At 37.4% G+C, this 133,953-nt stretch overlaps 1 protein-coding gene across 1 annotated transcript; it reads left to right on the top strand.

Annotated features, from left to right (window-relative positions):
* The first annotated feature begins 12,480 nt into the window (after positions 1 to 12,480).
* Positions 12,481 to 113,281, top strand: LOC310733811 (fibrinogen C domain-containing protein 1-A-like). Its single transcript, XM_083555240.1, has 7 exons — positions 12,481 to 13,150; positions 43,417 to 43,896; positions 57,561 to 57,729; positions 57,842 to 57,975; positions 76,020 to 76,116; positions 101,989 to 102,168; positions 112,136 to 113,281. The coding sequence occupies exons 1-7, from the start codon at positions 13,103 to 13,105 to the stop codon at positions 112,396 to 112,398; spliced, it is 1,371 nt and encodes a 456-aa protein (XP_083411366.1). The 5' UTR covers positions 12,481 to 13,102; the 3' UTR covers positions 112,399 to 113,281.
* Positions 113,282 to 133,953: the final 20,672 nt, after the last annotated feature.

Here is a 133,953-nt window from a genome sequence, read left to right as displayed (position 1 = left end):
CTCTGTAATCAGGTAAAAACTTGTAGTTGAGAAGATGACTCCAGGTTAAGGAGTTGAAATGTCCTATTCACAGGTGTTTTTAGTGTTTTTTAACTGTTGTATGTTTGAAAAGACAAGCGACACTTTTACCCTGATTGTATTGGTGTAAAAGAGGCAGATGTAGAGGACAGGGTGGTATGGAGACAGATGATCCGCTGTGGCGACCCCTAATGGGAGCAGCCGAAAGAAGAAGAAGAAGTGTGGTATTAATCTCCCCAAGCCTTGTGTTTCTATAATCTAAAATGACTGTGAGAGTGTGTGCAGTTGTGTTTGTGTGTTTTAGTCCAGTCCATGGATATTAAGGAGTCTGATGGCTTAAGGGAGAATCTGCAATGTGTGTGGCCATATTGATTTGATGTCACTCCATAATCGGGCAAGAAACTCGTAGTTAAAAAGACTACTCTTCTTAATGAGTTGAAATGTTCAATTCAGGGGCTTTTTTGTGCTTTTTAACTGTTTAACTGTATATTGAAAATTACAGGTTGCATCTTCACCCTGATTGTGTGGTATTAATCTCTCCAAGCCTTGAGTTTCTAAAATCACTCTCTTCTGCAGTAATGAGTGCTGCAAGGATTTTGAGATAGCCCTGCTGATAGTGAAATAATGAATACATGGCTTAAACCCCTTATTTAAACCATTTAAAACCCTGAAATAAACCCACATTTTTCATCTCACTAAATGCACTGCAATAAGATAATCAGAATATTGGGCTCATTCTCACACTGCTAACATTCTCCTGAACCTGTGCTACAGGTGAGGCCCTTGTGAACCACCGATTATTACCATGTAGAAAAACACACAAGGCTCAGAACGGCATGATACATACATTTATTACTGCAGTCCAACACAAAAAAAAGTCAATGCAGCTGTCGGTGCAGAAATTCCTGGCACTATCTGCTTTCGGAAATAATTGCCTATTTACAAAACCACTGAAGTGTTTCAGCACAAATAGAGTATAAAATGCGAGTCTGATGAGGCCGTGTCAGCCCTGTCAATGCTGCACAGAACCTCTCAACTCCCACTGCTCGCCTCCTGACCTCCTTTACACCTCCCTCTCGTCTCTCGTTATGAGATTTCCATCATTCCACAAAAAAAAACACACAAAAAAAAAAGCAACCCTAATAGGCTCCACACATTGCGCTTTAGCTACCTATACTTTTAAAGGAGGCCTCCTGAGAGAACTGGAGAGTCGGATTACTGTGTGACAATATTAGATCGAAGGTTGAGGTTTTAGTCATCCTTGACTGTTCGATTGAATTGGATCTTAGTGAAGTGAATCAAAATTCACTTATGGCAGTACCTGCAAAAAATAAACAGTACATTGTAGTGTGTAGTATGACTCTAGTTTTAGATGTGAAGACTAGTAAAAAAGTAAGACTAATCTAAATACTTCTGAACTACCTCTGGACATTGGATTAGAGCACTGACATAACCAGTAGCCAATTTCACGGGATGGTCCAAAATCAAACCAACACAACACTTTGTATAAATGAATTGATAAGTGTGATGTGTTCATGCATTTTGTGTGGATATCAGACAGCAATAGGTAGTGGTAGTTTTCAGATACATAATTGTGACCCATAAACTTGTACGTATTGATGCACCTGACTTTTTCACCTATTTGTGTTTTTTTCCCAGAATTTAACCACAAAATTGGAGGCACACGAGTATATAGGATGTCTTTATAGGTTGAACTTACTTGGAGACCCAAATCTGTTTCAGCATGACAATGCCCATGTGCAAAAGTGAGCTCCATGAATATATGGTTTACATGGGTTAGAGTAAAAGATCTTGGGTGTCCCCCAGTCTACATCAGTACCTGACTTTACTGAAACCCTTGTGGCTGAATGAGCACAAATCTTTACAAACAAATCCAGTGGAACATCTTCCCAGAAAAGTGGAGGTTATTATAACAGCAAAAGGGCACTAAATGTGGAATGGGATGTTAAAAAATGTGTCTATGGATATTTTCTTTATGTATTTCCATTTAAAGCATTTAGCAGACAACAAGATTTACAGAAGGGCTTTAAAAGTTTCAATAAATGTGTCCTAATTCTTAATATAAATTCACCCGATAAAATAGTAAGAGTATCAACAGTATAAAAAAATATGTTTGAGAAGTAACATTGTGTTAAAATGCAATTAAAGATGCACGGTAATTCAGATTAAAAATTCAAGATTTTATTTGTCACATAGTTATATAAATATAAAAAAAGAGATAATCTGAAGATATATGATAAAATAAGAGAAAATTTTGTAATGAGGTATGACAAAAACAAAACCAAAAACAGTAAGTGCTGTGTGCAAACGCAGAATGATGTGTATGATTGGAAAAGAAAACTGAGCATAAGAGACTTATGGGATAAGTGAGATGGGCATGCTCGTGCAAGTCTGATAACTTGTGGGAAGAAGTTCTTTTAAAGCCTCTCAGATTTGGCTAATAATAAACATTGATAATAAACACTGAAAGGAAATACGCCTGTGTGACAATCCTGTTTATTAAATAAGCAAAAATCCCTCAGCTCAGGGCTGGCTAACAGCGCACAAACAGAAATGGGAAAAATGCCTGATCCTAAATGGGTTAATTGTATCGGCTAAATTAAACCTGATTAAACAAACTAAGTGAGATTTGACATCTGGGGTCTGTTAAATATTGAGAAATCATCATGACCTTGTAATAATATCATTATACTACAATCACAGCAATTTATGGTGGAAATTTGGAAACGTGTCAAATCCAAAATTAGAAAATTTAGTGCTGGAAATATGGAGCTCTTTATATATTGTGGAATGTTTTTGCAGCTTCCTACATTGGAAAAATCCACTACATAACCCTGAAGACTCAGAATGAGAGAAAGAGAAAAAGAGAGAGAGATGGAGTAGGAAAGAGAGAAGGAGAAGGAAGGAGATAAAGAGAATTGGAATCCATGTTGTGTGCGGTTTACAGAAAAGATAATCCAAGGACTCGACGATACGGACAGGCAAAGGCTGATACACAGCAGGCATGTTATGCTGGGTTCATCAGCTTATAGTTTGTGTCAAGACGGTGGAAGACTTTCAGGTGTATTTTGTATTTAGCTTGTGTTGTTTACCTGAAATGGCATCATCAATAATGACTAACAGCCTCATTTAGTAATTGATTCAAGAATGGATTTAGTTTGGTTTTTAGAATTCTACACCCAGGCCATGTACATGCATACAGTATTCAATTTCAAAACCTTGTTTAGCTACAACCTAGAATGAGTTTATTAGAGGGACAGAGCATGTAAGATGTTTTGGTGAAAAGGTGAGGGAGGCGAGGTTGAGATGGTTTGGACACGTGCAGAGGAGGGACATGGGGTATATCGGTAGGAGAATGCTGAGAATGGAGCCTCCAGGAAGGAGGAAAAGAGGAAGGCCAAGGAGGAGGTTCATGGATGTGGTGAAGTAAAACATGCAGGTGGTTGGGGTGAAAGAGGCAGATGTTAGGAACAGGGTGGTATGGAGACGGATAATCCGCTGTGGCGACCTCTAATGGGAGAAGCCGAAATGAAGAAGTTTAGCTACAACCTAGAAACAGGTTGTACTCAAAGTTGTAGATAAATGTATTGTAATTTTAATATAATATAACGATAGAATTAAGCTAGCATTTACAGAGTTAAGAGAAAACTCCTTGAGACAGCTTGAGGGAGAAAAACTGAGTGGAACCAGACTCAGAATTGACTCTTCTGGCTGCCACTGGAAAGTGGGATTATGAAGCATTACAGTATACCGGTGAAGAAGAGTGATGTTATACAGACCTAAGTGTACACTGAAACAATGTTAAGGATGAGGCTATTGCGAATTACTGTCATGAGATAAGGGAAGGACAGTCTGATTGATTTAGAGATTTCTTGGTAACAATGGATGGCTTACGTCAGATGCCTGTTTCTTTCGGGCCTTTGTAGTGGTTTCGGCAAAAACAGTTATCCATGGTACACAGGTCGTTATTTTTGGCCACTTAAAGCCTCTGGAGTGCACAGGAAGTCTCAAGAAACAAAACATTTTTCTACCCAGCTGGCTGAATACATTATTGAACAGATTGAATGGATAACGTGTTCTAAATAGATACAATTACAGCTTTGAATAGGAGACTTATTATTCATTGCAAGAAAGGTTTACAGAATATGTGGTTCAGACAAAAGATGTGGAACAAGACATGTTGTGACGTGAGTGGGAGATATTTTTCTGCAGTATGTCAGACACAATTGTGTAGCACTGCACAATTTGTTTATTAGTAACAGCTTGGTTTAATTAAATCACAAAATCAAAAAAAAGGACATGTTTACATTGGGCGCAAGTCCAAACTCTAGGTACACTACATTTCCAAAAGTATTGGGTCATCTAACCTTTCCTGTTATATGTGGTTCTTTTCCAAACTGTTACGACAAAGCTGGAGGCACTCAATTGTACAGGACGTCTTTGGATACGCTTTGATAAAATTTAGCATTTTGCAGTTTCACATGAACTTGGAAACCCAAACCGGTTCCAGCATGGCGATGCCCCTGTGCACAAAGTGAGCTCCTTGAAGATCTGCTTTACATGCTTTGGAGAGGAAGATCTTGAATGGTCTGCTATAAAGATCTCATGATCTCCTGTGGGATGATTTGGAACTGCACCCCAGGCCTTCTCACCTACATCAGTACCTGCCTTTCATAATACCCTTGTGGCTGATGAACACATATGCATAAGCACACTAAAAAATCTAGTGGAACATCTTCCCAGAAGAGTGGATGGAATTATAAGAGCAAATTTGGCAAACAGATACAGATCCATTTAAGATAATGACATTAATGTAAACCATTGTGCACAGGAAGTCATAGGCAAACACAGGTAAAAAGAAAACCCAGATGGAATCCAGAATGGCAAAGAAGTAATGGGATTGAAAAACAATACAGGAGGATTGGCAAGACATCGCAACACCGAATAGAAAAGCGTATAAACCGGGGAACACACCAAAAATTGAAGGAGAAAAGAAGAATTAGATCAGGAGATTGCGAGTAAGGAGTAAGGTTTTGAGTTGTAGTGATGCGCCACAAATATTGAATACAAAAATATATAAAGAAATTTTAAAAAATCTGAACAAAACTCTGGTTCTAAATATAGATCAGTATAAATGACTAGCAACAGATTAAACTCATTTTTAAAACTCCTTTATTCACTACAAAGTCTTATAAGACATTTGATTATGTTTAATTATGTTTAACTGTCAAACCTCTGCCGTGATTTCTTACCGATCACATTTCTCTGACTTTAATTTTCGAATCTTCTTTTATCTGGTGTCACGAAAGATCTGAAATGGTAATTGGCTTTTAGGAAATGGTTTAATTCTAGAGGCGTTTTACCAACATGTCAGTGTCTCTCATATAGTTTCTTATGGCCTGATAATTATCAGCTCCTTCTTTGAGAATGACTTTTCCAGAATGTGTGAGAAGTCAGTTATAAGTACTGCTGCTGTAATCATAAAGATTGTCTATAACTCACACTGAAGATTCTTTCAGCAAGCCAACTTAATACTGTTTAAATGTACATTATACGAATGCAGAAATGTAATGATTTATAAGCTCATTATTCAGCGCCACCCAGAAATGGATAGAAGTCTGGTTCCTCTTGAAGTTACTTCCTCATGTCATCTCAGGGATTTTTTTTCTTCATGCTGTCAATTGTAGTTGCTAATTAGGAATCAAAATCTACATCAGGATTCCTGAAAAGTTGCTGTATCTGTTTCTAACAATTTATAACTTCTATGTATGTGTGATGTACTGTATTTCTCTTTTTCCATCTCTCTCTCTCTCTCTCTCTCTCTCTCTCTCTCTCTCTCTCTCTCTCTCTCTCTCTCTCTCTCTCTCTCTCTCTCTCTCTCTCTCTCTCTCTCTGTACCTGCCCGAATCTTTTCTTGTATGCACAAGAAGTGACAATAGCCACAGTTAGAGCAGGTGTGTGTTTCACAGGTTTGCAGGCACACTTGCCTCTCTTTGTGACGTTCTCAAAGCCAACAGGCTGTAAATTCTGCCATCGCGCTCTTCACTCCGGATCAGGGAAATATTTCCCTCTGGATAGTTCTAGACAATGCAGGAAAAAATTAATAAGAGGCCCAAACCAACATTTTGACTTCCTGCAACAGCATGCAATACATCATACTTTATCTGTTTTTTTTCCCTCTTTTATCTAACAGGAAACAATTCCAACAAACATTTCCCAAGATACATTACAGTTTACTGCATTCATGCATTTTCATGCTGTCGCTGCTTGTACAATGTGGTTAATCATGTTTATGCCCTGACAAATGCTGTATATTAATGTAAAGTATGTATATACATACATATATATTGGCCTTGCAGACCTGCATTAGTCTTATTCTGTTGGTTTTTGACAGTAGCATAACAAATTATGTTACACTCAATCCAACAAAATATCATGCAATAATGTTACTTACTCAGTGATAACTCATTAGTAGGAAAATGCACATTTTTATAGGCTGTTGAGAAAAAAAAAAAACCCTGAGATGGTAGTTCAGTAGACTACTGATCCGAAGGTTGTAAGTTTAAATCCCAGCACCACAACACTGCCACTGCTGTGCCCTTTGGCAAAACAATGAATTTTTTTTTTAATATATATATATATATATAAAACACATCTATTAATAAACCAGAATAATAGTGACCCTTATTCAACAGTGTTGCATGGAGGTCAAGGTTAAGATTTCAGAATAATATTATATTATTATATTATAACTATATTATTTTTGGGGTTTTTTTGTATTAATTTTAAAACCCAATAAAAAAAAAAAATAGGTTAAAGTAAAATTTATTCGAAACTTTGTAAACACACATACACACGAAATCCACGTGTACACCTACACAATTATGCGAGAGTTCAATCAGCAGCATGTGGCAGCAGTTGAAAGTGTAAAATCCTGCAGGTACAGGTCAGGAGCTTCAGTTAAATATTTTACATTGAACATCAGAATTGGGATTTTTTGAATCCCACTGTCTTTGACTGACATTGGCATAGACGATGGTACCAAAACATCCAGAGAGCAGCAGTTGTACTGTGAGAGGTTATGATGTCATATAATCAATATACTATATATATCGATTATATATTTCAGACTCGTTTTGTAACATGCCAACAGATGGCAGCACGAGGATGCATTCACAGTCACAGGGAGCACCAACCTTTATAAGTCAGTGTTCCAAAATATATTATACTGTGTACATCGAGAGCTGTGCAACCAATGCTACCATGACCATATGCATTACCACATCTGCTCTTCTGACCACGTGTGCACTTTATCACCAGATTCGGCTCCTGCGGACTTTGCCCTCTTCCCGAAAATGTAGTTCCAGCTTCAAGGTGGCTGTTTTGACACTATTGCGGAGAACAAATCGCAGAAGGTGCTTTACACGCTTAGAAAAGAAGACTTCCAGGACACATTCTAGAAGTGTCAGGAACGCTGGGAGCAATGTATTGCTGTGCAAGGGAACTATTTTGAAGGTGATGGTATATAAACGTAGATAAATCAAATATTTTCTTGTGAACAGAGCTAGTCTTAGAACCTTTTGATACAAACTCATAATAAAGCATGTGGTTCACCGAGCATTTTAACTAAAAAAGTACCATTGTTCTTAGGAACCATAGTGCACTACAAATTCACAATATAATGTGGTTTTCTTTGCTCCTGGGTCTTAATTCTTTATCATGTTTAACAAAAATATAATTTAAAATGATTTTCTTTCACCATGACCTGTCTGAGCCGTCTAATTCAATATAAAGAATTCTCACCAGATATAAACTTACTGCAGATTCCATGTGTGTGTGTATGTGTGTGTGTGTGTGTGTTGGGGTGGTGGTGGGGGTTACATGGAGGATACTGCTCTGGGGGAAGATGGTGGGTAATTGGCAATCAAAATGTCTGGATGAAAGAAGCTGCAATATGAAAGAATGTAGAACATCGGCATGATTTAAATCTCTGACATGTCAATCTAAATAATGAGAGAAGCAGGAATATTGTGTTTGCGTATGCATGTGCGAGAGGGAAGACTGCAAGGTGTAACACATGTCCGACAAACAGCTCACTGATCGACTGCTCTATTTGTTGTCAGCTTGATCAATTATTTTTGTATCTTTAATAACGCTGACGCTTCACCACTGAAAGCAGCTGCTTTATTTCTAGCACATTGCAAATAAAGATGCTGGTATTTTTACACTGGTGAGGACAAAGTGTCTCGCACTGTGAATGGTAATTTTGGCTCAGCTGTCTCACAGTGTGTGAAACTTCATAAATGAATGAAAGTGAATGCCTTCACTTTGCTCAAGCAGCACTAAATTACAACCAATCACTGATGTGTAAAATGCAAATTGGTCAGGGATAAAAAAAAAATCTTTTTTTTTTTTTTTAATTGGAGGCTTGGTAGTGATATTTTTACCTTTTTCTTTACATTATTTCCAAATCACACACACACACACACACACACACACACACACACACACACACACACACACACACACACACACACACACACTCAACTCATACACAACTAGGGACATTTTCACAAAGACAGTCCAACTACTAGCATGGAAGGAAACGAAAACACAGAGGAAATGCACACAAAAACAGAAAACAATGCGATAAACTTCTACAAATTTAAACAAAAATTTGCTTCCTAATCCTCCCTTTGTGAATATAAAACTTGATAAAAATCTTCGTTCATACTTACCACATGTACTGTTTAATTTTAGCTCTTTATTTAGCATTTTATGAATATCTCATCGTTTCCTCTTTCATATAGGCATTTGAAAGCATGCATACTAATCATTTATCTACCTGCATTTTTCATGTCATTTTATGCCACATATTTAAATATGGAAAACACACATACAGTCTAAGATATGAATAATTTTAGTTTAAGTCTAGGCAAAGGACTGATTTCAGTAGGCTGCTAAACCTCAAAAATAAAATGGATTTTACGCTAGTTAGACGCTAGAGGTTACACATAATACCATACATAAACCGTTCATAATCTGTGGTTTATTCAGATTATTAATGCCATTCACAAACAAACAAACCAACCAAATGCTTTTTGTGCTGCTCTCCAGCCAAATCAAAATGACCAGAATCAGAATGGCTAAATTACCAATCGATTTTTTTATTTTTTGCATTCTTGTTGTTGAAGGAATCATTAAACCCAATCCAAGATAATGCAAAAACGAGCGAACATATATATTGACCCTACCAATAATGCAAAATCGACTTAAATAAACGTTTTAGTAAACAAGTTTTAGTCCACCTCTCAAAATATAAGCTGTATTTTATTTTATATGGTTTGCTTTATTACGCAGTTTGTTGATACAAAGACCTAAGAATGATTGAAAGTATCGAATGATATGATATATGGTACGCGTATCTAAATACCTCTAGTTTGCTGTGTGTTCAGCTACACAGATAAACACTATAAAAACAAAGACTGACATTAAAGAACATAGTTAATATGATTTTAACATTATAACAGTAAAATAATGTCCAACACTGTAAGTTAAATCAAATAGCAACCTAATTTAGTTGGGACGGTAATCAATCTGCACCTGAAACACTCATTAGAGTTATGTATTAGTGCTGTCTGGTGCTACAGCTGCTTTGCTGGGAAATTCATCGGGTTGCCAGATTGGCAAGGATCTTTGAACTTGGCTGCTATTCACAATTCACCGATTAGAATTTGTTTAAATGAATTGAACAGTTTTTATTTGTTTCACTCACCACCTAGTGAGACACACATTCACATATAAGCCTCAAATCAAACTGCTGCTGTGAAGTTCGATAAGTGCTTTATCCTGATAATAGTCACAGTGTTTCCAAACCTTATGCCAGGAACACTAGACATGAGGTTGATTTACAGCAGTCCATCACACAGCACAAGGCACACATTCAATCACACCTAGGAAGCGTTTAAACATTTAGATGCTTTTGAACAGAGGACAAAACCAGAGAACCTCGAGGAGAAGACATATGAGAAGAAACTCAGTCCCTGGAGTAGAGATGCAGTAACTACACCATCTATCTATCTATCTATCTATCTATCTATCTATCTATCTATCTATCTATCTATCTATCTATCTATCTATCTATCTATCTATCTATCTATCTATCTATCTATCTATCTATCTATCTATCTATCTATCTATCTATCTATCTATCTATCCATCCATCCATCCATCCATCCATCCATCCATCCATCCATCCATCCATCCATCCATCCATCCATCCATCCTTCTATCTATCTATCTATCTATCTATCTATCTATCTATCTATCTATCTATCTATCTATCTATCTATCTATCTATCTATCCAGTAATATAAATAGTTTTTATTAATAAAGAACAAAACATGATAAGAATATAAGATGAGATGGTGTAATAGGGAAGATAATCATCTAGTTGTCTAGTTCCATAACATGACAAGAATGATGCGGTGCTAGCATGAAAATTAAAGCTGATCTGTTTACTCCGAGTGTACAGATGAGGACATGTATTTTTAGCCTTTACTGTTTTTTTTTCCAACTGTCTTCATGGGTAATGCAGAAAAGTCCTGTCAGGAAGATGTTCAAGGTGACTGGCATTTGAACGAATTTACAAATTGTTTCGCATTAGTCTAAGGGCCAAATTTGCATGATAATATAACTCTTTGAGCATAGAACAGATATAAATGAAACCAAAAGAGTTTTTTTTTTTTAATGGATCCAGTTTTTCTCCTTCTACATCCATTCCAATATGTAGTCATTGCATAGTATGGGTAAACAGCAATGACATGCAGTTTAGCATCTAAAGGAAGTGCAAATAGTAGCATTGTGCAAACTGACAAGTGCAGATAAATATGCAAATATATGTACAGCAAGTAGATATAAAGGCGCTGAGCACTGAAAATGTAGATTACGCACACACACACACACACACACACACACACACACACACACACACACACACACACACACATATATATATATATATATATATATATATATATATATATATATATATATATATATATATATATATGATCTATAGATGAAAAAATAACATTTAGTGGAAAACACAGATGATGTGTCTAAGCCACATTCCTCCAGTCCAACTCATCCCAAATCATCTTGACTGAATTCCGATCAGGTGATTGTGGAGGCCAGATCATCTGATGCAGCACTACATTAATCACCTTCTTCAAGAAAACAACTCTTACATAACCTAGAGGTGTGTTTGGTATATATTGTCCTGTTTGAAAACAAATATTGGTCCCCACACACAATCACACCACCTCCTCCATGCTTCACAGTGGGAGCCACACATTCAAAAATCCCCAAACTATTCACCCTCAACAAAAACCTGTTTTTCACTAATATAATGTCAATTCCTTGTGTTTCTTGTCCAAAGAATATTGCTTGTCTGCCACAATATGTCTGCCACTTGAACTCCAAAAAGAATTTATGTAACTTTGCATTTATGTAAATTTCTGAAGTTGGTAAATATAAATGAACACAATAATAATACACGTATCCTCTGCAGCAGAGGTAGCTCAGATTAGCTCTGTGCTCACCCTTTTCTCTGACCAAGACAGCTGATGGTCTAAAGCACATTAAGAAATCAAGAAACGTCACAAATTCACTCTTAACAAGGGACTCCTGTGGACTAAAAACCACTGATGAGTGAATCTGATGAGAGAATGCCATGATTTGCTGAGCTGGATTAAAGCAGAATGTAGTTACTTTGGACATTCGAAAATATAAAACATATTCTGGGGTGCTTAAGACTTTTTTGTTTACTGCACAATCTGTACATGTCCTTTCATGGTTCGCATCTTCAGTATTAAAATACAATGTTGAAAATAATAATAATAAAAAACATAAAAAATAAAATAAAAACAGTCTATGTGTCCAGTCAAACTAAACAGATGGGGGAGTGGTAGCTCAGTGTTTAAGGTGCTGGGTTAATGATTGGAAGGTACGAGGTTCAAGCCCCGGTATTTCCAAGCTGCCACTCTTTGGGCCCTTGAGCAAGGCCCTTAACCCTTTGTGCTCCAGGGGTGCATATCATGGCTGACCCCAGTTTCCGAGCAAGCTGGTATATGAGAAGAACAAATCTCACTGTGCTCTAATGTATATATGATAAATAAAGGCTATTCTTTTAGATATAAAATTTGCTTCTCGTTTGTTCCCTGAGTCATTCATTCAGAAATGAATTCTAATTAAAAATGTAGATTTATACCTTATGAAGTTGGTTTTAACAAACACATTTTGTGAAGGTGTCCCATAAATAGGAACGAGAAGTGAAAATAGGAGTTTGGGGGCTTTTGCTTGGAGTCTGGTTTCACATTTTTGTTTACCGGCACACCTGGCAACCTTGATTCTAAATCTGGCAACCCTGCGTTGCTTCTCGTTTGTAAAGCGGCGCTTCATCTCAGCAGAGCCGCACTACAGAGAGTGAGGATGTGAGTCCGACACGTTTCTAAAGACTCCACATCTCCTCTCATGGACGCTACAGGATTAACCCGACCTGCAGCACTTCTCTGGATACATCTTTCGCCCTAAAATACCGACATTTTTCTCTTTGTTTATTCAACCTGTTTGTTCTTCTTGTCACGTTGAAGGACGGAGGAAGTTTCCCATCAGGAGCTCCGTGTTTGGAAGCGAGAAGCAGCTTCAGCATCATCCGCCGCAAACTGTTTTTTTATCTCTCTTTCTCTTTCAAAAACATTTTCCTGGTCAAAAGATCACATTTCGTATTTTATTTCGAAATAAGTGTGTGTTGTTTTTTTTTCTTTTGTCTGATGAGTGTATCAGGTCTGCAGCAGGTCCTGAATCTCAGTGCTGAAGGTGTGCATGTGCTGCTCAAGTAGTTCATTCATGGAGGAATTAGACGGATTTCTTTACAGTCCATGAGGACAAAAATCTCGGATTTTTTCCCCCCGCAAGTTGTTTTTGCTTGTTTGTTTGTTTGTTTGTTTGTTTGTTTGTTTGCCCCCTCGGAAATTATCATTGAAGCAGCTCGGGGAAAATCATGAACAGCGTCACGGAGCTTGAAGACGGACCGCAGCACAAGGCTCAGGTAGACATTCTGTCTCATCATTTCTTTAACATTTCTATCAAATAAGCATTAAAAAAAAATATATATATTCTTTTTTTTTATTGTTTGGCATGCATAATTACTATACATGTCTGTTCTATCAGGAACGTCCCAAACTTCCAGCATTACCCTGAGCATCTTCTCCATCCTCCATCCATTAATGATCATCTCCATCCATTTTTCATCATAAATATTAATATGAAAAAAGTAGAAAAAATCCTAAAAAAAAAAAAAAAAAAAAAAAATTGAAGGCTTTATCCAGGTGAGGTGTTGCACATGAGCGTCCCGGATGCCGTTCTTTCTGCTTTCACAGCACATCATCAAATTCAGTGTCCTCTACAGTGATCCTACACGGTCCCTTTGCTTGTCATATCATTTGTACCTTTAATGCAAAACTCATACCTTGTGGTTTGGAACCATAATTGGTCATTGGTTTCACAGCAGGAGAGTCCAACATATGACCCAGCCCATAAGTTTGAACCGGACTGACCAAGGTCCTGATCCGGTCCGGCGAAAGGACTTTAAATTCAGAATGAAAAACTTAATAATAATAATAATAATAATAATAATAATAATAATAATAATAATAATAAAGAACTAGTGACTCTTTTTGAAGTTCTTTTTTGTCTCGATTTATAGCAAACAAACTCACTGAAGGCAAACAAACTGTACATTGAAAAATAAATAGATTTGGCACATGTACTGTTCCTAATGGCCGGAGTGGGACCATGATGAAAACGTGTTTTTGTACCGTTAGCAGGTATTTATTACCTGGAAAGCTGCATATGTATGTATGTACCCCTAAGGAAAAAAGGTCTGTACTTTGGTGGTCTGTAAGGTCCAATTAGTACACTATATTCATGCTTCCAGGGAAAGATAGATATTATAGATACAAAAAATGCTCCCATGATGGTATCACCATAGCGACAAGGAAAAGTATAGCCTGGGATTTTTAGAGTGGAGTGGAGTGGAAAATGTGTAAAAGTTCAAGGGGGTGAATAATTATGGAAGTCACCGTATGATTATCTATCTATCTATCTATCTATCTATCTATCTATCTATCTATCTATCTATCTATCTGTCTGTCTGTCTGTCTGTCTGTCTGTCTGTCTGTCTGTCTGTCTGTCTGTCTGTCTGTCTGTCTGTCTGTCTGTTTTCTAGGATGAGTGTTTACTTGATGTAGGCTGTTTGCTTAAAGATTCCTTCCTTCCTTCCTTCCTTCCTTCCTTCCTTCCTTCCTTCCTTCCTTCCTTCCTTCCTTCCTTCCTTCCTTCCTTCCTTCCTTCCTTCCTTCCTTCCTTCCTTCCTTCCTGTCTATATTCTGTTATGTGGCTTATCAGCTAAATCAAGTTTGAATATACCTAAATGAGAATTACCCCAGTGACAAGGAATGATCTTTTTTCCCCCTGACACAACCATGACAAACATGAAGAAAGTGAGGAATAATATTTCACTACCATATCTAAAAGCAGTCCAGTTAGATCATTCAGAAATGATGGACCTTTAAACTGATTACAAGATAACATCTTCCAGTGCTGATGCAACCCCCACAGAGCCTGTATCCGACTGTTTATAAATGTAAATAGTGAGAGATCTTTCGCCACTGTTGGTGTTAAGTTGTCTGCGAATACAGTATGTAGCAGTTAATTGGGCACAAAATCTCAAAACTGCACAAAATCAAATAAATATACACACATTTACAACCATGCATTAACTTACATTTGAGCTACTGGTGCAAGCAAATAAAAAAATGTTTCTATTGAAAAACACAGACACACACACACACACACACACACACACACACACACACACACACACACACACACACACATATACATATATATATATATATATATATATATATATATATATATATATATATATATATATATATATATATATACATACTTACTTGTAAGCTATATTATATTATTATAATATACTGTAACATATGTACTGTACAAAAATCTGTGCAGTATGGATGGGTAATGAACAAATAATTAGATATTAACAATGAGTCATGTGTTACCTCAGGGGTTACACTTGTGACAGTTTGCACATATAAATGAAGCAGAGAAGCTTTAAAAAAAACCTCAGTAAAATTAGATTGTTTCTCCCATTCTTCTGTCTGTACCCCTGTATGTTTGTTCTCAGATGCTTGAAGTACATGTATCAGGTCATGTGACCATCATGAATGACTGTAAAGCAAAAGAGGCCGCTGAGAAAGGTGCAATAACATGTATGATAACAGAAATGTCAGAAAGATATTCAACAGTTTAACATTATGAAGTATGATGTATGATTTTTCATCTCACCCTATCGGTGCAACTGCACATTTGCTAAGGGGGATGCAAGATCATTCCTGGCATTCCCCTCCCCTCCTCCCAAAAGAGGGGTAAATACAATAATAAATACACTACATGCAATGGCATCCCCCCAATTTGGGTGCATATACTGCCTCCCCAATTTTTGCGCCGCTGGCAACCTGCCTATTATTTCTTATATTTTACCAAATTATAGGGGTTTATTTGAAATAATGGATGTTTATTGGGGATTGCACACATACACACAAGCACACACACTCAGATCTAAAGGCTGTTTGCAGATAATAATGATGCAGCAGAGTTTTTTCTAAAGCGTTCCTGTTTCTGCATAAACGCTCGTTTCTCTGTTGATGGCAGCCTAATTAAAAATCATTCTACTATTCTGTACAGTTTCACGCACACACACACACACACACACACACACACAGACACAGACACAGACACACACACACACACACACACACAAAATTATGTGTCCAATATTTCATATGTAGATTGATTTCTTCTCACTATACCGTTTCTTGAGCGCATTCTCTCAACACCACTGCTGCTACGTGAATACGACGTATCACAACACTACAGAGGCCGAGGCGTGTCCTGAGAGTCACATAGAATACAGATTAACATAACAGAGGTAGAGCTGCATTTATGTGTTTGTGTGTGTGTGTGTATATATATATATATATATATATATATATATATACATATACATACAGTCATGGCCAAAAATATCGGCACCCTTGCAATTCTGTCAGAAAATGCAACCCTTCTTTCAGAAAATTGTTGCAGTTGTAAATGTTTTGGTATTCACGTGTTTATTTTATTTGTTTGCTCTGGAACAACACAAAAAAAACTGAGAAGAAAAGTAAAATCTGATACAATTCCACACAAAACCCCATAAATGCACTGGACAAAATTTTTGGCACCCATAACCTAATAATTTGGTAAAACCTCCTTTGGAAAAAAAATAACTGAAATCAATCACTTCCTGTAACCATGAATGAGTTTCTTACACCTCTCTACTGGAATTCTGGACCACTGTTCTTTTGCAAACTGCTTAAGGTCATTCAGATTTTAAGGATGCCTTTTCCCAACTGCTGTTTTGAGATCTCTCTACAGGTGTTCTATGGGATTCAGATCTGGACTTTTCAGAACTCTCCAGCACTTTGTTTGTAACCATTACTGAGTGCTTTTTAAAAGGTGTTTTGGGTCATTGTCCTGCTGGAAGACCCATGAGCTCTGGTGGAGATGCGGCTTTCTACATTGTGCCGGAAATAAAATGATTTGGTAATCAACAGATTTCATAATACCATTCACACAGTCAAGGCATCCAGTGCCAGAAGAAGCAAAGCAACCCCAAAACATATTTGAACCTCCACCATGTTTGACTTTAGGGGCTGTGTTCATTTCTTTTTCTGTAAACAGTGCCATGATGTCTTTTAGCAAAAAGCTCTACTTTTGTCTCATCTGTCCACAGTACGTTCTCCCAGAAGGATTGTGATTTTGTCAAATAAGTTTTGGCAAACTTTATTCTTGTTTTTTTATTGCTTTGGGTCAGCAGTGGTGTCCTCCTGGGTCTCCTACCAGAGTGTCCCTCTTCATTCAGATAGCGACGGATAGTACTGTTGTACCACGTGACTGCAGATCAGCTTAAATTTGTTTGAAAGTTATTTGGGGTTCTTACTCCACCACAATCCTTCGTTGTAATTTTGCATAAAACAATTTTTTCTTCTGTCCACATCCAGGGAGGTTCGCTACAGTGCCATGGGCTGTAAACCTCTTAGTGATATTGGGCACATTGGACACAGAAACATTAAGATCTCTGGAGATGGACTTGTTGCCTTGAGATTGTCCATATTTTTCCACAATTTTTTTCTCTCAAATCCACAGACAACTCACACTTCTTTCTTTTCTACATGCACAGTGTGACACACAACACAAAGATTGAGTCAACTTCTCCATTTTAACTAAATTGCCCACACATGTTACTTGCCACAGGTGTGTCTAAATACAAACTACAGGAGCATCACATGCTTGAAAAGCAATTCTTTCCTACAATTTGACAAGGTGCCAATAGTTTTGTCCAGTCCATTTTTGAGTTCTGTGTGAAATCTTATCAAGTTGGCCTATTCTTCTCTGTTTTTTTTTTTTGTTGATGCAGTGCAAACAAAAAACTGTAAGCACGTGAATACCAAAACATTTGCAATTGAAACAATTTTCTAAGAGAAGTGTGGCATTTTCTGACACCATTGCAAGGGTGCCGATATTTATGGCTATGACTGTATATATGTATATGTACAGTATCTCACAAAAGTGAGTACACCCCTCACATTTCTGCAACCATTTTTATTATATGTTCTCAAGGGACAATACTCCAGAAATGAAACAAATCTATTTTAGAGTAGTCAATTTGTATAGCAGTATAGATTTACTCAACATACAGCCATTATTTTCAAAATAACTGGCAACAAAAGTAAGTACACCCTAAGTAAACATGTAAAAACGTGTCCAAAGTATCAAGATTTTTTTTTTTGTGTGAGCACCATTGTTATCCAGCACTGCCTTAATCCTCCTGGGCATGAAATTTACCAAAGCAGCACAGATTGTTGCCAGGATCCTCTTCTACTCCTCCATAATGACAAGCTGAATGATGTTAGACACATGGCGCTTTTCCACCTTGCGCTTGAGGATAAGCAACAAGTGCTCAATAGGGCACTCCATCATCCTTACCTTTACCCTCAGCTTCCTCAGTAAGGCAGTTGGCGGTGTGTCTGAGGTTGTTATCATATTGGAAAACCGTCGTTTGGCCCAGTTTCTGAAGGGACGGCATCATGTTCTGCTTCAGAATTTCACAGTACATGTTAGAATCCATGTTTCCCTCAATGAAACACAGCTCCCCAGTACCAGCAGCACTCATGCAGCCCCAGACCAGGATGCTACCACCACCAAGCACCATGCACCATGCACCACCAGGCGGTGCCACATATGCTGGACCTCATCTAAGCAAACAAGTTTATCTGTTCCATCAGACCACAGGACATGGTTTCAGTAATTCATGTTCTTGGACAGGTTGTCTTCAGCAAACACTGATAAATGGACCGTCCCCTTCTGCAACCTCTAAAGCAATGTTGCAGCACTCATGCATCTGTTTATTGAAGCCAGTTTCTGCACCTGATGCACAGTACCAGGACTTAATTGCTTTGATGGACCCTTGTGAAGCATGTTCCGAGTGGAACCCATCTTGGAAAACCTCTGTATAACTCTGACCACTGTCCTGTAACTCAGTTATAGGATGTTACTGATCTTCTTATAGCTTTGGCCATCTTTGTGGAGAGCAACAATTCTAATTCTCAAATCCTCAGAGAGTCTTTGCCATGAGGTGCCATGTTAAACATCCAGTGGTCAGTATGAGAGAATTGTCCTCAAAGTACAACATTTTAACTGCTTTAATACGAGATACACAAATTTGTATGGTCCTGTCAAGCAGACAAAAACATGAACATGATAAAGAGGACATGTGGCTTTGCACAGATAAACGACGTACAGCTGTTATCACTTAGGGTGTACTAAATTTTGTTGCCAGCTATTTTGACAATAATGTCTGTATGTTAAGTTTTTTTCAGACGACAGTAAATCTGTACTAGTATACAAGCTGCACACTGACTAAAATATATCCAAGTTATATTTTCTATAGTATTGTCCCTTTAGAAGATCTACTAAAATGGTTGCTGAAATGTAAAGGGTGTACTCACTTTTGTGAGATATATATATAAATATATTTCACAGCTGCTCATCTCATATCCTGCTCCAATTTTACACAGCATACGTTATTTCAGGTCTCGCTAATTAATCAGCGAGAATTCCTCTGTTTGCCTGGTGTTTATTAATAAACCAGTGCTCTTCAGGAGAGTTCGGGGCGTTTTTCCAGGACTAACAATCTCAGCTGCTCATACAGGAAAACACCATGACTCACTTTTTGATTGATGCATTCTGTAATCCTGTACAATGTACATACTGTCATGATTTTTCCAAATGCGTGCGATGGGACGGAAACAGTCGGCTCTCCGAGAGCGTGATTTGTACTGTAGCTGTGAAAAAATTACATAAATAAAAAAAAGGTCCTCTGGTCCAGAGAGACATGAACCGGTGTACTTTAACGGAAATCTAGCTTGTTAAATTCAAGGTTAGACCCAAACCCATCTGTGTCATCCACGTGTTTTTTCCATTTCCATTCAGCGCTTACGTTCTCGGTCTGGAGATGTGTCAGCTGATAAACCTGCCACTATCTGCCACAGAATTTAAGCCTGAAAATGAGGAAACACCCTGTTTCCTCCAGAGTGCTAGCATTCTAAACAAAATAAGCTCCTAAAATGTAAGCTAGCATCCTGCTACATTCTGATCTTATAGTTACAATAAATGCATATTGATACTGTATGGATGTGTTGTATGAATGGAATGCCAAAAGAAGATAACATGAATTTCTGTTTTTTAGTTGCACATTTGTTTATTTATTTATTTTTATTCATCCATTATGTAGTAGCTGACTATTTTTAAAGTTTGACCTGGCACTTTTTTACAACTAAAATTTTACTGATTGGCTTGGCACACTAAAATCTGATTGGCTGCCGTCTCGGACAATCAAAGATTTGAACGTTCAGGCATTTTAAATGTTTATTGCTTCAATCAATGCAGTTCAATTCTTAAAAATTCTAATTTACACTACATGGATAAAAGTAGTGGGACTCCTGACTTTTCTAGCCATATGTAGTTCTTTCCCAAACTGTTATTGCAAAAGCTGAATGCACACATTTGCACAGGGTGCCTTTGGATGCAGTAGCATGACGTTTTCCCTTCACTTGAACTAGGAGACCCAAACTTGAGCAAACTTAATGAAGATATGTTTTGTATGGGTGTAGTGGACGATCTCCTGCTATAAAGCTCTGACCTCAACCCTATTGAACACCTTTGGGATTAAGCAGGTTCCTGGTTCATTCTTGTAGTGTTGCAGTGTAAAGATAAAATATCGATAAAAGTTTGTTTCCTCGTTGCATGTAGCTTCATGATATAATTAAGAAAGTGATTGTATTTAATTTTTGGCCCTCAATATTTCTTGCTTATATTTGCAGCTTTAGGCAACTGAGTGAAATTGTGTAAAGAAATGTTCTACTTTATAAAAGAAAAAAAAAAGCTCCGTATTCACAGCTTTGAAAGAAGACATTCGAGACGTCAGAGACAATTGCCATCTGCTTTCTGTACGTCAAACCTCTCTAGTGCAAACAGCATTTTTATTCAGTTTATTCTCCAGATTGGCAGACAAAAGCTTTGCTGAGAGTTTTTTTTTTATTATTTTTTATTATCAAGAACATATTTACTTTAAATTCCCAGCACAAGTGACAGAAAGCACTTTATCTTTATACGCTATATTCAGGCACTCTTCAAAAGAATCGGCAAATCCAATTAAAGACACCATGAGACCCCTGCTGTGCAATAATAAGAAGAAGAATAAATGTGTTTGCATGACTGGTTATTAAAAAACATGGGTGCTGTTTCCTGATATGGTCTGCAAAGTGCTACATGGGCACGGAAACTTTTTATTCACTCTGGCCTAAAAATAAGATTCCAGTATTGATGCGAATGAGTGGTTTGTGACACACCCTGCCTTTTTGTTTCGCTTTTCACAAGCACAATGGATTTGAGAAGTGAAGTGGTGAACAGGTTCATGGAAATTGAGGAGAGAGAATGCTCTCAGACTACTTCTTTTATACAACATTTGTTGTATTGAGCAAGATAAGATGTGACAATGTGTTCCAACCTCTTATTTAAATGTATCAAATCAGTGGCAGGAAGTTTAAGGGTTGCCAAGATGTTTTTTTGGTTTATGTTCTATCAACATCTGCCTTTTATGTGAATTTTGAGTTTGGTTGTGAGAAGGAATTGATGAAAACGGCAGAAAAAAACAAAAAAAACAAAACATAAATGTTTCCTAATTTTGATTTGAGATATATTTTTGTCTTGAATTATACCTGGTGTTGTAAAGCTTAATTAATGAAATGCGACATCCAAAACTCTTACTAGATTGCATGTCAAAAATACAAGTAGTCTCCGATTAAATTTACGATGACAATAGCAATGTGACAAAATTGCAAAAATATTAGAATTTTCGTAAAGTAAGCAAACATAGCAACGTTTATGTGGTATATTGGGATGCTGCCAGGAGGTTCGCATCTCCTGCTTTGTGAGATGCCTCACATGTCCAGCGGTTGACAGAGTTTAGTTGTCTCGGCGTTAGAACGCACATTTCTTTCTGGTTTTATAGTTTCCAAACAAAACATTTTGTTTCTCTCCTTTTAATTGCCATCACCAGGCACTGAAACAGAGCGCACTTATTGGTTCTTGAGCCTGCTGCCACATATGTGGTGTTTTAAGATTAGTTTTGTAACATGCCAACAGATGGCAGCACAAGGCTTTACGCACAGTCACACAGAGCACCGACATTCATAAGTTGGTGTGCCAAATCGTCCTGTGAACAATGAGAGCTATGCAACTGCTGCTATCTTGGCACATAAGTTTCTTGCGGAAACAGTATGATCCCACTTCTGCACCCACCCTACTCACCAGTTTTAGCTCCGGCAGACTTCCTCCTCTTCCCGAAGATGAAGATCCAGCTCCGTTAAAGATTGCCGTTTTTGTTAAATTATGCTAAATTATGTTTTGCTGAATTATTTATTGTAATTTGTTCAATTATTAACAAACTATTCTGATCATTCTTTAGGACCCCTTGGTCTCGATTTACGATATTTTCAGTTTACACTGGGGTTATTAAAACGCATCTCCACTATAAGTACCTGTATACTTTCCCCAAATCGTAGCTTGATTTTGCTAGCATGTGTCGCACTTATTAATGGAATCAGATATTTTTTTGTCAAGTTTTTTCAAAGTAATTAATTGTGAAAAGTTTGCTAGGAAGCTTGTTTAGTGCAGGCTTTGGCTTCAAATAATGTATCTCGGCTCTCAACTGAACCCTAAACAAGTCCTGCGTGTATAATTAAGTCTTATGGTTTTGGTTTTAGCTGACGGACTGTGGACGAGCGTGAAATCTCACAGAGTCTCCAGCTTATCGACGGCTTTCGCTCCACCGTTGCTGCGCATGTTAAATATCCGTTATAGCAGCATAAGCGAATAGAAGATAGAAGAGAGACAAAATCTGACTCATGCTGAAGAAAAACAAGCTTGCAGTTGAATCAGTGCAGGGCATGAGCATCTCTTTTTTTGATGAACGTATGTTGCTGGTCCACCAATTTTTTTCAAAATGGTGTATTGACCATGAAGTTTTACCTGTTCAAAACAAACCATGTACAGTACAGACTTTATTTTTCCTCAATATTCTACAAACAATACACCATAATGTTTTTAAAATTTTGAGTGAAATTATGAATTTAATCCATTTTGGAATAAGGCTGCAACATAACACAATGTGGAAAAATGTGGTGGTTCTTTAAATGGCTATTTGTTCTATCTTCCAATATGTTGATGTCAGAAGTCCATGATATTATTGGTTTGTATTTTTAAACCAGCAGCAATTCAGGTTTCGTTCAGGGAAATCGTTCTCTGGGAAGACTGGGAACAGAAACATATGTTTATTTGTTTAGAGATTAAACGGACCAACAGTAAAAATAATGGTAACATATCTAGGATATGGTTTTAAATCCTACTCATTTTTGGCAAATCTTTTTATATTAAAATGGTGAAAATATGCACCAAAACTATAAGTATTTTAAGAGCTCCATTCTTACTTTATCTTCTTTGGTTCTCCTGACCCCATTGATGGTTAACATAAGGATGGGCTTCTGTCCCGGTCCTAAGGAAAGGCTAAAACCAAAAAGCTGATGCTTTGCCCCCTAGTCTCCAGCTTCCATAGTTAATAGATGACAAGTTCTAATTTTAAGAAGGGATATACAGTGCTGTGGCAACTAATAGCTCAAGATTTTAGTGTAGCCCTGTAAGTTAGCAGAGGTACTGAAGCAAGTCAACATCCTACAGTATTCATTATGTGATTACCATGTTCTAGTGGCAAGTGCTTTGCTTTGCTGGGGAATCTTACACTAGCCTGATTGCAAATTCCATGTAAACATAAACCAGGGCCTGGAGAGATGCACAGTGGCAGCCGAAAGGGCCCATTCACAAGCCCATTGAATGCACATTTGTGTATTTCTGTTAATTTACCTGGTGCCTAATGTACCATCTTATTAAGCATGTCTATTAAAGCAAACAACCCATTTGTTCAATTAGCATTTCGTCCTCTTGTCCACAGCAGTGAGAAGCATTGGCAAGGCTAATAATATCTCAGTCTTTGTTCCTGTAGTTTAGTGACTTTATAAAGTTGATTATTTAATTTTTCTGTATAGATTAAGCCTCGGGGGAACAAAACTAAAAAAAACGGGAGAGGATTACGGGTATACGCCAATTCTAATCTTTCTCTCCCACTAAATCTAGAACTTTCCCCTAGCCATGCCATGCCCTGTCCTCCCAGTTTGGTTTTTGTGACCTTTTCTTCCTCTGTTTGTGTTTTTCTGTTTTATGCAGATGTCATGAAAGGTTCCTGGTGGGCTTTAGAGGCAGAGTAGCATTAGCAGTAGTGCCACAGCAATGGGGGTCACTTCCCTTGTGGCAAATTGTAAAAGAAGTGCTAAAAGGCTAACATTCAAGGGTTTGTAGGCGAATCTCAAAGGAGATGAAAGTGGAGCATAGATTGAGAGCACAGACAAAGCCTGTCTTGTTTTTATTAAAAAAGTATTTTAGAATACTTTTTTGTAATCTGACAGCTGCCATTTGGGACCACAGACCCCATGATGGAAAAGAGAAATGGACAAACCAATTACTGGCTGCATTCTATAGTAATAACAAGTTGCTGTTCTATCAGAGTCACAGTTGAATGATTTTCATGGTAAATTACTTAAAGATTGATCATGACCGCTATCTTGACACTGCAAAGTATTTGTGCTAAAATTCAGTAGTTTAGCAATGACAACATGTTCAGTCTAACCTGGGGGTAAAATTTCATTAATAAGGAAAGGAGATGATTTTGGATCACTGCATTTAACCTGGATTAGTATTTCTATCTGTAAAAATCAATCTGGAGTTCAATGTTTATGAATTTAAGCCGTTATCAAACAGGCAATGGCAAATAGGTTTAAAATACATTATATATGGAATGAAACATGGCAGGGTGCGCGATTATAAAGAAATAATGAACTACACAAAAATAAATTATTAGGTTTTTTTTTTTCTTCCTTCCGGTAATAAAGCAATTAAAAAAAATTTGGAATAGAAAGACATGGCATAATTTGTTTTGTAGATACAGGTGGTCCCCAAATTACAATGGTTCGACTTACGATTGTTCAATCTCAGGATGACGATAGCAATACAAAAAAAGAGAGAAAATTACAAAACAAGTATTTTAAATTTCCGTATAATACATTGGGATGCTGCCACGATGTACGCATCTCCCACCTTATTCTAAGATGCCTTACTTTCTCCAGCGGTCAAGTTCAGTTGTCTCGGTGTTAAATCGCATATTTTTTCTGTGTTTTTGGTGCAATTTTAGCTCTTGTCTCTCTTTTTTTTATCACTGTAGCAGAGCGCGTCCGCCTCCATCTTCCACTCACAAACCGGTGCTTGTGCAAGCGCCCATTTCCACAAACATACAGTATATTCTGTAAAGTTTAAACATTATGGTGGTATAAATTGCTCTGTTTTGCTAAATGAAGTACTGTAATTTGTTAAATTATTCAAAATCACAATTTACAAGCCCATAGTGATCACCATACTTTAAGACTCCTGGGTAGGCAGTCGACTTTCAATTTACTCTGGTGTCATTGTAACGCATCTGCTTTGTACCTCAGTAAATTTCTGTATTTGTAGTACAGTTTACATTACATTTATGGCATTTGGCAGATACTCATATCCAGAACAACTTACAATTATCTCATTTATACAACTGAGCACTTAAACGCCTTGATCAAGGGCCCAGCAGTGGAGGCGTAGTGGTGCTGGGATTTGACCTCTTGACTTTCTAATCAGAAGCCCAACATTTTAACCACAGTGCTACCAGCTACCCCATTAAATATAATTTCTATCTATTTATAGCATATTAGTTCTATCTATGAATATAAACAGATTTTCCTCATACCAGCATTTATAATGTTAATAAGACAAAAAAATACATTTTGAGCCATTATTAAGAAACCACAGGTGTTTTGTTCACAAAGACTTTCCCGTGTTGAAAAGCCTAAAGTTACAGCCTTGCTTCTACATTTACAGCATTTGGCAGATACCCTTATCCAGTGTGAATTACAACTTACTAATTGGAGGTAAGGGGGCCTTGCTCAAGGGCCCAGGAGTGGTGTGGTGGCTTGGTGGTCCTGGGATTTAAACTTCTGACCTTCTGATCCAGAGTCCAGTGGCACTCAACCACTAAGCTACCACTTCTAAATCTTCAAATTGCTGACTGGACTTTAGTAAACAATTGTCTAATCACAGAAAACATTGCCTCAGCAACAAATAGAAATGTTTCCAAAATGTGTCTCGTCCATCATACAAGTCCCTGAATGAGTTTTAGGACAAGCTCATTAATATAATCCTCAGAGCCTAAACTATTATCAGTGCTGCTGTTGTAGAAAACCTATCAACCACATCTAAACGTTCAGAACTTATATCCAGCAAATGCAATTAAACACTCAAATAGAATCAGTGACTTGGTGCTATTTTATTATTAATATTGGGTGAAAAAATAGAAATAGCTCAGAAGGGTGGTGCAGCTCCTTGATAAAGCTCATTAAATAAAGCAGCTACTTACATTCATTTCTGCAGAGAAGTTAAATCATTTTTTTAAATGAATTATTACAATAGTATTTAGTATAATGGATTAGTTTAACAGCAAATTGTATTTCTTTATCTCTCTGTGTGTGAGCGTGTGAATCCTCTTAATGTGGCTCTGGAGAAGAGCAGCGAGTGTGTAAATAAAACGGATAACCCTGATAACTCAACACACTCTGATGTCCTAGATGATAAAATTCTTCCATTTGCTTTTTCCTTTAAACGTCTGTCTGGCTGAGCGCTTATTCTCCAGTCCTTGAACACTTCACCCCGATCTCTTGGTATTGTGCTGTGGAAATTTGCCGGAACACTGAGTGGGTGCTGCTGTGCCATGCGCCTTCTCCGGGACTCGTAAACAAGTTTATGAGGCTTCTTATTTTGGCAGAGCCGCCTTCTTATATCCAAATATTGGAAGCATATCTCGTTTTTATTGTAAAATAAGTCGAGTCTCAGAGGTGGTTGATTGATCTGGGAGTTGGTGTTTGAGCCATTACATTTGGACTTTTTTTCATTTTAAATGGACTTTGAAAGCAGTAGAATGGAACATTTATTAAATGCATTTACAAGGCTATACTGTAGATACACAAGCTAGCATTGGTTCTAGACCATGGGTGCCCAATACGTTAATCTCGGTCAACTGGCAGATTGCAAAGGTATTATAGGTAGATGACGTGCCATTAAAAAAGATTTTTAGATGTTGCTCTATCATTTATCCGCCCTATAGCATTTGCCACTTGATTGCAGGGCAGCCAGTCTGAGTCTCATTTTTTCTACAGGTCATAAGAGTTCATGCAGTTACGCAAGGCGCAACAACATAAATATATATATATATATATATATATATATATATATATATATATATATATATATATATATATATATTACTGTATAGTGGCTGGGGTCATACAGAGGCTTTCCAAGATGGGTTTCACTTGGAACAGGCCTCTCAAGGTTCCATCAAAGTAGCGAGCTCTCGTTCTTGGTGTCAAGTACAGAAGCTGGCTTCAAAAAACAAATGCATGAGTGCTGCCAGCATTGCATTAAAGGCAGTGGTGAAGAGTAACAAATAAATGTAATTCGTTACTGTACGTTAAAAACGTTTTTATTTACCGTTCATTTAAACTGTCATGTCAATTATTATATCGTCACGGTGAAAGAACGTGGTCGGGACTGGGAGTGTGCACCCACCGCCAAAAGAAGTTCCGTCACTTATACACTCAGAAAGGAGAGGCAAGGGTTGGGTGACATCACCTCAGTCTTCAGAGTTTCCAGTGGAAGAACTGACATGACGTCACTCCGGGTCTTGTCAGTAAGTAGAGCTGAATCCAAATGAAAATTATGGATGACAAAAAAAGGTCTTAACCCTCAGGATCCCAATTCAGAAAAAAGTGGAAAGAAGTAGGGGGAAATGTGCAAAAGATAAAGGTGTGTATGCAGTTTTATCACTCATCATGTTATGAGGAGAGTAAAGACAAATACATTTAATGAAATAGGCTAAAACTGTATATGTTGTGTTGCCTGCTATTCTTTTACACATATAGCAACAACATTTATTTTAGTTTGCTTAACATTATAATTTATATTATGCAGTTTATCATAATGTGTGTAGCAACAAAAAAAATGACAGTTTTTATTGTCTAGTTGGATTGAGTTTTTTGTAATTGTACTGAAAAGGTCCTGAGAGTACTGAGAGTTCAGTAAGGGGGAATCTCCAGTGCAGTCAAAAAGGCCCATTTAAAAGACACATTATAAGGATATAAATGCTTTATGTATCTTCTGGTTGCAATTAGCCAAGGAGTTGTATAGTTCTTGGTAACGTGTGTATTTAATTGTGCAATAAACGCATTTAGGGTGATATTTATACATCTCAGAATTGCACCCAGATTTGTGGACTGCTCTGAGAATATGTCTTATTCATCCAGTGACGGTAGCTAAAGCAGAAAGGAGCTTTTCAAAGCTGAAACTAATTAATGGGGGAGATGTTGGGTCGTGACGTGGTTCACCCAGAGCATCATTCAAGCTAGAACCGCCATTGCCGGTTGGTGGCATCTATTTATCACCAACATACAGTTCCGCTTCAGTACAACAGCAAGCAGAACATATTAAGAGGAATAAATGCCCTTGAGTAAGGCCCTTTTAAAGCTTCAGGGGACTTTATCATGTCTTCTGACAACAACATACTAACAACCTGGGATAAGTGATAACATTTCCCTCGTTGGAATAATTCAATATATCTCTCTCTAATACATTGCCACAATCTTCCTACATGATTCTCTCATGCTACACTAGCAATGTACTCATAGCAAAAGGTCAAGCTGCTTGTAGTTAAAGCTTTGACTCCAATGAAAGCTATTGCTTTCTTCTCAGATCAGTGGTGGCTCATGACTGATTTATTTTCTGCCAACGCGTAAGAGTGTTGTGGGTGGATAGCTGTGTAGGGTTCCGCCAACGTACTTGTCCAAGAATCCAAGAATCCAAAAAATGAGAAGTGTGATGGCTTTAATTGGCATATTAGCATTACTGCTGACGTTTTGAATTTACATTTATGGCATTTGGGGGATGCCCTTATACAGAGCTTACTTACATTTATCTCATTCATACAGCTGAGCAGCTATGGAGTAAAGGGCCTTGCTCAGGGGGCCAGGAATAGCAGCTTGGTGTGGCTGGGATGTGACCTTGGGATCCAAAGTCCAATGGTTTACCTACAGAGCTACCGCGTTCAAGCTTTGAAATCCAAACTCTTTAAGCTACAGGAAGTAAAGAAACTGGACTGCACGGACCCCCTTTAGGTAGGAATGGATAAAGGGCACCATTTTCAGCTTGTAGGTGAACGGCACTATGGGTAACGTTGAAGTGAACACGGTGTTGAAAGTTTCAAATAAGTCGACTCAGAGTTTCAATTAATTCTGTGACAACCTTTACAAAGTGATTCAAAGTGCAGATGCGTCATTAAAGGTATTTAGGGGGAAGTAATAGCTTGGGTTACTGGGTTACTGTTTAGAAGTTTGGGGATTCAAGCCCCAGCACTGCCAATGCTGCCACTGTTGCACCTTTGAGTTAGGCCCTTAACCCTCTCTGCTCTCTGTATGATGGCTGATCCAAGCTTCCTAACAAACTAGGCTATATGTAGAATGGCTTTCACTGTGCTGTAGTGTATATGTGGCAAGTAAAAACCTGTTTCCTTTACTTTTCTTAAATCGCCATGGATTTTGGGTTTTTAAATAGAGGACTGTCTGGCCTTGTCCCATAATGCTTCAGTTCTCTGCTTAACAAATCAGCGCTTGCTTGCTGCACTGCACCACAGATGATCCTGCCTTGTTCACCTTGAAACCTTAAGCCACTGTGAGCTCTGCACTTTTCTGTGTCCTAACTGTAATGTATTTTTGTAGACGTATAAATCAGCCTCCGTTGGTTAAAGCTCTATGCTAATGATTAGAAGCTTATGAGGTCAAATCCCAAGATTTCTATAGAACATCAATCTCTCAAGTATTTAGCTCAAACCTCTATTATATCCATTTTGGAATAAACGCAGCTGATGGAATGAATTAATGCGTGTGTTACAGACACAGGTGGATGTTTAGTGAATCTCTTATTTTCCTCAGCCTCTCTTCTGGTGTGTAAGGCGTCGCAGATAAAAAAAAAAATATATATAAATAAAATGGTGCATTGTATGTGTCTGTCTCTGATATGGGTGCAATCGTGTGTGTGCAAGTTAATCTTTTGTCCTCCTATGCTTCTGATCCACTGAGCGAGACAGAGCAGGCTGGGGCTGTGTGCTTTCTACCGGTCCAGTGGGACCACAGAAAGAGAGAAAGGAAAGATGAGAAAAAAAAAAAGAAAAAAAACAAGAGAGAAAGAGAAAGCAATAGGACAGTTATGCACATCCTGCAACGATTTCCACAGCCTAGGTGCCGGCCTGAAAGACAAATCGTTGTCCTTGGATTGCATTGCCGAGGAAACCTGCTGAAAATGGACACTATCCGTGTTGCCTCACATTCACACACACTTACGGAGATACAGACAGAGAGAAATAGAGAGAGAGAGAGAGAGAGAGATAGAGAGAGAGAGAGAGAGATTTTCAGCACTATAATATCTGTTCATTAGCACATTGTAGGAATTCATGCTCTAAGGCATCATGTAACAATAATCTGCTTTATAACATATTATACAGATACTGATACAGAAACTATTGCACAACAAGCTGTCATCATGCTTTACAATTTTAGTGTTTATAATTAATTTACAAACAGATTTCATAAATCAATTCCAACCCTGGCATAATAAATATCATATATTAATACAACAATAACTATGTACTAGTCAGTAATTCATTCTGAGTGCTGGATGCGTACTAAACAAGTATTTTTTTATGCAGTACTGTACTGTATAGGGAATAAAGACAATGCATAAAGGTTTCTCAAAATTGTACTTTTTACTTGGCAAATTGTACAGTGATGTTTTTTGACAGGCATACAAAGAAATCATGTAATCAGATACTGTAGATACTGTACATAGCAGTAATTAGAGTAAATCATCCCGCCCTTATACTTGGTTTATTATATTCTCTATGTTTACTTCCATTGTGGTTCTTTTTAGTTGCCTTTCAGCCTTATTACTATCTTTTTCAGGCTTTCTGTTGGAATTTTTAACCACTTTAGGACCCATGATTTAGGCTTAAAATGCACCGAATGCATAAAAAGAACGCTTTGGAGGGCACTTTATGGCACTGGTCACAAGCTAATATGAGACTCTTCATGCATCTGTTTTACCACAAGACTGAAGCGTTCATGAGTTTCATCACGAGAGTCGAGTTCCAAGTGTGTGACAAGTACCAAAACAGTGGTGGACAGTAACAAAGTAAATGTAATTCATTCCTGTACTAAAGTAGTTTTTTTAGCTATCTGTACTTTACTGAATTATTTACATTTGGGGAAACTTTTACTTTAACTTCACTTCATTTTAAAGTGAAATATCGTACTTTTTACTCAACTACATTTTGCGAAATCAGTCTTTCCTTTTTATGCATGAGGATAAAAACGTAACTGCTCAAACATGCAGCAATTCACCAGTCAGGGTCGAGCGCACGCTCTGTTTTAAACTTGTTTTGATTGTCGCTTGGTGCTTTCTACTTATCACCAACATACAGTTCAGCATCAGTTTAACATCAAGCAGAACATTTTGAGAAGAATAAATGATGGAAGAATCTCCTGACTTGAACTTGCCACAAGTAGTTCAACAGAAGGTTTTATTCTCATGATAATTTTATTAGATATCAATCCGTGTTTGACTCATTAATATCATTCTATTTATAGATTCTTGTGCTTAGAGGAACATTATAGTCTTTTCCCATACATTTGCTGATTATGCAAACGTGTTGGGACAAAAATGATAATAGGAACAATATAGCCATAAAAATTCATAGTACATTTGCAGGAAAAAACTTATACTTTTCTACTTTTACTCAAGTGAAAGTTTAAAGGGGGCACTTTTTCTTTTACTCTAGTAATATTTTAATTAGTGCATCTCCACTTTAACTCAAGTACATGGTTTGTGTAATTTGTTCATCTCTCATATCGTGACAAGTACCTGAATTTCAGTTCTGCAGCCAACGAGTTTCGAGGTACTACTGCATATCAATTTGATAAATATTTACCTTATGAATAGAAATAAAACACTGCAATGAACCGTGACTCAAAAACTCGATCTATTGTTTTCACCTCGAAGCTGATTATTTTCCCATGACAGCAAGTGTTCATACTCAGAAGGAATTCCTACAGAAAAAGTAAAAACTTTTCCTCTGACTGTTATAGCAGTCTGACATGGGAGACTCCTTCTAAAATTCCAAAAAAAGCATCTCCTTACAGAAAGCATTACTATTTAAGGTATGTCAATGAGAACACGTATTAGAAGGAGCACATTAATATATCTGCTTCGGAATTAAAACTTCAGTCAGAGCCTGCTGACCAAACAGTTTCAAGAATTCAGCAGCACTGAGGTATAAACGAAGTTATGCATGTGACTTATGAGCTTATGTCTAGCCTTAATATTAAACAGGGATTACAAAACGTGGTATACACTTTATACCAAATATATACCAATTCAGCATACATGACCTGCTCATATGCGAGAGCAAAGTCCGTAACACACACAGGTGCAAACCCAACATGACCCAAAGCCATACAGAGCTAAAAGAGGTTAGCAGCACTGCTAGGTTTAAAATGTAATGATGAAAACTTTGCAGGTAGACGCCAGCCGTAGATGACTGTTATTTCCAGGACGGTTTTCTTCACTTATTTTCCAACCTTATAGCGAGCGGCCATTTCCGAGATGCCACAAAAGTACTCAGTGTCCTCAAGCCACGTCCCAGTAAATACCGTCACATGTACTTTCCTGCCGGTGCACGCATGAGCAATTCAAGGCTCTCAGTGAGAAAGGTTCCTTATTGACCACTCTGTGAAAGGTGACAAATAGCTGAGATTAAAAGATCTCTGATGGAATGATGAACGTTCAGTTGAATTACTTTTGACAGTGACATAATGGCACCACCCTCGAAGCTACAAAGAGAACGTGCTGCCAGATCTACGCTAATAAGAGCTGCGTTTAGATGATTAATTCTTTGTAATTTTCCTATATCAGATCCACAATTATGAAGCATTACAGTCGAATTAAGATAATTATTGTGAATAAACCACGTTCGATTGTCTAGTATAACCTGAAACATTATCAGAACTCAATTACAATAATAGAATATAAGAATAATAGAATATAACAATAATACGACATAATACACAACCGTGGTGCATACTGTGTGTCATGGGTGTCCAATCTGATCCACAAAGTGCCGCTGTGACAGCAAGTTTCCTTTTCAAGCAAACAGAAGCCACATAATAATCAACTGAAGGTCAAGATGAACTCAAGGAAAACCTTCAGACATGCCGACCTTCTGTGCATTAGATTGGGTTTTTTTTATTAAAACCAACAAAAAACTAAACAATAAAAATATTTGATAATATAAAATTGAAAGAAAATACAGTCTGGTTTATAAATTGCTTGCAGTCCTACAGAAAGTTCTACAAAAAAAATGATAAGCACATAAGCTTTTACCCTTTTAAAACTAATCCAGGCTCTGCATCTTATATCCATAGTGGAATATGATAAGATTTTACATTTTATTATCTAATGGCTGTTTTTACTTATATTTTCCAATTTAGATTTTTTTTATAGGGACTTTTGTAAGCAAAGGCACAGAAATGCTGGCGTTACGATTTTTGTATGTGAGCAAACCATTGGCCTTGAAGCAAAAAGGAGCTTACGATTGAGTAAAGCCCTAATAACAAATCAGTGAAAGTGTAAATCTGTCTATTACTGATGGAAAGATTCAGGTGAATCAGCATAAAAAGTTAACAATGTAATGCATCGATTTAAAAAAGTTTGCATCGGATACAAGTTGCCATTTGTACCGCGAAGGATCGTTTTGAACATATTTGCATCGGTAAAAACAGATTTATTTATATGTGACTATTAGTAAATGCGCTTTTATTTATTAGACAGTAACTAATCATTTGAGACTAATATTTTATATGTAAATCAGGTCCCATGGTGGTCTAGTGGTTAAGATGCGGCGCTCTCACTGCTGTGGCCCGGGTTCGAGCCCCGGTCAGGGAACCAACCCCAGCCAGTCTTAGTGGCGGTCACAAGCCTGGATAAATGGGGAGTGTTGTGTTAGGAAGGGGATCCAGCGTAAAAACGTGCCAAATCAAACATGCGGATGATCCGCTGTGGAGACCCCTACTGGGAGAAGCCGAAAGAAAGTTATTTTATATGCAGATCGATTTCCCCTCACAAAATCTTTCTCGAGCCCGTTCTCTCGGCACCAATGCTGCTCTCCGTCAATATGACGTACTGCAACACTACGAAGACCGAGGCGTGTCCTGACAGTCACATAAGAATACAGATTAACATGGCAGAGGTAGAGCTGCATCTTCCTGGAAACAGAACAGAAAAAGAACATCTGGTTTTATTTAATCTTTCTGCTTTTGACATGTGTGAAAGGGCCATGCGTTAGAAGTCAGAAGGCACTTTGCTGCCTGTCTGAACCAAAGAAATAAAAGCGAACTATCTGTACAATATTGAATTGCATAACATCATGTTTTTTCCATTGCAACACATTGCGTTGAATCACATTGTGTTGAATCATATCTAAATCGGATCACACTGCATCGTAGTAGGAGTGTAGCTGCTTCTTATGTATCTTTAATGTATCGTATCGCTGACTTTGCATCGAGAGGCGAATCGGATCGGCCTCACTTATGGAGATGCACATCCATACTGTCTATGTCAATGCTGTATAGGGCCATGGTGACATTTACATAAGCAAACTTACTACCTGTAGTCGATATATAAATTCTTTACCTTTAGTACATCTATCCTTTACCTTATCAAGAAAATTTTGTTTAATCACAGAATAAATTGAGTAATAAACATTAAGGACCATGATAGTAATTGATTTTGAGGAGACTCTAAAATCACATTTTTTGGTGAATTTGAATGTTACAATCCAAATAACAAGCAAGGGGTACAATTTAGCATTTTGTTTTCAGAGAGTGTGTGTGCTTCAGTTTCAGCAGCTTGTTCCTAATTGTCGTTTGTGCAAATATTGAAAATATTCTTACAAGCAATGGTTCAGAATGTTCACGTATCTGAACTGCTGAACACTCAAGCTTCCGAGAATGAGCGCTCATGAGAATGAGCACTGACCGAACTGTAATATGGGGATATAATCTGCAATCTCAACATGGTTTACATCTGGTTTTGTGGCTAGATTGATTACTTGAATTAGCTAGTGGCTAGTCATATTACTGTCTTACGAGAAACAATGAAAAGATATTTCACCTTACTCAACAAGACTCCAAGGCTTTATAAAGTGAAGATAATCATAAACGATAGCGGATGTTTTTATTGCTTTCTTATGCTATTTTGAAAAGATTATCTTTTTCCACTTATGCATTTGGGTATTGGTGTGGTGTCTGAAAAAGAAGGGAAAGAAAAAAAAAAGTGTGTTAACTGTTCAGGTTAAGGACTCATGGGAGGGGAAAAACTGGAGCAGCTTGTTTTTGACTGCCTGAAGTATGATCGAGTTCTCGGTCCCCCTTTTATTATGCATTTATCATCTCAATCCAGCTAATGAAGCTGTGCTCAACAAGGCAGAGCAAAAAAAAAAGTCTTGATATTTGGAGGGAGTGTATTAGTTTTTGGCTGTTTGCTTTGGTTCTTGCATCTTTCTGGTGCAAGTTAATGTACATACATACTGTATATTACATTAGAGACAAGCTACAGGGGAAATAGGTACAGAAAAATGGGTAATTTAGATTGGATCACGAGAACAAAAATGTATGCTACCGGGCCATTTCAAATTTTACAAGAGTTACATACCACTAATTAAATTTTATTTTACTACACTGAAACCTTTTATCAGCAGTGGTGAAGTACACAAACCATGTACTTGAGTTAAGTAGAGATACACTCTGTAAAATATTACTCCAGTAAAAGTGTCTCTTTAAACTTTGACTTGGATAAAAATACAAAAGTATGATTTATGATGGCTCTAATGTTTCCTATTATCATTTTTATTACAAGACTCTTTGCATAATCAACTCAGTTTATGTAAAAAGACTCTAATGTTACTCTTAGCACACCAATCTAATAATAGAATGATATTAATGAGTCAAACAAAACCTTTTTTTCCAGTTAAGTTTTTATCCACTCATAAATAAAAATGCAACTGATTTTGCTTAATGAAGTTGGGTAAAAAATAGTAAGATATTTGACTTTAAAATGTAGTGAAGTAAAAGTCTCCCTAAATGAAAATACTTTAACTAAGTACAGATACATTAAAAAGCTACCTAAATTACAGTAGCTAATTACATTTACAGTGAGGAAAATAAGTATTTGAACACCCTGCTATTTTGCAAGTTCTCCCACTTAGAAATCATGGAGGGGTCTGAAATTGTCATCGTAGGTGCATGTCCACTGTGAGAGACCTAATCTAAAAAAAAAATTCAGAAATCACAATGTATGATTTTTAAACTATTTATTTGTATGATACAGCTGCAAATAAGTATTTGAACACCTGAGAAAGTCAATGTTAATATTTGGTACAGTAGCCTTTGTTTGCAGTTACAGAGGTCAAACGTTTCCTGTAGATTTTCACCAGGTTTGCACACACTGCAGGAGGGATTTTGGCCCACTCCTCCACACAGATCTTCTCTAGATCAGTCAGGTTTCTGGCCTGTCGCTGAGAAACACGGAGTTTGAGCTCTCTCCAAAGATTCTCTATTGGGTTTAGGTCTGGAGACTGGCTAGGCCATGCCAGAACCTTGATATGCTTCTTACAGAGCCACTCCTTGGTTATCCTGGGTGTGTGCTTCGGGTCATTGTCATGTTGAAAGACCCAACCTTGACCCATCTTCAATGCTCTAACTGAGGGAAGGAGGTTGTTCCCCAAAATTTTGCAATACATGGCCCCAGTCATCCTCTCCTTAATACAGTGCAGTTGCCCTGTCCCATGTGCAGAAAAACACCCCCAAAGCATGATGCTACCACCCCATGCTTCACAGTAGGGATGGTGTTCTTGGGATGGTACTCATCAATCTTCTTCCTCCAAACACGTTTAGTGGAATTATGACCCAAAAGTTCTATTTTGGTCTCATCTGACCACATGACTTTCTTCCATGACTCCTCTGGATCATCCAAATGGTCATTGGCAAACTTAAGACGTGCCTGGACATGTGCTGGTTTAAGCAGGGGAACCTTCCGTGCCATGCATGATTTCAAACCATGACGTCTTAGTGTATTACCAACAGTAACCTTGGAAACGGTGGTCCCAGCTCTTTTCAGGTCATTGACCAGCTCCTCCCGTGTAGTTCTGGGCTGATTTCTCACCTTCCTTAGGATCATTGAGACCCCACGAGGTGAGATCTTGCATGGAGCCCCAGTACGAGGGAGATTGACAGTCATGTTTAGCTTCTTCCATTTTCTAATGATTGCTCCAACAGTGGACCTTTTTTCACCAAGCTGCTTGGCAATTTCCCCCTAGCCCTTTTCAGCCTTGTGGAGGTGTACAATTTTGTCTCTAGTGTCTTTGGACAGCTCTTTGGTCTTGGCCATGTTAGTAGTTGGATTCTTACTGATTGTATGGGGTGGACAGGTGTCTTTATGCAGCTAACGACCTTAAACAGGTGCATCTAATTTAGGATAATAAATGTAGTGGAGGTGGACATTTTAAAGGCAGACTAACAGGTCTTTGAGGGTCAGAATTCTAGCTGATAGACAGGTGTTTAAATACTTATTTGCAGCTGTATCATACAAATAAATTGTTTAAAAATCATATATTGTGATTTCTGGATTTTTTTTTTTAGATTATGTCTCTCACAGTGGACATGCACCTACGATGACAATTTCAAAACCCCCCAATATTTCTAAGTGGGAGATCTTGCAAAATAGCAGGGTGTTCAAATACTTATTTTCCTCACTGTACTTCAGTATTGTACATCTACTCGTTATTAGCTGGGGTTTTTTTATCCACTAGAAATTTGCCTTCTTGTACAGAAAATCTATTTCTAAATGCCCTGCTCTAATAGAGAGTAAATTTGAAACATTTCTAAGCACAGTGCCATTCTGCTTGCCAGCTCCTGTTGGCACTCACTGGTCTCAAATCAGCAAGCAGTACACCATGTGCTCTGAGAGAATAAGAAGCCATACATTTGCAAAGCTATTCCTTTTATTCCTGCACTGATATTTTTAAAACTGTGTAACTATGCACAGCCACACCAGGGATAAGAAAACAGTTGTCACCCATGTGCATCAGTCAGATTTACATGTAGCTGGCATGTTTATCCAAGGCTAATTACAATATTGTAATACAACCTGAGCAGATGACAGATAAGGGTCAAGCTCATGGATCCAACTCTGGAAGCTTGGCAGTGCTGGGATTTGGACTCACGTACTGTACCTTCAGATCAGCAGCCCTAAGCCTTAACCACTACCACTACCATACATGGAATTTATAACTGGATTTGAATGTGGGAAAGATTGTTGCAAAACACTGATCTTGTATTAATTATTATGCATTTTATACAGGTTTTTATCTTGCATAATGTATCTGTGTTCAGGTTTTAGCCTAAAGGCAGGGACAACCAAACTCTAGACCACCAGTCACTGGAGACTCTGATCCAATAAAATAAGGTAGCAAAATAAACTTCTGTCTGTTCGGATTTTACATCAATTCAGCTGTCAATATATTGCCAAAGGTTTGCAGACACCTGGTCATAAGTGTGGTATGTGCTTTTTAAGAAGTGCATTCCACATTTAGTCCCAATTTGCTCTTATAATTTCCTTCACCCTTTTGGGAAGATGTTCCATTAGATTTTGGAATGTGTGGACATTTGTGTTCATCAGCCACGAAGGTGATAGTAAAGTCAGGTACTGATGTAGGTGAGGAGGTCTGGGGTGCAGTCAGTGTTCCAATTCATCCCAAAGGTGTTCAGTAGGGTTGAGGTCATAGCTCAATAGCAGGCCACTCATGATCCTCCTCTCCAAACCATGTAAAGCTATGTAAACAAATGTAAACCATATCTTAATGGAGCTCGCTTTGTGCACAAGGTGGAACATTGCCATGCTGGAACTAGTTTGGGTTTCGAAAACCATTTTATTACACCGCATCTAAAGACGTCCTGTACAATTGTGAGAGAAAGCACATATGGCAGAAAAGGTCTGGTGTCTCAATACTTTTGTCCATATAGTCCAAGATTCAAATCATTATCCAGATTGAAGAACACTTGCACTAGAAGGGCAAAACAATCCAATGATTTGCTTCCTGAGCTAAAATTCTTGGTTATCTAATCCTAAAGGCTATAGCACGTATCCTATTGAACGAGTTGTATGCGAAAGCGAGTTCTCTGTCTGGCCTGTAATATAATGAGGAAGCCACAGCGAGGTCTGTAGCTTGTGTAGTTGGCAGGTGGATCTGTGTTTTGATTTTATTTCTGGCCTCCTCTCGGTTATATGAGAAGCCCGGGGATCCAGCGCAGATCCAGCCATCACACAGATATCAGCTAAAGCCTTTATCTATATAAAAATGAAACATGTTGGACATATTGCAGTGGATTATCTGTTTTTGTCTTTGGAAGACTAAGAGATTGCAATGTGTGAGTGATGCAACATATTGCAACCTATATAGAGATGCAGTTCTAGACATGATGCTCATGAAAGGTCATTTTTAATATCCTGCTACTCATAACAAGTGCATTATTGTCCCTAATGAACCATGGTCCAATTCTAACACTGAGTTTGTTTTCTATACAAGAGAATTATTTTTGTGTGATTTTGTGACACCTTTTCATTCGGTTCGGTCGGTTGCATATTGCGACAGTTTTCACGCACACCAAATTGTTTTTATATGGGGGTGTTGTTTTATCTGTCAGTGACTTTGCTGGCGCTTTTTGGAATGTTTTATTGCTGCGCTTCAGGAAATTTGTATTAGAGGAAATTCAGAATGCTATAGTTGTTGCCACTGTTTATTAGTGCAGAATTATATCTCAGGGATTATGGTCAATAAAACAATATATCTTTCTTACACCTTTCCCGGTGGTTGGTGCTGTGATAGTAGGCGGAAAAGGAAAACCTCACTGGTTTGCTCTTAGACTTAATCTGAGCGCTTTTGGAGTATTTATCACCAAACAAAATAGATTTGAAAGCAGCCTCAGGACCACTAAAAAGACACTCATTCAATGGCCCATAATTGTGTAAGCCACTATTTAGACCACTCACCATTAGACCAATAGCACTGGCTATTCAGGAAGTTGAAAATACAAAACCAATCGATGTGTCTAGGGAAGAGAACCATTGTCAATCAGACCCCACAAAATCCTAGTCTCAGTAATAGACTGCAAACGCCTTGGATTTTCTCAATCTTGATTCAAAAAGCGAGGCTATTTGGAAGGAATATCAGGATTGCACATTTTTAATGACATAATATTGATTTGGACAATTAAAAAAAAACGTCACATGGTGATAAAATTGATCGCTTGAAAGGAAACTGTGCCTCTTTATCTGTCTACCCGTCTCCTCAATAAGGCTTTTCTTTCCAGAGCACCTGCACTTTATTTAAGCTTAAAAGCAAAAAGGAGGCAAGACTGACTGAAGGTGTCTTTGTGTGACTCTTTTGAACCTGGGTAATCATTGAGTGCTCTCCCACTTTGTATATTCTGCTCTGGTTCTGCCCTCAGTGATTTTTTGGTGTCGCACTGCTATTGGAGCAGTGCCACAGAAAGATGAGCTGAACAGTCGAATTCTGCTATGCTTTTAGTTCAGACAACCCTCGCTCTATCCTCATGTGCTTTGCTTTTGCAGTGTTGCTTCACTGATGACAAATAAAAGCTCTTATCAAAATATTGTCCATGCCTGGTTGAGCATGGCCTCATGATCTCGAGCCGATATTGGCCAGAGGAGCAGGTTGCTGCTGGTAGTGTGGGTGTGTTATTTTTGTGGGAATGTCTACAGTTACTGGCTCCCTGATTGGTATCCCGATTGGCATTCGCCAGTAAAATGTTTAAAAGGCTCTTTGCTCTCCCGGTCCCCTAGAGGCGCTCTTTAAAAGGATGCTAAGACACATGCAAAGAAGGGTAGCATAGCATACCATCTGACTAAGTCAGAGTTTGTCTGCGAAAGGCCTCCCACAGTGGACTTCTGGGATCACGTCCTCATCTAGAATCGAATCATATACTAATCAAGTCTTCGTTTTTAAATGCTGCACAAGTGCAAGATACATTACTAATGTAATTATGGTATAGTTTGGGATTTGTTTAACACAGGCCTTTCATTATTAACATTATTATATGCATTATGTGCATCTCAATAACTGAGGCCTCATCATGATGCATAGTCAGCGATATAATACATTAAAGACATTAAAGATACATAAGAAGCAACTACTGATGCAATGCGATACGATTCACCCCCAGTTCTATTCAGTGTGATCCGACTTCGATTTGATTCAACAAAATGCAATTCAATGCAATATGATGCAATGGAAAAAATATGATGCTATGCAATTTAATATATGGTACGAATAGTTAGCTTTTATTTCTTTGGTTTAAACAGACAGGAAATCATAAATGTACTTACAGTAAGTGCCTTCTGACATCTAACTCATGGCCCTTTTACAAACAAGCCTTTGTAGTACAAAAAAAAAGAAAAGAAAAATATTAAATAAAACCAGACGTTTTTTTTCCCTTTCTGTCTCCAGGAAGATGCAGCTCTACACTTAGGACATGCCTTGGTCTCTATAGTGATACGTCATATTCACATAGCAGCAGCGGTGCTGAGAGAACGCATTTGAGAATCAGTAAACAATATTTTGGTCACTTTTTAAATAATAAAAGTGTAGCGCATCTACTAATTTTTTATATAAAAATAAATCGCTTTACCGATGCAGATATGTTAAAAACAATGCATCCTGAGACAAATGACAATTTGTGCATCACTGTGTAACTGATATGTCTGGTTTAGAGACAGTGGCATTGCGAAGCATGTTTTGATCAGGCAGTTTGAAAGAAAATCATGGCATTGTAACACTCATCCTTCTATATTGTTACATTATATCAGCTACTACTTTTTTTTATCTAGGCAACAAAAAAAAAAAAAAAAAACAACCAAAAGACTGGGGCATTCACATAACCTGGTACCTGGTAACAAAGAAGTGGTTGGAGAGCCCAAGAAAATGTGGAAAAAGAAGTATCTTATTTTGAAAAGTTGGAGTTTCTTTTTAAATACTTCTATTGATTTTCTACAACGTTCTGCGTGACCTGTATACTTGTAGGAAGGAGTCGAGGCCATAACTTGCATTAGTCCTCACACCTTTGCGCAAGCCTTTTTTGTTTCCCAGCCAAATGCGATGGTCTCATTAGTAGTGTGAGGACCTGGAGACAAGGTTTCCTAATCCCAGCAGACATCAGATGTTATTGCTTTATTCTGCAGAGACTGCTTTTTACTTCTTCAGCCTAATGATGATTGCCGATCGGCGTCTTCTGTGCATATTTATTATCATTAAAAAAAGAGAGACTGAGGAGACTGAAGAAGATTCGGCGCAGTGGAGTGTGAAGGAAAGGGGGCTGCAGGCTTGTTGTGGTTAGTTTCTCTCCATGGGTGCATTGTAAACAGTCAGCACACAGCAGGGTAATAGGAATTCAGCTCGCGACGCCTAAAGTGTAATGATTTTCACCACAGGGACGGAAGAGAAAATAATTATCATAAATTTTTTCCCAGCATTCGGTTGAGAGTTCTGCACCCGTTTTTTTTTTTTCTTTTCAATTTTGTTTATTTTAGGTAAATACATATAGTGGATATTATAGTATATAGATCTCAGAGAAAAAGCATCCAAATTTTAGCATGCATGTGCATGTGTGTGTTGTCTGTAGTGTTTGTTTATTCAAGAACTCGTAAAAAGATGCAATGGACAAAAACAATCACTTATATTAGAAATTTTTTGGTACAGGGCTTTCGGTTCGGTACACATGTGTAATCATTTTTTTTGTGCGGAAAATAGTAAAATCTGAATTTGCTCAGGAACGTATAAAGTGACGGACCGCAGATTTGTTCAGTCTCCGCTTCACACTTTGAGCATTAAAAAAAATCAAATTTAACTTTAAAACATACACAACAAACAATATAGAGTTAATTTTGGAACTATAGTCAAAGTTCTTGTATGTAGACGTGTTGGAGGATCTGCTTATTGAAAATGTTTACATTTTATTTTATTTCTGATCAAAGGAAATAAAAGATTTGTTCATTTTGATGACCACTACTGGACATGATGTCTTCAAAGCATAAAAACAGATAAACAGGGTCTCTGGATTTGGCAGCTCTGGGCTTCAGATACTTTTAAATGCTGTATCTACATACTTTAAATTTAAATCCTTTTTATTTCTCTAATACCTATTTTGTCCTGTCTCTTTTCCCTCTATCATTTGCATTCCTTTTTTTCTCTCTCAGAGAACGAGCTGTAGCTACCTTTTGTGCACCATCCTCCTCTTTGTTGCCGTGCTACTAGCCGTTACAGTAACAGGCACCATACTCTTAATGAACCACTCCCAGGCAGCCTCAGGCCCTGATGCTCCGCCACTCATCACCACAAATCAAGATGAAGGCAATGCCCTGGTGACTGTAGAGAGAGGCGACGGCTCCCGCATTAATATCTTCATCGACCCCAACTGCCCCGATTTCAACAGCAACTTTCTGCGACTGGAGGGGTTACAGACGTCACTGCTGCACTCGCTCAGCCACCATGACACAGACCTGAAGTCGGTGAAAGGACAGGAGCGCGTTCTGCTCGTCCAGTTGGCTGAAGAAATTGCCAAACTTTCAGCTCATGGCAGCCAGCTGAAGGCAGAGTACAGCGCACTAAGGCAGGGCCAGACCAGCATCAGCCAGGAGATCAGCTTGCTGCAGACTGAGCAGGCCAGGCTTGTCCAGGTGAGTCCCTGATTCTGTTCAACTTGTAGGTTAAAAGTTGATGTCATGGGGGAAATGGACCAGATCCAATGGAGCACAGCTTGAGCTAACATTCTTTTTTTTCCCATACTTATTGGCAACTAAGGTTTCATTCGATTCCAATTACAATTCCGTTGATAATTGAACTCTCTTTGCTACAGTACAAAAAGTTGACTAAAAACTAAGGACCACAGTTTAAACCACAATCTGAAAACACAAGGATCAACATCACAAATTTAAACACCAAATAACACCACAACATTATGCAAAAGCTAACAACAGAAATGACAACAGAAATGTGTTTGGCAGTTGCACTGTACAGTAGAGTAAAAATAGGTACTAAATAGGTTGAAGGGATGCATTTTTCTTTACCTGTTGCATAACTCTGGCTGTAGGGTTGAGAAGGGTCTGAGAGTTTATTACAGTTTATTTCTATGTGTGAGTTTACATTTCACAATTGTGGTACAGGTGATCCCTGAGTTACTGTACGATGGTTAGACTTACGATTGTTCGAACTCACAATGACAATAGCAATATGCGAAATTTTTTTAAAGATATTCATTTTAGTGCAGCAAGACAAACCTAGCATTGTATATGCGTCACGATATGTTGGGACGCTGCCCGGATGTACAGATCTCCAGCCTTGTGAGATGCCTCACTCTTCTAGCTTCATATGGGCTTTTTAAAAATTCAATTTTACATTTAGTCCCTTTTTTATTTTCTAATAACCTCCTCTCTTCTGGGAAGATGTTCTTGTTGTCGTGGGTAAGGTGATGATTTGTAGAAGCATCTGTGTAACCTGCAATGGTGTTAATCGAGAGCTGACCAGCTGACTGAGAGACAGACAGGATCAGCTGCCTCACCACTTGGATCAACATTTTTATAAATTCAGGCGGTGAACTCAACTCAAATTTTCATTCAATTTCCTCAGCCAGGCAATAAACACGAGTCTCTATCAGTGGGGATGAACCATCATATAAATCCCTGTGGTCTGTCTGGATATAATTTGTCATATTCACTTAGGCAAGTTTTGAAATGGGTTTTGAAATCTTCGCTTGAAGGACATCTGAACTGTCAGGTTTTTTTCCCCCTTAAATAGATTGAAGAACACACTAGCACATGCGGATATTTTTAGAATTTGATCCCAATGTTTCCTGTCACCCCCTGAGGAGATTTCAGACATAGTAAATGTACATTTACATTTTTGTGAATTTCTAAAAAGCTTCTCTTTTATGGATAATAGCCAAACCCCCTCTTAATGTCTCTTGGGTAAACGTAATTGAATAGTACAAATAAAATAAGGTGTTGTTGTGGGTAGAAACTTCAACATTAGTGAAAGAAGAGAAAGATTGGAGTTTACCAAAAGAAGATGCAAGTGTTTCAACTCCATTTATTTATTTGAAAGATGTTTTTACCTAAAGTGACTTACAATTGAGCTGATAAACCGACTGTTAAGGGGCTTCCACGGCCTCTAAACTAAAATCAGAGTACTTTCACGGCATTTGGCTTCTCTGCCCTTCCTTCATTATTTGAGAGCTATTCAAAATGAGAGAAATTGCTGATTTTCTGAGTGCATTTGCTATCTATTTGTCTGCAAAGTCAGAAATGAAGGCTTTTTTTAAAAAAACATCTGTATAAAAATATTTTCTACTCAGTGGCCATATTGGCAACACTTCTTTGCAGTTTTTTTTTTTTTTTATATCTCCAGGATTCTACAGTATTTATTTGAATGGGGAAAGACCTAGAAATTGTGTCTAATCAATAAGATGTCAGTGGACATAGATTCTTATCATTGGCTGTCCAATTTTATCCACAGTGTTAAAGTCCAGCTCAGCAGAATCCACACCTAAAGTTCTACTGAACGCTAAGCTCAACTAATCAATCATGTAGAATGATGTATTCTGTGATATACAGACAAGGACTGTTCATGAAATATTAGGAGGGTGTTTAAAAAAATTTAATAAAATCTATGATATATCCTCATTTATATTTCCAGCCGTAGCCAGCTTCAATTTCTATACTGTCTCTGTCTATACAAGTCATCTGACTTAGCACAATCTCTGGTTTATTAAAGATACCTGAAGACTCAGGCCTCATTTAACATTTCTTCTCTCACCCTCTGGAAAAAACTAGCAAAGGAAGTGCAGAAAGCCCCATTACATTCACTAACTTAAATAACACTGCTCCAGTTTCACTATGTGTCATATATGAAACTTTAGAAAGGCTGTGATGTGGAGTTATTAGTGCACTTAGCCTAAACTCTAGTTAGTGGAAAGGTTTCACCTTACCATTAGATGAAAAATACCCTGATGGAGAAATGTTCCATTAAAAATATACGAGTTCATTTTAAGATCGGGACCTTTTTATGATCCCCTACTTGTGAACGTATATTATTATTTTACTACTTTGTTATAACTTGGATTAATTATCACAACTATTATGACTGAAGGGTTTAATTAAAAATTTTACTCTCTCGCTCATGGGATGTTGTTTTTCATAAACCGATATTACACTTTTTCTACTCTGATAATGCATTTTCTAGTCATTGTAATGCAGGTGTTGATGGATGTCATTTACAAACCTGTGTGTATCCAAACAGTATCTTTAATGGAAAATGTGAGCTTGGCCCGTCTGAGCATGTTGAACAGTGTTACCCTGAAGCATACATATTTTGTTAGGAAGCTATCATTGACCTGTAAGCCACCATTTCAAAGTGTACGCCTTTACAATCCCCCCTTTACAATTTACATTTCATTATTTGGGAAATGTAAATGCTGACATCAATCATTTCTTAGCATACATGGGATAAATTATTAAACTAAAGGCTTCTATTAATTCCTTAATAAGAGGAAAATGCACATATATAACAATAGACATTCTTAAACATTTGTGAAAAGTCAAGTCAAGTCAAGTCAAGTTTATTTGTATAGCGCTTTTCACAACAGACATTGTCTCAAAGCAGCTTTACAGAAAACAACAGTGAAGGTGAATGGTGTGCGTTTGTCCCTGATGAGAAAGCCGTGGCGACAGTGGCAAGGAAAAACTCCCTTAGATGATATGAGGAAGAAACCTTGAGAGGAACCAGACTCAAAGGGGAACCCATCCTCATATGGGTGACATCAAGAGTTTGGTCATAAATCTTTCAACAATACAGAACAATTTGTGATCATCATAGATCCAGCATCAGCTTCTCCATGCCAGGGCCTTTAAACACTCGGCATCTTCTTCTCCATGATCATCCATAGGTCCATAATCTTCACGAGGTGGGACGTGACTGGAGCTGGCCAAACCTCAGGATGCCTCGGGATGGGGAGAGAAAGATAAGCAGTGGAGAGGAATTAGCGTAGCTGCTGTTCATGATATTAACAGCACAAGTTGATAATGTGCATGTAATCATATATTCTGGAGCACAAGGTTGTGATGTGATGTATGTGATGTGTGTTATGTGTAGGCTTTGCTAAAAAGATATGTTTTTAATCTACACTTAAACTGGGAGAGTGTATCTGAACCCCGAACACTGTCAGGAAGACTATTCCAGAGTTTAGGAGCTAAATGTGAAAATGCTCTACCGCCTTTAGTGGACTTTGCTATTCTAGGAACTACTAGAAGCCCAGAGTTTTGAGATCTCAGGGAGCGTGACGGATTGTAGCGTGTTAAAAGACTGGATAGATACATGGGAGCCAAACCATTTAGTGCTTTAAAAGTGAGTAGCAGTAGTTTGTAGTCTATTCGAAACTTAATAGGAAGCCAATGTAGGGACGATATGATTGGGGTTATATGATCGTATTTTCTTGACCTAGTAAGAACTCTTGCTGCGGCATTCTGAACTAACTGAAGCTTGTTTATTAATGATGCAGGACATCCACCTAGTAATGCATTACAGTAGTCTATTCTAGAGGTCATAAACGCATGGACGAGCTTCTCTGCATCAGATATAGATAACATTTTTCTTAACTTAGAAATATTTCTAAGGTGAAAGAAGGCTGTTTTTGTAACTTGATTGATGTGATTTTTAAAAGATAAGTTGCTGTCTAAAATAACTCCCAGGTCTTTTACCGTTGAACTAGTAGTTACAGAACATCCGTCTAAATGCAGGCTGAGATGCTGGAGCTTCTGTGTACTATTTTTTGGGCCGATGAGCAAAATCTCCGTTTTATCAGAATTTAATAGCAGAAAGTTATGGGTCATCCAATCTCTTATTTCTTCAACACACTCAGTTATGCGAGCTAATTGAGCTGTATCGCCTGGTTTGGATGAAATATATAGCTGGGTATAATCAGCATAACAATGGAAGCTAATTCCATGCCTTCTAATAATATTTCCTAATGGAAGCATGTATATTGTAAAAAGCAGGGGTCCTAGAACTGACCCTTGTGGCACGCCATAATTTACTAGCATTATCCTGGATAGCTCTCCATTTAAATCTACGAAATGGTAACGATTGGACAGGTAGGATTTAAACCAGCTTAATGCCTGTCCCTGAATACCGATGTAATTCTGTAAGCGATCGAGGAGAAGATCATGATCTATAGTGTCGAACGCAGCACTAAGATCTAGTAAAACTAATAGGGAGATGTAGCCTTGGTCTGAAGCTAAAAACAGGTCATTAGTGATTTTAACTAGAGCAGTTTCTGTGCTATGATGGGGCCTAAAACCTGACTGAAACTCTTCAAAGATATTGTTCTCCTGCAAGTGGTTACATAACTGGGCAGCGACAATCTTTTCTAAAATCTTAGACATAAATGGGAGATTTGAAATTGGTCTGTAATTCGATAGCGTGTTTGGATCCAGATTAGGTTTTTTAATGAGGGGCTTAATAACTGCTAACTTGAGGGATTTAGGGACATGACCTAACGATAGTGAGGAGTTAATAATATTGAGAAGAGGCTCACCAGCTGTATATAACACTTCCTTCAGTAGTTTAGTGGGAATTGGATCTAACTGACATGTTGTTGATTTAGCTTTCATAATATCATCATACAGCTCTTCCTGTCCTATACATGTAAAACAGTGTAGTTGTGGGGTTGTAAGTACGATTGTGTCGGGAGATGCTGTCAGAGGTTGAACTGCCACAATTGTTTTTCTAATGTTATCTATTTTTTACAGTGAAGAAATTCATAAAGTCTTCACTACTAAACTGTGATGGAACACATTTTTCAGATCCCTGATTTGTTGTTAATTTAGCGACTGTACTGAAAAGGAACCTGGGATTGTTTTTGTTATTTTCTATGAGTTTGCTCAGGTGTTTAGCTCTAGCAGCTTTTAGCGCCTGTCTGTAGCTAAGCATACTGTCTTTATACGCAATTCTAAATACCTCCAATTTAGTTTTCCTCCATTTTCTCTCCAGATTACGTGTTGTTCTCTTTAGGGCATGCGTATGACTATTATACCAAGGTGCAGGTGCTTGTTCTCGAACCTTTTTTAACCGGATGGGGGCAACAGTGTCTAAAGTGCTAGTGAGGATAAGGTCTATGTTGTTCGCCATCTCATCAAGATGATCAGCAGTTTTGGGTTTAATGTGAAACTGAGATAAATCAGGCAGGTTATTTATGAATCTGTCCTTAGTGGTTGGAATAATAGTCCTACCAAGTCGATACCGTGGTGAAACACGGTTAATCTGCTCTACCGGTAGTGTGTACAGAACTCAATGGTTTGTGTTGAAGGTATTTGGAATTACCCTCAACACAATTCGACCTTCTTTGTCCACACAAGCTGCTCAGGTGCTTATTCAGTCTTTTGTCATTTCAAGACTGGACCACTGGAATTCTCTGACTGGCAGGTCGACCTCTGAACGCTGTTTGTCCACTGCAAATGATTAAAAATGCAGCTGCGTGACTTGTGTTTAACCTGCCCAAGTTCTCCCACACCACACCACTTCTGCGCTCCCTCCGACTGGCTTCTAGTAGCTGCATGTATCAGATTCAAAACCCTGATGCTTCCCTACAAAGCCAAAAATGGACCAGCACCTTCTTAACTCAGAGACGTCATCTCTCCTCGCACTGCTCAACTGGTACCATCTTCTCTCAGGGTAAGAGGTAAGTATACCTCAAGGCTCTTCTCTGTTCTGGCACCAACGTGGTAGAATTAGGTTTCCCTAGATGTTCCAAACAGCGGAGTCCCTGGCTATCTTCAAGGGTGTAGACCTTCCACTTTTTGAAACACTTAAACTAACACTTTTCCAGGTTTGCTTTGTCTTTAAAGAAACATCCTCTCAACAGAGTTGTAGTCTGATAAATCGTAAGGTTTGTAATCTTGCGTACCAGTGTAGATTCATTCATTGCTAGAGACTCAAAGCACTTTACTACGTCCCTCTGTACAAGAGCGTCTGCTAAATGCTGCAAATATAAATTCATGGTTGAATATCACTAAACATAATAAACCACTCGGTGCATGCAAACTAATTATGTGTTTGTGAGACAAACACATTGGCCTGACTGATCTGCAATGTCAGAATAATTGAGAGCGACCAATTATAACAGTTATACCAGAAAGTACTTTTTACTAGGAATATGAAGTTACAAAAAATGCAAAAAAACATATTAAAAAAATATATAATTATCCGACTGCCTAAAGATGTCAAATGTTGCTGTTTTTTTTTTCTTCATAGTAAATATCAGGTTTTTGTGAAGTAAAATAGAAAAGATAATAAATAGATCTATTTATTTGTCACAAATATTTAACAGCACAGTTAAATTCTTTCTATGCATATTGCAGCATATTAGCAAGATGGGGTCAGAGATGATACAGTGGTCCTGGAGCAAAAAAAGGTTAAGGGACTTGCTCAAGGGCCCAGTGGCAACTTGGCAGTGCTGGGGCTTGAATCACAGACCCTTCGATTTGTAACCCAGAGCCTTAACCGTTAAGCTAAAACTGCCAGTTGCTAGATAGCAGTGTGCTGTACTCAAATCGACAAAAGCGTAACCGATTCGATTTGTAATCAGATACTGGCTGTCAAAATGTCTCTATTTCTCCTGCATCAAAGTCAGAATTACATTTTCAAATGCAATTTTCTCACTTTTGGAGGTACCTTGTGATCCTGATATGTAGCTCTCAAAAGTATGCCCTGTCCAGAACTATATATGGTTCTGATAATTCACTTTAATGAATATTTATAAAGCGCTCCCTTGGCCTGAACATGGAATTAGAATTCAATTAAAGACAGCAGTCTACTTCTCTTGCCCGTGTTTCCGTTGATCTTGGCACTGCTCAATATGTGGTAAAAGCTCAGCTTTAGTGAAAGCCAGACTTTAGTCTAGAAAGTAGCTACAGGACCATTTAACATATTCTATAGTTAATTATCATAGCAGCATGTGAAATTGAGTGCTGTAGGTAATTGCCTGATGAGTCATACCCTTTCTGTTCTCCTGCTGTGTAGTGAGAAACCTGTTTAACCAAGACAACATGCTTGTGCCCTTTACGGGTGCCCTTTAAGGTTTTTTCCCCCATGTCAGACACATTGTGAAATTAAACCAGCTATACACACTCCTAAATCACCTGCCATTGCCAATTTCTTTATTTATATTTTTATTCATATATATATATATATATATATATATATATATATATATATATATATATATATATATACAGTGAGGAAAATAAGTATTTGAACACCCTGCTATTTTGCAAGTTCTCCCACTTAGAAATCATGGAGGGGTCTGAAATTGTCATCGTAGGTGCATGTCCACTGTGAGAGACATAATCTAAAAAAAAAAATCCAGAAATCACAATATATGATTTTTAAACTATTTATTTGTATGATACAGCTGCAAATAAGTATTTGAACACCTGTCTATCAGCTAGAATTCTGACCCTCAAAGACCTGTTAGTCTGCCTTTAAAATGTCCACCTCCACTACATTTATTATCCTAAATTAGATGCACCTGTTTGAGGTCGTTAGCTGCATAAAGACACCTGTCCACCCCATACAATCAGTAAGAATCCAACTACTAACATGGCCAAGACCAAAGAGCTGTCCAAAGACACTAGAGACAAAATTGTACACCTCCACAAGGCTGGAAAGGGCTACGGGGAAATTGACAAGCAACTTGGTGAAAAAAGGTCCACTGTTGGAGCAATCATTAGAAAATGGAAGAAGCTAAACATGACTGTCAATCTTCCTCAGACTGGGGCTCCATGAAAGATCTCACCTCGTGGGGTCTCAATGATCCTAAGGAAGGTGAGAAATCAGCCCAGAACTACACGGGAGGAGCTGGTCAATGAACTGAAAAGAGCTGGGACCACCGTTTCCAAGGTTACTGTTGGTAATACACTAAGACGTCATGGTTTGAAATCATGCATGGCACGGAAGGTTCCCCTGCTTAAACCAGCACATGTCCAGGCACGTCTTAAGTTTGCCAATGACCATTTGGATGATCCAGAGGAGTCATGGAAGAAAGTCATGTGGTCAGATGAGACCAAAATAGAACTTTTGGGACATAATTCCACTAAACATGTTTGGAGGAAGAAGAATGATGAGTACCATCCCAAGAACACCATCCCTACTGTGAAGCATGGGGGTGGTAGCATCATGCTTTGGGGGTGTTTTTCTGCACATGGGACAGGGCGACTGCACTGTATTAAGGAGAGGATGACCGGGGCCATGTATTGCGAGATTTTGGGGAACAACCTCCTTCCCTCAGTTAGAGCATTGAAGATGGGTCGAGGCTGGGTCTTCCAACATGACAATGACCCAAAGCACACAGCCAGGATAACCAAGGAGTGGCTCTGTAAGAAGCATATCAAGGTTCTGGCGTGGCCTAGCCAGTCTCCAGACCTAAACCCAATAGAGAATCTTTGGAGGGAGCTTAAACTCCGTGTTTCTCAGCGACAGGCCAGAAACCTGACTGATCTAGAGAAGATCTGTGTGGAGGAGTGGCCAAAATCCCTCCTGCAGTGTGTGCAAACCTGGTGAAAAACTACAGGAAACGTTTGACCTCTGTAATTGCAAACAAAGGCTCCTGTACCAAATATTAACATTGACTTTCTCAGGTGTTCAAATACTTATTTGCAGCTGTATCATACAAATAAATAGTTTAAAAATCATACATTGTAATTTCTGGATTTTTTTATTTATTTTGTCTCTCACAGTGGACATGCACCTACGATGACAATTTCAGACCCCTCCATGATTTCTAAGTGGGAGAACTTGCAAAATAGCAGGGTGTTCAAATACTTATTTTCCTCACTGTATATATATATATATATATATATATATGAAATGTCCAAAATGTCCTACATGCGCTGTCCCTCTAATAAACCCATTTTTGATCCTGTCCATCGTCATCACTCCCAACGAAAACCTTAACATCTTCAGCTCTGCTACCTCCAGTTTCACCTCCTGTCTTTTAATTAAGGCAACTGTCTCTAAACCATACAACATCACAGGTCTCACCACAGTCCTAAAAACTTTCCCTTTTACTCTCACAGATACTCTTCTATCACAAATCACTCCTGCTATCACTCTTCTCCACCCACTCCACCCTGCCTGCACTCTTTTCTTCACTTATCTAACACACTCTCCATAACTTTGCAATATATATATATATATATATATATATATATATATATATATATATATATATATATATATATATATATATATATATATATACACAAATATAAAGAATGTATAATATACATATCATCAACCATAAGTTTGTCTAAACTTTTTGCACTTTTTTAACTAAATATCTTTGCAGTAATGCCACTGACATGCTTTTAAACTGGAAAGAGAATTTCAGAGGCATAGCAGCAAAATTTCTGCTCCGCCAACAACAGTGCAGGCTACATTGGCCTCAAGCGTTCTTACTGATCAACTTGAGGAACATTCTGACAACACTGAGACTAATTTTGAACATTCAAATTTGAGTGCAAGCCCAGACACAGCACTGAATCAACTTTCTTTTTTTCAATTGCCTCCTCCCAATTTATATCAACCACTTACATATTTAGACCATGTGAAACCTGGCAGGGATTTTCAGAGACACTGGGGAAAAAAAATAAATCAGAGTTTATAAATGGCACGCTTCAGAGAAAGAATAATGCAGTCTTCAAGCCCTCATTTACTGTCGGGTTTAATACAATAAAGCTGAACTGTTCAAAGCCACAATACTGTGGGTTGCAAAAAAACAACTCATAGAAAGAAATGTAATAGCAGCCGTGTGATGATGCAATGGCTGGTTTGGAAGTCTTTTATATTCAGGGAGGAACGCGTGTATAATTGTTTAGCTTGTGTATTTGTATGCGTATGGAAATGTGTTTAATTGTCATTTTGATGTAAAACTTCACTACAACCTCATTTTGGTTGAAAACATTATTTCATGCTGGAAGGCACCATGACACCAAGAAGAAGCCAAATCAATGTACACCACCCCATATGACGATCACTGTGTTGACAATTTCCTGTAAAATGTCAACGAATTATTTTAAAGAAAATGTTTTTCTTTAAAAATAAAAAAAGAACAAAAAAGACTCAAATTTAATATACTGTATAAATAGTTTCTTTTTGCTTGTGATTGCTTCGCACTGGATTGCTATTTTCTATTCAATTTCCTCTGACGCTGTTGTGTTCATTAATCTTTTCCTCTCGAGCGAGTGAAGTCTCCTTTTTTTGTGTTTTTTGTTTTTTCTTTAATGTGTGAGTTTTGTTCTACACTCAGATGCCCACTGTGTTAGAAAGCAAGAAAAAAAGCTTTGAATGTGTCTATGATTAATGAATGCAACCCAGCCACCAATTGTAAATATGCTCAGGCAGTTTCACTGGCCATCAATGAACGTTTACAAAGACCAATTACAGAGCGGATATCAAAGCAAGTTTTACAGTGGGCCAGCACAGGACGGGACCTTAATAACATGAAATTAGCCTAAATCTGGCTTCAGTTTTTAACAGAGCATTAGGTGGGCATATCAGATGCCTCAGACGAACAGGTTCTGCATTGTAATTAAATGGAATGTTATTATAAATCCTCTTAACATTATGGAAAACTACCACAGGGTTCCTACTGTAATCCAAGGGTTATACGTGGGATTTGACAGGCCACGTCTATGCAAACCTATTTTTAGGAAATTATGGGGCATATAGTTCTGAAAATGAAGATTACTGTACATATCCAAGAAAAAGCCCAGAATGCTTGTCAAGCACACGTGTCTCAATAAAATCAAAAATGTTACTGAACTATGGCATTCATACTTTTGCAAATTATTAATTCTTACATCTTCAGTAACCAGTGTATCCTAGTCAGTTTCACAGTGGCTATGGAGTCTATATTTTGGACAAAGAGAGGACAGGCAGAACTCCACATAGACAGAAACCTAAGTTCAAGAGGACCCTTAAGCTGTATTGTGGCAGAGCTACCCACTGTGATTCACACACTGTCCCACTTGTCAAATAAAACTTGAAATGACATAAAAAAAATTATATATGAGTAGTCACATTCTTTGTACTGAATAAGATAGTTGAATGTAATCCCTAACCCATAAACCTTTAGTAGGTCCCCTTCAGTAAGCCCCATTCCAATCGTTTAACCAGTGCAAAGGAATTACCAGAAATAGAAAGAAAATTCACGATGATATCTGGTGATAAAATCTCATGTTGCCATTAACCAATTCAATAGCCAATTAAAAATTTCAATTCAATAGCAATTAGATATTATAACAGAAATTCTTCAGTATAGACCCCACCCACCAATTTGTTTAGTACAGATGCTTGTTGAGTTACGGGGGTTCCACTTATGAATCGTAGACCTTCCGATAACGATAGCAATACCAACTTCCACTCACAAACCGGTGCTTTTGTGATAATGTGCCCATTATCACCTACATATACAGTATACTGTATAGCAGAGGTGGGAAATAATGAAGTACAAAGACTTTGCTACTGCACTTAAGTAGATTTTTCTGGTATCAGTATTTTACTTCACTATTTATTTTTTTGGCAACTTTTTACTTTCACTCATGAAATTTTTAACCCAAAATTCTGTATTTTCTACTTCCTACAATTTTAAACCAGACCTGTTACTTCAGTTTAAATCTTTATTGGTGCAATTATCAATATTTTTCTTCTCATTGCGCACTGTTTTCAGCCCATCAACTTATTTCTTGTCACTGCATGGCTCTTTTAATCTACCACTGGTGTATCATTTCCTGGCTCTCACACACCACAGACATAGGCTAGCTTCTGAAGCTAAAAACATGCAAGGCAGGAGACAACAAGAAGTCTGGGGTTAACGTTAATGAGACAGAGAGAGTCAGCGATGTAAACATGAATGAGAACAGAGACATTCCTTTAGTATTAATATTCCTTTTGTATTATTTTGTATCAATATATTAATATGATGTGAGGTCCAGTTACCAACGTGACACTAAAACAGGTAGTAGTAATGGCTTCTTTTTACTTAGGTACATCTCAGACCCCAAACCTCTTTACTTTAACTTGAGTGAAAAAGTGTAGTCAGAACTTCAACTTTTACAAAACATGAGTATCTGTACTTCTACTTCAGTGAAGGATGTGTGTGCTTTTGCCAACTTTGCTGTTTACATTATACAGTACAATAAATTGCTCTGTCTTGCTATATTATGTAGTGCAATTTGTTCAATTATTACAGTATACTTCCCAGCACCGTTCTTTAAGACTCCTGTGTAGGCTCAGTGAAACGCATCTCCATCGTAAGTCGGGGACTACCTATATTATGTATTATAAAAAATAAAAAAAACAGCTGAAATTATCAATTAAGCATGAAATTTAAATGATTCCATAATTTGTATACAATTAAATTCATTGTAAACAGGATTAAAACATTTCCATACAATTTAGAATAATCAGTGCTGGCATTTCTTGTGTTTTCCAGAGGATATAAACTAGTAGTGGGGATCAATTTCCAATAAACACACTCTTTCTGGCTGAGGCCACCCTCCACTTTGGGTTTATATCTAAATACAGATGCAGATGTGAGCATCTGGAGCACTAACCCTTAAAGGCTGTAAGAGAAAGCATTCCATTTTAAGATTTGCATCGAAGGCCAAACTGTCATGTACGTACAAACAAAACAACAGTTTCTCTCTCTTTGGGAAAGACAGTACAGTACTGTACTATATTGCTGTAGAGGTAAAGCATCAACTATTGAGAGCACGTAGTCTTTCCCCTTGCGGTTATCATGTATTATTCATAAGTTTTTTTTGTTGTTTTAATTCCTAGTAGTGGGTCAGCCTGCTCAAAAATGACAGATAAGCGCCATTGCTTTGGAAATGCACAAGATGACGTGTGTGTGTGTGTGTGTGTGTGTGTGTGTGTGTGTGTGTGTGTGTGTGTGTGTGTGTGTGTGTGTGTGTGTGTGTGTGATATGAATACGTGCTGGTTTCTTCACAAGGTGACCAGTGCATGCACTGCCATTACTGTCATGGTTACTCCAACACACACACGCACACATACACAAAACACAAAAGACAATACCCTTGAGAGGTTGGTGTTTTTGACATGAGCTGAGATTTTTAAAACTTGGAATTTCACAGGTCCTGCTGCGGATTCTGACTCACATTCCCTACTGTCTAACGCATGACAACCTCCATTACATATTAGAGTTAGCATTGAAGCTAGCATTGGAATGTCAAAAAAATCTCTCTTTTTCTTTCTCTCTCTTGTGCTTCAGCTGTTATCCGAGAGCCAAAGTAACATGATGAAAGTTGTGAACACGGTGAGTGATGTGTTCGACTCCATGCAGAAGGAACCTGGCAGCATGAAGGTGTTCCTAAAGGCAGATTTGCAAAGGGCCCCGGTGCGCAATGGGGTCCGGCCCAGGGGCTGCTCCAGTGGAGAGGGTAAGGATGTAACTTTAGCATACAATTCTACAATTCCCATCCATTTGGCAGTAATGATTCCCTACTTGCCAGATTTAGTGTTTGGATGGTGATAAAGGTTTTTTTTTTGCAGGACGACCAAGAGACTGCAGTGATATATATGCCAGTGGACAGCGTGAAGATGGGATCTACTCCATCTTTCCCATACACTTTCCATCAGGATTTCAGGTTTACTGTGACATGAGCACTGAGGGAGGTGGCTGGACGGTGGGTTCTCATTGTCTGCTTTTCTATTTAAAGAGATACTTGATTAGCACATGGAGATCTTTATTATAATGTAGAAATGACTGTGCTGCTGAGATATATCCAGAGCCCAATCAGCGTCCGAATTCAGAAAGCACGCAAAAGGTTGGTGCTTATTGGTGCTAATATTCCATTACATAAAAACTATGGTAGCGCCTTAATGAGCTATATGCTATAGATTAGTGCTATTTGGACCATTACACATTATTAAAATGTGTAATGGGTCAGTTTTACTTTTCAAGAAAAGTTGGACATTGTAAGGAAAGGTCAAGCAAAATAGTTCAAACTGTTGTTATGAAACAAAATGAGGTTAATATTATTGCTTCTGCTAGAGGTGATGCATGTGGGTGGCTGTGGCTGCAGTGAAAGCAGACTTCATTGTTACAGGGAGTGTTTATTGGGTTTCTTGCTTTAGTAAAAGCATTCATTCTAACTGCATGAGATACCTGTCTGTGATGCAGTGCTCTGTTATACTGCATTTCTGTATAATATTGATGATTTCTACAGGATCATAATGGTGGTATTAAGAGGTGAATTGATTGAGGTAGGACGCAACTTAAGGCCTAGGTGTGAAATACATGGCCCACCACTGTGCTTCATTGTAATTGAAATGTGTTTACTCAAAATGATATTTCTGTCAGCAGGTTAATTGTAGAATCTTAGAAAAATTGGCATGAAATTTTATAAAAAATGTGTACATTTCTTAGTGTTTGGTTTCTTTTTGCTTTAAGGACAATGTGTACTTAACATGTTGAACTGACTGATGACAAATTTGGTAGAAATGGCTCTCCAAAATAATTCTGACCTTTGGTACAAGAGAAAGAAACTGATCATCATCTTACGTAAATTTGAATAGTGACAGCAAAGTAAAAGCATTTCACTGCATTCGTACTCTGTATTTATGTGACAAATTCAATTTAATTTGATTTTGAAATAATTGAAATGTTGCACATTTTCTTTTGGTTGATCACAGAAACCATGGATCCGAGCCGTATAGTAGTAGTAGTAGATAATAGTGAAAAGTCCCAGGTGAAAAAATAAACAGTGATTCATAAGCGTAATTATAATTTATAAGCCTTATTATGATTCATAAACGGAATCATTGGTTACAGTGATAGTTGACCTGATGCCGTGCATCCATCATGGACGACTTAGTCTCAGTGGGCAAACGCATAATCTGCTCTATATGTGTGTTTGTGTGTGTGTGTGTGTGTGTGTGTGTGTGTGTGTGTGATGTTTACAATATTCAAACATTATATTTAAACCAGTAAGCCACTCTGCTTATATAATTTGTCCCTATTTTTCAAAGTGTGTAGGCTGATAACCTAGAACCTATTGTAAGAGAGTTAAATTAAAAGACATATCCATATTTACATATTAGAATATTCTCCCTACAAAAGGTATCACTTACACATGACTTTAAGAACAAAACTGTTGTGGATCATTTTCTGAATTCATGCTTTACCATTGCTAGTTAGTCATTACTCTGAGGAGGTAATCTGTTTAAAGATCCATGCTAACCACAGATTCTTACCAAAGGCCACTTTCCAAACACCCTAAATATCTGTTGGAAGTGGCACAAGCCAAGGGTTTAACATGCCAGAAGGACCATTTTGTGGAGCCCTAGACAGATCCAGCATAAGCAGTACTGTACATGGCTGTGGTAGTCCCTTAGTCTCTCTGTACTCAAAGTACTGGTGAAAATGAAGAATAAAAGCATAGTAAGCATTTTATTCCATGTGAATTATAATCATGAGCTAAACCTCTGGTATTAATAAATTCATTGTACACCAGCAACAAAGCAGCTTTGAATGTGTTGGAGCAGTACCAATTTGGAGGAAGCTCTTGTTTTAGCACTGGCTTGGAATCATTGTGTTCTGTAATTGTGCTTTGGCAGCTACAAATTGTCAGAAGTTGACAGTAAGGTTGGGTGAAATGACTATATTATCGACATTTTGCCACAACAGTATGTTTTTAAGTTTTTCTTTAAAGTTTGTATCATTTATTTTCAAATACAAACACATAATATTTAACAAAGTAATGGCACGTGCAACTTTACAGTATCATTGCAATAACAAAATCATTTATTTTTATAGACATTAATTTAGAACACCAATTTTTAAATGCGAATATTTGTTTTTACCTAACATTACTCTTGTGCAATCAATTTGTTAAAAAGGTATGTATCACATCTTAGCATGTAATACACATCATAGTAACATATTTTTCAATATTGTGATTTGAGTTTTGGGCTGCTTTTTAAATTCTATCTCAATTCAATTCATTTTTATTTGTGTTCCACTTTGACCAATGGACATTGTCTAAAAGCAGCTTTACACAGATAAAGTGGTTATAAAGTTGCATAAAAGCATGTCCAAATTTACTGTCTATAAGTTTGTTTCTTATAATTGGAAGTTTATCCCTAATGAGCGAGCCAGTATCCTTGTGGCAAGGATAAACTGCCTGAGATGGCAGGAGGAAGAAACTTTGAGAGGAACCTTGTTAACTTGTAATCAATCAACTTTGGAAACGGATTGCCCATACATAAACCTTTACCTATACTTAGCTGAAACATTTACCCCTGTACTCTTGGTACTATATCATGACTTTGGTACTGGGGCTTGACCCCCTGATCTTTTGATAAGTAACCCTGAGCCTTAACCACTAAGCTACCATTTCCTATTATATTTCTGAGTAGATCATTAAGAAATTGTTTGTTTAATAATTGGAGCCCACTGCCTACTGCAGCTGAGAATAGTTCCACATTAACAGCATAAAGATGCATGTTAATGAGCAGCTCAATAATTATGAGGATGGATTTGGACTGTAATTAATATCAACAGTCTGCTACAATGGCTCAGGACCACAGTTTGCATAACCAGTTCTGTATTTAAAGACCAATTACTGAACAACAGACCTCAACAATTTTGGAATTCCAGTATAATAAATGGACAGTCGGTGCCAACTAGATGACGATGGGTTCCCTTAGAGTTTGGTTCTTCTCAAAGTTCCTTCCTCGTAGCATCTCAGGGAGTATTTCCATGCCACATTCGCCACTTGCTTGCTCATTAGAGATAAACTTAAATAATAAACTGAAATAGGCACTAAACTTATAAATTCTAACTTTATAACCACTTTATCTCTGTCAAGCTGCTTTTGGGACAATGTCCATTGTTAAAAACGCTATACAAATAAAACTGGAATGAATTTGATGCCTATACAGATTGCTGCCATGTGCTGACAATAGTGTAGAAAACAAGTGCTGAGTGTTTGTGTTTAAACCGTACCTTTAATATAGAGCGCAAGACTGGGCAACCTTTGTGCACAGAGCAACAGTGAGCATAGACATTACAAACGCCTTATACCTTAAATCACAAGCAAAGTGCAGCGTGAAGGAAATGGACATGCACTTGCATCAGTGCTCCAGAACTGAAGCACTTCCATGCTATAGTTTCTATGTGTGATTTCTTTACCACTTCATACAGCCAGGCAATTCACAACACCTTCATAGTGCTCACTTTTAAAGACCAAGCTTGATGACATTACTGTGCCTACTCAGTTCGGCTATTTTCTTCTCTCTACTATTTAGGCAGTGTTTACTTTTAATTTTGGCACTTGTTCAAACTAATTAGTCTTGCATTTATTCAGGATAAGGTGTTTATTTGGTTTTCATTTCCTTAAGTGATTAGCTAGTGGATGAAGAAAAGAAAAAACATTTCAGCATTCCGGTAGCACAGTAGACTATACGACTATACGACTATACGTGTTACGCCATGACATTATTATGCAAAAAGAGTTTTTGGACAGACATTATCATAATTTGGCTCCTTTGTCATGCCTGAAAAAGAGCAGATCTCTCAAGCTCTCGATTTTAGTCAAATGTGCTTTATTCTGAGGAAGTACAAGTCTTGTTTTTCTTGCCCTCCTGAGTGCATCAACATCAGTGGGATCCTGGAGAGGAAGAATGGATCTGTTATGAGGAATTAATAGTCGCAATGCCTCTATTCATCATCTCTGGCCTCCAGCGTTTTGTTGATGAGGGTGAGTCAGAGAAGAGCAGATTGAGTTCAGGCAACAGGAGAGAGAGAGAGAGAGAGAGAGAGAGAGAGAGAGAGAGAGAGAGAGAGAGAGAGAGAGAGAGAGAGAGAGAGAGAGAGAGTGGAGAAGGAAGTGAGGGAAGGAGGGATTTTATGAAGATCGAAAAAAGATGGAGTGGGACATCCTAGTTCTCTGACATACACACCCTTCGGGTCACAGCACTGTTTATCAAAAACATACAAATGATAGACCTCTAGACTGGTTTTTCTCCCCCTTGATATTTCATTTCCATTTCCACTAGAGAAAGGTGACTAGAGTAAACTTGGGAGAGCCTCAAATCCTTTAAAAAGCAGGACATCTCTGTAACAAACACTGGTTAATTGGAGCAGATATGTTTGCTGCCAAAATCCGATGTGTAAACATCTGTGGAACAGCTGTGGCTGTCAGAAATGTCTGCAATAATGGCCCTGTTCTTCCTCAGTATGTACACAGGTGCAGTCCCTAAAAACTACTGCAGCAAAAATTCCACAAATCAACAAGCACTAGAGAGACATCAGTGGAAAAAAAGCAAAGTGGTGCTTTATAATATTTGTATACATACATAATATGGACAAAAGTATTGGGACACATGAACTTTCCGGAACTTTTCGAGCGCCATAAAGATGCTTTACATGGTTTGGAGCGAAAGATCTTGCGTGGTCTGCTATAGAGCGCTGATCTTAACCCTATGAATTGGAACACTGAACGCTGCACCCCAGGCCTCCTCACTTCACCTACATCACCTACATACCTACTAATACCCTTATAGCTGCCCACAAGCACACTCCAAAATCTAGTGGAACATCTTCCTAGAAGAGTGGAGGGAATCATAGGAGCAAATTGGGACTAAATGTGGAATGTGATGCTCAAAACGCACATACCAGGTGTCCGCAAAATCTTTGCAATATATAACCCACTTTTTATAGACAAAAAAAAAAAGACTTTTAATATAACAATAAACCCCTCAGAAGTGCAACACTGATGCCACTTTAAACTACTGCCTCTAGCACATTTTTCAGTGAGCCAGAAAATATAAAGCCACATACACTCTTAGAAGAAAAAAGACTCTTCAAATGATTCATGTCTATAAATAAAGCACCGCAATTTACTGGTTTATTTCACACGAAGCGCCGCATTAACGAGCACGACTAGCGCTATTTTGACCTTAGACTAACTACATGCATGAAACCTTTTTTTTCTAAGAATGTCAGTGTATTAATTCCATTATTACTAAATCTGACGGCGACCTGGAACATTTTCTGACATCACGTCAAATAAAAAATTCGCTGTTAATCTGCAAAGCTTAAATGTCAAACCATAGCAGAATTGCTAAAAATACCATCCTAGCTATCTAAGTGATATGCAAATATATTTTTTTATTCAACAAGCAGACTTTTCAGGATTGTGAAAAACAGAGTAGAAGTGAATGTAAAACAGTAAAGCATTTCTCTTTTTTATATAGTTTGCATTGTTTATTATAAAAAGGTGTTACAAAAGTTATTTCAGCGCAATTACCATCCAAAATAATCATTTCAATATTTGAGATACACTTTTTGTTTTTGTTGTCAATATTTTGAATTAATTTGCAAAGATTTCACCTCTTTCACGTTGTCATTATGGGGTGTTGTTTGTAGAACTTCGAGGAAAATAATGAATTGAATCCATTCTGGAACAAGGCTGTAACAACAAAATGTGGAAAAAGTGCCCCCGAAGGCCAAGGTGTGAAATGCACGGACCACCACTGTACATTTGTTTTACTTTTTAATTAAACAATAAATGGGTAATAGTGATTAAAGGATTTTTTCGAGCCGATCGTTTGGATTTAAGCACATCATACCTAATTAGCAAAACTGTGAGAAAAGTTTATTACCGTCTGTTTACAGCCTTAAACAGAAAACCGAAGGTCACCTGTCATTTTGTCACTTGCTACCTCGAATGTGTAATTATGTAAACATTTTGACAGGAAGCTACTCGAGTACTGCATAATGAGCACACTGTGTCTATTCATATACTGTATGTCATTCGATATCTAAACAACTCTTGGGCACAAATGGAGTTGCTGTTGAGCAGCAAAGCTTCATAATGTGAGCTTTATCTTCCTTTTAACATCATTTATCATGTTGCTCGGTAAAGAGCATGACGGTCCTGACTCAGTTTGTACCTCGTTCACTGTGAATGAAATGAAATGATCTGCTGTAGCAAAAACAACATTTTTTTCCCCCTTTATTTTTGTGTTTGGGCTCAGTTTGCATTGGGATCTTAAGAATGTTCCAAAGTATTTATTTTTCTTTGGCAACTTTAAGTTCAGTCATTTTAACTGTGCAACGATGTGATGATCCAAGCTTCAGGAGATACTTTCACACAGTGACACTGTTTGCGTCAGGTTGGTGCTTCCACAGAGACGTGCTAATAGTCTCATGCTGCACTATGGGATATGGTGCTGACAGTTGGAGCTTCAAAGCTCATTTAACAATGAGGGTCACATAGCGCACATAGCGTTTCCCTTTCAGTCGCTTCCTGACACTTTCTAACTTCTGATTTAGCTTCAATTCATCGGTTTGTTTTTTTTTCTGTCAAGGGTTGCTTTTTCTTTTTTTCTTTTTTTTTTTACACGTTAAATGCCCTCAGGCTGAAAAAGTGTTGAGTAATAATTTCAACCATAACTCCTTACATTTTACATTCCTCCTACATCTCTCCTTTTACATTCAAAATAAATATCTCTAGATTTAATCTGAATTGTTGTTTAGGTCTAGTTCTGAAATTTGTGAATTCATTCTGAATTTAATTGATATTTATCTTTATGATTTACTTTACTGAGCACATCTGCTATAATAACATTTACCGTATTTGGCAGACGCTCTTATCCAGAGTGACCTTGACCTTATGACCTTCAGATCCAAAGTTCAATACCCCAAGCGTTCACTCATAGGCGTGTATTTCCCGTTCCTTCAAAAAATGACACTTTTTTATTTTTATTTTATTTCAGTAGAAAATGTGACTCATAAACAGCACATTCATTGCTGAGTAACATTTCAGGTATATGTTAAGGATGTAAACTTTCTTTCAGCTTCTCCCGTTAGGGGTCACCACAGCGGATCATCCGCATGTTTGATTTGGCACATGTTTTTATGCTGGATGCCCTTCCTAACGCAAACCTCCCTATTTATCACTAAGAGTGGCTGGGGTTGGTTCCCTGACCACTCTCGGGTATCGAACCTGGGCAGCAGTGGTGAGAGCGCCGCATCCTAACCACTAGACCCCCAGGGAACCTGTATATGTTAAGGATGTAAAATGCTAAAAAAACAACAACAACAACAAAACTGATCATTTCTTTGTAAAAAAAAACAGATTTGACAAGGATTTAAAGACGTTTTGAGAAACAGGAGTCAACAAAAAAAAACTGCAGAATTGAAGCAGCGCGAGGAAATCCGTGGAATTACATCAATCTTGCTTCATCCATCAAAATCTAGAAATGTTTTATCTATTGAAGACTTTATTTCTGCATCCCCAGGTCCAACCTCCTCTTTGGTGATTGCTTTTTTTCTTCGCTCGAAACTCAGAAGGGTGAAAAAAGGGTCAATTTTTATGCAGGAGCGTTAAAAGGTGATGAGAGATAAAAGGAACATTAATACTAGAGAGGCATATCTCTCCTTTTCTTTCTCTATCTCAGTGCTTTGAATTTTGCATGACCACTAAAGGTCTGAAGCTCTGTGGATTTGTGGAATTGCTCTATTTATATTCTCACAGCTGGAACAGCAAGCCTGTAGTTAAGGATTAGTTTAAAATGACTGAACTTTGCAAATCTAATCAGACAGGCTTGTCAGTGATCGCACAGCAACAAGTGATTTATTCGTTGTTTTTCGCCAATTATAGCCTGGATGCTAGTGCCAACTAGCTTCAGGAATCACAATCGTCCTTATAGCTTAAACCAAGCAGTTGCCGGAGCAACAGAATTTCTTCCATTCGCAAGACAATGTTGTATTATTGATGTTATGACTTTTATTTGGTAAAAGGAAAAGAAATGCTTTATTTATATCAGATGGCTATATGACTGGTGGGAAGGAGCCTCTACTGAAATATTCACTATGAAGGGAATTGCACAAATACTTGGTCAGAGGTATGACAGCGTTCGATTTGTGTCGTGCTTCTTGACTAAAAGTGGCAAACATATTCTCAGAGTACCCTGGAGTTTGAAAGCACCTCGGGTTTCTTTTCAAAACTCAGCAGGAGTTGACGCTTTAGATGTAAGGGAATAAAGTCTATAGGATTCACCAGAAACTTATTTTCCTTTAAAGCACACATTTTGCTTTTTTATCTACTCAGTAAAGCAGTACGCCTTGAGGACATTACCGCTGTCCAATTTCATTATCCAACACCAGCTCCCGCTGTCACCTTTTAGCAGCTCCATTAATCCCAAGACATTACGGATTGACAGACCTTGAGCTATTTGCATAAACCCAAAAGGATGAACTGTAACATCTAGAGTCTTCTCTCACTTTATATATATATCACTCCTGGGCCTCTTTTTTCCTTAAATGTGAAGGCAGAATCCTCCAACTATGCTTTTGCCAAAAATGTATTATTCATTTATGAAAAAAAGGTCATTGCACGTTTGTATAGTACACCAGTATATGAATATGTCCTTCATAACCAGGCAAAGTAAAAGCCAGACTTTGATTTTAAGTCTAAGTCATTTAAGTCTAAGTTTGCTAATGTCTAGACCATACATTTTAGAGAATTTAATGTTGTGTGCTTTGATGGATACTTTACATTGGTTCTCTTACAATTTGTTACACCTGTTTAATACATACAACTACTGCATTTACTACCATTACTACTAATACCAATTCTACTACTGCTACTACTTCTTTCACTGCTATAACTGGTACTACTACTGCTACTGTACTACTACTTCTCCTGCTATTGCTACTGCTACTATTAACACTACTATTTCAATTGCTACTACTGCTATTGCTACTGTGCTACTGTTACTACTACTTCTTTTGCTACTACTACTAATAATACAAATGATAATAATAAAAATAATAATAATGTCCCATTTCATATAAAATAGAAACAATGAAAGCATTCAATACAAGGAGTTTAAATAAAACATTAAATCATTAAAAAAACATTGAATAATAAATAATAAAAAAAACAAGATAACTTTATTACTGAAAATACATGTGGAAAGAGCAGAGTAACTTCTTACAACATGAAAAAAACAAGTCTCAGCAGACTCTGAAAGAAGTCTTCCTCCTCCTAAGTGCAGACCTCTGGCCCAGGCTCCATCGTGTATACATTGATAGCTACTCTATCTATCTATCTATCTATCTATCTATCTATCTATCTATCTATCTATCTATCTATCTATCTATCTATCTATCTATCTGTCTGTCTGTCTGTCTGTCTGTCTGTCTGTCTGTCTGTCTGTATGTCTGTATGTCTGTATGTCTGTATGTATGTATATGCTTGAGTACTGAGCAAGGCTGTTATAAACCCCTATCTTCAAAGGTTATATCGGTGGAAGCTAGAACACCTTTACTATGCCTTAAAGACAAAACATGGCTGCTTCAGTGGATTTGTACTAATAAAGATGGCAGGAATATCTTTCCAAAATCCTGCCTCAGGACTGAGTAAGAGCCTAGCTGCTATATGACTGTTCCTACTCAGTTTGTCTTCAAAGTGCCCTCGGTGGCCATTAATGTGACAAATGTAGGTGCAGAGTGTTAAGTGTTGTATGTGGGGGGAAAAAAACAAAAAAAAAACGGCAGAGGAACACAGACGGTATCTGCTGTTCACCTCAGATGCTATCTGAATAATCCTCGATAACCTCGAATGGATTTCCATGATTTGCTGGTAAGAGGAATTTGCGAAAGTCCATTGTCACGATTCAATTTAAATCACATTAGCAGGGTGTTTAATTGCTAATGGGGTGCAGATGGTCCCAATGATTTTGACTGGCTGCTTTTCCCACTTCAATCTAATTGCACAGACTGCATATTACATAATTAACAAGTATTTACAGATTGCACTAAGGGTATATTAATCCTTCTGTTCTTTGCCATGTTCCTCTTGGAATCGAAATGCTATAGACCTCTCCAACTGACATTTATAATTAGAAATTGTGCTGAGTGACGGACAGCAAATTCAATTGGAGTCATAACAGTGACGATAACGGTTGAATTTTTGTTTTTTTAGAGCCTATGTGTAGTTTTGCTGGAGTGGTTAAAGGAGCGATGGAGAGCGCAGTGTAAAGTGGAAGCTCTTTTGTTCGGAAATGGAGTTATTGGACGTGGCGGATAAGCACACTCCATAACATGAAGGGAAATGAGCTAGCATGACTCTTCTTACGGCAGTGGCATGCATCATTTCAGAATGCGCTATCTCCAGCTTCCTGTGCTGGATTAAGAGTCTGAGATGATTAGGTGACTCAGCGGCCTGTGTAAGCCTGTTTTTTTGAAGTGTGTGTGTGTGTGTGTGTGTGCCTTTTGTTAATAGCTATGCACCTTTTTCCATGGTAACATTCACAACATAAAAACTGCCCTGAAGGAAGGCAAAGGAAACTTTTGATAATATTTCTAGTTTGATGTCCATCACTTTTAAAGAGTCAACCAGAAGAGGCACAGTCTTCTTCTTCTTCTTTCTACTTCTCCCAGTAGGAGTCACCACATCATTCTTCTCCATAAACCCCTGTCCTGTACATCTGTCTCTTTTTCCCCAACCACCTTCATGTCTTCCCTCACCACATCCATAAACCTCCTCTTTGGCCTTCCTCTTTTCCTCTCCATCCTCAGCATTCTCCTACCGATATACCCCATGTCCCTCCTCTGCACATGAAACCATTTCAATCGAGCCTCTTTCACCTTGTCTCCAAAACGTCCTACATGTGCTGTCCCTCTAATAAACTAATTTCTAATCCTGTCCATCATCGTCACTCCCAACAAAAACCTCAACATCTTCAGCTCTGCTACCTCCAGCTCCACCTCCTGTCTTTTACTCAATGCCACTGTCTCTAAACCATACAACATCGCAGGTCTCACCACAGTCCTATAAACTTTCCCTTTCACTCTCACAGATACTCTTCTATCACAAATCACTCCTGCCGCTCTTCTCCACCCACTCCACCCTGCCTGCACTCTTTTCTTCATGTCTCTAACACACTCTCCATTACTTTGCACTGTTGACCCCAGGTACCTGAACTCCTCCACCTTCTCAACCTCTTCTCCCTGCAACCGCACCACTCCACTGCCCTCCCTCTCATTCACACACATGTATTTCCCATTCTGCTGAATGAGTACCACAACTATGGACCTGCAACCTTTGATGCTATTACATAGGGACTTGTGCTAAACATGCATATTAAGGATTTATTACTGTGTTCTACTCCGACTGTGGACTGAAGTTCAATTAAATTCAATGTAATTCACTTCAGTATTATTTGTATAGAACTTTTAACAATAGATATTGTCCCAAAGCAGCTTTACAAAAAAAAAAAAAAAAAGGTTATAAAACATGAATTTATATGTGCGCATAAGTTCAACCGTTATAACTAGAGATTTTACTGATACTGATAGCTAGGTTGGATCGGACTTGCCGAATAATCGACCTATAATCTTTTAAATAGATACTGGATAAAAAACAAACAAACATAACACTCCATGTAAAATAGTACTAAACTTTATTCTAAAAAAAAACAGTACAAAATCATAAAAATGTGATAAATTAAATAAATGTAAATATATACATTATATAAATCAATATAATTATATAAATAATAAATGATAATTAATATATATAATATGGCCCTTTTTATGCACCGTGCACTTTCCAGGCGCTCCCAGTGCAGCAAACAGCAACATGTCATCAGTCATTCACCTCTAGAGGCCGCTCTCTTAATGACAGCAGACCTTCTCAGCCTCTCCAGCAACAGACGCTACCCGGAAAAACTATCGGTATATATTTTTCAGATAGTCGTTATTTCCAGTAATCAACTATCAGTGCCTATAAATCGCTAAAACCAATTAATTGGTCAACCTCTACTTATAAGTTTATCCCTTATAAGTGTATCCTTAATGAGCAAGCCAGTGGTGAGAAAAATCTCCCAGAGATAATCGGAGGAAGAACCCTTTAAAAGAGCCAGACTCAATCGACATAAAAGAGAACCCCCATCTGGCACCGATTGCCAATTTATTACAGTTCCAACCTTGTTGAGGTGTACTATTCAGTGATGGATGCTTAAGTGCTACTCAGAAGAATTTCTAGAATATTCTTGTGAAAATAATTGTCTGTTTTACATTAAATTAGAATTGGCAAATTATTAATTGTCTTAGACTCCTGAATTCACCTAATGACATCTTTTTGGAACATGGGAGGAAATCTGTGAACCTGGAAGCAGCCGATAGAAAAATTGATAGAAGCAGGAATCCTAGTGCTGTAAGCCGTGGCCCTGCAACCCGCTGCACTGCTATGCTGCCCTGTTTTCACATATTAATGCCAGTTTTAAAGAATGACTATAATTACCTTTTCAGTTGAACAAAGCATATTTTTTTGTCTGTTTGTGATTCTTTTATTCAGCTTCGGTCAGTTTTTCTATTCAAAAGTATAACAGCAGAGAACACGACTTCTTGTTCATGCACTCTCGCTTTCTTCATCTTTTCCTTTATCCTGTCACTCCATTCTTCTTGTTTGCCGTTAGAATTAAATTGGGGGAGGTGGCAGCTTAGTGGTTGAGGCATCGGGTTTGGATCTAAAGGTCATGAGTTCAAATGAATGAGATAATACACCGATCAGGCATAACATTATGACCACCTGCCTAATGAGTTTTGCTGCCGAAACAGTTCTGACCTGTCAGTCATTAACAGCATTCACTTCTTTAGCAATCTGAGCTACAGGACCTTATCTGTTGTATTGGACCACACGGTCCAGCCTGTGCTCTCCACGTCCACCCATGACCCTTTTGCTGGTTGACCACTGTTCCTTCCTTGGACCACTTTTGACAGTTTTGACCCAGTCATCTAGACATCACAGTTTGGCTCTTGTCAAAATTGCTCCAATCCTTACGCTTGCCCATTTTTCCTGATTCTAATACATCAACTTTGACGACAAAATGTTCACTTGCTGCTGAATATATTCCACCCACTAACAGGTGCCATGATGAAGAGATAATCAATTCACTTCACTGCTCATAATGTTATAATGTCATGGTTGGCGTATAGAAGTCGCTTTTGATAAGGGAGTCTGCTGAATGCCATATATGTAAATGTATATAATTGTGTAGTAAAAAGAAATCATATAAAAACAAAACATGTTTTGGGGAGGTGGAAGCTTAGTGGGTAAGGCATTAGACCTTGAAACTGAAGTTTATTAGCTCAAATCTCATCCACACCAAGCTTCCCCTCCTGGGCCCCTGTCCAAGGCCCTTAACCCTGTAGTTGCTCAGTTTTATAATTGAGATAAAATGCAAGTTGCTTTGGATAAATGTAAATGCACAAATAGATGCTGTAATGCTGCCCTTGGTACAATACACATTCTGGACCACTGTTTACTGTTTACTGGAACACATTCCTACTATGCCATTGATTAGCGCCATTATAAAGTCTTTTATTTTTTGGGTATTTAATAAGGCAGCATACTTATTAGAAAAAAAAACAATATATAAAAACAGTTTGTTCTCCACAACTGTGTGTTCAAAAACCTCTTAGATACTAATTGGACTGAAGAATGCCACCTGTTGACATTCAAAGAATTATGTAGGATTAGATAGGAACCGATTTTGTCTCCTCCTCAGTCACTAGGATTACTGCATTTTGGTGATTCCGAGCAAGAAAACTGAAAATGTATTACTTTGTGTCCTCGTAGTGTCATCAGGGTAAACCGGTCAGAGATGTACAAAGGCAACTTTATGAGGCTCCAGAACAAGTTAAAGGTTCTATTTTTCCGGTCGATTGCTGGCATTGATGGACGTGCGTAATTTGGACGATGTAAGGAACTATATAGAGAGGCTGTAAATTGGAAAGAATACGCAGCAATGCTTTCAGTCTGCTACATTCCTGTGTAGAATTGTTAGATTCCGGGGCTATGCTCGTTTAATGAAGTGGATCGATCACTGCAGTCACTGGGCGTGCGATTCTTGCTGTCTTACAGGAGGCCTGGAGTAGTTTGCGAGACAATAACTGCACTATTGAGTCAGATAGGACCCAGCTGCGTGGCTGTAGGCGCACTTACTTCTTCATCACTCTTTTCTCAAGGTACTGTTGGACCCCATACAAAGGAGGTGGAGCTGAGATGAGTGACATGTTGACGAGCGCACCCTGCCCTCGGTGTTCGCTGGCTTCGGTGTTTGTGTCTTCCTGTCTATAGGAGCTGTCTGTTGGAGAAAACAACAGAAGCACATTATTTTGTTTTTCTGTCATATTTGCACCAGAGATTGTTTTTTTCCCTCCTTCTTTATTTGGCTGGCAGTTATATGAAACCAAACCTACTATTGGCCAAAAACACCTTAAACTTATAAAAATCTCTGCTGCAGCCTCACACTCATAAAAGCACTCGTGCTGCTTGTAGTGAAGCATAAAATTAACATTAATAAACTAATATAATTAATATATAAAAACCCAATGCTAATAAGTCTAATAGTTTTAATATAACATTATAATAATTGTAATTAATTTCAATAATAACACAATATCTATCTATTATAAAATATATTATATAGATATTCTAGATCTGATTGCTCTATAGTTGTGGATTAATTTCCAATTCAATCCCAACAGATTACGAGTTTATAATAATGCGTTCATTTGAACACATTATGGTTTCTATAGAAACAGCTCATTTATCTGGCTGATGCTCCACATAATGTAAGATTTTCTGTATGCATGAGAAAAAGAGGCAAGGCTATTGAAATATATAAATGAACATTAATACTTAATGTATTGTTAATTAACAAAGAAAACAAACAACCATTCACTTGGTGTAGGTTTTTGTTGTTATAAATAGATAAAAAGTATGATTTTGTCCTTTTTTTTATTTATATAAATGATTTGAAAGCCGATTGGCAAGAAATTCGGTGTTGTGGTGCATCTTTGATGGAGGCATTTTTCTTAACATATTACTCATTTTAAAATACTTAAATATTAAATACATACACTTTAAAAATACAGATATCAATTAAGCATTACGCATGAAATAATTATAGTAATGGTAACTAGTATATTATTTCTGTATTTACGCACAGTCACAGGGAGCACCAACCTTCATAAATCAGTCTTCAAAAAGACATCATTCTGTGTATATTATGAACTGTGTATCTGATGATATTCTTAGTGTTACCACATCTGCGACTTCTGCGAAAAACTCTAGACTCCACAACAACAATGCACCCTGTCAGCGAGCTCTACTCACACATGAGTTTCTCACCAGGAACAACATGATCTTACTTCCCGCTACCACCATACTTGCTAAATTCGGTTCCTGCGAGCTTTGCCCTCTTCCCAAAGATGAAGATCCAGCTCAAGAGATCTCCATTTTGACACCATCCAGAGATCCAGCGCGAATCACAGGAAGTGCTTGACACGCTTCTAAAACTAGATTTTAGGAAGTGGCAGGAACACTGGGAGCGATGTGTTGCTGTGCAAGGGGACTTTTTTGAAGGTGAAAGTGTTAAAACGTAGATAAATAAAGTACTATCTTGTAAACAAAGCTAATTTAGAAACTTTCTGATTTCACCTCCACCTGTGAGTTGGTGGGACCTCTTGATCAGTGTTCAACAAGGTCATTCCTTTGTGTTCGAACCTTTAGACAATAGAGGTCCGGCACACATGGCAACGCAGTGTAATCTTCTGCTGAAGCTCATTTGAAACTGAAGGACTAGTGTCAGCTTTTGTGCGCTCTGCTGCCAGCGGACATTTATTATTAGAAGAGAAATTGCTTTGTGAACACATTGTGTGAAGGCTGAAGCAGATTTATAGTGGATATGAAGAAAAACTGAAGGAGGAAGCATCATACACCAACTCCTATTCCATCCACTGCCATTATAGCATGTTTTTTTCCCTGTTTACCCAGTATAGAAGACTACACAGTCAGCACGTTTGCTGTGGCAATATTACCCAAAGCTACACTTTTTTAATCACAGCTGAGCATCTCAAACTCAGAAATGCTCAGGATCTGTATGCCTAGCAATGTTTTCTGTTTTTAATTTAACATATTATCGTTTTTTTTTTTTTTTTTTGTATTAATTAAGCCTAGTCCATGCTCTGGTAGGATTATTCTTATCAATGCTCATAAAATATTTATTAAAACACAAAAGAATTTGCTGTATTTTTATAGGTTTGCACTCGAGGTGCGATGAAGATTTAGAGCTCTCGTGATCGTGAAAGGTGACTCGCTTAGCAGTTCCAGAGATTATAGTGAATAATTAAAATCTCTCTAGTTCCTTTGTGGATTGCAGGAGGATCGAAAGGGATGATTTATTCTGACTCCAGTCTACAGCTATTCATTTTCAATGCAGCCCCCGAGCCCCTGCATGGAGCGCTTGCATGTTGTCTCAAGAGAAGTGCCATGCATTCTGAGATGCTTGAAAAGATGCAGCTTCCAGGCCTCACTGTGGGATCTATGTTCTCTGCTATACATCTACACAAACATGCCTTCAGTAACATCTAAACCACCATAAACAAGCAAGACACTCTCTTTTAGAACGAGCCTGTCGATTGCTGACAAACACACCCACGGAGACAATACTGTGTTTTCTAATTCAGCCCAGCGAATGTCTGTGGATGTCACTGTGGATTCATTTTATATAGTTATCCAATGTGTTTGTGTGTAGACGTGTGTCCTGTATCCTTGCCTCATTTCCTCTATCCATGATTTTTGCTGCCCTTTTCAGCAGTCATTGATCCAATGCTTGCTTCATTAATCTTTAGTAAGGGCATCAGCAGTCAATTAGTTCCTGAATTCCACTTTTTATAGAGGTCCTACCTGTACCCTTTGCTTAGAAATTCTCCAAATGTTTCCTAGCATGCATAAATGGACTTTTGCCTAGAAGATTGTTCATGTAATCATTACACCTATATGTGCTCTTTAAACCCTTATTCTAGATTTTGTCCTTTTTTGCTCTTACACTTATTTTAATTCTTCTGAAAAGGCTTTCCGCTTCATTTTGGAGCATGGCAGGAAGGATTTGCCCATTCAGCCACAGAAGCATTACTGAGGCCAGGAACTGTTGCTGGCTGAGCCGCCTGGGGTGCATTCGGCGTTCCAGTTTGTCCATTAGTGTTCAGTGTGTTGGGGTCAGAGCTCTGTGTAGGACAATCAGGTTATTCATTGACCTATTTTTGTGCACAGGGGCATTGTCATAAAGGTTAAGACGTTAACATATAAAGATATGTAAAAATATACAATTGTGTGGTTCTAACTATTTGGCAATATTCTACCAAGGCCCACATATGGGAGTGATGGTTTAGTGTACAGTACATAGACCTTTAGTCATATTGTGAATGTATACACAACCACAATTCCAAAAAAGGTGGGCCACTGTGAAAAATATAAATAAAACACAATTTATTTATTTTTTTAATCTTATAAACCCATATTTTCTTTTTAATAGAACATAGAAAAGGCCTTGCAATACAATATATAACTGCATACTGCATCTGTTACAATAGCATGACTTCGTAGTAGAAGAGTCCGGGTGCTGAACTGGCCTGTTTGCAGTCTAGACCTTTCACCATTTGAAAATATTTAAGATAATAAAAAACACAACAAAAGACACCCAGAACTGTTGAGTAGCTACAATTAAATAAAATCAGTAAGTCTCAAAGTAAATATTAAAGTATATATTAAAATGTACATAGCTATTTCTGTAACAGCAGCTTCGATCTTCAGATCTTTGAGTGAAAATTTTATACTTTCATTTTCACACTTATGTCTTCCAGGTGTTCCAACGCAGAGAAGACGGCTCTGTAAACTTCTACAGGGATTGGGCTGCATATCAAGAGGGATTTGGCAAAATTACAGGAGAACACTGGCTGGGTAAGTCCTGCTTTCAGAGTTATTTAAATTGCCCATCTGCTATTTATTTTTTATTTCCATAAAACGTATTCGTATCATGAGGGTATTTCAGTATACAATATTGCTGTATATGTGCAAACCAAAGCTTTTACAGATGAAGTGATCATTTTAGCAGAGAAATGCAAAAGCTTGTAAAGTGGATGTTTTGCTTTCCTGCTGTGCAGTTAACAATATGGTAAAGTTAGTCATTGCTTTAAAACATTTAGCTGTTAGAAGTAAACCGCTCATGAAAACATTGTTGGGGAACATTATCTATCATTTACCTCACAATAAAGACAAAAACGCTGCTTTAAAGACATCATTATTCAGTGATAAAGTAGGAGTTTACAAAAGCGTAGTGTGAAAAGCTTTTTTGTGTGGGTTTAAAAAAATAGTAATGTTTTATATGCATTGTAATGGCATGGAAAAACTGTATGATATTAATAATTATTATATATTTTTTGTTCATTTGTTGTACTTTCAGTTGGCCATCATATTCAATGTTCATGCTAAGCAGCTAGCAAAATATGCCAACCTGAGAGAATTCTGATCTGTTCATAGTAATATATTTGTCCTTAATTAAAAATGCTAATACAAATAACCTGGTTAAAGAGCCTTAATAAGAGCTCTAAGGCTTTCAAAAAATTTTTTATTTACTTATTTTTACATTTCAGCAGTTTGTAAAAAACAGAAATGTTTCAGTAAATGAATGAATGAATTAAAATGGCTCATTTCAATACACCTGAGGTAAAAATAGAATAGAGGGGGAGGGGTGCATTGGCATCATGGCATTGTCTCTGGGTTTTGTATTTGTATTTGGTATATACTGTAAATACACAAGAACACTACACTTCCTTTAAGGGTGGAGAAAGTTTTAAAAATTCACTAATTTCTTGTGAACAAAAATATGTTTTTGAAACATTTCAACCTACAACATTTTTTAAATGAGTTATAACCTACAAAAAATCTGTTTCATCATGGTTGTTCCATTGTGGTCTGTAATTTCTTAGTTGATGGTGTATTTACAGTGTAATTTTGTAAATTTTATATGATATAATTAGGATATGATCCGCACTCTACTGCTTCTGAAACCAATCCAGCAGTGCACAAACAAGTACTTGGGGTATTATAGACTATGCATTATAATATAATTATAAGCAGTAGTTGCACCTCACATAAATCGCTGGGTTTGTCATCTTATAATGGTAGAATATTTTCGGCCACACTGGTGTTTCTCACACTTTGCCTTTTTTTTAGTGCTCAATTTGCATGTTTTTTATATTGGTAGAAAAATGCTGAAGATGGAGCCACCAGGTAGGAGGAAAAGAGGAAGGCCAAGGAGGAGGTTCATGGATGTGGTGAGGGAAGACATGCAGGTAGTTGGTGTGAAAGAGGCAGATGTAGAGGACAGGGTGGTATGGAGACGGATGATCCGCTGTGGCGACCCCTAATGGGAGCAGCCGAAAGAAGAAGAAGAAGAATTTGCATGTTTTTAATGTTATTCTTGAGAAGATTACCACCTCCTGGTTTGACAGGCTCATGTGAGAGTGCAAAAAGGCTTATTTTTTTGGTTTTGAAAAACATTGAGGTAAAAAATAATGCTTTTTAACATGTCTGTGTATATGTTAACAAGGTCTGAGACTGAGCTAGTCACTAAATCGACATTACAACCTAACACTGTGCTAATCAGCGAGTAAAATTGGCAGGTCTGAATCAGCATTTGGTAAAAAAAAATACTATTGTATATATATATTTTTTTAAATGTTTTCAAATTCACTTTTCCTAAAACCAGAAACCTCCTTTCCATCAGCTAATTCATTTAATGTTTAATTAGTAGGGTGCCTTTTCTTGATTACTGGCATATGGCAGCTGAGAGATTTGTGATGCACTGCCAACATTTGAGAAACTGTTGTTGGGAAATAGATGTAGGGAAGGCAGGAAGAGTTACTGGGACAACTTGAGGGGGAACAGACTGAAACTGTAATGAGGAGAAATAAAATACGGAGGAGAGAGCGTTATTAGAAAGCGTTCAACTTCGCAAGACCATTCTGACACAACTGCCATTAATGTGAAGGAGGTCCCGAATTAACGGCATATTTCTCTCAAAACTGCTGACTTGTGCAGTAATGTCCAATACGGAGAGAGACTTCATGTAATTCTTATTTGCAGAGGCTCAGAAAAGGGAGATGGAGTTGGTTAGCATAACGCATACTGCATACAAATGATTATATGTAACTAAAGGGTCGTGTTCTGCATAGTGTTTGCCCTATAATAACGTTTATAAAAATTCTAACCTATTGTTCCCTATTTAACCTTCACAGATGTTGAAAAAACATAATTTGTTTAATTACATTTCGATGTCTTCAACCTGTTATGGTGAAAAGCTGATCAGTGAGCTAGCTACACTTTGAGCACAGAGATATCAATAGAAAAGATTGTGAGGAACTGTAGGTTTGATTAGCCGGGAAGATAAAATAAGTAAATCTGTTTTAATATGATGTCAATCCTCTATTACTAGCATGCTATTTTAATCGTTTTTACTAAAAGTATCAAAATAGTATGTTATTTCCTGCACCTATTAGCCTTATTATTGTAGCAAGATTGGCTGGCAGTGGATTGTGTCTTATTAGATACAATTATTCACAGATTTTGAATACAGCGCTGCTTCTACTAATGTCTGGCATCCACCCAAGATGCAGGAGCATGTCACAATTAGCAATTTAATTGTACAGAGTGGTATTATTCAGAATTTAACATTATCACCTCGGAAATTAATTCCTGGCTACAGCTTTGCTAAGTAGGTTTTACTCAGCAAACCATTTAAAATGACAGAGTTGATGATGGATTCTGAAGGTGGAGATCACTTAAATTGTCTTGAAGTGCCCCCTGAGAAGTACACACATAATAATGTGTCAACAGTCACAGGAACAGCAGTATACAACTGTTTCCTACAGAAAAGAACATATCATCTGTCTTTCTACTGACTGGTACTGTATATACATACAGTATGTGTATAAATGGGAATGTGTCTGTATGCATATGATGGATGGTTTCTTTTAGGCACTTCCAGCATAATCAAGATAAATGCCTTTTATATTTATTTACTGCAGGATTTCTTTTACTTTATCAGCATCAGAAGATTGAAAATGTTTGTCAAAGTGATTCATATCGACTCTTATAACACAGCTCTATTGATTTCACAATACCACTCGGTCAGAGGATATTGATTAACTTTCTATTACGGCTGACAACACTGCCTACTGTAACTCAAATCACAAATGGTTGTGTAAATGCACAAGTTACTACAAGTTAAAACACTTGTTCTATTAATATGTGAGAACTTCTATAATGACAGAATGCTCGTGGACTTGGGGACCATGGGGGCGCTCTACATAATCGAAGTATGATAATATAGTATATAAAAACATTTTTCTTTTTATTATGTTTATGTTTTTGTCTGCTTAACAGGACCAAACTAATTTGTGTATCTTGTATTAAAGCAGTTAAAATTTGGTCCTTTGAGTAAAATTCTCTCATACTGACCACTGGATGTTCAACATGGCACCTCACGGCAAAGACTCTGAGGATTAGATTATTGGAATTGTTGCTTTCCACAAAGATGACCTAGGCTATAAAAAGATCGTTAACACCCTGAAACTGAGTTACAGTACATCCATTAATCCTCATATTTATTGTAAAAATATTCCTTTATTTGACATTTTGTGAAAAAAAGCTGGCATTTTATTTACCCTGTTGATCAGGGTAAGAATGTGTGTGTATGTCATTGACAATGTGTATGTTCATGTTCAGTAATGTGGAATGACATGCCTGTCACTCACTGAATGTGATGATTTTTATGAGAGGAGAAAAGACATTTCCCACGGCAGATTATTTGGGCTCCCGCACTAGAAAGATTTCTGGCCTGTAGTGCAGACCTGAAGTCTGGGGATAGAACCTGTGTCGGTGTGTTTGCTTGGATGCCAGGGGAGATGCCCATTTTCTACTGACTCAAGAACCCAGTGGTTCTGTCTGATAATGAAGCTCTGGAACACCGCTGCTGTCGATGAAGATTAGCCTGAAACTTTAAACCATTTACCAGTCAATAAGACATGAGGAACCTGAACACAATTAACCTATGGGTCCAGAGAGATGAGCTGGAGGGAAAAAAATAAAGTGCATAAACCGTACACAGGCATCAGGGTGAGTGAGGGACAGGGTGAGGGAGGTGGGGAGAAAAGAGAGAGGGAAGCTTCACAGCCTTCAGCAAATACAGAGAAGGAGAAAGAGACAAACACAAACATCGAGTCTCTAACAAAATAAATCAAGGAGCTTGTATAACACGTGAAAACTTGCCGGCACTTTCAGTGAATACTCAAATCTTTGTAGCAGCTCATTAGCAATGAGGCAATTTATTATACTAGAGATATAAATATTAATGTATGTTTATTTAATCAAAGGAAGAGGCTTGAATTATCATGCTAGGACGCCTCTTTGTTGTGCACCATCATGTCTATTCACAATTGTTTTTGTCTAAGAAATATAAAAAAACTTCATATTTTCTTTGTAGTTTTGAAATGAATCATTGTATTTTAGAAAAATATTCCTACTCCCACTCTTACCTTGAGTGCTCTTGCAAAACTCAGGTGCACATCAATAGCAAATGTTCTTGTTTACTTACCCAAGCACCCTAGCAAACATATGCATATGATAGAATGTCTTTGTGAAAGGTCTATGAAGCCCAAACCTGCTTTGCCCTGACAATGCACAAAGCAGACATCTTGAAGACATGGTTTTTCAAGGTTGGAGAGAAACCTTCAGGTATTTTCAGAATTATGGCAACTCAGGCAATCACATAAAAAAAATGATTTACGAGTTTCATCTACTAGCCTAATAGTCTATTGTTTATACTTCAGGTGCTATAGGAAGATTTGGGGATTTGAGAATGTGGTCAGCGTTAGAACAGACTTTACGTTAATTACATATTCTAATCCAAATCAAACTTTTCCTTTTGTACATTGTTTTAAAATGACAAACAATAAATGGCATAAGGCTCATATTTGCTTTTTTGAACGTCCCTGACCAGAATTAGCCCTGTCTGCTATATTTTCCACGCTTATGGGATAGCTCCCCACTACATTTTGGAGCATAGCTGTGGGGATATGTAATCATTCAGCTTCAAGAACATTATTGAGGCAAGGTAGTAATGTTAGGTGAAGAGGTTTGAGTTTTCAGTAAGCTTTCCAGTTCTTCCCATTAAGTGTTTAGTGGGGTTGGGGGGGATCAAGGTCAAATGTACTTACATTGTTACATGTACTAAGTTGTTCAAGTCAAATGTACTTACATTGACATTATTTTCACGTTAAGAGAAATTTTAAAATGCTATATTAAATGTTGAATTGGAAAGCGCAGGCCATCATTATCCTTTCTTATGTATGAGTTGGCAAAGGTCACCACGAGCCAACTTTAGCCCGCAGGCCCTAGTCTGGGCATCTCTGCTCTAGATACTAGCTAGCTAATTACAAAACAAAATTAATTAGCATTAATTTGATACATGTAGTTTTAAATCTGTTTCTCATTATATGTTTTCTTTTTGCATATTTCTGCACCAAATTATATGAATGCTTAGTGATTTGCAGTTTCTTTTGATGGTCTGAAATTAGCTATGTTAAATTCTGGGTTTAGTTATGTGGTTTCTATTGTTTTTACAATACAAGGGGGCCACCTTTAACTGTCTGATACATAATGAAAGTGAAATTCGTGAGGGCCCCTGCTGGTTCAGGAATTTCTCTGCCTTTTGAAATTTATCTGCCACAAAGGTTTATTACTTTGAACTATTTCAGAAAGAGAACAATATTTTGTAGGTTTCTTAACCTATAAAGGATCTACTGTAGCATCAAGCTGAACAAGAGTTCCACAAGTTTTGTACTTTGTACTTTTCTACTTAAAGGATTTGTACTTTTCAAGGGTTTCTATTCGGAATCTTTAATAAGAAGGAACCCAAGATGGACAACTTCAAGGTCTTTTTTTTCCTATTCAAAGTGTACAAGCTTGAAAACACATTTTATTAAACCAATATCTCCTGAAGTATTTTTCCGAGCAAGGTTATTAATGGTGTTTATGGTGGAAGCACTCCTGAAATCCAGCCCAACCCTGACTCATCAAAACTAGACCTCCTTAAATCGGCAATCTCAAAAAAACAGCCTTTGCTTGTCTGATAAACCCAGTGACAGTGTGAGAGGTCCGAACACTGAGTCATCACCTCTGTGGAGCTTTGAATGAGAGAAAGGAGCTGTAGTGTTTCACCTTCTGAAATGGTTCTAAGGTTAAAATCTCCAATTCTGCAAAAGTCTGATTAAGGAGGTTGGTGGGAGAGCTGTTTTGGAAACCACTCTCACTATTTTCTGTAGTATTGTTCCTTATATCATGAAACATTTAAATCTTTTATTCCGATTGGGCAAAAGGTATTGTTTGAGTTTCTATAACAGCAGCTCGGGAAGTCATGACCAAAGTATACCTTCACAAACTTGTTCTAATGCATCATTTCTCTTAGTAATTTACAGAATCTTGTATTGCAGATGCTCAACATAATCCAATAATAAATAAACCCTCCCAGGGGAAATTAAGCAACAACGTTCAGGAGAAGGAATTCATTGTGGAATTAGCTTGAAACCCAATTATAGTGTATAGATTTGTGAATGTCCTCACAAATCTAGCCTTTCACTTTAGGCTGAATAACTTCCACTACCAGCAGACTCGAGATTCTTTCCCCATTTCATTTGACTATTTCTTTCATTTCAGTGTTTTCTACCTCCTCTTTACCTTTAATTTCCTTTCAAAGCAGCCATCTGAGGACACATGGAGTGGAGATTGATTGCATTGTGCAAGGTTTGGGATTTCGAGAACCAACAACGACTATGAAGGTGGGAGGACTCAACTGTGGAAAAGGTGCAGCTATTATTAGAGGTTGTTTTTTTAAGGAACCTCTTGGTCAGGGTTCTTGGTATCTTGGGAATCCTGGTTGGAAGCCATGAGAATTCTTCCTAGATGGAATACCAGGCAATTGTCGTGAAACCATGTATACGCTGATTCGCACACTTATTCACACTTCTGGAAAACTTTGCATAGGCAGTCCACATTTTGTCATGTTTTTGGACAATAGGAAGAAGGACAGGATGTGAAGATATGGAGAAGTTGCAAAACTTAAAAATAATTTGCAGAGCTCTGAGGCAGTAATGCTACACATTGCGACCCGGTGCCACCCTTAGTTCAGTTTTGTTTCTCCAAATCTGTTTTACCATCTGCCCTGTCCTTACTTTTTTATTTTGAGAGATTTCCGTCATTACTAGCCATTTTTGGCTTTGGACCTAATGAAGCTGTTTCAGTGCCTTTCCAGCACATTTACTACGACTATGCTTTACCGTTCACAGTCTCATTCTCGTTCTCCCGCCGTCTTTGTGTCCTCATATAGTGCTTTTGTATCTTATTTCTCCCCTCCTGCCCTGTAGCCCTGCTGATTTTTCTGAGCTTAGCCATGGTTCATAAGGCCTCCCTGAACGAAAGCGTGCATTTAAAAAAAAAAAAGCGGGCTAAAAAGATATCGTCCCCTCTGGGCTGCTTCTCTTCTGCCTGCTGATTCATTATGCTACAGAGAGCTTCGGTTAAGACACTCAGCATCTTAATAGCATCGAAATGAGCTGCGGTGCCACAGGAGGCCACAATGGTGCACGTTCCGCCTTTACTACTGACTGTGTGTTATATTATATTGTATGGTAATACTATATTGGTTTCTTACATAAGCATCACGTTCCAAATTGGCTCTGCTAAGGCCGGTTTGGGTTTTTGGATCTTGGGATGTGGCAGATTGGGGCACAGTGGTGCGGTTTGAAGCCCTGTCTCACCAAAAAACTGTATGTGATCTCTAATGCCAGAGCTCGCTCTCCCTCTGCTCTCCCTCTGCTTTCCCTCTGCTCTCCCTCTGCTCTCATGCTTTATTTGGTTTTGCTCCCTCGTTCCCTCCTGTTTCTGCGCCGAGCTCCCGAAATCCAATTGAGATTTTCTTGTATGGGACTCATTCTGCTGACAGGCGTGTTTACTGCTCTTTTTCCTCTCGCTTTCCGCTTTTTTTTCCCCCCTTCAGCCATTCTACTCTCTTCTTTTCTCTTTTCAGCCCCCTGTGTATATGTGTGTGTAAGCTCATTTTTTGAAGTTTCACGTTATGGCACTTTACTATTGTTTACTTTCGGAAAATGCCGCAGCCAGCAACTGAATGACCCCTTTAATATTTCACACCCAATTGTATGAGGCACCATGCGTGACATTTTATTTATTTATTTATTTTGCCACGATGTGTTAAGACGCACTGGGAATATTTTTACCATCTAAGACACAGAGCTTTCTGTTGTTTCACAGTAGGGTGGGAAGGGTGGCTACTTCTAATGTAGAAAAGATGACGTATGTAAATTATTAAACATTCGCAGCGTCAAACTTAAAGCATTTCCTGTTATAAATCTCATTTACAGTACACTGCATTTGGTGGAATTTACGTGTAAGCCTATTTAGGATGAATCTACAGCAGTAGAGGAATTTTCCAAACAGCTTGTTGTAGTCTCGCTCGATCAACTGATGCATTAATCCTCTCATAAATTGCACTCCTGTATTGTACTCACCCTTTCCAGATAATTGCCAGTAATTTCCAGGAAAAAAATCAATCCGAGGAGTCTGAGGTGCTTAAATGTTCTCTACATGCTTTGGCCTTTGACAGCTGGATTCCGGCACACACCTGCAGAGGGAATCAAACACAAGACCCTGCATCATAAATGCTCGAACTTTGAACATCGCAGCCAGCGTGAAGCACAAGTGTCCACAAGTTTGCCTCGGGGAATGTTTGCGCTTTCATGTTCTTGTTTGCCTTTTTACAGACTATAGTGTGCTCTCGTTCCCTGGCTAGTGTGTTGCTTAACAACAACTGCGTGGCTAATATGCACCCTACAGGCATCCTGGCTCGGGCAATACACACCTGCATACCCTGATGGAGTAGTGCAGATTGGAAGAGTTTATTTGAAATGAGGTTTTGGTATTCTGATGCGATATCCTTAACACTCAACACCGTTTAATATTTTTAGCACAATATGGATCATCAATATGTGATGCATATACAGGTGATATATGGTTTGACTTACGATTTTTAGATCTTACGATGATGATAGCGATACAAAAAAAGAAAAACAAAAGATATAAATAAATTGGGAAGCTTCCGGATATATGCAACTCCTGCTTTTTTTAGATGCCTCACTCACACCAGCGGCCAGCAAAGTTTAGGTGCTTGAGCACATATTTTTTTCTGCTTTTTTTGGTGTTTTTAAGCCCAATTTTAGCTCTTGTCTCTCTGCCTTTTTTTAGCGTAGCTGGACACTAAAACAGAGCATGTCCAGTTCTGCCCTCCACTCGTAAACCGATGCTCATCCACAGACCCACTGCCACATACAGTATATACATATAATCTGTCAATTTTATACATTACGGTACTGTGAATTGCTCTGTAATTGCTAAATTATAGACTATTTGATCAACATGATGTTTTTTGCATTCTCAATTTTAGTTGCCTAAATGGATAATGCAATATCAGACTCTGCTTCTTTAATTAATGGTCTTCGGTTTAAATATGATCTGAAATGAATTACCAGTCATGAGTTTAAATCACAGCACCTCTGAACTGTCACTCTTGGGGCCCTTGAGCAAGGCTCTAAACCCTCACTTGCACAGTTGAATAAATAAGATTGATCTAAAATGTACCTCTGTAAGTCACCCTGGATAATGTTGTCAGTAAAATGCAATAAAAATACATTATAAATAACAATTAACTAAGGTAATTAGATGACAAAAATTTGTTTAGTACATTTAACTAAACACAGAGCACTGTGTTTCCCATGGAGCAGTATTACTGACACACCGCCTGGTTAACCCTGGAGCGCTCTGGACAGGTAACACAGAAGATGCTGAAGATTGAAAAAAGGAGGAACGGGGGGAAAAAAAGCGAGGGGAGAGGAGACGATTCAGGCTAAAGAAAAACGACAGAAAGGTTCCAAAGTTTAGAAAATTGTCAAACTCAAACAAAACTCCATACAGTGCGTTTAACGTTTCTAAAGTAATTTGACATTTATATTAATCATTTTATATTTTATTTTATATATAGTGGAACACGTTTTTAAAGCTGGCGATAAATACAGGATTTAGTAAGTGGAAAATTGTAACAATCGCGATACCGTGCGAGATTTAATCAATAAATACAAGAGTGAGAATGATTATACGTATCATTAAACGAATATTTTCCCATACCCTACTCTACACTGCGGAGGCACTGTATTTGTATTTTGATGTAATATGGCTATTAAATGCACTAAATGTTTTTTCATCAATATTCTTGTATACAATTACAGTAATAAAATGATTTCTAAAAAGAAAAACAAATGACTTGTTCATTTTAAGAGACCCGTCTTATTTTCTCTCTCTTATTTAGTATTGCTTTTTAATAGAGAAAAAGTAACTTTTTATTCGATTGCTCGATTAAACGATGGAATATTCGTTAGAATACTCAATTACTAAAATTATCGATAGGAGCAGCTCTAATTATTAGTGCATTTTCCAGGTTTTGCTCAGTTCATTTTGCTTTTTCCTACTTATTCAACTCCTAAAAGCCTAAAACAATTCAAATAATTTGACGGAAAAGTTTGGGATAAACTTACAATTATAAGGAAGAAACTTATAGGCACAACATTTCCCTTTTATACCACTTTATTTTTGTAAAGCTGCTTTGAGACAATGCCCATTGTTGAAAGTTGTATACAAATAAATACAAAATTATTGAATTGAACAAAGCAATGCATGACAGTAGTGTTTTAAATGTTTGAGCATGGCGATGATTGTGATTGAGCCCAGGTGTGTGTGTGTGCTTAATTATCAGGGGAGTGTGTGGCCATGTTTCATAGACCATGCTGCATTCTGGGAAGTGTAGATGGACTTTTGATTCCTGCACTGACGTGACACTCAGACTTTCAAACTGGATATTGTTTTGAAAGTTGTGGACATGTTGTTTAAGATACAACTGACTTTTATTTTAAAAATCCAACTATGAATATATCAACCTGCAAAACCTCATTGGAGCACTGGTTTACAATCCATCCAAAAAAAATAATAAAAAAAAATAAAATTAAATTGAACTGTAAACCTATTGCAATTTTAAAGTAACACTCTAAACCAAATAATTGCAAATAAACCCTGTATAAGATGTGAACTTTCATGTCATTGGCATAATTACAGGCTTTACACGCGTTAACTAGAACCTCTTTGCTAAAATCTCCACGGTGCTTGCAAATATACGTTGGAAAAAAAAAATGAAGTGTCGACTCCAACAATATTTTGCGCTGATAAAGTGAGGTGTAAATTAAGTGAAAGCTTCACTACCTACTAAACACTGTTCACACTTTGATTAAATATCATGCCTTAGTGAGAAGCTTACGCACCTATTTTTAGTTTGACGGCTCCACATCCAGAGTGTGTTACCGTGAGATATGAGCTCTGTCTAAAAGGTAACTGTTTGCTCTCCATTTCAGCATTTAAACGTATAATTGGAGCAATTTTTTCCCCTTTTTTTCTGGACGCTCCAGTTCTTCCTCGATCCTGCTGTAGCCTTTAAGAAAGATCATTTCAAAGACCACTCCATCAGAATCAGCTGGATGCAGAGCTTTAGGTAATGTTCACATCAAACATTAGAATGAGGAAATAGTGTGTTCTTGCTTGGTGACTTTGATCATGGCTTGGTTGTTGCTACCAGATGGGCTGCTTTTAGTATTTTAGAAACCGCTGATCTTCTGGAATATTTACACTCAACAGTCATGAAAGGTTTATGCAGAATGGCACAAAAAAACAACAGTTATGTGGGTGGAAACACCTCATTGAAAGTTCCAGGGAAAAACAAAAAGAATGGATCGAGCTGCAAGGACAGATTATAGTACCACATATAACTTTTGCATGCACAGAACTTTGGATACTGCAGCGGATGGGCTACAAGAGGGTTTTATACCCGTCAGTAACGGGAATCTGAAGCTATCATTGACACAAACTGGACTTCCACTCTCTTTCACCTTGTTTCCAAAGCATCTTACCTGCAAATAATCTTGTAATTTCTGATCATGTCCATAATCGTCACTCCCAATGGAAATCGCAACATCTTCAGCTCTGCTACCTCCAGCTCCACCTCCTGTCTTTCTGTCAATGCCACTGTCAATAAAGATAAAGAAATCGGTAAATCTTCATTAAATATTCCTTTTCAGTTAAGAGACTCAAACCTGTACAAAGCCAGCTCTATGAATATATGGATTACATGGGATGGAGGGGAAGATCTCGAGTGGCCTGCTATAGAGCTTTTATATAGAGACCCTACTGAACACCTTTGGGATTAACTAAAATGCTGACTGCACCCCAGGTGTCCTCACCTCACCTACATCAGTACCTGACTTTACTAACACCCTTATGGCTGCATGACCACAAATCTCCACATCCTCACTCCAAATTCTTTAACTTAAACACTGATATATATATATATATATATATATATATATATATATATATATATATATATATATATATATATATATATATATATATATATATATATATATATGTACATGTACTTTAATAGCATTGGCATCATCAGGTTTTACTTCACAGTGCCTGCAATCACGTAAAAAAAAGTGTATCAACTGCTACAAAATATTTCTGTGGAGACAGTGAAGTGTAAATGAAGTGAAAGCTTACACGACTTTCTAAACACTGTCACACTTCAGCTATAGAGTATGTCCTGCCTCAGTGTGAAGTTTATGCACCTATTTTTACTTCAACATCATTTTTGTTTTGATTTGCTTTGTCCAGCCTTTTACCTGTACTTTTCTACAAGTAAAATGACAAATTAGGGGAGGTATAGCTTAGTGGGTAAGGCATTGGACTTTGGATTTAAAGGTTGTAAGATAAAATCTCAGCCATGCCAATCTGCCCCCTCTGGCGCCCCTGGTTTGAGGCTCTTAACCTCATAGCTGTTCAGTTGTATAAATGAGGAAAAAACTTACATAGATAATTGAGTCTGCCCAATGCTGTACATGTACATTTCTCATTACTATGTGAACCCATTTTGCATTTTACTTGTGAAACATGATTTTCCATCTGTTATAGGGGCTGAAAAGTGTATATTTATGTTAAACACACTATACTAAACACTTTCAGTTCAATAAAAAGTTTGGAATATTCACCAAGAGCTGACGTAGAATAAAATAAGTTTGTTTGTTTGTTTGTTTGTTTGTTTGTTCGTTTGTTCGTTTGCCTGCTAGTTCATTCGTTTGTTCATTTTTTTTTTTTTTTGCTCGCTCTCTCTGTCTTTCTCTCTGGGGAAGTGGTAGCTGATTGGTTAGGACTCAGAGTTACTGTTAGGAAGGTCAGGGGCTCAAACCCCTGTATCACTAAGCTGGTATTCTTGGGCCCTTAAACAAGGCTCTTGAACCTCTGTGCTCCAGGGTCACTGTATCATGTCTGACCCCAGCTTTCCATCACTGGTATTTGGGAAGAAAGAACTTTAGTGTAGGGTTACTGTAGGGTACATACAGTATGACAAGCAAATAAAACCTTTCATTTTCCTTTTCTCTTGATTAATTTTTTAATCAGATTTTGACTTATGTTGTCATTGATACAACCATTTTACATATAGATTGAAATTACTTTTTCTCCAGTTTTGGATTAATCTTTAGTTCTTAATGTCCTCATGCTATTAATGTAAGTGAGCACTTTTTGTGTATTTGCTAAATTTCATTGCTAAAAATCAGTGTTACTAATTTAAGAGCAAAATGCAGTCATGATCAGCAAAAAATAAATGCAATTTCTTTTTTCAGTGTTTAAATACGTTTTTTCATATTCATTTTTCATTTTCATAAATTTTTTTTTAAACAGGAAGCTTAATTTTTAAAGAGCTTAATGACACCCCAGTCAAGGAATCAGCTTTATACCGCAGTGAATCTTAATCAGAGGCTTTTAACAAACCCTGAACACTGATGATTTAAATTTCAGATCACTATTCAAATAACCAAAGCATAAACACACAAACACAACTTGTAAACAAACTAAAGCCTACGCTAGTCAAGGCAAAGAATGAGATAAAACCGATGAGAAAAAAGTTCAGCTAAGAATCGCCTAAAGGCAGAGTAGCAGAAAAAAGCAATGCAAGCAGAATAACAGGAAGACGGATGCTACCCTTTCTCAGAGTCCTTCCTCAGTTCAAGTGTGTGAGTCCGGCGGTTGTGATTGTGATATAGTGTGTGTTTAAAGGGAAAGAACAGACAGCATAAGAAAACTCCATTGCAGCTTATTTGGTCCCAGTTTCTGGGTTCTTCTGGGTAGCTGATGTCATTAGAAAAGCTGTGCAGAAAATCCATACAGACTAAAACCATAGAGGACAACATTGTACTTGTAGTATGAAAAATTACCATTTGAATCTTACCAACTGTTTTAGGATCATATGTAGTTTTGCTTTGTTCATGACATGCCCGTAACTCGGAAGGCCAGAGATTTGAGATTTCAGCACAATTAGAACATTCATTAACGACTTCTAACAAACCTAAACAAAGAGATCTAACAAACCTAAACAAACACAAATGAAGTGAACATGCTGTACAATGCAAGATAATAATGAAGCAATGATGTGAAGTAAGAATGTAGAATTGAGCAAGACTTCTGTTTTACCCATTTTACAGAGTCCATAGAGTAGCAATTCTGCTTTCTGTAAACGGAAAAAAAAACCAGAAAAATTGTTTTCGTCTTTTGTCTTGCCGAGTTCAGCTCTTTTTTGCTGACCCTCTGCTCACTTCCATAACAGAATTTCATCAGATTCAAACTTTGCATCTCTGGACCCAAATGGGATCGAAACTTCTACAGATCACTGTTCTATTTAGCCTTTGTTTTTTTAATCCCAGATTTCTGTCTCGGCTCACAAAATGAACTATTTGTTTGCCCACCATATGTTCTTAAAACTTTCTCTTTAAACTCATAGCCTCTGAGACTTGTTTCTTGGATGCCCATGGATGGATTTATGCTCAGTCCCGAAAGGGTGAAACAGTGACAGGGCAGCTATTGCACTTGATTCCACAGAAAGCCACTGATGCAGAGACATTTTTGTTGTTTCCGTCGAGCTTGAAAAAATAAGACAGCTGATAGCCGACGTAATTAAAACATCAGCCTCCTGATTTGCATGTAGTCTCACACACACGGCAGCAACATTTTTCAACGCATGAGTTGAACTATTTTCAAATATTGAAGAATGTGGAGGGAAATGTGGTGAAGTAGACAGCTAGAAGTGGCTGTGTGTGTATGTGTGTGTGTGTGTGTGTATGTTTGGGTAAGTACAAGTGTGTTATGGCAAAAAAAAAAAAGATAGATTTGGAAAGAGCTGTCACTCAGTTATAAGGAAACCCAATATCAAAGCAGAAGAGCGCTGGGTGTGTGTTTGATGCGTCATTGCTCGAGGAGGTGTGTGCCGAATTGACATGTTAGTGACGGCGTGTCGTATCAGTGCGTGTGTTTGGTAGCTGTGTGTATATTTATATACCAAGACTCCGTCTCTTTCCTCTTCTCCTCTCTTGTAAAACACATTGAGAAGAACATCTGTGCACACATGAGACCAGTTTCCCCGAAAGCTCTCCCATGAGTACCAGGCAGTCTCCTGCCATGCCGACGGAGAACTGTGATTAAAAATTAATGACCCAGTTTGGTCTCACGGTGTGAATAGAAAGAGTCACAACGCTCTGCTGCAAAGACATCGACATGCTTCTTGTTGAAAAAGAACAGCTTTGTTTATTAACACTCACACATAATGTAGAGCATATCAACAGAATTCAGTAGGGCACGGAACAAGACTTACAGGTCTTACATAATTGATTCGTTTTTATATTAGGTGTGACTGCTTCATTTATTTATGGGCTGTAATTGTGCAAAAATCATTGAAAAATCTTGCAAAAATCCCCACCCCCAGGTTCGATCCCCGGTCAGGGAACCAACCCCAGCCACTCTTAGTGCTAGGTCCCAAGCCCGGATAAATGGGGAGGGTTGTGTTAGGAAGGGCATCCAGAGTAAAAACATGTGCCCTAATGATGATCCCTAATGGGAGAAGTTAAAAGAAAGTTATATATGAGCCACCTAAAAATTACACCTTTAGCTTAAGCAAAATCAAAATGGCTAAATCATTGGTTCACTGAAGGGGAAAGGACTTTGTTCCAGCTTTAACTACGTGACTCGTGAATTTCAGACATCTTACATAAAACTCAAGGGGTGTGACTGTGAGCTCTTGGGCAATGAAAAAAAATTGATAGACAGTCACTTTACTCTTCTGTACTTACTCGTTTTTCCCATTCAGCTGTGTTATACTGTATGACAATATAATATGATATTAGGATAAACTGTCACTATAAGTTTTTGTAAAGACGATTGATTATGATTTTTATTTTTATGTAAAAAACTTAATTTAAATATATCATTATAAACTGATTTGATGTTAAAAATCCTTGTATTTAGTTTTAATATTGAATATAATTTTTCATTGACTTTTTTATATATATATTTTGTACATTTACATAGGACCTGGTTGGAATTTTACATGTAAAAGCACTGCATTACTGGGATACAATATATCGATGTTGTTTCATCGACCGCCGCTTTTCCCATCATGTTCAGAGGTTTTTGTGGAGAAAAAAAAAAAAGGGGCTGCTGAACTTAATAAGGTGTCTTGTTTATTCTTAGTGTACTTCACTTGGCTTACTGTAAGCTTCAGTTATTAAATTAGGCAAAAGCTGGGTTCTAAAAATCACATCACAACTTCAGAATCCGCTCTTAAATTCAGCAGCTATACGAGTTTCGTAGTTTCCATACAAACTTTTCTTTTTTGTTCTCGCACACAGAAGACGAGTGGGAAATAACCTGCATGTCATTCACCTCTTTAGTGTGGCAGAATGCGTGGCTTCTTCATGGCTGACAAGGGGTAAACTGAGGGAAACTAAGGAGATGTGAGAATATATGACACTGTCAACAGGGAGCTGCAGCAAACATTCGGCTTAGCCTGGATTAAAAAACGAAAGCAAAAAAAAAAAGCTTCTATCTGATGGTTTGTTAGCGAGATCGAGCATAGTTCAGTCCAAGTTAAACATTTAAACAGGTTTTGTTGTTGGAAAAAAATTTTTTTTCCAGCTGTCACTAGAAATCGTTCACTACTTAAACTATGATTTATCTATAACTCATCATGTGGCAGAAAAAACACAAACATTCTAATGATTTCCTTTACAAATACCAATAAAACCAACTACCTACTATTAAAACTATTACCCAGTGGTTTCCTTTAGAAGTTTGTGTACCATTAAATCATTATAATCAAACTAAAGTTTTTAGAAATTTACTGAATTCAGGATTCTAATGACATTCTAATGGTCCCTATTGGTGTCTAGTAAATACCAACATGTGATCTACATTGGAAGTTGCAAAAGTTGTTCTGTTGGATTATAATGGTAACTACTAGACAGAGCATGCAACTAAGAGCCACGAATTAAAAATAGAAAAAAAAAAATTACAAATACCAATTTTGTTTAAAACCAATACAAGTCCTATAATAAAAATTGCATATTCTGTATAATATTGCAAATTCTATTGTTTCTTTTTTCAGCAGGACAGTTTGAAAGATTGTATGACCTTTGTAACATCAGATACTTGTTCTTCGCAGACAGGAGTGCAACCCAATGTGAGGAGTGTTTTTTTTCAGTTACTACAGACTTCCTGTCAGTTTGGACCAGTCTTGTTATTTTTCTCAGATATCTTTAACGAATGTCTTTCAGCCTGCAATCACTCCACACACAAAAATTTTTTTGTTTGTTTGTTTTTTTGCATCATTCTATGTCTAGTGTTTTAGCTCACCTGCTTCAAGGCTTGAGGTATTGTGTCTGCAATGCTTTCTGTGATGCTTTTCTGTTCATCAGATGGCGAGTGGATTTTTGAATTAACATAGCTTTTCTGCCAGCACCAGCCCATCTGGCTGTTCACCAATCTATCTGTTCTCCTTTTAACTCACTCATCTCATTCATCAAGTGTTTCCACCCACATGGCTGTCGCTCACTGAATGTGTTTTTCCGGGATTTATTTCGGCATTATTTTATAAAAACTCTAGATTCCAGGACGTCAGCACTTGCGAGAACTCAAACCAGCCAAACTGACACCATCAGCCAGGCTACAAGCCACTGAGATTTTATTTTCCCCATTCTATGTTTGATGGGAACATCAAAGCAAAGCTCTTGAGATTTTTTGCCTGATATTATATGGTATACTGTGGATACACAGACAGAGAGAGACAAACAAACAGACAGACAGAGAGAGAGAGAGAGAGACAGACAGACAGACAGACAGACAGACAGACAGACAGACAGACAGACAGACAGACAGACAGACAGACAGACAGACGGATATAACCTTTTTTTTATGTCATTTCATACTACAGGTACACATCAACCAAAAGTTTAGCATCTACCAGCATTGTGCATATTCACAATTGCAGATAATTCTGTAAATATATGTACAACTAATAAATACAAAGGCTATAGGCACAAAAATGTGCAGAAGCTCTTGAACAAGTACTTGTAAGACTACTTATGTATATAAGATCTACAGGTGAAAATTACATTTGAGTATGTGCAAGATGTGTGTAAGAAAATATGTGGAGAAATATGAAATATATAAAGTGTACAGTATATACAAGATAAATTGTGTATATTAGATTATATATGAGATTTGTACATTGTATCTACAACTGTACAAGAGTTACACACAGTGTAAATACAGATGGTATACAGATATATAGAATATAATCTGTGATATGCTACGAATTTACAATTATATACAGTTTTTAGAAGTATACAGAAATGATACAGAATGTACAGGTGAGAGCTTAACTGCATAATGATTGCCTGATTGGATACTTATAGTTTAGAAAGTTTGGTGTAATATGTCTAGCTGTTATAATGCTGTGTAAAAATATTGTATCATAAAACTTACATCAACTTAGCCAGACAGAGCAAGTAGTATGTTTCTATAGTGATTGTCACAAGGCTTAACTCAAGGTCAGATTATATATAAACTTGTTCTATTTAGCAAGAATAGGACAGGAACTCAGAAAAGTTTTTAGTCCATAAACTTGACAAAACAAAGAATATTAAAGGCTTCAAGGTTGATGGGTATTCTATAGTGAATAAGGAAAAGAATTAGCGTAGATAGAAATGAATCAGTGCTTAGGGGCATCAGGAAATAAATCAGGGGCTGCTGAGAGGGCATCAAAAGATATGTGTTTTCACGAATGTACTACATCCAGCTCAGAAACTCAGTACATGCTTAAATACCTGGTTGAAAACTGGCATTGATAGTGTTTGGTAAGGTTTTGAAGAACGTGTCTTTTCAGAGAATGTTTTTAGATTGCTGTTCAGCACAGACACGAATTATTAGGTAATAACGTGATGGTATGCTGTAAATGGAAAATTAGGACAGGATGGTGTGATGTATTTCAACTCAAAGAAGAGTTACTGCACAGTGAACTTGTTCCTATTGGCCCCTTAGTTTTCTTCCTTCAGTCCAGTATGAACCTTGTTACCATTGTAAACCACTCAGCCACTCATTACAACATTACAACATTAGGCTGCGTATGAGCTTAACTTTATGGAGACTCCTTCCATAAAGTTTATCTAGATATCTCCTAACAAAAAGTCCACTATATGAACATAAATATTTGTCTTCATCAAATAACTTGTATCAAAAGATTGTTCGAGGGTGTTCACAGTTGCTTAAGATCCAAAGAGTACCTTGGTGGTGCTGGGATTTGAACTTGCGACCAGTGGATCCAGAGTCCAATGCCCTAACCACTCCACCTCCCTATTTGTTGGAATTAAACCTACAAATATTGGAGTTACACCAAGAATTTTGTCTTGCTCAAGGGCCCAGGAGGGGCCACTTGGTGGTGCTGGGGCTTGAACTTATAACCTTCCATCCATCGTTCAGTGCCTTACCAACTGAGTACCTGCCACCTTCTGATTAATTGGAAATACAGCTAGAATTTTGGAAAAGCTGCTGTTATATAAAATTAATCAAAACCTTCTGACCAATCACAGTAGTATAAACTTCATTGCCATGAAAGATTCAATTGTTTAGTTCAGTTTTCTGGTCCATTAGTAGCATTTGGCATGCCAACACTCCCAGTATATCTGTAAACAGCTGAAGATTGTAAATGTGTGATAATTGCCTACCATGCACTGACAACATGATTAGTAAGTGACAGAGGACCAGACAGTAATAGTAATAGTAATAGTAATAGTGATATAAACTAGGCCATTAGACCAGATGATGATTCAGATGTAACAGTAATCTCTGCTTTGAAATGGCCCTGAGGGCACATTATTGCATCACTGCACTGAAGCAGTGATCCGCCATGAACAAAGCGTTCATTTACTCGGCAAGGAAATCATTAGGGTGGGGTTTATGCTTGATAAGTTGCATAGATATGCTCGGCCACAGGTCATGCCTTTCCGCATTTCTCCTCATCATGATAATACTCAGTATATCCGTCTCATTATTTAGACACAGCTTCAGCTTTCTTTTACTCTCACAGGACTGTAAAACATATAAAAAAAATAAAAATCACTGCCTCGATGTCTTCACCCATTTGGAACCTCATTTTATTAACCCCCTTTCCATTGCTGTTTCTGTTCGCGTTTGAGTTAATTTGAAATCGATCTGGCATCTCCTCTGGTGTGAATCGGCCGGCGAGACGTGCTGCAAGACGGTGTAAAAGTATTAACTTCAGAGAGAGATTCAGAAATCCCCTCTCCCCTAAAGGCAATCTTGTTATTAATTCCGCAATTTTATGCTAATAATGACTGGGTTCTTCTGGGCATTTTCCTAGCATCCCCTGTGCACAATATGTTGTTTTTGGAGTAAGAAGCTCTGCAGTTAGCAAATCCTGGACTCCTGCAGATAGAATGCATTCGTCTGTGAAACCAGGGTGAGGAATATTAGGATTAAAAACTTACTGCAGATGGAGTTGAGGTATTGATCTCAAGAGCTGACTCAAGTTCTTTAGAGCGCTGAGTTGCTTTGTTCATCCTAACTAAATAGGTCACTAATAGGTCTGAGGAGAACCAAAGGGCATTTGGTGCTTTTATATGAGTCATCAACTTTGTTATGGTGGATTGACATGGTCCTGGTTGACATGTGAAAGTTTGAAAACTTTTAAAAACTTTTCAATTTTAAGTTGCTGGGGAGAATTTTCAAATTATATATATTACATAGTACATACAGTTCAAACATCTCAACAACAAACTATTTGTCATATAAGATTCAATCCTGGCTTGAGCCCTTCTCATTCTCAGATAACCAAATAATGACAGATTTCGGAAAAAAACAGAAAACAACCAGAAAACAACAAAAATCATTAGAGAAATGAAAAATAAAACACACTTTTAAACCAATACTTAAAATCAGACTACCAGTATCAGGGATACCTGAGGCCGATGAAATTCTAATCTCAATGCCTCGCCAACAATACGATACATTAAAGATACATATGAAGCAGCTACTGATCCAATGCAAAATGATTCAACCCAATTATGATGCGGTGTGACCCGATTACGATTTGATTCAACACTTAATTTAATGCAATATGATGCAATGAAAAAATAAGATGCTATGTAATTAAACATTGTACAAATAGCTTGCTTTTATTTCTTTGGTTCAGACAGACAGCAAATCACAAATTTATTTAAGAGCCATCTGACTTCTAGCGCATGGCCCTTTCACACACAGGCATTTGTAGTGCAACAAAAAAAAAGGAAAGAATAAAGATGAAATAAATCTTGTCCTTTTCTTCCTCTGCCATGTTAATCTATGTTTTATATGACTCTCAGGACACGCCTCGGTCTCCATAGTGATATGTCATATTCACATCGCAACAGCAGTACTGGGAAATCAATCTACATATAAAATATTGCTTAAATAATTTTTTACTGATGCAAATATGTTAAAAACGATGCACCAGAATACGAATGCCAGCTTGTATCCAATGCACGCTTTTAAATCGATGCATCGCATTGTTAACCTTTATACTGACGCACCGAATCTGTGAATCTTACCCTCCCTACCATGTATTATTGAACAAAAATTTCAGGGATATAAATTTACAAGGTCATCTTGAAAAATGTATTTAACCTGTTAGCATGCACCCTGCTTTTGGGACTCACAGCTGAAAATGACCTACCTAAATTTAAATAGTAACAGTTCCAAACAAAAGTGTGCTACATACACAGTTCTCATTTTGGAAAGAAGACACTTTGGGCTTTACTATCCATCATTCAGAGTTGATAATGTATCAAAAGATAATGTTATAGACACTAAAGTGCTTTGAATAAAACATTTCCTGCAATTTTTTATATAATATTCTTAATAATGATTTGTTTTTAAGACCATTAAAAGCTTATTATTTGGTATTGTGGGCTTCTTCCTATTGTATTGGCCATTAGTCTAGTTATAAGCCTGGTTGACTGATGATTTTTAAATACCAATATGTTAAAATGTCGATGGCATATGCCTAATTTTTTAGCAGGAATTGATTGGGCAAGCCAAAGCTAATAAAGCTACACAAAATACCTAAACACGATACACTTCGAGACGCACAGTTCGATAGAGATAGTGGGATTATGTAAAAATAATTAAATATGCACTGAATTTATTCTACATTCTATTTTTTGGGGACTGCAATGGAACGTTCTGATAATAGTCAAGTGACCGTTTGAAATTTTAGCTACTAAACAAAAAACAGTATCCGTCTGAAAAATGTATATTTCTTTTATACGCTCTTATTTACCCCTTATATAGAATAAAACTCGCCAACACCAAGGTCTTTCAAGATCTGGGATCAGGTGCAGCCATGACAACTAGGCAGGATAAATGCACATTCAGAATGGGGTTTTTCCAAGAATCAAGAGTACATATAAGATGTAATAAATAACAAAGATTTATATAGACATGACCAGTAATAGCCCAGAGAAAAAACAGAGTCAAAATATACAAGCACCTTGTTGTTGTTTTTTTCAAAGAAATGACAAAAATGAAAAAGCAAACATACATAAAAAACATACACATAAAAAAAAAATAAACCACCACCAATATCAGGGATGCTATGTATTATTAAAACTAAAAGCTAAAGGCTAGAAAATCCACAAGGTCTCTCTAATATCCATCTTTAAATTTATTTAAATGAGAATGTTAAAAGATGAATGAAAAATGTTGAAAGACAACAGGCACAAATGCAGAAAAAAAATATGCCTGTTGAAAAGAAGGTAAAGTTTTGACGGAGCGTTCTCTGCCATGGTCATGTATCAAAAAAGACAGTCAGAGAGAGGATTCAGTCATTCACGTCCAAGTTGATGAAGACGGACAGAAAAACTAATTGTGGTTGTCATATCCAGAGCTGTACAAAACTACAATCATTTCTGAAATGCAGCGTGAATTGCAGCCGATCAGGAAGACATTAATCAGGACACCGTTCCAAAGCTTAGCAAATGAAAAGTGTGTCTTCAAGTGTACACTAACTCTTTTGAATACAGAATTTCTGGGGACTCAGATACATAAGTGACTAACTATTAGAACTCATGTAAAATATGGCATTTGGTTTATATATGGCAGGTTCTAGTTTCTAAGGCTGATGATAGCGCCATAAGTTTGGCTTATTAGGTATTAGTTAACAGTTACTAGTATAACAATATTTCCTTATTCTGACAAACCTTTTTGCACTGTTTTGCATTCTACTGTTCCAAGTTCCACTGCACATATATTTCACTGTACATATTGCCATATTATTATATTGAAGTGCAATTATCTTTTGTTTATTCTTAATTTTCTTATTGCTGCTGGTCTCTGAGAGCTACCAAACAAATTTCATTGTATCACTACAATGACAATCTTCTTCTTCTTTCGGCTTCTCCCATTAGGGGTCGCCACAGCGGATCATCCGTCTCCATACCACCCTGTCCTCTACATCTGCCTCTTTCACACCAACTACCTGCATGTCTTCCCTCACCACATCCATAAACCTCCTCCATGGCCTTCTTCTTTTCCTCTTACCTGGTGGCTCCATCCTCAGCATTCTTCTACCAATATAATTCATGTCCCTCCTCTACACATGTCCAAACCATCTCAACCTTGCCTCCCTCACCTTGTCACCAAAACATCCTACATGCGCTGTCCCTCTAATAAACTCATTTAGAATCTTGTCCACCCTCGTCACTCCCAACGAAAACCTCAACATCTTCAGCTCTGCTACCTCCAGCTCCACCTCCTGTCTTTTACTCAATGCCACTGTCTCTAAACCATACAACATCGCAGGTCTCACCACAGTCCTATAAACTATCACTACAATGACAATAAAGTCTATTTGGAAGGCCATGAGTTCGAAACCCAGCAAGGCCCTTAAGTGCTGGGTTTTGTAAACAAGATGAGTGCAAATAACTTTATTTAATACGTTTTCCAAAAAAACTTTTTTTATTAACAGCAAAGTGGAACTTCACAATTCTTTATCCTTAACCTTAACAATACAAGCTGCGAACAACTGAAGCTGAGACAAAGCTTCTGTATAAAACTGCACATGTTATTAGTCTTGATAAAAGCATACAGTGACAAGTCCCAATCTAGTTTAATATACAGTAAGTCCTGGAACATATACTGGTCAGTTGTATCCAGGGCATCCAGACTTCAAATTATCCTATATTGTCTTTGTTTAAGGTTGTCTACAGACAATCTAATTCACCTATAATACTAGAAATTAATTAATTGATTTGTAAATTGATTACGGGACCATTTTCACAATAAATGTGTTACTTCCAGGAAGCACCAGTAAGTAGGATGCCGGCCACTACAAGAGGGCAATGGAGGAATCAGCCGGTGTTCGAGAACTTAGGAAGGTTGTAACTATTAGTTGGACTTGGATTTCTGAAAGAAGGTTGTGAGTTCAAATTCCAGCACTACTAAGATGCCATTGCTGGGCTCTTGAGCAAGGCACTTAACCATCAGAACTTATACTGCTCAGTTGTATGAATGAGATAATTATAATTCGCTTTGGATAAGAGCATCTGCCAATTCCGCAAATGTAGTTTCAGAGGTCGTATGGTGTTCAGAAGCAGACCTTCTAGGGACAAGACACAGGAGTCAAAATGAAAAGCGATTGAAAAAGAAATTAACATGACGTTCTCTCCAAAAGAGTTTTTCGACCAATAGTATTCTTAATCCGTGACCGGAGACTTTTGGGATGTTATTATTGATAAAGATTTTGGTTCCCTGGTGGTCTAGTGGTTAGGATGCGGCGCTCTCGACGCTGTAGCCCAGGTTCGATCCCCGGTCAGGGTACCAACCCCAGCCATTAGGGTTGCACAAGCCTTAGTGCCGGTCCCAAGCCCGGATAAATGGGAAGGGTTGCGTTAGGAAGGGCATCCAGTGTAAAACGTGTCAAATCAAACATGCGGATGATCCGCTGTGGCGACCCCTAATGGGAGAAGCCAAAAGAAAGTTTTTTTTATTATTGATAAAAATTTAAAAGCGATTTCCAAGCTGTAGATAAGAGCATCTGCCAAATGGCATAAAAATGTGAATACAAATGTAATGATTTATATATAAAGTGTGGTCATTCCAGAACTGATTAATAAAACTTTTTTTAGTTATTTTATACACTGTCTGACATGACTTGTTTTTCAGGTCTGAAGCGGATTCATGCACTGACCATTCAGGCTAATTATGAGTTGAGGATTGACCTGGAGGACTTTGAGAACAGCACTTCGTTCGCACACTATGGTTCCTTTGGTGTAGGATTGTTCTCCGTCGACCCGGATGAGGACGGCTACCCATTGAGCATAGCGGACTACTCAGGAACCGCTGGTAGGTTCATTCTTTGTCCTGAAAGCTTTAGTATTCAGCAGGTATGGTGAGGACTCTATATCCCAGCCTGAATCTTTTCAGATTCATAGGGAAGGAGGAACCCTTTCAGAAATGCATTATGGTGAAATGCTTCATGGACTGTAAAATTCTGTCTATTCTAAAAACACATGCTGCACAAAAGATCTGTGCACTATCCAGACTTTTTCCTGTGGGGGGGGAAAGAAATAGGCTGACCTTTGTTTGGTATGGTGTAATTGTAAGGAAATAACTGCAGTTAAAATGAGATTTTCTTTTCTTCAGAGGGATGGGACAAGCCAAAATTTGACTTTTGGTTTTAAGATTCTCTGAGGTTTTTGTTTAACAGTTAAGGATCTAATAATATGCAAAATGTAAAGAAACATTTTTTAAAGATTAAGTTAGTAATTTTCTGTTAGATTTATCAATAATTAGGCCTGAAACACATATGTTTCAGTTGAACTGTCTTACTTAATAATGTTAATTGGGCGTTCTGCTTTGTCCAGTTCAAGGTTTTTCACTTCCATCTCCAGCTTAACTCACTGATCTGACCTTCAGAGAACTGGAAAGAGCAGTGATAATGAAGCATCACAGCACATACAGTAAATGATATTCCAAGAAAGCAGACAGGCCATTATTATAGGAGTCATAAACAAACACTCTATTACCATAAATCAGAGCGAGAAGGCTGCTTATACTCTGCTTTAATTACCCAGGATGCCTTCAGGTTTCCGATTCAAAACATCTATAATGCAGCAATTTCTGTACTTATTATTTAAAAGCTAGGGCTTATCAACCTTCCTGTTGTCTTTAATTGTGTGTGAGTGTGTGTGTGTGTGTGTGTGTGTGTGTGTGTGTGTGTGTGTGTGTGTGTGTGTGTGTGTGCGTTTTATTATTTTTTTTTAAATAAATGTAGTTTACTTTTGCCAAAGCAAAATCTTTGCTGGAATTTTTCTTTTGTATGCTTCAATGCGATGGAAACAAACAGGACCTTATCCTCAATTTTTTCTGTTTTTTGTTGGCCTCGAACATTATCTCTGTATATACACTATCTATATATCATCTGTGTTTTCTCAGTCATAACTGTGTATTTAATGAGAAGAGCCTCATACTTTATGAAGGAGTTCATGTACTTTGAAGCATCAGTTCAGTTCAGGAAGACCTCCAATCGATCAATCAATCAATCAATCAATCAATCAATCAATCAATCAACCAGTGTGGTATTTTTATGTGATAAAATAAAAATTGCACATGAGACTTATGTATTAGTGTGACTCAAGACTGGGGTTACTGAATGCTGAATGTTTATACATCAGGCCGATTCTTATTTTTGATCCTTCAAGGGGTGTAGATTTCTATAACCGAAGCTCTAATAGCTGCCCGTTTCGTGGTAAATACTCAGACTAATATTAAGTAAGTGCTTCACTGACTGATGCTCCATGTAAGTCTATAAATAAACTGAATTCTTTAAGTATTATATGGCAAAGGAAGGAGTCTCCAGTGTCAGCACTTTGTCAAAGCTACTGTAAGGCCGTTCCCTGCACAGGACCTTGTCTTTATTACTTTCTTAATAATATGACAAACTAACATTAAGCAACGTTGCATGAGCAAGACTGCGCAGATACTGATTATCAACACTGTTATATACACTGATTCAGCCATACAATAAGCATGAGCCCACAGGCTGACATTAGTATCAGGTTTGTGACATTTCTGACACAACATAGCCAAATGTTCTGTTTATTTTTGCTCCATTAGCAGAAATAGATCCAGAAGAAGCTAGACTCACTTTACAGCACGTCAGCTAGCTTTCTAGCTAACTCACATTGATTTGTACAATTCCCGGTAAAGCTGCTCCTGGGACAAATATGTGTCCCTTCTTCCTTTTCATCGTCATTCGATGAGCTTTAATATTTGAAAGTAGAAAATTATATTCCTGGAAACTATCCTTGCCACATCCGCAGAGAACGTCACTAACACTACTGTAGTAACCATTTTAAATCAGGAAGCACAATCTGTCAAACACACAGGCGAGCAAAATGATACACACAGTGGACCAGCCCAGGAAACATCAGGGCTCTCAGAAAGTGGACTGATAAAATTAGTTGACCGGGACTAAGTGTTAAATGGGGTCTCAGACAAAAAATAGCTTCCACCCATCATTGATTATTTTCCTGTAACAGCACACTCCATTGTGGTTTATTCCATCTATACTGTTTTATATTGAAAAAAAAAAAAAATGAAGGATAAAACCTTAATGCAACAATTTTTTTTTTCATTCGCTTCTCTGTGGCAAAATTTTGTCAAAAGTTTTGTCTAATGAAAAAAAGCCAGGCTCATCATCCAAAAAAGTTTATAATAGCATAATATTAGCTAAACTGACTGATGATAGACATGTTGTGTTTGTATCAGAGCATGAGGAGTGCTTATCTAGTCTATTATAGAGTTCAAGATTCTGAAAGAGCTAATAGAATTGGCTATATTTTTTACCGCTTCAAAACGGAATAAATCCAATTACATTTTTTTTTTCTTCTTCCTCCGAATTTCTAAAAGAATAAAACAACCCAAAAAACTCATTTTCTGAACGGCTGCTTGCTGATCTTCAAAAATCTGTGCAGGGAAATGATTGCACTTCTGTGAAACAAAAAAAAGGGAATTTGTTTTGGTACACTGTTGTGCATCGAATCATATGTGTTTCTTTTCTACCCTTTTGAGATGAATAAAATGCGTCCGTTTTGGAGTATAGTGGCCTTAAGTCTGGAGGGTGTCTACACCATTACCCGCCACGTCGTGTGAGTGAAACAGGTTCATAGGCTTGGGGGAAAAAAAAAACACAGGAATCCACGAAATGCAATTTTTCCGAAAGGCAGATTGAGGTCACGTTTGAGGTGAAAAAAGTCCGGTATCCTCGACAACCTAAATAATAGTGTGTCCGACAAATGGAAGTCCGCTCCATGGAGTCCAGACATCACCATAATGAGAAAGCAAAATTTGGACAGTTTTTTGGGGGGTTGAAGAACAGGCAGCTTAAATGTTTAAAGGAGTTACTTTCCCATAATTCTCCACAGCTTAATGTTTACAAGGATTTACTTTGTTGTGTGTAATTGTGTAGTGTGTTATTATGTGGTGTGTATAGTTACACTGTATGTGGACACCTGATCATAAGATTTGTATGTGATTCGAATCACCTGACTATCAGATTGCATGCGATCCCATTCAACATTTAGTCCCTATTTGCTGTAACTTGCTCTAGTTTGGGAGGATTTTGAAATGTGTGGTTGTGCAGATTCTCTACAAGGGCAATAATAAAGTCAGGTACTGAAGTAGGTGAGGTGAGGAGGCCTGGGGTGCAGTCAGTGGTTCTTTCCAAAGGTGTAAAATAAGATTCAGGTCAAAGCTCTATAGCAGGCAACTAAAGATCTCCCACTAAAGCCCAAGTAAACCATATCTCACTGGAACTGGCTTTGTGCACAAGGGAATTATTTTCATGCTAGAGCAGGTTTGGTTCTCCTACTTCAAGTGAACAGAAAATGTAATGTTACCACCTCCAAAAACATCCCATTATAGTAACAGATTGGGGAAAAAGCACATATGGCTGGAAATGTCAAACACTAACATATCTAATATTATTAGCAACAATTTAAGTACACTGAATTCACACAAGTGTAACAGAGGCCATGTGGGAGTTTTAAAGCCTTTAAATAATGTAAGTCTGAGTAGCAAAATGGATGTGAATTTAATTTGTTTAGAGGAAAAAGCTATGGATAAGAAAATTAACATTTCCTTGTGATATCAGCTACGTCAACTTCCGCCACCTTTGTTTAGTAATGCTGACACTTCCGCGGTAAAAACATGCATAATTCTACTCTAAAGTATTTGTCCAGAGTCATTTAAAAAAAATTAAAAATAAATAAGTGTATGGCAAGCAGGCATTTAAATTTCATTTATTCCTTCATGTCCTTCTGCTTTAAAGCTTGTTCTTAATGTCTGTACATAGATCTTTAGGTTAAACCTGGTGCTTTACCAACAATTGGAGTTGGGAAAGATGAGTGTGTAGATGGATGGATGAGTAGAATATTCTGGTTTGAACTTATAGACATTTCAAAAATTTGCTATGCTTTGACTGAATATCCAGCAACAGTATTTTGCACAGAATTCGACCCCAATTGTATCTTCAATACATTCTCCAAATATTGATCTGGGGGTCATTCTTGTTTTTGGTCCAAGCCAAAACTTGCTTTCTTTAAAAAAGCAGCTTAAAGACAATTTGGACTGGATAAGCTGGTAAGAAGTACAGTGCACGGACAAAGGTTTGTGTATATATTTGCATGTCCTTTTTTAATTCCACATTTTGCTGTTATATTAACTGAAGATATTCCACTAGATTTTGTAGTGTCCTTGTGGAGATTTGTGCTCATTTAGCTACAAGGAATTTGGTGAAATCAGGTTCTGATGTAGGGTGAGGAGGTCTGGGGTGCAGCCAGCATTCCAATTCATCCTAAAAGTGCTCAATAGGGTTGAGATTATATCTTCATGGCATGAAGCTGGCATATATATATATATATATATATATATATATATATATATATATATATATATATATATATATATATATATATATATATACAGTGAAGAAAATAAGTATTTGAACACCCTGCTATTTTGCAAGTTCTCCCACTTAGAAATCATGGAGGGGTCTGAAATTGTCATCGTAGGTGCATGTCCACTGTGAGAGACATAATTAAAAAAAAAATCCAGAAATCACAATATATGATTTTTAAACTATTTATTTGTATAATACAGCTGCAAATAAGTATTTGAACACCTGTCTATCATCTAGAATTCTGACCCTCAAAGACCTGTTAGTCTGCCTTTAAAATGTCCACCTCCACCACATTTATTATCCTAAATTAGATGCACCTGTTTGAGGTCGTTAGCTGCATAAAGACACCTGTCCACCCCATACAATCAGTAAGAATCCAACTACTAACATAGCCAAGACCAAAGAGCTGTCCAAAGACACTAGAGACAAAATTGTACACCTCCACAAGGCTGGAAAGGGCTACGGGGAAATTGCCAAGCAGCTTGGTGAAAAAAGGTCCACTGTTGGAGCAATCATTAGAAAATGGAAGAAGCTAAACATGACTGTCAATCTCCCTTGGACTGGGGCTCCATGCAAGATATCTCCTCGTGGGGTCTCAATGATCTTAAGGAAGGTGAGAAATCAGCCCAGAACTACACGGGAGGAGCTGGTCAATGACCTGAAAAGAGCTGGGACCACCGTTTCCAAGGTTACTGTTGGTAATACACTAAGACGTCATGGTTTGAAATCATGCATGGCACGGAAGGTTCCCCTGCCTAAACCAGCACATGTCCAGGCACGTCTTAAGTTTGCCAATGACCATTTGGATGATCCAGAGGAGTCATGGGAGAAAGTCATGTGGTCAGATGAGACCAAAAATAGAACTTTTGGGTCATAATTCCACTAAACGTGTTTGGAGGAAGAAGAATGATGAGTACCATCCCAAGAACACCATCCCTACTGTGAACCATGGGGGTGGTAGCATCATGCTTTGGGGGTGTTTTTCTGCACATGGGACAGGGCGACTGCACTGTAAGGAGAGGATGACCAGGGCCATGTATTGCAAGATTTTGGGGAACAACCTCCTTCCCTCAGTTAGAGCATTGAAGATGGGTCGAGGCTGGGTCTTCCAACATGACAATGACACGAAGCACACAGCCAGGATAACCAAGGAGTGGCTCTGTAAGAATCATATCAAGGTTCTGGCGTGGCCTAGCCAGTCTTCAGACCTAAACCCAATAGAGAATCTTTGGAGGGAGCTCAAACTCCGTGTTTCTCAGCGACAGGCCAGAAACCTGACTGATCTAAAAAAAGATCTGGTGGAGGAGTGGGCCAAAATCCCTCCTGCAGTGTGTGCAAACCTGGTGAAAAACTACAGGAAACATTTGACCTCTGTAATTGCAAACAAAGGTTACTGTACCAAATATTAACATTGACTTTCTCAGGTGTTCAAATACTTATTTACAGCTGTATCATACAAATAAATAGTTAAAAAATCATATATTGTGATTTCTGGATTTTTTTTTTTTAATATGTCTCTCTCAGTGGACATGCACCTACGATGACAATTTCAGACCCTCACTGTATATATATATATATATATATATATATATATATATATATATATATATATATATATATATATATATTTTTTTTTTTTTTTTTTTTTTATTTATTTATTTTTTTTTTATCCCAGTTTTTTAAACGAAAGCCATAATTATTTCTAAATTAGTGTGAGGTACTACATACTCTGTTGATGTTACATAACTTCCTCATCAATCTGATAAGGAAGGGTTCAAGGTTCATAGCTTTAAATAATGACAGGCTTGCAAAAGATCTGAACTTAAATGTTTTGAAAAGGTTAACGCTTAAAATGAGCCTCATTCTCCAGTAGTTTACAGTATCTGTGAATTTCGGTTAGGATAGAACATATTTCAGACTTTGAATAGACCTCAGATGTTAATGGAAACCCTTCACCCTGTAACATTCACTTGTTTTTCATTCACTGGTGCCATCATTCTGGCCATTCATCACCTCACTAAACACGCTGATGAGTTCTCGAGGCTCATAAGAGGGATTTACGGCATCTAACTCTTCTTTATGATATGACATAACTGTATCGCTAGCCTCTCGTCGGCTGCAGTAAAAGAGCCAGCATGAGCCACAGTGCTGTAGTAAAGCCTGATTTTATCAACACAGTCCGAGAGCTGCGATTAGTTTAGAATAGATGAGGCCTAACACTCACAGCCACATTACATTCTTGAGACTCGCAGTCCATCACACTGCTTAAAAAGGGCACATTAAGCGAGCGGCTCGCTTCGGTTCTTTTGTCTTTCTCACTCATGTCCTGCACTGCCGTGTACGATCTTTTTTTTTTTTTTTTTTAAGTCCCGTTCTTCTCTGTAGTAAAGCTCCTAGATAGGAATTTATGGTTGTTTGACTTAGAATTGTTCATACCTGCATTTGTTAAGCTCATGAGCTAATTAATAAAATTTGAGCAGCTTATGTAGAATAAAAATGTACAGCCCAATGAGAATAACGTGTCTGGTGTGATAAATTATGCTCAATATAGTTTTTACTGTTTAATCAGTCTCAGTTATTTGAAGTAATTGAACTGCATGATGAGACGTAATGAGACAAAGCGGTTTAGTCATTTTTCTATGCTTCTCACATCCCTTCCTTTTTTTTATGTGGACAACTCTACATTCATGTCCAAAATTATTGGCACCCTCTTAGGAACATCTTCCAGCTATAATTCCATACTATAATTTTGAACCCTTAAGTTCCTTTTTTGTGTCAATACAGTAACCATCTAGTTAATGTGGGAAAACACAATTCACCATTTTAAATAAGAATTTATTATTAAATATTATTAAATAATTTAACATTTAGGCCGCACTAGTGATTACCTACTGAACCAAATAAATTCTTAAGCACGAACTGCAAAATGTTCACTATCAGTAGCTCAGCTTTTTTACATAACTGTGGTCGAATCTTAGCTCACATTTCATTGAGAAATTGTTCAATTCATACTTTTTTTAAGGTTTCTGAGCATGATCCATTAGAGTCCTGCTAGAGCAGACCTGGGCAAACTACGGCCCGCGGGCCACATCCGGCCCTTTGTACGTCCCTGTCCGGGCTGCGTGAGGCCAATCATAAATTACAGGGATGCACCGAAAATTCGTACCTAAATCACCTAAATACCTAAATCACTGAAACAACACGGCCAAAACACAATTGTAATGACGCAATAAAAAAGCGCAGCAGCACACGGTTATCTGGATAAGAGCAACATGTCTGCGTTGGTGTGGCCCTCTGACACAATTCAGGTTTCTCATGTGGCCCCTTGTAAAAAGTAATTGCCCACCCCTGTGCTAGAGCATCTCAGGTTTAAGACACTGAGCAGGCTACAGCAAAACCTTAACTTTGTTTCCTTTGAACAGTTCAGAGGTGAAGTCACTCTCACGCTCTCATACTTCAGATAGTTGTCTTGCTGCAGTGCGACTCTTAAATTGATGTTATTTTTGTTCAGCTTCTTTTTTTTTTTTTTTATCTACAAATGTATGAATTTTTTTTATCTACAGATGTAGGTCAGACATTATTTAAATAAGTACACTTATATATAATTGCACAGACAGCTACATCTATGCCCATACATAAATATATAAATATATATAAATACAAAAAAATACAATATATATATATATATATATATATATATATATATATATATATATATATATATATATATATATATATATATATATATACATTGCATTTTTTTGAACATATGCTCATCAGAAATAATGATAGAAAAGAATACAAACTATGTACATAGAGAGAGTAATCTTTCTTTAAATCATAGATTTTGATTTGAAAAAAAAAAGTGAATTGTTCCGGTAAATGGTTTACAATTGATGTTAATTAATCCATTAATGCATTCAGGGTAGGACTCTCATGTGACAACAGTTTTCAGGAAAAACTCTTTTTAACATCCACCAGCAATATATTCAGTAAATCACTTTTTAGCTATTTCTGAAGTCTTTTATTATGTCTTTCTAAAAGCAGAATCATTATTAACTCTGAAATTATCTGAGTTGTAGATCTATTTTTAAGAGAAAGAGAGAAAGAAAAAGAAAGAAAGTTTTTAGGAAATACTATTATGATTTATTTTTTTTTTCAGGGCAGCATAATGTATTAATACAGTTTTTTTTAACGTGAAAAAAACTCATTGTAGATCATGTTTAAGTAAAGCCTACAGGGTTTTGCTGTCATTTCTCATAACTAATGTACACTGGAATGGAAGATGTTGGTCCAAACTATAATAACAAACAGCAACATGGTGCACAGAAGTACATAAGTTGCAAGTTACCACAAATTAAAACAAGTTACAAAGTGAACATTAAATACACTGGACAAGAAATTCTCAGGACAGTATATACATAGGGCAGTGCATGTTATTTGGAAAAGAAAGCAGAAGACAGTTTTTGAAGGAAGAAGCAGTACAAACAATTGTCTTTGTGGAATCTACTCCAGAGTTTATCAGACTGTGGGCTGTGTGTAAGGGGCGAATTGAAATATGCAATCAATTAATCAATCAATAAATCAATCAATCAATCAATCAATCAATAATAACAATAATGAGGAATATGATGATAAATAATTGATAATGAACAAAATAATGAACAAAAATAAAAATAATAATAATAGTAGTAATTGTATAACAACTTTCAGACCTGACTAGGTATATGATTTTTAACATGTTTATTTCTTTGCAAAAGTGTTCTGCATATTAACATCAGTGAAAGAAAAAACACTGCTGTCTTTATTCTATGATTTATGACATTTAAATCTGGAATAATTTCTCTGTTCAAGTGACTTGAATTCTGATATTTACAGACACACTTTGGAAGCCCCACTTATGCTGCAAAATAAAAAAAAATGAGAAGTGAGGAAAAGGTAGGGGAAAGTAGTAAAAAGGCTTTTTTTATTAGGCCAGATGGAGGTGGGAGGTAGCAGGGTGTTGAACAGTCTGACTGCCTCAGGAAAGAAGCTGCAGACTAGGAAGGTCATTCAGTTCTATTCAATTTAATTGCGATCTATTGTCATTACAGCAGTACAGCATTCTGAAGATATACATTATATACACGACATGACATTTAAAAGACTGGTTCATGACAGGACATTAAAGAAAAAAGACTGACAAGTCAAAATCAGTGCAAGTCAGTACAGAAAGAGGGATTTTAGGACGGAGATGTAGTATATATATTTTTTTTATTATAGTAATTCTTTTCAAGGGTGCCAGCAATTCTGAAAATGACTCGAAATCACTGTTTCGTACAGTAATCCAGGTTGTCTCTGTCGCTTTAGGGGACTCATTGCTCAAACACAACGGCATGAAGTTCACCACAAAGGACAAGGACAACGATCACTCGGAGAACAACTGCGCTTCTTTCTACCACGGAGCCTGGTGGTACCGGAACTGCCACATGTCCAACCTGAACGGACAGTACCTGCGCGGCCAGCACTCGTCCTACGCCGACGGCATCGAGTGGTACTCCTGGACTGGTTTGCAGTACTCCTTGAAGTTCACAGAGATGAAAATCAGGCCTATGTGCGAGCAAAACGAATGAGCGAACCACTGGATTTTGTGTTAGAGACACTTGTATGCACAATTATGCGAGGACTGTACGATTATGTATTTTCTCCACCTGTTTCGCGTGGTTCTGTTTCCGAACCTGTTTTTCTTTTCCATTCCGGTCATAGTGTAGTGTCAGTGATGAAGCACACTCTAGCTGGTTACTTTTTTGAATATTATGAAACCACAACAAAGTCATTTATGTCTCGAGGTTATTATTGATGAAATGTAAAAAAAAAAAAAAAGAAAAAAAAAAGACTTCCTGTGTAGTTTTGTAAGGAATCGTCTGGACTTTGTTTTAAAAAAGCAAGATTTAGGTTGTGTTATGTACAGAAGATTTTTTTTAAATCCTTTTTTTTCGTCATCAAGCTACGTTCCGTTCGGAAAGCCGAGTATTTCAGCCACATGGGTCTGCAGGAAGGAAGAGAAAGTATTAAAATGAGCTGCTTTTCTAGCACTTTGATGGGACTATGTAGCAAAATTACTGAGGTACTGAGAGGCTGTTATAAATGGAGCAGAGATCCCCAATTCCTGTTCATAGAGAGATTGTCATATCATGTTGTTTAGTAATTAATCACAATGCGCCAGAGGGACAAAGAGCAGGAGCAATTATTACATTAATGGAAACTTTATTATAATAACAAGCTTAATTCTGATTGGAAGTGCACTCCATATACTGTACATGAAGTACTGTGGAGTAGATTACAGCGATTTGTCCTTGATGATGATCACACACACACACACTGACACACACACACACACACACACACACACACACACACACACACACACACACACACACACACACACACACACACACACACACACACACACACACACACAGCTAAAGATCAATAGTGGCAGAACAAATCTAATTGTGACCTAGCAAATGAAAGGTATGTTTTGTATGTGTGTGTGTGTGTGTGTATATATATATATATATATATATATATATATATATATATATATATATATATATATATATATATATATATATATATATATATATATATATATATATATATACAGATACAGTACATACCTTTCATTTTCCAGGTCACAATAACAGTAGATATGTTCTCCTATTATTCATCTCGAGCTGTAGCTTTTGTATATGCTATATATTCGAATGTACGTGGACACCTCACCATCACCTCCATGAAACAAACAATTGTACAGGATGTAGCAAGTACAATTTTCCTTTACTAGACCTAAGAGGCCCAAAACTTGTTTCAACACGACAACGAGCTCCAAAAGAACATTCAATTCAGTTCAGTTCAGTTTATCTCTATAGCACTTTTCACAACAGACATGGTTTGTCAAAGTTTGGAAAGTTTGGAAGAACTGCAAAGAGCCTTCATATCAATCCCAGTAAACCCCTTTGTAATGAACTTGAACATGACTGCATCCCAGACCCCAGAACTTACAGAACAAATCCTCTTATGGCTGAATTTGCACAAAAACAGGCAATAAATGGGATATGGGATGAATGGGATGTCTAATTTGTTTTAATGATCAGGTGTCCACAAATCTTTCGCTATATAGTATAGCAATTATTATTTCATTTTAAAGTTCTAATGCTGCTTAAACACAAGTTAAATACTATAACAGCTGAAAGGGGTTTAATGTAGTGATATTAACTGTATATCCGTTTAGTGCTTCAAACATCTGTCAATATCTGTTCGTTTTCTTATTTTGTTTGGTTGTTTTGTTTATTCCTTTCTGTCTGGTACATTTCATTTCGCTGTATAAAAAGATTTTCGTCTTGAGGCGTGAGCTGTTCACATTTTACCAAACCGGTGTTTCCGCACGTATATCACACATTGAATTTTCCTTTGAAGAAACAATATTTTGTTCACAAGGAAATTTAGATCCCGTGCGACTTGTAATGATTTAACAAATGCTGAGATTTAAGCGGCGCGTTATGATGAAAATATCATATTATGATACCTGAAGGAATTGTGTCAAACTGTATGTAAATATGACCAAACTGCCTGCGAAACAGCACAACTGTGAAAAACTGAACTCAATGTTACTTCTATTTCATAATTAAAAAACATTCATAATACTGAAAATAGTTGTTTTTACTTTTAATTTAATGATTGACAACAAAAAAGCTATGTATAGACATTATAATCACTATTCCATTCATAATATCTCAGAACAGTAATGTCATATTGCCCAGTCCAACAATAAAAGACAAAAAATTATTATAAATGGATTTATACACACCGGGGGAGTGGTGGCTCCAGCGGTTAAGGCGCTGGGTTGCCGATCGGAAGGTCTGGGGTTCAAGCCCTGGTATCGCCAAGCTGCCACTCTTGGGCCCTTGAGCAAGGCCCTTAACCCTCTATGCTCCGGGGGTCCCTTACGAGGGAAATATCAAGGTCCGTGACGTGGGGCCGCCGTCCCGTGGGCTCACCACCTGCAGGAGGGACCGTAAGGGACGGTGCTGTGAGGATTGGGCAGCAGTCGAAGGCGGGGGCCTGCTTAGACTGCTGCCCCCGTGACCCGAAATACGGATAAGCGAGAGAAAATGAAAATGAAAAAAAGGATTTATACACAACCAAATTGAAGCTGCAAGCAGCCCAACCATATAGGGTCAGAATATTAGAAAGAAGTTTAAGGCTTTCCACCCTGAACCACATGATATTAGATTCAGTTTAAATCTTTGTGATGTATTTGGTGATTCTGGGGCTGTTGGTTAGAACTGTATTTTTATTCGTTGAGAAAGATATCGAATTGTCACTCTGACGTCACAGAGAGACATTACTAGCACAGTTATGGGTGTTTTTTAATATCAGAAACAAATTCTATTTAACGCTTAATCCTCAAGCATAACAGTCAGGTTACATTCATTTTAAAATTGGCAGTGATTAATGGATTAAAATGAAAATTGATTCTCAAAGCTGATCTGTTTGAGAAGATGAGAGAGGTGGACAGTCTAAAAGAAATAGGGCTCTGCTGCATCAATTAGGTAGAAATAAAACAAGGGAAAACTTTCCCTGTATTGAGGTGGTTAAACAATATTAAGTAAATTGTATTAAATTATTCACACATTATACAAGTGGAAAAAGCCCAACATCCCAATAAAAGAATTTTGAACCAAATAAACCAAATAAGTAAAAATCTTAGCTCTTAGCTGACTATAAAAAAATAAATAAATCATTAATTATTTAAGTCATTCAAGGATTTATGTCCAGGATATGATCGATATGATTTTTTTAAATATTAATAATAAATTAAGTGTAGTAATCACACTTGTTTATTACAGATGCCAGAGTTTTATTGATGGAAAATTCTAAAATGTCTAAATTGATTATTAATATCTGGACACATTTTATGGGTTTCTTAATAAAAGACAACATGTTGAATTGAACAAAAAAGTGTTTGAAGTACTAAATATTAGATTTCACATTCAACAATTAAATAAAAAGTGTTTTCGTGTTTTACATAACATGGAATAAACCTTCAGAAGTTTCTATTTCCATTTAATGTCTCAAGTTTTTTTGTTTATGAAAGAAGGGTGTGGTAATTATTCCTTGTGCTCCGCTAGCACGTAGCAGCCAAAGGTCAGCTCATTAAGTGTTTACATCAGCCAGATATACATCATTAAGCAAAGTTGTTGTTTTTTTTTTCTCAGACATTTCGGACATGCCGCATCCTCATACAAATTAATTGGTGGGTTCTGTTTGGCATTCACGCCGAACATTGCGGCAAAGTAGGCTTCATTTCGCCGAGGAACTGCCAAGCACTGCAGACACGTCTTCCTGGTAAGGACTATATGAATGTCACAGCAGCTGACAGAAAAGATGACAGAAAAAGGGGGGAATTTTTATTTATTTCTCTTTCTTTCGATCTGTTCCGCTTCAGTTTAAGGACAGAACGAGTGCTGATGGGGCTCATTAAAATTGAAGTCACTATGAATGCCTGGTACCCGATGACGTTCTGCATCTCAGTGTGACAGAGAAGCATTCGGAGCCTCCTGCATGACCTGAATGAGGTGTGAAATAGGCCACGCTTCACCTTATTTGACATTTTTACGTTGCAATTATAAAAGAGTTATATTCGCTTATTTGAAGCATCAGGTAAAGGACAGATATTTGCATGGCATCATGTCCCATTGCGTCAAAATGAATATTATTTTAAATAAAACACTTCAGATCATTCACACTTCATTCTGACAAATGGTGGATCCTTTTAGTCGGAATAAAACAGGACAGGGTGTGCAGCTAGAGGAAAATAATCACTGACAGGGTGATGTGATGCAATGCAACATGATGCAGAGCTTCTTTTCTCATCCTGATGTGCTTTATTCCTTGTTTTTTTAAAAATCAACCATTTGTCAGAATGAACATAACAACACCTCCGAGCGTAACTATGTTTTAATGTTGTTAAATGTCAACATAACAAGTTCGTTCCTGTTACTTATATCAGTGGTCCCCAACCTTTTTTGCGCCACGGACCGGTTTAATGTCAGACAATATCTTTACGAAAATACAACAAAATAAAATGATACGACCGGCATAAAAGCTGGTATTTTCGAAATATAATAATAAACGTGAATCCACTGTGTTGTTTTTTTGTTTATTTTGCTCGCTTGGGGTTTTTAATTTAGCGGTAATGTATTATTACCGGCTGGAGCAGCCCCTTTAAGAAGGTAGCGGATGGAGGTAAGACATGTGACCAAGGCATCATGACGTGCATCAAGAGTGAGTCATAGACAGATGTTGCAGAGAGAATCTTGTAATTTTCCAAAATAAAACATCGTTCAGAATCAGATAATAAATAAAACGGAAATAATAAGTTATGTATTCTTTCTGTGTAGCCGGGGGTTATATTATAGCAGTTACTGTATAATCTGTCATTCACACAACCACTGCTTTTCTTTCATTCTCTCTTGAAGTTAATAATTCAACAAAAAACTGCTTCTCATGGTACCAAGAGAATGGAAATTGATGAAAAATCTTCTTTCCTGAAGACTATTTCATTGTGATAAACTTCCTGGCTGATACAAAAATAATCGACACTGGAGACACTGGAGACCTTCTCTTAATGTTCCTACAGAAAATTTCACCATCTCAACGTTTATATGTACATGCATTTCCTTGTTAAATGTTAAAACCATTTTAAAATAACAATTTTTTAAATTGGTTTTTGAAATCTATGTTAATCTGTTATGCGGAGCATCAATTATAGATGTGCATGTGAAATAGAAGTTACTAGAATAGTTACTGGTGTACAAACAGTATCAATATACAGTATAAATGTGATTTACCTTGCAGCAGGATCTACTGTCTGAGTCGCTGTTACAGAAATTGAATTACCACCTCAGGACCAATCAGATTCAAGAATTCAGCAGCATTTTTATATAAACTATGAGAAAAAAATTATAATGATTATGATGCATTTTAGAAGATTTAACATTAAAACGTTTCATTTCTTATAGAAACTATATTAATGGTTTCCATCAAACATTAACATTTCCATGAACCCTTTGTCCCATACATTGTGTGAGTATTCTAAAGAGCAGGGTCAAGGAAATGGTCAATTAACAATTTAATATCTGAGATAAACAGTTATTCATGTCCAATTTTTGTTTTCTCTTATTCAATTTAATTCACCAGATGATTTTTTTTCCTCTTTGATCTCCCCTTCTCTCTCCTCCATATCTCTCCAAGGACTTTTTTGTTGTGCTGGCCATGTGTTCTGTGAGAAGGCCGAGTGTGAAATGCGAGTGCTTGCATGTCCTCAATGGCAAGGTCTGTTTCTGAGTGCCATCTGACCACTCAGCAAATTATAAGATTGTCCATTAGCTTCCTCTCGCTTGTATCCTATATGTATTAGCCTTGTGATTGGGTTCTGCAGCTAAACAAACAAGACAGCCAACCACAACAGGATGAGGATTTGCAGTGTTTAACCAACCTTTCGTGTCTCCTGTTTATGACTGATCGATAAGATGGGATGTGGTCAGGGTTTCAAATCACTGCTTCACTGTATGCATCCCATTAATGGCTTTGCTTGTCTATGTAGTGATTTAGGAGGACTTAAAACTCCCTCTTATTTTTGCACACTTTTGGACTAATGGCAAGAGTTTGTTCGATAGAGTAATTACTAATGCCCTTTTGGTTCAAGGGAAACAGACAGGCGTAGCCAGGCTATCTATCGAGACTGTAATCAATTCATGGTGAAAAAGAACCTTGTTATGGTGAATAGCGTGGTTCAGATGTTGGTTCCCTAAAACTGATTTTCATTCATTCATTCATTCATTTTCTCCCGCTTATCCGTAATTCGGGTCGCGGGGGCAGCAGTCTAAGCAGGCCCCCGCCTTCTGCCCAATCCTCACAGCACCGTCCCTTACGGTCCCTCCTGCAGGTGGTGAGCCCACGGGAAGAAAACTGATTTTAAATCTTTTATATCTCCCAGAGCTCAGTCAGCTGGAGCTACTTATGTTATATGTAAGCTGTAGCTTTGGCCATGGGTTGAATTGGAATTTAGGAAAAAAAACTATTAAACTTTTTTTCATAGAGGAGTATAATGGTGTCCTTAACACTGCTAATTGGATTTAAATATTTTGTTTTTCTTTGATTTTGGGGTACTATCTGTAAAAAAATATACTTTTACTTCTTTCAGCTACCCCATTACGGGTCGTCACAGCGGATCATCCTTCTCCATACCCCCCTGTCCTCTACATCTGCCTCTTTCACCCCAACTACCTGCATGTCTTCCCTCACCACATCCATAAGCCTCCTCTTTGACCTTCCTCTTTTGCTCCCTCCTGGTGGCTCTATCCTCAGCATTCTTCGACCGATATACCCCATGTCCCTCCTCTGCACATGTCCAAACCATCTCAATCACACCTCTCTCACCTTGTCTCCAAAACGTCCTACATGCGCTGTCCCTCTAATAAACTCATTTCTAATCTTGTCCATCCCCGTCACTCCCAACGAAAACCTTCACATCTTCAGCTCTGCTACCTCCAGCTCCACCTCCTGTCTTTTACTCAATGCCACTGTCTCTAAACCATACAACATCGCAGCTCTCACTCGTAAAAAAAATATATATACTTATACAATATACCAAAGTTTTTGCATCCCAAACAATCATACCTATAGGCGAGTCTTCCCCAAACTGTTGCCACAAAATTTTAAACAATCAATTAGATAGTACATTATTGTGTGTACAGTAGCATCACAATGTTTTTCCTCACTAGACCCAAAATCCAAAACCGTGTGCACAAATTAAAACTCAATAAACACATGGTTTGCAAAAGGTTTGAGTGGAAGAACTCAAAGAGAGGGGGTTATTAAAAAAGCAAAGCAGGACTACATCTGAAAATGAGATGTTCAGCAAGCATATTCATGCTCCAAGGTTCATGGAAGTTCAAATACACACAATCAGACCTGTTTCTTCTTAATGCTAACTAGGTTAACAACTGTTAATTATATTTAAAAACATGTATATTCAAATCCTTTACAGTATAATAAGTGCTCTAATCATATTTAATCATTTAATGCAGTATTCATAAAGATAAACACAACCGCAGGTGGGGATACTACTGTATACGATTGAATTAACATCATGTAATTACATATCATTTTATTTGCACAATAGTCCAATATACTTTGCTGAAATCCGGATGTAGATTTAGATTCCTTTGGTGCAAGACAAAGGCAACCATAGCAGAAAACAAGACCTAAAAGCAACATCAAAAGGAAACTTTGGAGGAAACCAGACACCAATGAGAAAGTATACACTGTATAGTGTAACAAAAAACAGGACTGATCATGAACTGAAAGTCTGTGGTATCTAGATCAGATTATTCATTACAGAAAGAGACTTAGGACTAGACTGGGTTTCGATGGATATCCATGTTCAACCATCCAAAGCAGGTAAAATGGTGAGTCCTGAAAAGAATTATTTTAACTGTTATACATGTTAACTGAATACATTAACTGACATCTAACGTCTTCAGAAAACTTTGTCAATGAGAAATTAACGCAGAAAAACATGCCATGGATTTAAATTAGTTCTACATTTGTTGTCTTTAATCAGGAATGAAGAAATCTTTTAGTCTCATCAACAAACAAAAATCGAAATCATGAAAGCAGTTGTAATTTTGCATTTGGAACTGGAAACTGTGTCAACTTGACCACTACCCTGAGGGATCAACTACAACCAGGATTTGTTTATCTGTTTAGTAAATCGCTTTTGAATTATTCATGCCCATGCATGCTGGGATGATTTGACTCATCGCTCTGGCTCACTTATATTGATTTAGCAAATAGAGCCATATTAAAAGCACTTGCTCAAGTGCCTTGTTAAATATTCAAAATGTATTTCATAGAAAAATAAAAATAAATACATTTTATATATATATATATATATATATATATAGAGAGAGAGAGAGAGAGAGAGAGAGAGAGAGAGAGAGAGAGAGAGAGAGTATATAGTATATACAGTGTATATCATCTGAAATCATGTTGTCATGTTATAGAGTAATATTCTTAAATACATCTTGGAGCTAGAGCACCATGCACCCTGTCACTTCTATGTGGAAAATAGCTAATAAATAGTCACACACACACACACACACACACACACACACAAACACACACACACACACACACACACACACACACACACACACACACACACACACACACACACACAAACACACACACACTAAACTCTACACTCAACACTCTACACTCAGTTCCAATAATTAATGCTACAAATGTTTGTTATTATTATCACTTTTAAATAAAAAACCTGAAATATTAAATGTGCATAAGAATTTAGACATTTGAAAATTGCAACACATCAGGTTCCTCTCATTTCTCTAGATCGTTGCGGAGATGTTTCTTATACCTTGACTAAAACACCGTAAGTCCTCCTGTGAAGAAGTTTATGGATTGGACGTAATTTAGGAAGGTGCACACCTCACTATAATAGGCCTCACAGCTGACAGTGCATATCAGAGCAGAAACCAAGCTACGAGGTCAAAAGAACTACTAGAATAGTTAGGATTGTTGCAAGGCACAAATCTGGGAAAGGCTACAAAAATGTTTCTGCTGCACGGAAGATTTCCGAAAATGGCATAAGTTTGGCATAAGCATGACTCTTTCAAGAGCTGAATGCCCAAACGAATTGAGAAGTGCCTTATTAAGACCAAGAACCTGGTGATCATTCTGACTAGAGGCTTTCTTTGGTGCAATATGAACCATTGCATTATCAGTCTTTTGAAGCATTTTTAGTTACTCTTTACTATAAACCCAGTGCAGTAAACCTGTGTTGTGTTAATGTATGTTTCTGAGTTGCAAACACTTGCACTCAGACATTAAGTCCTTACTGTGTGAATATGTTTCTAAACCAATAAAAAAAGGTGCCAAAAACACTGTCCAAAACAAAAAGCGCAAAAGGGAGAATGCTGAGTGTGATAAGAGTCGTCTGGACTCGGAACATGAGAGCTTCTGTAATTAAGGACTTGTAGAGAGCCAGACACCTGCTGTCTATTCCCCTGAAGGGCACCTGCGCACCCACTGTAATTACCACACAACTTCCTCTCACAACACAAACCACACATGACAGTGACAGAGGAGACCAGATTACCCACACCTCAGGCTGCTGAGGTGCAATGGGTTGAAAACAAACAAAAGCCCTAACAACATGCAAACTTGCAGCATCAGCAGCAGAAAGATAAAAATGTCAATTTTTAGATTATTAGAAAATCAATTAATTAACACATGAAGGAATTATTTTGTGCTGTAAATTCATTTTTTTTTTTTAGAAAAGCACACCTGACAGTCAATGCCAATGGCATTAATAATAATGAACTATTAATAAAAAAAACAACAAGCAGTTTTATGTTGTGCATTTCTTCCCCCTAAATGTACCAAAATTTAACCAAACCATGACATAAAAAACGAGGTATGTACCAAACCGTTAATTTTGTGTAATATTACACCCATAATACATACCCAATATTGACAAAAGATTGTGGATGAATTGATGGTGCTTTTTGAACATCCCATTCTACATATAATTCCCATTTGCTGTTATAATAAGCTCCACTCTTTTGGAAAGATGTTCTACTAGATTTTGGAGTGTGCTTCTGGAGATTTATCTACAAGGGTGTTAATAATGTCAGGTACTGATGTAGGTGAAAATGTCTGGGGTACAGTCAGTGTTCCAATTCATCCCAAAAGTGTTGAGTAGGGTTGAGCTCTATGGCAAGCCTCTCTGGATCAAACAATCTAACTCATAACCAGATCTTCATGCTTCAAAGCTTACTTTGAGCACAATCATTCTGGAAATGTTTTAGGTCTCCTATTTTGGTAAAGAACCAAATATGGCTGGAAAAGTCACAACACTAGCTTTCCAGTAACTCCCAGCAGCACATCCTTTGTATAAAACTGGATTCCCTAAAGGTGGAACAAGCTGCTTATAAATGACACCAAGCTCATGTTTAAGACTTAGACCTAGAAAGACCTTCTTGTATATTTATAATTTCTAAGTACAAGAGGCTTACTGTCTTATCAAGGATTTCGATTGTGTAAAATCAACCCTACGTAGATCCTGAGATACAACAGCCTGTAGCATTCCATGGGTGTGAAATTTCCTGACCTCCTAAAAAGCTTAAACTGAGATTACAGACTGTCCGTCGCATTAATTAATTGAACAGTGTGGCAGCTTTCGCAGCTAATCCATGCCCAGACCCCAAAACTTTGATTAGATCTAAACGATGGGAAAACTACAACATTTCTAATTAGCACTACAGCCATTTTTTCTCGTTGTTAGAATTTTGTACTCAAAACTGAAATACATCGGAATGGAAGTCAGCTCATGGGATATAAAGTGCCTTAAAGAGAAGACTTGTTACAAGATTGCGCCCCATGGGACTGACAAGCTTTTCTCACTTTTGACTCTCTAGCTGCTTGCATAATTATCTTGACTCCTAGAGCCTGCTCAATGCTGAGAAGCTTTAGTGTCACTTCTAAGAAGGATTCTGATTAAGACTCATAATCTGCAGCGGAGGAATGGAAATGGACTTTCAAGGACAAAGCCTGAAGAGGACTACAGTGCAGAATCTTTCCCATGGGTTTGGTTCATTTCTCTCATTAACTGGCCAGGATTTCTCGACTGCATATTATTTTACCCTGGAAATGACTATGTTTGAACATTTGCTAAAATAAAAAAAAATTAAAGCCATATAGGCTGGAGTTTGAATCGCAGCCATGCTACATCCCTACATGGATTCAAGTCCAAGAGAGCAAAATTGGCTGTGCTCTCCAAAGAGGACGGTTGGCATCCTCTCCTCCCTATTAATCTTATCGACATTAGCCAATTATGCACATCTATAAGCTTCACTCTCCTGGATTTATAGCTGTTGTATCATGAGACACCTAATTAGAGGGTAGGGATTGGCCAAGACTAATTTAGGGAGAAAACTATCGAATAAATCCAAAAATACAAGACCTGGCATGCTAAGTTTTGCCTAATCACCAATCGACTGCAAAACATTCATCACATAATGCTAGCAGCATTTCAAGAGTCTTTCATGAGGCAGTAATTTATATAAAGTCTAAAGTTCTAAAGTTCCACTGCTTTACCTTTAGATAGCGACTTAACAAAATCGCAAGGAACATATTTTCAAATATTTTAAACATTGTAACTGGTATGTCAGATGATTTCAATCTCCCAGCCCACCCTTTTCCCAAAGTGATCTTCATTTGGGCTAATATTTTTCCCTCTTACAAAGCACACATTAGCCTTTGCTTTCTTTAAATGGTAGCGTGCAAATGATAGTGTGTCTGAATTGGCAGCTGACCAAATAGAGCACAATATGGGGGGGAAAAATCCCCCCATATGTGTCAGTTGATATATTAATACCATTGTGTCATTGAGATGTTAAGAAGTTGCTGCACTGTTCAAAAACCACTCGCAAGTCATAGTAGAACTCCAGTGTAAGCGCCTGCTCTGAAATGAAACAAATTCACTTGACAGAGAGTTGACACACTGTCATACATCTTCATCTTCTGTACAGGAAGAAAAACTGCCTGAAATAGGGATGGGATAAGTGAGTGATCTTGATCATGAGCTTAAACTGGGATTGGATCAGGGCCTGAAACTGACAGGATCAGGGCCTGGGAGTAAAACAAGGTCAGACTAACAAGTAGAAATAATAACAGGGGCAGGGCTGAAATCAGGAGAGGAAACAGTGACAGGAGCAATGGCTGGTATGCTTGGACAATGGTTAGCCTCACACTCTCACTGCTTAGCTTAGCCCAATAAAATAAGCTTCCGAGATGTATCTGCATGGTCATGGCTTATCTTTTCATTGTGACTGGATCGCGAATTTCCCTCAACACAATTTCAATAGTACAATATATTACTAGAGTAATTAAACATTTTCTCACTGTTAATGTTATCCACCCCTATAAGGTTCCTCATAGTACTGATCGTCATCCTGTGAGTTTGTCCACGTTCCCGAAATAGTACAGTTATCGAACTTCTAACTGTTTTAACATTAACACAGATCAACTCTTTACCTTAAATGAGATTACACACATTAAAGCTGATAGTCATTGCGAATGCATTGCTTGCCTCAAATCATTAACCCCAGCAAGTGTTCAGTAACAACACCAGCTGAGTTTTTTTGGAACCCTGAAAGAGTTCATTTAGCTTTTCATTTAGCTTTGCAAGTGCCCCAATACACTAATGTACCCAAAGAAAAGGTTGATGCTTCAAGTAGCGCTGATACAATTGAATTATTTGCAAAGTTAGATGTAGTCACATTGGTTAGTTCGAGTGCCTCATTTCTTGTGAAATGGCCGCATCGGTGTGTGCAAGTCTTTGCTGTTTCCTGTTCAGTCTATAAATGAGTTGGTTTATGTAACGCCGAGTGGCATGACAGCCGAAATGGAAGGGGAAAAAAAGCTGCTGAGCGTGATAAAAAGAAACATTTTCGACACATCAGAAAGAAGCAGAAAACAAGCTTTGAAACTTGGATCATACAAATTTTCATGGTGTATTAACATAATCTTATGCTGATGTTCTGCTGCAAACCACAAAAGACATCATTGATTTCTATTTTGAATGTCACTTTTGCCTTTCTTACAATGAGTGGAAAGGGTGCTGTTTCCTCTGGAAGGAGAAAGAACAAGAACAAAAAGGCAAGTTTTATTGATAAAGCAAATTAATATTAATATACATTTTAGGCTCATTTAAAACTTTTTTTTCCACAGAACGTTTTTAAAATTAGACAAATAATAATAAAAAATGTTTGTTAAAGACCATGTTTAAATAAGAAAATAATACAATGTGCTAATAAAATTAAAAGCAAAATCAGCAAGGATAAATGGTACATGACAAACAAAAATATTAATAAATCAAGTCACAATTATCCAAAGAAATAGATAGATATTGCATACAAACATAATATCAAACACACAGTATGTTGAATTACGAGAACTATGAATAATTTTAAACTGGCACTTCTTCAATCCAAATTTAAAACCATTTAAACCTTCGTTTATTTTATTGCCTGGAACACTGTTCCAGAGTTTCAGAGCAATGCAGCAGTAAAAGCATTTACAACATGCAATGAATTCATAGTAAATATGCTTCAGCTAAAAGGAGAACTCAGCTGAATAAAGCTGGTTCAACCATTTCATAGAATCAGAGTTACATTGCTGATTTCTTTGCGCAGCATGTCAATCTCAGAAGACAAACTTAATAGGGACTCTTTGTAATTAGAAGAAAATTGAAGTCATATGATTTAACTTTGGTAGTGAAAGAAGCCTCAGCGTTCATGTTTAGCTGATACTTATTTGCAAGCAGCCATTAAAAAGGCAAATTACAGGCATCTATATCCATTCATAAGTCTTTAAAATAATTGAGACATGGTTAAAAGCACTTGGGAAGAAACAAGATCAGTGACAAAAAAAAAGGCAGCAATCTTATTTATCACTTTCTGGCCCTTTTTTTGGACTTGGGTAATTATCCAAGTTTTGCACTTGCAAAAGCTTAAGTGAGGAAGCTGTTTAGTAGAGAATGCCAACAGGACCATGCTTCAGTTTAAAGCTCCCAGTCTGTTCACTATTTGATCATTACCCAGAACATTTTTCTGTGTGCCACAGTAAGCACAGACCTACTGGTGTTTGTTCTCTCTCTCTCTCTCTCTCTCTCTCTCTCTCTCTCTCTCTCTCTCTCTCTCTCTCTCTCTCTCTCTTTCACTCTCTCTCTCTCTCTCTCTCTCTCTCTCTCTCTCTCTCTCTCTCTCTCTCCCTCTCTCTTTGAACTCCTCTCAGAAATACAAGAAGATCACAGATGAGCTTATTGCACCATTGGTACAGTCAAAATCTAAAAGACTTTCTAGCACCAACAATATGGCAGTGTTCCAGCTCACTGCTCATGGAAAGAGTAAAAGAGAGAAAGAAAATGAAAACTCATAATAAAGCAGGAAAAACAGGATTCAGGTGTGCTCTATTAGGCATTACACGTGTAGCTCAGCCCCCTTACATCCCCCTTCTAGTGCACAGCCTCTAAATCATGGCCCAGCTGCTTTTTTATGCAGTGGATATGCGTCGGTTAAGGCTCTATGTTGCTAATTGGACGGTTGGGGATTCAAGCCCTGGTATCGCCAAGCTGCCACTCTTGGGCCCTTGAGAAAGGCCCTCAACACTCTGTGCTCCAGGGGTGCTGCATTATGACTCCCCCTGCCCTCTGGCCCCAGCTTTCTAACAAAGAACATTTTTTCATTGTGCAGTAATGTACACATGACAAGTTTCTTTCTTAACATAGATGAGACAAGGATGACATATATAAATACAATCTAGACAGCCAAAGCATGCAAACAAAATAAAATAAAAAACTGTATATAAATGTTAGTTTAACACTATTACACAAGCCCGAATATCAGTATGGCAGCTGTAGGCAGTGCTTGCAGTTTGATCACTTGTGTTAATCTCAGCCATGTCAATTTTCCGCATGAATATAAACATAACACTGATATAATAAATGTTAGTGACATTTCAGACACAACATGGCCGAATCATCTGTTTATTTTTGCTCTGAAGCGAAAATAGATGCCGAAGAAGCTAGTCTCGCTTCACAGCACAGCCTGTTAAAGCTTGATTGTGAGCTCATGTTGTTTTATACATTCCTGTTAAAGGTGCTTCTGATAAAATTAGTGTCTCATTAGTCTTCATCTGATGACTGTTTATATTTTAAGTCAAAAGTTTTATTCATCAAAGTATTATTTGTTGTGTCTGCTGATGCTGCTAACAGTACTGTAGTATCTGAACGAAATAGGACGTGATAATTAACACGGCAAACATGCGACCAATCAAAGTGCATCTTGGTGAGGCTAAATCTGTAAGCAAATTCGGGTATAACTGGATATATGAAAAGTTTATTTATCCAAATATCCATAGACATATAATCATGTATTGAATAATTTGTCAGTGCTTGTGTTTAGTAACTACTGTTCAATGAGTTTTGTTAGCAAACACTAGTCAATATTATTTTTTTACTTCTTTTCTAGAGAAGAGTGAATCTAAAAATACAGTATGTACAGTAAGTTCAATATTTTTACATTTGCTGGTCAAGTTTTGTCCCCAGTAGTTACATACACCATATAGACAAACGTTGTGAGACACAACATTTCCAGCCAAATGTGATTCTTTCTCAAACTGTTACCACAAAGTGGGAGGTACACGTTCATATAGCATGTCATATAGGAGACCTAAACCTGTTCCAGCATGACAACGCCCCTGTGCACAGAGCCAGCTTCATAAAGATGTAGTGCCTAAATAAAAAGTACATGTTTAATCTACTTAAATATCTCCCCAAAAGAGTGGAGGTTATAATAACAGCAAATGTGGACTTTAAAGTAAAATAAAAGGTCAAATGTCATTTTTTCCCCCTACAATTGTACAATATTACAATGATAATATTCATATAAAATCTAAAAATGTTTATATATATATATATATATATATATATATATATATATATATATATATATATATATATATATATATATATATATATATATATATATATATGTGTGTGTGTGTGTGTGTGTGTGTGTGTGTGTGTGTGTGTGTGTGTGTGTGTATGTATGTAACACAATGGGATTGTTTTATGCCAAAAAAACTGAAGAAAATATGTTTGTCAGTACATTAAATGTTAGTTACAAATAAAGTATATTTGTGTGGATTCTTCATATGATGTCTGTTATTGTCGATGTGTGTTTGTATGGCAAAATCCATGCTTATACTGTTTTATATTCATAATTAACATTATTCAGAAGCATTTTCCTTACTGCTCTGCTTATGCACAACATATTTCACATTCTCTATAATCTCTTTTTCTTGTGCTGTGTTTCATCAGATCCATGTGATAAAGGCATTTAAAAGCTTATTATAAACCAGATTGTATGAAAAACCGCCCCTCTATCAGCCACATGCTGGCGTAAACTGTGTCGTCATTAGCTCGGGGCAGTGGGACGTGTTTAGTGCTGGCACATTTGCTTATCGAAAGTGAAGCATTACATCCAAAATTCTGTTTGTGTGCTTCCTTTTCTAGACAATAGCTGAGTAAGCCGATTCGGCATTAACAGCAAGCACATTTTTCACAGCAACTAAATGACAGGCTCTTTGCAGCCCTTCAGCAATACTCTCCTTCATAATCCACTCTATTACTCATTTGACTCAGCAGTACAGTTCTGCTTTGAGCATTAGGGTAAAATGTAATAAATTGAGCTCATTGAAATGAATAGAGGAATTTGAATTTGTCCTTATTCAGCTACATGCTTGTAAAATATCCTTTTTGTTTTACTTTTTTATCCACCAACAAATTTGTACTCTAGCTTTAAAATCTAGCTGACCCTTGCATAATTTGTATTGGGAAATTTCTTGTTTGAGCTCATCTTTTTCTAGACCAGAGAAAACCATGATATATGACATTTCACATACCCCACGGTCACCAGGTTCAACTCTATCCACTGATGTATATCCAAATAATTATAATTTGGCACAGTAGAGGAAATATGGTGGCCATTTGCCAGCTGATTCTGAGGACCCTCATTACCTGGATTTAATCCATATCTGACAAATCAAAAGCTACGTGAAAAACTGCTCTTTCAACTCGAAATATAGCTTTCGGTTTTCTAATTAGTTGAATTTACAGACTATTAAACTGCATCGCTCAATGTACATCAGGGTGATTTGATCATTTTATGATAATCAGAACACTCTCTTTTTTTTTTTCACAGAGGCAATTATAAATCTCACACATTATCGTCCACCCTGAGGTGTTCCACAGGATTCTGCTCTTGGCACTCTTTATTATGTACATGCTCCATGCGGTGCTATTATCCATGGTCATGGGCTTTATGTAGATCTATGCAAATGTACTGTAGCACTAACCCTTCCATTTTCCTCCCACCTGCCTCACTTATGAAGTGCTCCCACAACTTAAAACATCAGATGCCTACGCATTTTTTTTAAAGTTAAATAATGACAAGCTGGAGATCATGATTATAGCTTCCAAGTGGCACTCGGGAAAGCTGTGGATCTCAATCGTGCAATTGGTATTGTACTTACCGTGCAGTTGGTATTGTACTTACCGCCCATAAACTATCAACTAAATTGCCTTTTCTCATCTCTGTAACCCTCCCAATGTTCACCTATCTCAGTTTTTGTGATGAAAATCTTGCTTTTATAACCTTGAAGCTCTGTTATTGGACTAATTTTTTGTTGCGATTTTCTGTTCTAAATATTCACATCAACAATTACATAAGAGAAAATGTGATCTCAAATGTGAGTTCAGAGCCTTTGGAAATATTGCCACTTACACAGAACCTTGTAAATTTGATTGAACTCACAACGTTTCACTCAGAAGGCATACTACTTTCCAGTCTTGCATAAGCTATATAAATTCCTCCATTTATGGCTGGCATTAAAGGAAAACTTTGATTTGATTCCCGGTCAGGGAACCAACCCCAGCCATTAGGGTTGCACAAGCCAGTGCACTCTTAGTGCCGGTCCCAAGCCTGGATAAATAGGGAGGGTTGTGTTAGGAAGGGCATCCAGCGTAAAAACATGTGCCAAATCGAATATGCGGATCATAAATACGGATGATCTGCTGTGGCGACCACGAATGGGAGAAGCCGAAAGAAAGTTTATTAAAGGAAAACTTTAAATATTAGAAGGTTTTTTCTAAGTTGTGATATATCTGCTTTTGGAGAATGTGTGTAATATTTGATGGCCAATGTGCAATAATCTGGGTTAGTGACATTTACATAAATCATATTGTCCCAAATCTATTAAAATACATACAAACTAGACTCTGATCTCGATCTCTGATTGCATGTTGATAGAACACGTTGCTTGATGCCAATAATTTTGTAGAAGTATATATAAAAGAACCTCGTAGTTTATCGTGACACCAAGATTATGTTAATGAAGTCACGCATTAAAAATTTTCCTCTCACATTTTCTCCGTTCCATTCTTTTATACAGTACATTATACAATTACTGAAAAAGGACTCTTTATTTGCTTTAAAAATGTTTTTATTATTTTGGTTGTTCTTCTTTTTATTTATGTACAGGCTAGATGTGAACAACAGAACTCCTATCTTAAATGGCGTAATATAAATGTGATTGGAACTGTAAACCAATCGAGTTTGGTGATGGAAAAAAATTCATAAAACAGCAGGATTTATCTGCAGTGTATGAGGTGTAATTTAGCTGGAGCAGGAACGAAAACAATTCGGTCTTCTTTACATCTGTGTCACATTAACAAGACTTATCTCTCATCTTTTACATATTCCAGACATCCGTTATTATTATTACAAACAGCCAGACATAGGGGGGAAAATGCTAGTTTCCTGGCCTATATGCCTAAGCGGATGCCTATAGATTTTCTTAAATCTCTCACCAGAGTGACAAATTGCCAATGGCTGCCTCGACCTGCTACTCTGTATGATGTTTATTGCCATAAAACAGCAAGCTGTTGCTAAATGTAGCATATTTACATCTTCTAAATGTGCTTTATTTGCATTTATTTTGCTTTTTTTTTGCACTCTATGTGGTCTAGATTTACATTTCAGCACTTTAGGTAACAATTTTTTGTTACAAATTTGGTTATATTGTACCTGAAAATGTACAACACATTTTTTTCAGTCTGTCATCCAAAATCCAATGACTACATCCATGAGTACCGGAGTGTGTGATTAGGAGTAATGTCCTTTCTACAGTCTTATATGGCCAGTTGATGTTGTGGACTAATCCAATCACTTTAATATTTTGCTTAGCCTAAGCAGAAAAGAAATTTATAAAAAAAAAAAAAAAAAAAAAAAAGTGTACATACAGTATAAGCCGAGAAGAATTATTAATGCACAAACCAATAAGATGCAGAGGCTGGATTTGTGGTTTTGGTAACAGTCTAAGTAAAATACATATGGCTGAAAACGTCAGGTGTCCCAATAATTTTGTCTATATAGTGTATTATATTCCTGTACTTAAAACACAGTATGGTTTTGTCCTCTCTGTTTAGTTTTTTATAGGGCAATGCACTTAAAGCAGATTATAGCCGGTCCATTATGCATTTTTATGCTTTGTTTGTGGAATCATAAATACATAAATTGCAGATAATTATAGCTTTAAAATGCCTCATTACTGCATTGCCGGTTTATCTTTCTTTTTTTTTAACATATGTAGAGGGATTATATTAAAACTCACCACTACAAAGCAAAAAACAGTGCATCTTGTTGTAGATGATCCATAGGTGAAGAAAATATTGCACAGTGTACTGAAACATTCATGGATGAGAGAGAGACAGTCATATATGGCATAAAAGTGCAGATTTATAAGCTACAGCAGAAATATAAGAATTTACACTGAAATTCTTTTGTCAATTCTTCCTAATAGATTATATACATTTAATTTCAGCTGTTCAGTGGACATCCGTCCTGCCACCTTGGTGTAAGGAAGAGTCTGGAAGCTCTACAAATTTACAGAACTTAAGAATTATAGGGAATTATATGTGTTTATCTGTTTGTGGAAAGGTAAAACTCCATTAGCTGTTATGAGGAAGAAACCTTGAGAGGAACCAGAGTCAAAAGGGGAACCCATCCTCATTTGGGTGACATCAAGAGTGTGATTATAAATGATAAAAACGATACAAAACAGGGGAGTGAGAACTAAAATGAGTACCGGAGTGTGTGATTACGAGTAATGTCCTTTCGACAGTCTTATATGGCCAGTTGATGTTATGGACCCAGGAGCTACTGAGCAACTCATAAAATAGCTGAACATCACAATAGATCCAACACCAACACCTCCATGCCAAAGCCTTTAAACTTTCAAAGAAGTCCAATGTCCAAACTTTACATGAAGTGGGATCCACAGGGCGCTGGTGTGTCTCTAGATAGTTCGGGATGTTTGCGGGGTCAGCATTGTACTCTTTGAAGGTCCATAATCTTCATGAGGTGGGACACGACTGGAGCTGGCGCAACCTTAGGATGCCTTGGGATGGGAAGAAAAAGAGAAGCAGTGGAGAGGAATTAGCGTAGCTGCTGTTCATAATATTAACAAGCACATGTTGACAATATGCATTTGATCAGACGTACTGCATCAATGTTTTAAAGCTGATATAGGCAGCTACAGGAAACCATGTTCAAGTCATGAGCGAAAACCTTAAACAAAATATGAAAAAATCTGACTAAGAAAATGCGAAAATAGAGCATAAAGGAAGTATTGTAGTATTTTGTAGTATTGCAAAGATTAGGCATATACGGGTTGATTCTTATTGGTTCCTTATTTTTTGGACACCCTGTAATTTTTCTATCCACCTTTTCAACCAGGGAATGATTGAAATTGCATTGCACAAATCAGGAGACTGTGAGTGACTGATGAGGGAAGCAGAAAAAGGCGAACCTAGCTTCATGCAACGCGCTGCCTTTTATACACATTTTAAATCATCAGAACTGTAAGTTCAGGTGGCTAGAAAATATCAGTCACTTCCTCGCCATCTGTTCACACTTCGCTATAGTCAAATAAAGATGCAGATCAAAGGAAAATCTCTTGGCCATCAGGGATCCAGTACGGATGTGTAATCATAGTTGTAGGCATGTCAGCGTTTGCTCACAAATGCCGTAAGCACAGATTTGAATTAAAATCGAATGTTTATATACAATTAAACTAAATTCTTAAATCTGATTGGTCAGAATGTGGTTTTTTTTATGATTATTATTAAAAGCAGCTTTATAATAGAAGGCAGTTGCATGGCAGATGCACCACATAAATCCAAACCAACTATAAAATGTAGTGAAAAAAAAAAATGTAGTGTTTACATATTTATCCATTCTTTCAAATTTATGGAAGGAGACTCAGTGTCAGAGTCAGAGTTTAATTAACGTGCGATTAATGGAGCACGCATTTCTGTTTGACTGCTTTTATTACAAATATAAATGAATAAATAAATAAATAACTAAATAAATAAATAAATAAATAAATATAATAGAGGCGAAATTAAAACC

The sequence above is a fragment of the Silurus aristotelis genome (genome assembly GCF_946808225.1).
Source record: "Silurus aristotelis genome assembly, chromosome: 11".
Lineage (NCBI taxonomy): Eukaryota > Metazoa > Chordata > Actinopteri > Siluriformes > Siluridae > Silurus > Silurus aristotelis.
The sequence above is the reverse complement of the archived record's forward strand: the minus strand, read 5'-3'. Positions and strand labels throughout refer to the sequence as shown.

Coding starts and splice junctions, on each gene's coding strand:
- LOC310733811 (XM_083555240.1), top strand. CDS start 13,103: ATGAACAGCGTCACGGAGCTTGAAGACGGACCGCAGCACAAGGCTCAG. Junction 13,151..43,416: donor GACCGCAGCACAAGGCTCAG/GTAGACATTCTG, acceptor TTTCTCTCTCAG/AGAACGAGCTGTAGCTACCT. Junction 43,897..57,560: donor AGCAGGCCAGGCTTGTCCAG/GTGAGTCCCTGA, acceptor CTTGTGCTTCAG/CTGTTATCCGAGAGCCAAAG.